Source organism: Venturia canescens, chromosome 4, assembly GCF_019457755.1.
Source record: "Venturia canescens isolate UGA chromosome 4, ASM1945775v1, whole genome shotgun sequence".
Lineage (NCBI taxonomy): Eukaryota > Metazoa > Arthropoda > Insecta > Hymenoptera > Ichneumonidae > Venturia > Venturia canescens.
In genome coordinates this window covers 1,868,222-2,012,400 of record NC_057424.1, presented here as the reverse complement: position 1 = coordinate 2,012,400, position 144,179 = coordinate 1,868,222, and the positions used below count along the sequence as shown (strand labels likewise).

Here is a 144,179-nt window from a genome sequence, read left to right as displayed (position 1 = left end):
AAAATTGGCTGTGTCGATTGCTTTTGGCACATAGAGAAAAGCACTCAACTTGAAACAAATCGTTTTAAAAATTTTCGTCGAAGACGATGAATGTATTTTTTTTCTTAAGTAAATATTGTCACGCCTCTAAAAAATAAGCTAAATTAGAAAAAAAAATAATTGACAAAGTAAAAAAAGAACGCCAATTATTAAAAGTTCGCGACCGTAGTTTCCAATAATTTTCTATATTTGCATTATCAATAAAAAACTTCAAAATATAAAAAAAAAATGAAATTGTTTTCTGAAGTTGACAAATACAGTGAATGAAATACGATTCCTATATAGTTGTCACGCCTCGCAAAAAGAAGTGAAATCAGTAAATTCTAAAACTTCAAAAAGTAAAAAAGGCACGCCAAGTATTAAAAGGTCGTGACCGTCGTTTTAAGTGATTTTCTATATTCGCATTGTCAATAAATAAATTTTAAAAAATGTTTAACTGTGAAAAAATATGAGATCTATTGTAACATATACAGTGAATGAATTACGTTTCCTGTAGGAATTCTGAATTTTGGAAATAAAAAAAAATGAGATCATTTTCTAACGTAGCCAAGTACAGTGAATGAATTAAGGTTCTTGTGGAATTCATTCGTGTACACTTTTAGCCCTAATCCCTCACTTATTCATAAAAATTGTCCAGCAAACGTCACAGAGCAACAAAGGTTTCTCGAATGATTCTGCAATTATTAAGAGATTATCATCTGTTTTTATGCTAGCACGGGTTATAAACTTAAAACAGTTTACGCGTACAAGTGCATGCATTGTATCTATACGATGAACTGCACAAATTCATTTTCAACATTACACACAAGCTTGGCGTGCATGGTTTTCAATCGGAAGCTCGGCGAAGAAATGCCTCATCCGTCCATATATTTGAAGAAAACTTGATGATCCTCTCATGTAATTGTTTTTTAATTTGCCATCCCTTTTCCATCCAACTATTTTATTGAGTAGTTCGACGTAAGATCCCGCGCTGTGTACACAAAGAAAAATATCTATTCTTGACCAGTTTGACTGATAAATTCATTACTCCAAAAGTTTCGTATTCAACGCGTTTTCTTTTCTCAAATCAATGTTTACACAGCTTACTTCTTTGTTCATCCATTTCAATACTTGTGTAATTCATCCAATCATCTGCCCATTTGGTAAAAAAAAGAGTGTACGGACAAACGAGTGAAAGTGACGCGTGGATAAATTAAAATGCGTATGGGCATGAAAGAATGGCCGTATCTATCCGTACAAGATAAAGGCATATAAAGGGATTGATTGATTTCATTTCTTTATCCGTTCGTTTAATTGTTCAATTTTATCCACAAATTTCACCCATCTGTATTGTTTACCAAATCATTATATAACAGGGCCCCTCTTATTTTATTGGGGGATCGGTTTTTTTCACACTCGTTCATACAATTCTAATTAATTATTGTTTTCATAGTAAATTTAAACAATTGTCTCTTCCCGAGCTTCCGATTGAAAACCATGCACGCCAAGCTTGTGTGTAATGTTGAAAATGAATCATTATATACATCATCACATTCAATGTGATATATTAAACTATCGGTGTCAGTGTACAATATTTTACATTTATTCTGATATATCGGAGACATGAATTCGTGATGAAACTCATACAAACATGTTTTCGATATATCTAGAATTGACATTCCAACGTATATCGGTTTATTAAACTTGACCTGCAAGTTCCGTAGCTCTACAGCAATTAAATTTTCAGCGAAAATGCTACGGCTATGAAAGTTGGGTTTCGCAATCATGGCTTCGGCACCAAATCTTCCTGCCCATTCCGTCAAAAGTTTCACTTGAACATGACTTCGAACATCTTCCATCGTTTTCCCAAAAACCGCATTGTTCATTAGTTTAAACAGATTTTTTTCAAACTCATTCTTGGCATTTGTTCGAAACTGGGTATTCAGGTCGATATATTTCTGAAGCCATGATGATTGCCTAAATTTCAAAATCCGATGTATTTTCATGAGTTTTACACCGTGTTTTAAGCATTGCTGTAATGCGCGATAGTGAATGATGTACCGCTTTTTCGCCTGCAGTGAAGCAATGAGCTTCTCGTGCTGTTTACCCGGAGGTTTTTCGTGGCTCGGACAGAATGGTAAATCACTATGGATATCATGTAGGTCTTCTGGATATTCTAAATCGACCTCAAGCAGATAACCATGTGTACCATTCAATGGAATCGATTCTACATCGAAATTCTCAACATTTTCAATAAACTCAAACTGATCGTAGGGCAATGCTTGGCTCATTGCCCATCCATATAAATTATTAACATCATAGTACATTAAAAACGTGGACGGTTCTGATGGGTCATACGATGGCATGTATTTATTATTGGCGCGGGCATATCTACCACTGCATTGGCTTAGACCCCCCCGAATGCCCCTTTCTACAAATAAGACCATGTCAATATCTGTGAGCAATTCGAATCTGATCTTTGTGTATCGCATCATTGCATCCCAGGTGTATCCAGGAAGTGTATAATAATATGCGGGATCAAGACCGTAACTTTTCAAACAGGTGTTACGAAAGTTTTCAAAAATGTCAGCTAGTAATAAAACATCGGTTTTCAAATACAAATCACTGTATTCGCCAAGCGTTTGAGTGGAAAACCGCTCCCAAACGGTTAAAGCATGAGCATACTCACTTTCCGATACCGTTGAATCGGTTAAAGAACTATAGAATGATTCTCGCGGTGGAAGTGCCGTTTCCTCCAGTCTGTCAAAACTATCGATGTACTCGTATGGGAATACACCTTTTCGCGTTAGCAGATTGAAGTTATCGGTATCTCGGAATTCAGATTTTAAAACCGTGAGTTGATCATGAGTCAAGAAAGATGCCAATTTATCAAGACTTGTGTTCAGAAATCTATATGAATCAATGAAGCGCAACTTAATATTTTTCCTATAATCCTTCGAAGTTATAACGGTTTTCGAAAAAGAAATATACTTTTCTTTCGTTATGGGTAGTAAATCGGTTTTTCCCTCAAACGCTGTAGCTACTTCTTTTATAATAAAATGAGCATCATAGCCCGACAAATTATGGAAAACTATGGGGATGAAGAATGATTCTTGATATTTTAAATTACAGTCCTGGTGCGCTGGACCTCTGAATTTGCCTGTTAAATGGCAATGATCGCGTACTCGAACATCATACTCTACGAATGATTTCTCACAGATATGACATTCCTTATTTTCTCGGAATTTTCGCCATTCTTGAGGAGTCAATTCATTCATCGGAATAATGGTATATAAAATGGTTGCTACTTGTTTCGCCAATTGTTCTAATCTACGTACGAACCATTGAACGCAGTCCTCGCCCCGATGTGTGTGATACCCTGACAATGATTCGTCATACGAGCAGTTGACGTAGTATCCCACGCTGAAGACTTGGTGATGTTGATATTTATTGCGGTCCATATCTTCAGCCGTGGTTTTTTTCAAAATGCACTCGAGGTTGGCATACACGATAAACGGTAGAAGCTCCTTTCGATTCACGTTCTTGAATTCCAACCATTTGTCATGTGCGTTCGGCAGCAGAATCGCGCAATTATTCATCTCGCCACAATCCACCTCATGTGATTGGAGCTTCTCATGAGATGAAAAATAATGCAGGCATCTATGAATGAGCAGAAAAAAGAAACATTTTTTTTGATTACCCACAAATCTTTATTATATTTTTAAAATCTTTATATATAGTAGTATACTGATATCACTTACCGATCACAGATGTATTTTCGACCATTGTGAGTATTCAGTTGCTTGCTCACTAAATGGGAAAGATTTTTAATCCATGTGAAGTGTCCCACATTTGTACCCATCACATCTTCTATGTACAGCAAATTGATGTGTCGCTCCCTTTTTTGTTTACTCAATCGAATAGGTTGAACAACATCATTCGGTGCACTATATATATTTATCGAGAGATTGTTGAGGCTCTCAAATTTATTTATTTGATTTAAAGTCATGGGGAAGTTGATACCCGCAAGATTTAAGATCGTTGAGTAGTGTGGATATGATGATGAGCGATCACTATGATTGGCGGCGGGGTGGAGGGCCGCAACGATCGCCCAGCCGAAACACGCGTTATCATTAGATTTCACATTGATCACTGCTTTTTTCAATCTAATGTGTTTTGATAATGTTATATGACAACCCGCACGCATAGAATTATATTTATTAATGTTCACAGTTAAATTCAAAATTGAACTTAATGTCCAACCACTATCACTTTCTTGAAATTCATCGAGGGATTTTAGCGTTGGCTCAACAACATGATTTCGATACCATTCGCTTATATCACATGTTTCGAGCAGTGCAACTGTCTTTGTAATTATACTTTTATTTGCATACCTGCCATTCACCGTGAACTCGCCATTAAATTCGGTATTAACTTTTATGCTGCTATGTTTGGAAATATTGTCCACCACTTGCAATGCCACCAAGTCGTATGAGTCTTGAAGGAATTTTCGTGGATCGATGTAATTTTTAGTAATTACAGCACCGGTTAGCACACGATTTCCAAACGCTGTGTCGACTTCACACCACACCAAGTTTCGATCATTTAGCCCATCACCCGTGTGAATGAATTGGGAACGGGTTGTTGTTTTCAAAGTTTCTAAACGTATAATTCGCGCAATTAATGACCGTTGTGATGCTATATTCAATCGAGCACGTTTGGAAGAATAACGTTTCGTTACACCCCCACGGATCGACATCTTTCTTTTAAACTATCCTTTTACCAAGTATGATGTAAGAATCGAATATACGAAGATGACAATCTATTAGTAGGTATTTCTTCGAAATGATAATATCAGTAACCAAGCTCGGGAAAAATTGTGGGTGGGCGGCTATTCGGAGAAAAAACCTAGGAGACATCTTTTTCGGAAACAATGTCGTGTAAATGCAGGTGCTCCTGACTTTACCATACCGTGAAAAAGCCTTTTTGCCGAAAGACTTAATTAAAGACGTCATGGATGACGATCGAATTTCTTTCCAGAGTTTCACGAAAAACCCAGAGGACATATTTTTCGGGAACAATGGACCAGTCGTGGGAATGCAGGTGCTAGTAATTCTGAATCTTGGAAACGTACAAGTCGGTTCCCCCTTTTTTTCATGACTTAAATTTAATTAGGAAACGTCATGGTCATCTTGCAATGCTCGAGACAAATCTCTCGTTTCGGAGGTCATAAATCCTATACTTTATTACTACCGCACAGGTTGCTGCTGTTTCTTAGGGATGAAGCCATGATTGACTTCTCCTTTGAAAAAAAAACCCTGTGTGAAAGTTCATGTGAAAAAAAAAAAACCATTGTTCAAAAACTCTTGCTAAAAGTTATAAATTTTATTGTCTCACTCCCTCTCTCGCACCCTCCACTTGACCATTACCCATCCTCTCACTCCGCGTCGCCACTACCCTCATCCTCTCTCTGACCATTCCCTCCACATACCTCCGAGTTCCCCCTCCATACCCTGCAACAGACCCCGCGCTCCTCCGCCCCCCCCCCCTGAGATTCCCATCTCCTTCACGCACCTCCGAATTCCCCCTCCACACAGCTCACCCTGCCCCGCAACAGACCCCGCGCTCCCCCGTCCCCGCACCCCCCTGAGATCCCTGGTCCAGCTCTCTCCTAGCTTCTCTACTCGCGTACCATGTTTGTTTATTGGAATATCAACGATCAACTAACCTTGGTTAATTGGTCGTTGATTTGACAGCTGATTATTGCGAGATGATGACCTTCCGAGTTCTAAAGAGATGAAGCGAGTGAAAATGTTTGACGATCGAGTGTAGGTCTAGCTGGTTACAATTTTCTATGTACGGATCTCGAGGTTACAGGTTTGCGGGGCGTGGCCCTCGACGGTATCCACGACCGCGGTACGGAGGACCGAATATTGCAGGTAGGAATTCGTGGAGCGGATATTTCGTAAATGGGCTATTACCGAAACTGATTATCGTAAGTATACGAGAGTTAATTTTTTCAGGGGGACGTACCGCGCTCGTGAGATCGCGCCAGCACCGGATGAAGCTATCGGATATCGTCTGGAGACTTTTGCTGATAAGGGTGATCAGCAAAACACTTCTCCGCTCGCGTGAGAAAGAAATTGTGATGACTTCATCTCGCGAGCCGTTGTGTATCGGATATTCTCAACGGATGCGAGCGCGGCGGTGAGCCACGTGGTGCTCCTGTTACCACGGGGCTAAATAGCGAGTAGGCATATCTCTTTCCTTCTCTCTCGTTTACGAATTCAATAGCGGCCGCTCTCAAGTGTCTTCGCTGGTTCGAACTCGAAGAGCGTGCACATCTCTGTGCGTACAAGTATATGTATGTATGTATATGTATGTATGTGTATGTATATGTATATGTATGTGTGCACAATAAAATTTATATATCTATAGTATGGGTTTCGGGGTTGATTTCGAAAGTCGTAGTTAGTCGTCGACGAGGGGGTAGACCCTAGGACGTAACACATATAACCTATTTACAAATGATATAAATGATAAACTTATTTTCAGTCAAACGAATTAATGAAATCTTAAAAAGTTTCGTCGACATGCACCGCGTATTTTTTTATTTTATTCTTTTTTACACACGTCGGATCACAGACTACATTTACGCGACTGCTTTTATACCGGTTTAGTTTAGCATTCCACAGGTTTTAGTACTATGCACTTCGTTAGATGACGAAAGTTTTTTTTATTTATCCCACACGCATTCCATAATGTCAAAACTCCGTTTGTTTATACGATGATCGAAAACTGACACATGGTTTATATATATATATATATAATATAATATTCACGGAGTCTGAGCGCGGTCGGGGTAAGACTCAAAAGTTAGAAGGCCTAAAATGGCGAACAGGCATTCTGTATAACGCATATATAGATATACAGAATGCCTGTTCGCTATTTTAGGCCTTCTAACACTTGAGCCTCACCCGCGGTCGGCCTAGCAGCTGGAGGAGCCGACATCGTTGAGCCAATCAGAGTGCGTAGAGGCAACAACTCTACTACCACTAACTACGTCAAAACGCGTATACGTATACGTCGAACTCGTGATGTGTCAGTAACTTTTGCATAATCTTGAGCCCGTGCAAAGTTTTTTCTCAGCAATTACGCTACCGATCGTGTTGATTTTGGGCGCAATCTAAAGAGAATTTCTTAATTAGCTGAAAGTGCAATTTTCAAAGCCTCAGATGACTCATAACTTCGGTAATTCAAAAAAATCACTTGCCAATTTTACCCCCACCACGGCGAATCGTTTTATTCAGAGAAAGTATACTCGGCGAGAGCCTCGGGCCAGCAGACGACAGGGCTGTCAATGTACTTGTCCCGAGACTCTACCGAGTCTCTTGATACTGTTACCGGAAAATAAAAGCTCTATACATGTTTCAACTGCTCGAATTCTTTATATTATACCGCCCCGCAGGAAACGTGGTCATTCGCGCAGATGGATGTACGGTGGAAGCATCCCTGGACCTCAATGATCTGTGGTCCCACAGGCTGCGGTAAAACGTACTTTGTAAAAAAGTTTTTAAAGTTTATTTCACGGATGAACAGTGAGCCGTTTGAGAGAGTCATTTTCTATTACTCCGAGTGGCAGTCAGCGTACACGGAGTATGGTGAATCAATAGAGTTCCATGAGGGTCTACCTCAGAGTGCTGATTATGCTAACGACCCTCGCGCAAAACTTCTCATAATCGATGATTTGATGCGCGAGGCGTCTAACAACAATGTTGTGGACCTTTTCACCAAAGGCAGTCATCATAAAAATCTGAGCGTTATTTTTATTACCCAGAACTTATTCCATCAAGGACACGGCCAGCGAGATATCTCGCTGAATGCCAACTATATAGTGATTTTCAAAAATCCCCGTGATCGTGCTCAAATTCAGCATCTCGCGCGACAGGTGTATCCTGAAAACCCGCGTTTCCTACAGGAGGCGTACCACGACGCAACATCCAAGCCGCACGGTTATTTGCTACTCGACCTGAAACAATCGACGCCTGACAACTGTAGATTCCGTACCTGTATTTTTCCCGACGACCCCCATCATTTTGTCTACGTACCGCGGAAAAAGTTTAAAAGCGGATGCAATGCTGGTGAATTACCAGTTCAGCGCATGTAATGGCGCCCAAAGGGTTATCGTACTGTGATAAATGCATGATCGTTTTGAGCGCACTTCAGCGAGCTAACAAAATAACGCAAGGACCCAACACCTGTGGAAACACCTCCCACCCTTATTATTGTATTGGTCTATGCGTGTGGTATATTCTTAAAGGCACCGCTACCCCCCATCCCTATAGGTCGAAAAAATCGGCTAAAAGGGGCGATACGTCGAGAGGTTAGACAGTTTGACACGCGTAATGGAGCGAAACGGTGCACCGCTCTGTAAAAAGCACGTGACGATACTACGGGCTCTTCAGTATCTCAATAAAGAGCAGCGCGAGGCTGTCCTGCGTAAAGCGGATCCAAGCATCGTCCGCTGTATCTGCGAGTGTGCCTTGAACGTTCTTTGTGGTAACGTTCCTTTGAAGGCTGATCAGCGAAAAAAGCTACGACGACACGCTCCCGCTCTCCGTCGTTTAGCCGCGAAAAAAGGCTGCTGGAAAAGTAAAAAACGTTTTGTTATCCAGAGCGGCGGGTTTCTACCGCTCCTACTAGCACCGATACTAGGCACTGTTCTATCGAGCCTGATTGGCGGACGGGGATGATGGAGCACGCGAGAAAAATGGTTCTTATCCCTGAGGAGCATGTGGCACAGCTGGGCATGCAAAACCAGAGACAGCCAACGGCCGGCTGGAACGCCTCGGCACAACCGCCACAATCTACTGATACCGTATTATCCAGACTGGACGCGGAGATGAATGAAATTTTGAACTCTAATACCTACAAGAATGAGAGGGAAAAATGGACAGCGTACCTGGTTGTGCTACAGCGTTATCTCCATTTTTCTGATGACGAGAGAGCTCGACAACACAGCGATCTTATGAAGAACGACCATGCAACGACGCCTAATTATGATAAAAGTGAAAAAGGAGAAACTCGTAACGGCATGAACGATTCCGTCATAATTGAAAGCATACCAGCCAAATATCGCACTAAAGCGAAGTTGCTGCTCCGCCGTTTACATGACGCACCACGCAGCAATTTTTCTTGGGATTCCGGAGGAGTCGTATCGATTGAGGGTAGCCCGATTCAGGGCTCGAATATTGTTGATCTTGTGAACGACGCCATGAGAGCTAGAAAAATATCTAAACCGGCGGGGCGTGGTGCTTTCGCTAAATTTCTGAGAGCAATACAGACACCGCGGGAGTTCATCGGCAATGACGCGTTGTGGCAGGAGACAAGGGCCAATTCAACGCTACGACCGTCGCAGCTCGAGGAGAGCAGCAACAGCAGTACAAACAGCGACAGTACAGGTGCGACGAGTCAGTCGCCGTTCTTCAGCGGCCGCGATAGCAAATCAGATAACGCAGGGCAGAGCGGCAACGGTTATCCTAATAAATATCATAAGAAAAGACATGTAACCTGGGTTAACCTCAAATTATAAATATGAAAACGTTGGAAAAAGTGTATTTTAATCCATCCCATGAAGCATCGTTTTCAGGTGCTACTAAACTGCTACGTCTGGCACGTCAGAAAAAAGTATCCAGAACGAAGACTCTGCAGTGGCTTGAGGGACAGAATGCTTACACGAAACACAAACCCGTGCGACAGCACTTTCCGCGACGTTTTTATAACGTACGGAACATTGATGATTTTTGGGAAGCTGATCTGGTAGATCTTCGCTCAATTAAAGATTATAACGACGGCTATGTTTATCTACTCGTTGTGATAGACACTCTCAGTAAATTCGCATGGGTTCAACCTCTACGCGACAAATCTGCCGCCTCTGTGGCTAAAGCGTTTAATCTCATCTTGTCTAAGAAAAATAGCAACGGTCGATCACCCGTTTATCTGCAGACGGATAGAGGTAAAGAATTCGTAGGTGCTGCGTTTCAGGATTTCCTAAAGAAAAAAGACATACAGTTTCGCATTGCGAGAAACCCCGATATCAAAGCGGCTATTGTCGAGAGATTCAATAGAACGCTGAAGGAGAGAATGTGGCGCTATTTCACGTATTCCCGGCAAAAACGCTACCTCGACGTTCTACAGAGCATTGTTTCAGCATACAACAACTCTACGCATAGCGCTATAAAAATGAAGCCCGTCTCAGTGACGTTTGCTACAGCCGCTAAGGCTCGGAATAACCTGATACAGCGATACAAAAGACCAGAGCATTGTCTCCCTAAATATAAGGTGGGTGACATTGTGCGTATCAGTAGCGCGAAGGCGGCCTTTGCAAAAGGTTACAAAGGTGGCTGGAGTAGCGAGCTATTCAAGATTCACCGTGTGTCGTTCGGCATTTGCCCTGCGGTATACTTCCTGCGCGATCTCCACGACGAGGATATTGATGGTATATTTTATGAGCCCGAGCTATCGAGAGTGCAAACAAAGCAGGTTAAACAGCGGGCGTTAAAATGAAAGACGAGTTTTACATGGTTTTGCCTAGTAATAGTAGTATGGATTATTATCCCGATAATGTAACAACACGGTATACCACACATCTACCGCAGCGTATGTCTCTTCACGGTAGTTGGGCTGTTTCATTAGCTGAGATCCATATACCCGCAACCATTTTACACGTGCCTACCGATGGCAAGCGAAACTTTCTGAATATGACAACGGAGCAGGCGGTTGGTATCTCAACGAAGTACGTACCTGTCGAGGGCGCGCGAAACCTCCTGAGTGTGACAACGAGGCAGCCGGCTGGTACCCCGGTGAAGCACGTGCCTATCGAGCGCGAGTTGGCGACCGGTGGTTCAACGGCTTTTGTTTTTAAGGAAGATAACGCCTGTGTGCCACCCGGTGTATACCACAGCATAGGGACATTGCTCGAGGCTATTAACGAAATACCTTATGTCACGGGCCATTTGAAATTCAAGTACGCCCGCAACGGGTATGTGACGGTGAAGCGCGTCTGCGAATCCTGTAAGAACCTGGAGCATACCTTTTTTTTCTCCGACGTACTGAGCAAGGTTTTAGGGTTCACCGAAACAGGATGCGTAGTAGTACCCCGTGGAGGATACACTGCTCAGAGGCCTGCCAATTTAGCCAACGGGACCCCCAACATGATGTACGTTTATACCGATATCTGCGAGCCCTATATTACCGGTGATGTTCGCACACCATTGCTACGTGTTGTGCCTGTTGCTATCGCCGATGCCCATAATTACGGATCTGTGAGGATAAAAAGCTTCTCGCCACCGCGTTATATTCCCTTACTACATACTAGTTTTCAAACAATAACCATTGATATAAGGGATGAGTTTGGCGAGCCAATACCATTCGAGCACGGGACGCTGACGGTGACGCTACAGTTCAAACGTATAGACTGACCTGGGTGTATCTACAATGGATTACTATGACGAGTACTTCGAGATGCAAACGGGGAGTGGGGCTCAAACAGGCTATGGCGGTATCAGCCATGTGTATATCGGCTCACCAAACCAGCGAGGTCATGGTATTGGAAGTTTTTTAGGGGGTCTCTTTCGACGTATCATACCTCTCTTGAAACAGGGGGCTCGGACTGTTGGTAGAGAGGCGCTTCGCTCGGGGATTAACATGGCCTCTGATGTCGTTAACTCCGGTGTACAACCGAGAGAAGCGTTTCAAACACGCCTGCGCGAATCAGGGCAAAACCTGAGGCGTAAAGCTGAGGAAAAAATTACATCGCTCATGAAGGGCTCCGGCTATAAAGGCAGCAAAATTAATAAACTGATGCATTCTGCTGCGGGGAGCGTATCACGGCGCAACTCTGTGAAAAGAAAGGCAGTGAAATCGCGAAAACGTTCAAGCGGCGGTGGCGCGAGAACGAAGTGTGTTAAGAAGAGGAAGAAGGGTGTGAGAGGTAGAAGATCATCGGCTAAACCACGCGTCACGAGACGTAACAAGAAACCAAGAACAGTGACGGATATTTTTGCTTAAACTGCGCTCTGAAAAATGGCGTTCCTACACGCGCAATCGTGCGAGTGTCTTAAGTCGGAGCTTGAATTATTTTCATTACCGCCAACCCAGACAACGATCGAGGGGACACACTCTGTATACTACAAACCAATCTCATCGCTGACGGATGATTCACCGATAGAATTTGTCGTCCCAGGCCAGGGGGATGAGTACATTGATCTCGCGCATACAATGCTAAGTATACGCGTTAAGATAGATGCTCCAGATTATAAAAAGACAGGGGGGTTAGAGGGCGTATCACCCGATGTAGGACCTGTCAATAATCTCCTACACTCAATGTTCAGCCAGATCGATGTATTTTTGAATCAAAAACTTGTGTCTCCTCCTAACAATGCTTATGCTTATAGAGCTTATATTGAAACTCTGTTGAACTACGCGTACGCCGCGAAGACCTCGCATCTTACGAGCGCTTTATGGTATAGCGATACAGAGGGAGCAATGGATGATAAGGGCGATGGTAACAAAGGACTTGTAGAGAGACGGGATGCATTAGGCAAGGATAGAACGATCGATCTTCTTGGACATCTGCATTGCGATATCTTCAATCAGGAAAGGTTTTTGCTGAACGGTGTTGAGATGCGTTTGCGACTCGTGCAGAACAATAGCGCTTTCTGTCTCATGACTGATTTGAAAAACTGTAAAATCCGCATTACAGAAGCCTCGCTAATCGTGCGACGCGTTAAGATAGCGCCCGGTATACTCCTGTCTCATGCGAGAGCTCTGTCCAAATCTACAGCAGAATATCCGCTGACGCGTGTCGAGGTTAAAGCTATATCCATGCACGCCGGAATACACGGCGATACTCTTGATAACGTCATACTGGGCCAACTACCAAAACGTATAATAATTGGTTTTGTCGATAATAAGGCTTTCAACGGTGATTATGGCAAAAATCCGTTCAATTTTCACCACTACTCGATCAATTATCTTTCTTTATATGTAGACGGCCAACAGATACCGTCAAAACCTCTGCAGACAGACTTCACAGATAGTAATATGTATGTGGATGCATATCACACGTTATTTTCTGGCTCGGGTATTCACTTTCTCAACGACGGTAATTGTATCTCGTGTTTGAACTACCCATACGGCCATTGCCTTTTCGCGTTTGATCTGACACCCGATCTCTCTGCTAATAGTAGCACCCACTGGAATCTGGTGAGGCATGGCAGCGTGAGGATAGAAGTACGCTTCGCGGGGTCTTTACCTACAACGATTAACTGTATTGTGTACGCTGAATATGATAATGTGCTTGAGATTGACTCATCCAGACAGGTCATCGTAGATTTCAGCGGTTGATGAGCGAGAGAGAGAAGCACCCTCAGTTTTCACTGAGCATTCAAAGAGTGACGGTCAAATAAAAAAGACGGCATCATGTATATTGTTATTGATGTGCAGGGCATGAGAGGTAGAGATAACCAGTTTATACCTAAAGAAGTAGCCGTCGTATCGGTAAAAACTGAAGACTATGGTCACTGGATTGTAAAGCCGCCCTATACGGACGATAACTTGCCAGTCTTTGTAAAGCGTCAAAATATGTGGCTACGCGATAATGTCCATGGTATAGAATGGTTTAAAGGCGATACATCGCTACAAGCGTTGGAGACAAATCTGAAAAGGATTGCGGGTCAGGCGACACGGATTTTCACGCGCGGCTCTGACAAATCATCGTATCTGGCGCAACTCACGGGCTATTTTGTTATAAATTTAGAAGATGATGAAGAGGCTCCTTCATTACGTCAGCTACCTCGAAGCGACGCATGCTGTATGCACCACCGCGTCGCAAATCACAGACAGGCCTACAGATGCGCCCTGAACAACGCTATGAGAATCAAAGCCTGGCTCTGTCAAAGCGAACGGATTACCTCCTTATCGGAGTATAGGACTACCACGTCGTGGAGCATTGGTATGTCTGAGGCCAGGACCGAGGAGGAAAAAGAACCCCCGAATCATGAACAGTCTTCAGATCTTACAATCTCTCAAAAACATAAAGGAGCATGCTATAGGCGTCTACCCGGCCGATCGTATCCCGAAGGTGTGGACGAAACCGACGGCATTCGTGGTTAACACCGATGGATACAAACGCCCAGGGGCCCACTGGGTCGCCATGTACGTCGATCGAAATGGACACGGATGGTTCTTCGACAGTTACGGCCTACCTCCAATCATCCCACAGCATCTCGCGCGTCTCCGAAGAAACTGTCGACTCTTCCGTTGCAACACGGTTCAACTCCAAAGCCCTAATTCGCAGTATTGTGGACAGTATTGTGTTATGTTTCTTCATTATATGGCTACTGGTCTCGGTATTCAACGATTTAGAGATGTTTTTTCGCATGATTTGCAGCGAAACGATAAAATAGTTCATGAGTATTATAATGCGTATAGCAGCAAGGGTGGTAAATCTAAGGGTGTGGTTTCCGATACAGATGACTGTATCGGCAGGGGTTATAGGATTAAGCATTTACATTGTATACAGCACTGTTGCTCTCGTTCTCGGTAATCACATGCTAATAAAATTTTAAATGCTACTTCTAACGACTGTCTCGTTGCTTTCAACAAGAATCACACGTGCCGTTTTAAAATCCTGTGTCTGTCTCCTATCCCGTTTCTTTCGGCGAAAATTGTACGAGTGGTGACGGGGGCCGGATATCAGATTTCGCTGACGATCAGCGCTGTTGTCTCTATGCAGCTGCAGAGCGTTCAACGCTCATCGTCAGTCGGCGCTCAAGGCTTGAGACTTTACGTCGGTCGGGAGGCATCATGAACATCGTCGTTGATATACAAGGCCTGAAAGATAAATATAATAACTTCGTGCCTAAAGAAATTGCCGTGGTCTCTGTGAAAACATCTTACTTAGCACACTGGGTCATATCACCGCCTCACGCTTATAGCGTACTGCCTCCTAGTGTGAAACGACAAAACACGTGGCTAAAGTGCAATCATCACGGTATAGACTGGTCCGAGGGTGAAACACCTTTACGTGCGGTCGAAGCTGCTTTAAAGCAAATCGCGGTACAATCCGATCGCCTGTTTACAAGAGGGTCTGATGCAGCCGCATATTTGACACAGCTAACAGACTGCTTCGTTATAAATCTAGAGGAGGACAAAGAACCACCGTCTCGTAACCTCCCCGAGAGCAGTACTTTTTGCATATTTCACGGCTTACTACACAAAAATACCTCGTTCAAGTGTGCTCTCAACGGCGCTGTGAGGTTAAAAAAATGGCTTTCTCATAACGATCGCTCCATCGCCTTGTGGGAGTACAGAACCACCACGTCCTGGACTGCTGGCTTATTAACGGTGGCACAGCGGGAGGAGGGAAAAGCAACCGGTATCAAAAAATCATCCTCGTAAAGACGCGCATTGCCGCTGATCTCATCCTCACATTTCATTATCTTATAAATGCTGACTTATGCTAGCGACGGTCGGGACCATGGTAAACCAATACCTCTGCCAAGGTATTGTCGGAATTCTCCCACCACTGCCACCCTGTGGCGAGAGATGCTGCATCAAAAGATTGTTGTCAGCTCTTTTCTGCATTCGAGGTAGGGATATGAATCTATCAAACAGGAGGTTTAAATCATTTGAGCTCTCTGATGGTCAGACAGTGCTCCCAAGTCGCCGCATGAGTAAACGACGTGAATTGAAAGTACGCTTAGATCTCTTTTTGCACGATATTGCAACGTTTAAAGCCAGAATACGCGAGATATCAGAACTCCGCGCTTTAACAGTGGCCATAAAAAAACTCGATCTGAACAATGGATTTCACGCTCGTCAATCAAACAGGCCTTTTGGAGTCCTTCCTCCCCGTCAAAAAACTGACCGAGCTTGAACTCGCCAAAGAATACCGCATCACCTGTATCCGTGTCGTCGAATCGAAATGGGGCAAGCGAATTGCCATGGACGTGGACAGCACATTTACATGCTTCCTACCGACAAGATTCGTCAGAGTTTTCGAAGATAAGAGCAGTTTATTCCAGCACATGTGCGAAGCGGCCTCAAACAAAAACTTAATCATGCTGTACCACGGCACGAAACTCAACAGACTGGAGTTCAAACCTGCTGAAGAATGATCATAAACAGGTATGGGGCAAAAACTTATTTATCAACCATCTGAACACTCCCAAACGTACACGAACCTCTCTCACATTATGGTGTCTCTAACGGCCCTGTTACAGCATCGTCTGACCATCTAAGCAGCACACCCCTGTAAACCACCGCTCCATGGTCATCGACGCCGTCGTGAAAACGAACGAAAATCCAAAAATATCCACAAAAAATACCCCCCTACTACTATATGTATTGTGAATTATATGCCATATTATAACCAAATTTGTAAAATTAATAAGAGCTGAAATATATATATACGGAGAAAAATAAAAAAAAAAAAAGTGGTGCGCTATGGTGACACGCTCATCCCCCTCCGCACACCCGCAAACCTCTCGCCGACAACGCCGGCCGCTCGGCCTAGTGGGGAAAAGGAGTGGGGATAGGAGTGGGGGTCGCCATAGTGCACCACCTACTACTTGTATTATATAAAAAATTACAGTATATATAGTATATTTCTTAGTTTTTAAGAGTGAAACAGAAACAATGCTTCACAAGGTTCTGAAAAGAAAAAATTTTCCTTCGGTGTCCCGTTTGGTCCCAGACTTACCTACTGGTCTCAGATATTCATTAACCGAAAAGGGTTTTGTAACGAAATTTGGTAATTTCACAACTTTCACATTTATTATTTGTCTGCTGTTGTTTTTTTTTTTCAAATAAATCAGCGCGATTCGTATAAATTAAAACCCTCTTCATAAATTAAATGAATGTCTTCACTTTTCGACGGGATCTTTAATGGTTCACGAAGCATGTCATTCTGCATGTAGCTTTTTACGGTTTTTAGCTTTAAAAAGTGGGTCGTCCGAGCTGGGAGGAATGAGTGGTTGGAGATCGAGCCTCGAAAGTTGGAAAATCAGCGTATCTGTTCGGCGCATTTTGAAATAACAGATTTCGTTGAGAACAAAGCCATCAAGGGTAAGCGAAGATTAAAAAATAACGCACTACCAGCTGTGAATATTTTCGCTGGTAATCTGGTTCAATCGAATGTTTCCATTGAATCAACGAATCCGATCGAATCGAAACCGAGCGTTTCGGGATCCGCGGATGTTGCTCGATCGCGTGATGTGGCTGCGCAGCCGCGTAATGATCCTCCTTTATTCCGACGAGAGATTCTTTTAATGAAGAAGAACGAAACTTTAGCAATGAAATTAAAAAAAGCTCGTCAAGAAATCCGCAATCTCAAAAGAAAAACAGTGAAACGTTTGTCAATTCCTGAAATAATCGATGCTGCTTCTCATTTTCTTGATGGAAACCGTTTGTTGCTTTTGAAAATGCAATTAAATCATCTTAAAGTCTCGCCGTGGTTAGATGAAGAAAGACAATTTGCTTTGAGTTTATTTTATACTTCAGCGAAAGCTTACAATTACTTGAGGGAAAAGAAAAAGCCTTGTGTAACTTTAATTAGACAGAGGGTTAATGATTTGAATTTAACGACCGGAATTAGCACTGAAGTTTTTGAGTTGCTAAAGATAAAAGCTTCGACATTAGACGAATATCAACGTCAATGCGTTTTGATGTGGGACGAAATGGCAATCAAACAGGTGCTGGAATATAATCCGAAAGAAGATCTTGTGGAAGGGTACGAAGATCTAGGTCATCTTGGTCGTATCGATAAAGTCGCAAAATATGCGCTTGTTTTCATGCTCCGTGGTTTGACATCATCTTGGAAACAGCCGATTGCCTTTTACGTGTCACATGGAAACGTGAATGGTGTGCAATTACAGGACATTATCACTACGGTTGTGAGTGCTGTATTTGCTGCTGGATTTGTTGTGAGATCCATGGTGTGCGACCAAGAAGCTCCTAACAGGAAAGCCATCAACGCCATGGGAATAAATGAGGATACACCTTTTGTGATATTATCAGGCCATAAAATTTATCACAATTTCGATGTCCCTCATTTGTTTAAAAGTATCCGGAACAATTTGTACTCCAAAGATTTCATAATAGGGAATTCGCGGTTATCATGGAGCGCAATTAGAGAACTTCACAATGCGCAACGCAATAAAGCGTGTAAAGCTGCGCCTAAACTCACCGATCGCCACATCGATCCAAATGCCTTTCAGCGTATGACCGTACGGTATGCTACCCAAGTTTTTAGCGCTTCCGTCTCCACCGCAATGACTAAGGGAAGAATGACGGGAGATTTAAAAAGTCCAAGTAATATCGCGACAGCTAATTTCATCAAAAAATTAAATGATATTTTCGATTTTCTCAATAGTCGATCCGCGAACGATCCCAACCCTTTGAAAAAATCATTATCAGAAAAATCCCCTCAAGTTCAGCAGTGTTTAGAAAGTGCGCTTCCGTGGATAGATCAATAGACCGTGGAGGGGAGTCCAAAACCACCTTGTTTTGCAGGTTTGAAAATGGCTATAAAATCAATCTTAATGTGATGGAATGATCTACGCACGGAGGGAATTCTTTATCTTTTAACAACTCGTTTGAATCAAGATCCATTAGAAAATTAATTTTCAGTTTTGCGAAGTCGTTCTGGCCATAACGATAATCCATCCGCTAAACAATTTAAACATAATTTGCAATATGTAATAAACATCGATTTAGAAAAAGCTCCGAGAGGTACGAATTGTGAGGAAGACGGAACCGTGATGTTGCTTGCAAAAAAAACCAAATCAAAAGATAATGGCGAAAAATCGGGTTCGTTGGTTCCTGAAAACAGCGCGATGGAAGAAATTGCTTCCACTAATGAAGATGTGGTCGCAAATGATTCAGCCGGAAACATTGACGAGACAATAGACGATGAAGTTGATCAATCAGTACCGACATCGATTAAAACCGAACAAGACAGTGATAAAGTAACTCTCGAAAAATGTACTATGAATTATGTTTCTGGTTACTTGCTCCACGGATGTTTGGAAAAGTTCGAGTGTGCGAAATGCAAAGAACTTTTTGTTAAAAGTAACCAGAACTTTGAAAGTAACGTTCAACTTTTAGTTTTTTTCAAAGCCTATAAAACCACTGACGGACAAGAACTTGGACATTTAACAGCTCCTGTCGACAAGTTTCACACTTTAATAGTTGCTGCTTACAGACGATTTCAAAACGAATTTTCTTCACATAAACACGAAGTCGGTATCGGTCAGTATCTCAGACGATGTTTGCATGAGACGTTGACAGCGACCGACCGTGACTTCTGGCTGAAAAACGCTGACTGCCAAGATCATCGCGATTTTATCGTGGACTTGTTCGTTCGAACACATCTTTACAATTATTTAAAGTGGATATCCCGCGATATGAGGGATGCGGCAAATAAAAAACGGCAAAACAGCAGCGTCCTCGCGAAACCGAACCGCAAAATTTTGAAAGTTTCTCACAGCTGAAGTAGTTTTTTTCGAAAAATTTTCCACTTATTATTTGATTAAAGCTTGGTCATGAAGGTCTACGTTCTCAACTCTTTCATTAGAATGTTTTTGATTTTTCGATAAAAAATTTTAATTTCAATTTCAATCAGAATTCAATTTCACTGTAAACATCATGCTTTATTATTTTTTCAAGTTAACTTCATTATTTCCTTTTTTCCCACCCTACCTTATTCCTTATGGTCGATTTTTGAAACAAACTCGTTTTCGAGTTGTAAAAAAACTAGCCCATTATTCCTTCCCATCCTGACGAAAAACACTCGCCACCTTCACGTGGTTTTCGTCGAGTAATATCAATCACCATTATCACCTGCTTGCTTTTCTCATTTTATGGGTTTGTTAATTTTTATTGACAATTTTAACCATTGTAATCGTTTTCATTAACAATAATTTTGTTAATAATAATGCACTACAAATGCTTTACATGTATGCATGCTGATTGATATTAGCTGAGAGCGAGTCTAATTGAAAAACTAAAGGTAAAATTTTTTATTTGTTCCTGTTTTTAAAAAACATTTGCAAGGAAAAAAAATCCACAGAATGTAATGCCATTTCTTTTTATTATAAAAGATTGTCATATCGGCAAAATTGGACTATGGTGCAGTATGCTAATGGAAAAATAAAAGGTAGATCAATTGATTCGGTCAGAATATTTTTTTCTCTTTCGATAGGAATAAATAATCATTTATTTCGATCGTCCAAAAGTTCAACAGTTTAAAAAGTCATTAAACTTGCACGAAAAAAATAATTAGCGAATAAAAAAATCTCCATGACTAGGATTCGATCCATGCACCGCTAGCATGTCAACTCCCCTCGGCATGAGAGTGAGGGTCAGCCGATGCGTCAAGTGTGTGAGGCACACCGATACATCACTGCGCGCCCTACAGCTCATAAGTGGAACTACATTTTCCGTGCCAAAAGCTAACACAGGCCCTGTTGTTCCATGTAAATCTATGTTCTCTGCTAGTATATCTACTTCTAACGAAGTGCATATTACTATTTATTTTGTTAAAATTTGTGATATACTACACCGGTATCAAAACGGCCGCGTAAATGTAGTCTGTGATGTGTGTGAAAAAGAATATTAAAAAATGTGCGATGCATATGTCAACGAAACTTTTCAAGATTTCATTATTTCGTTCGATTGGAAATAAGTGCTAACTGAAATAATTCTTCAATTAAACCAGAGTGCGCGAAATATTGTCCAGTGTAAATATATCGTCAGTTGCGTGGCTATATATCATGTGTAAATAGGTCATATATACGAATGAATAAAAGAAAAACACACGGAACTGTTAGAATGATGTTAGAAACTTTAATTGAATAAATGTTTTCTAATTTATTTCTTGCATCATCATTATTTTTAAACAATCCTATATTTTGCTTGATATTAAGTTTGGCTCTACCCTCTCCGATCCTTGTTTTCACCCCATCGGTTTGCAGCGGATCGATACATATTATTAATTCGTTGCCTAATATGTGTCCTATGATTTTCTACTATTTCTTCATGCTGATTAAGGTAACACGATTCGAGAGATTTCTAGCCATGATATTTAATTGCACATTTTGTAAATTATATGTTTTAAAAAATTTCTGGTCTTGGTATAAGTATGGTTATTCTTTTTCTACTTGGTCTGTCGAGTGATAAATTTGGAAACTTGTTCCAGAAAGCCTTTGCATGCTTTTTTTCTGATGATATGAAAAGTCGTATCTTCGGAATGCAGTGGGTAAGCACAAATTTTGACAGTAGAACTTATGAAATGACATGTGTGTTGAGTATTCCCACTTTGCAAACTGCAAATGTGGAATTATTAGTGAAAAGATTCATTATGATAAGTCTACTTTTGCTCAGTTTTGGATACGATCAAATTTAATGCCTGCCAATATCCATGGAAATATACAGAATTTCTGAATGCAATGTGCGCTATGTCATTTTAATGTGACATCATGAATTTTGACAACTTTTCATTAAAACGCTGTAGATTCGGATCATTGAAATACAACAAAGATCTACAAACTATACAATTTATATACAGGGTGTCCCATTTTAATCTTACACCTGACTTTTCTCGGAAAATATTGCTCGGATCAAATATTGTGTGGAACAAAATTTTTAGAGGTTGAAGGGGGACGTTTGATAAAAATTGGTTTGTGGATCCAAAATTCAAAATGGCGGCGTTAGAATGGCCGACATGTTTTTTTCGAATGGAAACATAACTTTTTTTCATCACCAAAAAATTTTTCAGCGCAAAACCAACAACTTTTGTTGGAAAAACTTTTTGATTAAGTTGATATTTTTTAAGTGAGAACATCATTTTTAACTATTTTAGAGGTATCCAGGATGCACCGCGAAGAGATCTTTAACGTACCAAGTGCAAGTGCGTTTGCGTGTGCGTCTGCATATGCGTGCATACGTGGAGGTGCATGTATGTGTGTTTTTTATTTTCATTTTATTTTTCAACTTTTTTTAAAAAGAGAGGCATGCAATGCCTTTATGCCCATAGGTACGAGCTCACAAGGATTAGGTCTCTGCGGTTCGTCACTACCGCAGTATTTTCGGACTCCAAACCCTCCTTGTGAGTGTACTCTGATCCCTCCCTAGAGATGTTCAAAGATCCCTCCATTCATGTTTAAACATGCCTGAACTCTTCTCTCAAAACCATCAACTGTGCGTAGGAGAACATCTCTCGGGATCGCACGGCAGGCAGCTCTTATCCGCTCCTTCATGTTCTCTCGTGTTGTTGGAGCTTGGCGGTAGACAGCGTCTTTTAAGTACCCCCACAAAAAGAAATCAGGAGACGTAAGGGTAGCACGTCTAAATATCACAGTCAAAATATCATACGAAAAAATATCACGGACAATATATCACCACAACAAAATAACACGTCAAAAGATCACGCACACAAAATATCACACGTCAAAAGATCACGCATACAAAATCTCACAAGGCCACAAATAATTGTGACAAAATATCGCATCGATATAGTATATGGAGGCAAATCACGAATATATCACGGATTAATCGAAGCTTAATATTTGCTTGTGTGGTGATGTATGTAATTGTCTGTTTAAGTTTGTTTTTGTATAGGTATGTATGTGTTTCTCTGTTTGGGATTGTTTGTGTAGGGATGTATGTATTTGTCTGTTTGGGATTATTTGTGCGGGGATGTATGTCAAAAGATCACGCACACAAAATCTCATAAGACCAAAAATAACTGACAAAATATCCCATCAACATAGTATATAGAGGCAAATGACGAATATATCACGAATTAATCGAAGATTAATGTTTGTTTGTGTGGTGATGTATGTGATTGTCTGTTTAGATTTGTTTGTGTATAGAGATGTATGTGTTTGTCTGTTTGGGTTTATTTGGAAAGGGGTGTATGTGTTTGTCTGCTTTGGTTTGTTTGTGTAGGGATGTATGCGTTTGTCTGTTTGGGTTTGTTTGTGTAGGATGTATGTGTTTATTTGTTTCTATTAGTTTATGTAGGGATATATGTGTTTGTTTGTTTGGGATTGTTTGTGTAGGGATGTATGTGTTTGTTTGCGCAGGGTTGTATGTGTTTGTCCGGTAGGGTTTGTTTGAAACCCAAAATAATTTAATTGAAACCTTTAATAATTTAGTGGTGATATACTGTCCGTGTGATAATTTGTCGGTGTGATATTTTGTAGTGTGATTTCTTGTCGGTGTGATATTTTGTCGTGTGATTTTTCGTCGGTGATATTTTGTCGGTGTTTTTTTGTCGTGTGATTTACAGTCATGGAACCGACGTAAGATCTGGTGACCTTGGAGGCCAATTTACAGGACCGTCTCGACCAATCCACCGTTGACCAAATGTTGTATCCAGATGATTTCGAACATGAGCCCAGTGAGCGGGTGCACCGTCTTGCTGAAACCACATCTGTTGACGTGTTTCCAAATCCAGATTTTCTAGCAAGAGGCAGTTCATTTTGTAGAAAATCAAGGTAACGGACAGAGTTCACATTTCCCTCGAAAAAATGGGGACCTATTAATTGCCCGTTCACAATACCACACCATACGTTCAAACTCCATCGATACTGGTGATCGATCTGTCTCAACCAATGTGGATTCTGATCAGACCAATACCGAAAGTTCCATCGGTTCACTTGACCACGGTTGTTGAAAGTGGATTCATCACTGAACATAACGTATCAAAAAAAGTCCCTGGATCGCTCGATTTGTCTCAACACCCACCGACAAAACGCCACCCTTCGCAACGGATCTGGATTAGGAGTGTCTTGGTGGAATTGTAGTCGGTACGGGTGAAGTTTCGCACCTCTCAATACACGGTGCACTGTCGATTTGGGAAACCCCAGTTGTTCCGAGATCACTTTGGCATTCAAATGAGGATCAATTGCTATCATGGCTAAAATAACCATGTTTCGGGCTTCATGCAATCCACCAAAATTATTGACGTTTGGGAAATGTCGACGGTGGCGGATCATCCGACCTGCCCTCGCTCGCTGCTCAAGGGTTCGGATTGTCTGCCGTGATGGGTGACGACGATCGGGATATTCACGTCGATACAAATTTTCAGCTCGGAAGTAATTGCCCCGACACCTCCCTAAAATAAGGAGCATATCAACGATTTCGTTGGGACTGAAATCAGCCATTGTTGCTAATTTTCAGAATTTTCCTCTAATTTAAGAACTGTTAAAAATTTCGAGAATCAAGAATTTTTCTCTGATTTCAGAACCTTTACAAATTTTCGATTTCGTCTCTTGCTAATGGCTATGCGGAGTCAGAAGATAAACGTTTCAATTAATTTTTCATCCGTGGACGATCACAATGACTTCTAAAATAAAAAATTCTTCTCTGATTTACAACTCAAAAGTAGGCGTAAGTCTCGCTTGCGTGTACTTATCTTTAAGCGTAAGCCTCGCGTACGATTAAAGGTAAGTTCACTTTGTAAGAGATTAAAGAAAACATCATTGGTAGTACTGACGTAGTCTGACTTTGCGTAGTTCTCTTACTTTAGAGTTTTAAATCAGAGAAGAATTTTTTATTTTAGAAGTCATTGTGATCGCCCACGGATGAAAAATTGATTGAAACGTTTATCTTCTGACTCCGCAGCCATTAGCAAGAGACGAAATCGAAAATTTGTAAACGTTCTGAAATCAGAGAAAAATTCTTGATTCTCGAAATTTTTAAAAGTTCTTAAATTAGAGGAAAATTCTGAAAATTAGCAACAATGGCTGATTTCAGTCCCAACGAAATCGTTGATATGCTCCTTACACGCAAACGCACTTGCACTTGGTACGTTAAAGATCTCTTCGCGGTACATTCTGGATACCTCTAAAATAGTTGAAAATGATGTTCTTACTTGAAAAATATGAACTTAACCAAAAAAATTTTTCAACAAAAGTTTTTGGTTTTGCGCTGAAAAATTTTTTGGTGATGAAAAAAAGTTATGTTTCCATTCGAAAAAAACATGTCGGCCATTCTAACGCCGCCATTTTGAATTTTGGATCCACAAACCAGTTTTTATCATACGTCCCCCTTCAACCCCTAAAAGTTTTGTTCCACACAATATTTGATCCGAGCAATATTTTCCGAGAAAAGTCAGGTATAAGATTAAAATGGGACACCCTGTATATTGTGCTTTTAATGATAAAAGTGATCCAATACTCACAATCAAAAATTGTTTTTAAATGGAAAAAATGATATTTTATCAAAATAGAACGTTTTCTTAGCGATAGATGGTTCTAGAAGTTTCTACAAAACTATGTATCGATAAGAATATTCAATAAATAATCATTTCAAATTCAGATGCTTTTCTAAAGATTTTTTTTTTTAATATTATTTCTATTTACAAATTATAATTGCAAAACATTTTTTATAAAAGATATTTCACATAAAACATTATTTTAAACCATTAGTATACTAATAATTGCGTAATGCATATTTCGTGAGTCTCGTGTCACTGGACCACGCAAAAGAAGATCGGGTTACAGGAGATAAGACGCTCCACTGCGGAAAAACATGTGTTATAAACGTATTTGAATAAGCTGTTAATAATTCGAAACTTTTTCTTGAATCATAGAGGAAACTTGATTATACATACTTGCGTCACTCGGTGACCCCCAGAAAAATATAAATAATTATTTTTTCTCCACGTGGTAGGGGCATCCGCAGGGCATCATGTTACATGCATGCTCGAACTATCGCGGATACATTCTATAGTGCAGCTCATGACTGAACTATGTCATGTTTGAAAGATGAGTTATTTTCTTTCTTAACTCATTAACGCTCAAGCGTCTTGATTTTTTACCAAACTTTCAACGCGATTGTTTTTTATGTTATCGGCGTTGAAAAAATTTTGTTTTCAAATAAATCGACGTATAATTGTATGCTCTTCCAGAATATTGGCTCAAAATTCTGATGTGATAGAAAGAAAAAAATATGACCGATTTAAACGTGAAAAACGTGAACATTAAAAAAAAAAACTTTTTTGTATTTTTTTTTTTTGCAAAGTTACCGCAAAGAATTCATACTGTAGTCATGATCAGGGGTGATCACGATAGTTGAAGTTTAACAGGGAATTTTCATGTAATTTTACAATATGGTGGTAGGAACGTAAATATTCTACAAAAACATAAGCTTTTTTTTCGGAAACTATTCAGCTTAGCTCAAATTATGTAGGTACAAAAATATCTTAGAATTGGTCAAAGAATATCCTAAAAAATTTTAAAATATTTTTGAAATGATTTTTGGTTTTCTAAAATATCAAAAAAAATTAACATTGCCTATTTTGTTTTTTTCTTAAAAAATTTGTGGGTATTCTTTGACCAATTCTAAGATATTCTTATTCCTAGATAATTTGTGCTCAACTCAATAGTTTCCGAGAAAAAAATTAGCTTTTTTTTTGCAGGAAAGAGAACAGGGCTCACAGAATATTTCGAGATCATGTCATCAATCAGATTTAAAAATTCTTGGAATGTATTATTATCAGGACCAGCTCCCTGTCCATTGCGAAATCTACGGTTTAAGCCTCCATGTAAATGGGCATTCCAAACTCCTCATAAGCTTCCGCACTAGGATAAATTTTAATGGCAGCCAGCTCTTTCAATACGAACTTATTGATAGGCATCTTGAAACCTTGCAAATCCAAAATGGCTGCCATTGCTCAGCTTGGTTTTCACGGTATCGTGATGCTCAAGTATTCAGCGTAAAGTGATGATGAGGGAAAAAATCTCCTTTTATAGGATACATCCCCACTATGACACACATTTTTCCAGAATTTTTTCAAATCGAGGTGACGTCATCAATCAGATTTGAAAATTCTTGGAATGTATTATTATCAGGAGCAGCTCCCTATTAATTGTGACATCTACGGTTCCAATATTTTTCCGAAATTTTCAGTCGGTAAAACAGGAAAGAGCGTCTCATAGAACATTTTGAAATGACGTTCTAGAACATTCGAGATGACGTCATCTGATTGATTATTTCCGTTGGATCCAGAGTATCCAGAACCGGAACATTCGAAATGACGTCATCGAAGGTTCCAGAAGGTTCGAGATGACGTCATCATTCTGGAACATCCGGAATAACGTCATCGTTCTTCGAAATGATGACGTTGTTGAAAACACCGATGAGCATAGGTTTGGGAGGCGAATTCAACAATGCGGAGCAACGCGGTGAGAGCGGCTGAACCACGCGGATGTGAGAATTCGGCCCAGCGATGTCCACGTGAGATTTCCAGCGAAGTCGTCGGCAGGAAGGGTAAGTAGGTAAAGTGGGTATAGGTAAGTAACCCTTTGATTGATTGATTTTTTTTTTATTTTTTTTTTTGCTTTTTAGGATTTTGTACCGTACCTTTTTGTGGTTTTTTTTTGTGTGTTTTTTTTTATTTATTTATTTATTTTTTTTTTTTTTAGTTCGGGCATGTCCGGGAGGAGGTGCACGACTTCACGTTCCGTGGGCGTCAGCAGTTCCAGCCCTGCATTCAGATCGACGGCGGGAATCGAATCGGCACGAGTACCCGCGATGTTGGTGCGGGCTTCGGTTCTTCCGCTTTTCGCCGACGGATGAGAACTTCCGGAAGTTGCGCCCCTTTCGCGAGCGTAATATCGCTGACGATCTTTGCCTTTTTCGCCGGAGGTGCTTCACGTTTTTGAGACGTGTTTGAGGGCGTTGTCGTGGTTGTTGGGGGAGCCCCGACGGGACCGAGAAGCGGGGACCCGAGCACGCGATCGAACAGAGAATCGAATTCCTTTTTTGATTGCACGTCCGCTATGAAGGTGGGTGCGAGAGGTTTACGTGGAGTATGGAGGAGTGGGGAAGGAGTTTGAAACTCTGACACGCGTTTGTTCTGTTCATTATTTTCTTTATTATTTGAGCCATCGATTCTATAAGTGGTCGGAGTTTTCTTAAACCGCGCGAAAAAAGCCTCGCATATTTGGGCGCTACGGGGGTCGCACGCGGTCCGAGTGACCGTTACGTCCGGGAGCGTGAGTTTGCGCTGTCGTCGAAGTGCCCGCATACGGCTACTACGGTTATGTTTTTTCGGCATTGATTAAGAAAATTAGTACGGAAGAACTGAAAGATAAGACGGGAAACACACCAGACTGAGGAGAAAAAGGAATAAACTCGAATGGTTAAGCCTGAAAGAAGAATTCGCAACTGATTACCCCGGAGTGGTATTTTTGAAGGCACGTATGCGGGGACGAAAAACTCGGGGCAAAGCGTAAAAACAAAGATAAACGTTTGTCTAAGCCGAGCAGCCCTGGGCCAGGGTCCTCCTCTTCGGAAGAGTGGTTATCCCCTGCTCGGGAATATGCTTGTCCCCTAGTCGGGAACGTGCTTCTCTCCTCGTCGGAAAGGTGGTGGTCCCTTATTCGGGAACGCGAGAATTAGGTCGAATACGGTTTCGCTCGCGACCGTCTAGACTTCGCGCGTACCGTGGAGAGAGGCGTTACAGTGGCGTCGCACTAACTCGGGGCGGGCGCGCACCTTAGAGACAGGTTGCTGTTTTTTTCTTCGTCTAGGGAATTTTCGAGTTTCGCGCGCTTTTGACGGCACGCGTTGTTACCGTCCGCGAATTTTGACAATGGAGTCTCTATTTACCGACTACGCGGTGTTAGCGGACGTGAAAAAGAGACAGAGTGACCGACGGTAAGTATATCCAGTATTTATGAATAAAGTGAGTACTAGAATTAAATTAAATAAATGTGCAGCAATTAAATAACGAAATGTATGTGAACTGAGTAAATGTTGCGAGTTTATTAATTGTAGTGCGTTGAATGTATTTACTTTTGTTACAGGTCCAGCGGAGCACCAGCGGAGTCATCGGAGACAGCACAGTCCACCAGCCACAGTGCAGGTAAGTGTGTCTAAGTTAAGTTTAGTTACTTTAGCTTGTGGGACTAATAATAATTAAAGGTTAAGAATAGATTTACTAATATTAAAGGATTTTTAGTTTTATTTGAAGGTCAGCGCAGCCAGCGGAGAGGGAATTTCAGCCATGGGGACTGCGAAGGAGGTTTTTTCCCACCAGTGGGGTCTGCGGAGGATACCTTTCCAGCCTGCGGAGGCTTTCAGCGGTAAGTGCTTTATATTCTAGTCCCTATCACTAATTGTTATTTATTCGTTTAGTTTATTTACACTTACAATTAAGCCTTATTTTAACTAATAAATGTTATTAATAATAAAACTGTTTATGTTTCAGATGAAAAAAAATGATCGACGAAAAGAAAAGTTGTAGTCACAGAGTGACGTACAACAACGTCATCTGATTGGTCATTTCCGTTGGATCCAAATTGCGCTATCTACGGTTCCAACATTTTTCCGAAATTTTCAGTCGGTAAAACAGGAAATCGTTCTGGAACATTCGAAATGATGACGTCATCGTGACAATGACTCCATCTATGTTTCCAACATTTTTCCGAAATTTTCAGTTGGTAAAACAGGAAAGGGTGTCTCAGAACATTTTGAAATGACGTTCTAGAACTTTCGAAATGATGTCATCGTTATTCGAAATGATGACGTCATCATTCCAGAACTTTCGAAAGTCATCGTTCTAGAACATTCGAAATGATGACGTCATCGTTCCAGAACTTTCGAAATGATGACGTCATCGTTCCAGAGCGTTCGAAATGATGACGTCATCGTTCCAGAACTTTCGAAATGATGACGTCATCGTTTTAGAACGTTCGAAATGATGACGTCATCGTGACAATGACTCAGCAGAATATCCAGAACCGGCCTTGTATATCTAATGTCCAAAAATTGTCATTTAGTTAGCCGATTCTGGCTGTGGCTCGTTTTCGGATCAAGAGACTCGGTAGAGTCTCGGGACAAGTACATTGACAGCTCTGTCGTCTGCTGGCCTGAGGCTCTCGCTGAGACTATATTTTCTCTGAATAAAACGATTCGCCGTGGTGGGGGTAAAATTGGCATGCGATTTTCTTTAATTACGAAACTCATGAGTTCTGTACGGCTTTGAAAATTGAACTTTCAGCTAATTAAGAAGTTCTCTGTCGAATGAGCCCAAAATCAGCATGATCGGTGTCGTAATTGCTGAGAAAAAACTTTGCACGGGCTTAAGATTATGCAAAAGTTACTAACACATTCGGGATTCGACGTATCTGTATACGCGTACTCTGACCGCTACAAGCATAGGCTCCTTGGCCCCCATGATCACCAATTCCCGGTGAGAATATTCTTGTTCCAACCAATGAGCAATGAAAAAAATCCTGGGCCAATTACATCAAAGTTTGAAATGGCATGCGCAAGCATATAGCATGTGCATTTCAGTTCTGACTATGAATGTACAATATATATGACATCAACTTCAGAACGTAGCACACGGCGCAGCACAACTGGTAACAGCAGTCATAAATCAATCAATATACATATATATATGGGTACAAACCATGTGTCAGTTTTTGATGGTAAGAATAGAGTTTCGACATTACGAAGTGCGTGCGGGATAAATAAAAAAATAATTTTCATCATCTAAAGAAGTGCAGATTACTATTTATGTTGTTATTTGTGATATATTAAACCGGTATCAAAGCGGCCGCGTAAATGTAGTCTGTGATGTGTGTGTGAAAAAGAATATAAAAAATGCGCGATGCATATGTCAACGAAACTTTTCAAGATTTCATTATTTCGTTCGATTGGAAATAATTGTTAACTGATATAATCCTTCAATTAAACCAGAGTACGAAAAATATTGTCCAGTGCGAATATATCGTCAGTGGCGTGGTTATATGTCAAGGTTATATATACGAATAAATAGAACTAAAATACACGCAACTGTTAGAATGATATTAGTAACTTTAATTGAATAAATGTTTTCTAATTTATATCTTGTGTTGTCATTATTTTTAAACATCCCCATATTTTGCTTGATATTCAGTTTGGCTCTGCCCTCTCCGATCCTTGTTTTCACCCCATCAGATTGCAGCGGATCGATTCATATTATTAATTCGTTGCCTAATATGTGTCTTATGAATTTCTACTCCTTCATGATGATTGTGGTAACATGATTCGAGAGGTTTCTAACCACGATCTTGAATTGCACATTTTATAAATCAGATTTTCAAAAAAAAATCTGGTCTTGGTATAGTGTGTAGTTATTCTAATTAAAAAATTGATTATAAAAGTCTTCAGTTGCTCATTTATGGATAGATTTGAAATTGCTGTCTTCGAAGCTCATTGCGCAGATACATTGAACCGCAGCAGATACCTGCGAACTCTGAAATTTTTGTGGATAAATATATATGCGACGGATCACCCCTTATCTTTGATTATGGTAATATATAATGGAATGTGGTTCGGAAAGCTTTTAAGTGTTGCTTTTCAAATAGTATTGAAGTTTATATGACTGATATACAGCGAATACTTCCAAACTTTGATATTCCTGTGTTGCAGCATGTGTGCCAATCATTCAAATCATTTACTCCAACCGTATCATGTAATCTAGAAAATTCATCACAAAAGTCTGCTGCTTTCCTAAATACTTCAATTTTCCTTTTTCTACTCTATTCTGAGTTTTTGAATTTCTAAATTCATTTCTGAATTGTCCTGAAATGGTTTTCCTCCAAAACCAATGCAGGTACCTTAAACGTCTTTGAATTCTGTTGCTCCGTTGAATTAAGTTCGCTTAGTTTTTTTGCTGCTTTGAGTTCTGGCATAATAAATGTTAGAAGTTTTCGGGTACTTTTTTTCAGGAACTATCAAACTGTGGATAATTGGACTTCAGCGGCCACTTACAAACTTTGGAAATATATTTCACTGGGGGCACATTTTGGATGAGATGAAAGCTCTAGATTCAGAATGCAAAAGCGACATTTAAAGTGGGCAAATCTGTTGGATTTTTCGTGTTCTTTCATTTGAATTTTGAAGAAAAGGGATATATAAAATCTGTTCTATTAAGGAAATCTTTACGTCAGTTCTTTCTTCGTTCAAAGACTTGGAAAAAATTGCCAAAGGCCAAGGACAGACCGGTGACAAAATATTTCCAGTACAATTTTGACGAAAAATAGATCTTTTATCGCGGAAACCAACGTTATGAGCCGAAAATCATATTACAGCCCACGAGACGCATTTCGTCACTCTTTTGGGTTCCTATTACACAAAACATATGAGAAGATAAGGGGGAAAATCACCAACGTGGAAGAAAAAACCAGTGCCGAAATATTTCCAGTACAATTTTGACGAAAAATAGGTCCTTTTTTGTGGAAACCAACGTTATAAGCCGAAAATCATATCTCGGCCCCCAACCCGCTTTCTACCATTCTCTTGGGTTCCCAATAAGCATAGCATATTAGAGTAGAAGAAAAAAAATAGCCCAAGTCCATGGACAGACCTGTGACGGAATATTTTCTGTACAATGTTGACGAGAAATTTGTCTTTTACGTGGAAACCAACATTATAAACCGAAATTAATTTCTCGGGCCTCATCCCGGATTCCTCCATGCCGTTGAGTTCCTAATAGGCATAACATATTAGAGTATAAGAGAAAAAATCGCCAAAGTTCAAGGGCAGACTTGTAACGAAATATTTTCACTACAATTTTTACGAAAAATTGGTTTTCTATGGTGGAAACCAACTTTATAAGCCGAACATCATACCTAGGGAAAATAAGGTTGTGAAAAGTACATTGATGGTCCCTTATTTGCTGATAATTTCATGAAAAAGATTGTCCCATAAAAAAATGTTCGTATGAGAATGTAATCTATAAAAATGTACTAAGCAAATAATTCATAGAAATTTAAACTAAAATCCTATAACTGTCATAACATAAATGAGGAACTTTTGAGAAAAAAGCGTGATATCAAACCATAAACTTCCCCTTGGGAAAAAAAGGTTGGGACAAGTACATTGATGGTTCCTTGTTTCTGGATGACATAGAAAAAAGATTCAGAACCAGGAAAATTTCTATAGAAATAATAAACGAAAAATTGAAAAGTTCAAAAAAATTCAACAATAAAAAACAATCGAAAAAAATTCTGTAAAGAAAAATATAAATTTTCAAAAAAATTCATAAATATTGAACAAATTGAAAAATGTACTATCCAAGTTACATGCAGTATAAAGATGTATGATATCAATTAGAGGCCAAGTTTTTATTGATAATTTGAAATATTTATTGAACAAATCGGAAACTTTAATTGAAACTCATGATAATTATTTTCAAGAAAAAATTTAATGAAAAAAAAGTCATAATGGAAGTTACGTGCAGTACTAAAATGTATAATATCAATTCGAGGTCAAGTAATTATCAGTTATTCGAAATATAATCTCCGGCGACAAATGAGCGTTGAGAATCCTTGTCGGGCTCACAACGTTTTATCAAAATTACTAAAAAATTAATGGAAATGAAATCATTAAAAATTCACATGAAAGTCATTCGTTACTTCAACAAGGTACACACTTTAAAGAATCGATTCCCCTCCGATTTTCAGGATCCCCCTGGTATTATTCACAACATTCAACTTCGATTGGATCGGTACAAATTATGTTCAAATACGTCTTAAACGTACTTGTCCGGCCCATCACTTTTTATTCAAATTGCTCATTCGAAAACAAATCAAAAACAAAGTTAATGCATGTGTTAATATTAAGGAACAGTAATTCCCGAGAAAATAATTTTCCTTCGAATCGCTCTTGTCAAAATGAAACGAAAATGAAAGATAAAGTTGATTAATCTATTTATATCATATGAAGTCAGAATTCACAACAAAATAATTTTTCTCCAAATTCCAGGAATCCACGTGTCGTACTCGACTAGTGGTATTTATCAAAATGTATACATGACTATAGAAAAATAAAACATTGCATGGCTGAGTAGGTTCGAAAATTTCTTGTAATGTGCCTGATTATTTCTCATTTTCATTGGTTTTTACCGAATGGTATGTGTTCACTGAAGAAAATGAGAAGTGGATATTGCTATACGAACTTGCGAACAATCAAGTTCAAATTACTTGGAGATATTATTTTTATTTCTATCGATTTTATTATATTTGTCATTTTAGAGCAGCCCTGACTTTTTTTCGAATGAGCAATTTGAATAAAAAGTGATGGGCCGGACAAGTACGTTTAAGACGTATTTGAATATAATTTGTACCGATCCAATCGAAGTTGAATGTTGTGAATAATACCAGGGGATCCTGAAAATCGGAGGGGAATCGATTCTTTAAAGTGTGTACCTTGTTGAAGTAACGAATGACTTTCATGTGAATTTTTAATGATTTCATTTCCATTAATTTTTTAGTAATTTTGATAAAACGTTGTGAGCCCGACAAGGATTCTCAACGCTCCTTTGTCGCCGGAGATTATATTTCGAATAACTGATAAATACTTGACCTCGAATTGATATTATACATTTTAGTACTGCACGTAACTTCCATTATGACTTTTTTTTCATTAAATTTTTTCTTGAAAATAATTATCATGAGTTTCAATTAAAGTTTCCGATTTGTTCAATAAATATTTCAAATTATCAATAAAAACTTGGCCTCTAATTGATATCATACATCTTTATACTGCATGTAACTTGGATAGTACATTTTTCAATTTGTTCAATATTTATGAATTTTTTTGAAAATTTATATTTTTCTTTACAGAATTTTTTTCGATTGTTTTTTATTGTTGAATTTTTTTGAACTTTTCAATTTTTCGTTTATTATTTCTATAGAAATTTTCCTGGTTCTGAATCTTTTTTCTATGTCATCCAGAAACAAGGAACCATCAATGTACTTGTCCCAACCTTTTTTTCCCAAGGGGAAGTTTATGGTTTACTAGATTTTTCTCATCAACGCAATGAATAAATAGTTTAGTATAGTTTAAAAAATAGCTTAATATTTTCGGGCAATCTGAAAATGTTCGTGCACTTATTAGCTGCCTATAATGCTTGAAGAATTTCCCGAGATTACAGAATATTATCGCGGATAATTGTAAATGTACCCTCGTTTTATTTTTTAGTGTGCTACAAATAACTTCCATTATTCCGATAATTTAACGTTATACGGCGGACGAAGTTGCTTCGTGCTGCTTCCTGTGTCTCAATATCTCGATCGGCGTCAAGCACAAAGCTTTCTTACAGATGGGGCACTGGTATGATTTGCTATTTGGTTTTGCTGCACCAGAACCAACATTTTTAATCAATTTTCCAGTGTTCGAAGAAGTGCAAGAATCGGAGTGGTGCTGCAGTCGTTTGATGCTCGACAAAATCATTTCTTTCTCACATTTCGAACATTCCCAAGGCGTCTCTAACATGTCAAGAGATAATTTCTCACTCCATTCGGTTTCGAACAAGCTGAAATTTGATATGTATCATGCAATTTCTATTTTTAGATTTTCAAGAGACCCTTTTGTTATATTATTTCCGTATCAAGTGAGCTTCAATTTTACGCTTGCTGAATATTTTCTTGGTGCTGGTGAAAAAATGACATACCAATTATATGTGATATGTTGTGTTAACCAAACTCCGCCTTTCGTTGTATTAGGAAAACTCTTAAAATCATGTTGAAATGGATTCGGTTTTATTTCCATTCCATTTTCTCCTCTCCCAACATATATTGTCTTTAAATCTGCTGGTAAAAGTCTTTTCACTGTGTACGGGATTGTGGTACGCATAAATTGAATCAAATCTACACTGAGTTCTTCTTCCATTTGGTTGGCAATTTCCGCTTCTTCATCCGTGGGTGTAACGTCTGTGAACAATAGAGAACTCACAAAAAAATACTGGCGGAAATGGAAAACTTCGAGTCAGATTTAACTTTCTTTACCTTGAAGCTGTTTCGTCAAGAGCAAATCCCATTTTTGACGCAATTTCGTCACTTCCATCAATAATGTTAGTCCAGTATCGGGTATCGGAAATTCCAGTGAAAGCCACGAATCGCATACCATACTAAAACAATTTTTACATTCTTGATATATATATATTTTTTTTTAACAGACAAACATAGTAAAGCGTGTATCGTTGGATACAACCCCTAACTACATAATTCCGATTCAGCACACTAACCCTCAACATCACAACTATTTGATTATAGTTCACATTTGGAACGACAAAAAAATGTATAGCTTAAAGTTCTGGTGCTCAATTGAAAAAACTGTGACGTGACATTTTGCCCCGCCACTCGTACGAATTGTGTCGACCAGTGGACCGGGTTTACGGCCCATTTTCCACGACTTTTCGACTCGTCGGGTGTTGGTCGGAGCCGGACTCATTATTGCGTAATTATTGTATTAAGTTCGAAAAACCGCCTACATTACCGATTTGAGAGATTCTAGTTAATTTTAGCTACCTGTTACCTACGTGGCAAGAAGAGAGAGAATTTCTTTGTCTATTTTTGAGTTTAATCTGACGTTTATTTACAGAGAATTTCGTTGTCTATTTTTGGATTTAATCTGACGTTTATTTAAAGTAAAATTTCATTGTCGTTTTGGGATATTTGGTGTCGCCTCCGCGACTGGGTTTGCGAACCGTCTTTTATTGTGGCGATGCTTTACTGTTGTTCGACCCGACCTCGTTCGCGAGAAACACCCTCCCACACCGTCTTCGAGTTACGAGCATCATTCTCGACCAGTGGACGGCTGAGAGGACACGCTGGCATAGGCCATTCGTTGAACGCCGCCCGTGCCTCTCCCGCTGCAGTAACCGAGAGTTACACCGTCCGCTACACCGTAAATTCGGGTGCCACGGTCCGTGCGATACGGCGCCTCGTCGGGTGGGATCCGGGGGAGTTTTCTGGAGCCAAGGTGCTGTTTTGCCTGGTGGTTTTTGTCGTGGGCCCACCATGACTTCTAGACGTCCGAAGTCATGAGGGAGGCCTCCCCTCGGTCCTTCGGAGCTGCCCGCCGGATCCCCAAGAGGAAAGGCACTCGAATCACGGCAATTAAGTCAGGAGGAATGTTTCAAACGGACGGGAGAGGTGAGAGCAACAGGGAGGCAAATGACCGACGTGGCGCTTCTTAATTTGAATTCCCGCGAAAGCGTGAACTACGAGCCTATGCTCTGGCTCACGCCTAGCGTGTGAGCGCTGCGGTTCGTGGGCCTAGTGGTGGGGATGGCGCCGAATATTGAGGACCACTCGTTCGCACAATGAGTCTTGTTCCGATCACCTCACCGGCGAGTCAAAAATCCGAGTCTGCATTCATCTAGGTCTCTTTTCCTCGGGTGCGACGAGTGATCTCCTCGGTAAGCCCACTACTCTTTCTCCCCGAGTTCTTTGATAGAATTGAGCGTACTGTTTCGGAATTTAGTTCCGGTTTTCTTTGAGTTGTTGCCTGGTGGCCTTTTCTTTGAGGGAGATCTGTGTGGCGAAGTAGCGAGCGAGATTGCGGCCGCTACTTCCCAATCTCCATTATTTTTCGTGTAGTTTATTGAGACGCTCAACTCTATCAGAGGATTCACTCTTAATCTGGTTCAATGCATTATTATCTGATTTCGAAGATGGTGTGAACGATTATTCGTTCGAGTTTTGATAAAGCGCTGAATATTACGCTCAGTAAAGTTTGAGTTCTCTTTTGTCTCTCTCTCCCTGCACATGTCGAGAGCCCTAGCGAGCGCGCTAGCCGCGCGATGTTTTCGTTGTGTCTCTCCCTTTCTCATTGTCGCGTTCGGGATGTACGGCGGTTATTCAAGGCAGTATTTTTCCGTATTTTTCTTTCGTTTCTTTTATATTGCGTATTCTTTCGTACCTGCTATTGCGTTATTTCTTGTCTCACGATCGACGTATTTTCTGTTACCTCTTTTGAAGTACTCTATTGTAAAATTGCGTTATTCTCCGTCGTCGATCATAATTTCGCCTATCTTTTGTCTTTCGCGTTGCGTCCGTGCATTGTCCCAAAATCGCGGACATCTATCTTTTGTGATTTCTGTCGCCGTATGGTAGGTTAGCTCGCGGATGAGTTATTGGGTAGTAAATTACCAGGTGTCGATTACCTTTTGCCTTTGCGCTGCCTACGACACCTGCGTAATCTACCTGGAATTGTCTCACCGTGGTCACTTTGTTGCCTACCCTGCCTTAGTGACCAATGCGTTACAATTTCCGCCATAGCAGTTACCTATTACCTATTGCCTATTGCCTGTAGTTACCTTGCGAACTCGGGTAGGTCGTTGGCGACGTTTAGTTACCTACTTGTAAACAGGGCCAACGCGATGGCGAATTAAACTTACCATTTTTCCGAATTATTATCTTGTTCCGTCTAACTGGCGAATCTAAACTATCGTTTCCTAAAATATTATTTTGTTGAACATTAATTGGCGATCTCGTATTTCTCTCCTGTATAATTTGTTTTCCGCTAAAAATTGTGAATAAATGACGCATACTGTTTCGAATTTTATATTTTGTTGTGGGCTATTTCTTTCGTGTTTCGTGACCGCTACTTTGCCCCAAGGATCCCCCCCTCTACCTTTTGTATCTCAGATGAGCTGAATAGTCGGACCGTCCTCGGTCACTCGCTCCCCTCGTGCACTCTGGACTTTAATTTTGCGTTGCATTACCATCACGAGAATTGACGAAAATCAAGTCGATTAATTCGACGGTACTTGGTACCTGGCGCCCAGTTCATCCTCGTAGCCGGAGAGTAGCGCGAGGCGAGGTGAGTGAGCCGAGAAGGGACAGATCGTACCTTCCCGGGAAAATCTTGTTACAAAACATAATGTTCAGTTGGATTATTTAAATAAATTACAAACTCTGGAATGAAATTTTAATACCAATTCCAAGACCATAATCCATAAGTGCGTTTACACGGCACTCTTATTCCAGTTTACTTATATCAATATAAGATATCAAGAGACGCGGTAGCGGCTCGACGCCAAGTATTAAAAGGAAAAACTGCAGCGCAAAAGAAAAGCCAGCGCGAGCCCTGCCGCTACTCTTATATACGCGAATATGCCAGTTTTATGACGTCACAGAATTTTCAAACGGCTCTCATAAACAAACCATTTTATGAAAGAACATGAAAATTGGTGTTGATTTTTTTTCGATTTTTCCCTTTCCATTGGTCTTTGTTGCAAGTAAATCCGTCCAGTCGATCCTGAGATATGTAACGTTAGTGATTTAAAATCCATCATTTCGGGGACTTTGAATTCTTAGAGACAGACGGGCGTAGGTTAAGCATGTTTACGTTTGGACTTACGTCCTTTGCACGATTTCTTGCGTTTTGTCACACTCTACGTCACGCACTACGCTGAACGCGGCTACCCCCTCTCACTCTGCGTCGCCGAGCGAGAGAGACAGAGAATGGGCGCACAGCGGGGGCAATACCAGCTCCTGGTTTGCGCATAAAATATGTATATAATTATATAATATATATTTTATTTATTAATATTAATTAATCATAAAATATTATTATAATAAATATTTTATTATAATTAATAAATAATATAATATATATATATTATATTATCAAGAGACTCGGTAGAGTCTCGGGACAAGTACATTGACAGCCCTGTCGTCTGCTGGCCCGAGGCTCTCGCCGAGACTATACTTTCTCTGAATAAAACGATTCGCGGTGGTGGGGGTAAAATTGGCATGTGATTTTCTTTAATTGCGAAGCCTATGAGTTATGTACGACTTTGAAAACTGAACTTTCAGCTAATTGAGAAATTCTCTATCGAATGAGCCCAAAAACAGCATTATTGGTGGCGTAATTGCTGAGAAAAAACTTTGCACGGGCTCAAGATTATGCAAAAGTTACCAACACATTCAAAAATTTATGTGTCTGTATATTATAGTATAACACCATCAAAGGCACTTTGATGCTATCGAGTTTCTGATTGGTTGGATCTGACGACATCCATTTTTAGACGTTGTGATTGGTTGTTGAAATTAGTTGTTGATGATTGGAAATCTGACGTCAACTTCATAACGTAGCACACGGCGCAGCACAGCTGGTAACAGCAGTCATAAATTCGATCGATATACATATATAAATGTACAAACCATGTGTCAGTTTTTGATCGCATGAACAGAGTTTCGACATTACGAATTGCGTGCGGGATAAATAGAAAAATAATTTTCGTCATCTAAAGAAGTCCATATTACTATTTATTTTGTTAAAATTTGTGATATATTAAACCGGTATCAAAGCGGCCGCGTAAATGTAGTCTGTGATGTGTGTGTGAAAAAGAATATAAAAAATGCGCGATGCATATGTCAACGAAACTTTTCAAGATTTCATTATTTCGTTCGATTGGAAATAAGTGTTGACTGAAATAATCCTTCAATTAAACCAAATTACAAAATATTGCCCAGTGCGAATATATCGTCACTGGCGTGGTTATATATCATGTGTAAATAGGTTATACATACGAATAAATAGAACAAAAACACACGGAACTGTTAGAATGATATTAGAAACTTTACTTGAATAAATGTTTTCTAATTTATTTCCTGTGTCAACATTATATATAAACATTCCCATATTTTGCTTGATATTCAGTTTGGCTCTGCCCTCTCCGATCCTTGTTTTCACCCCATCAGTTTGCAGAGGATCGATACATATTATTAATTCGTTCCCTAATATGTGTCCTATGATTTTCTACTCCTTCTTCATGATGATTGTGGTAACATAATTCGAGAGGTTTCTAACCATAATCTTGAATTGCACATTTTGTAAATCAGATTTTCAAAAAAATTTCTGGTCTTGGTATAAGTATAATTATTCTTTTTCTACTTGGTCTGTCGAGTGATAAATTTGGAAACTTGTTCCAGAAAGCCTTTGGAGACTTTTTTTCTGATGATATGAAAAGTCGTATCTTCGGAATGTAGTGGGTAAACACAAATTTTGACAATAGAACTTATGAAATGACATGTGTGTTGAGTATTCCCACTTTGCAAACTGCAAATGTGGAATTAATAGTGAAAAGATTCATTATGATAAGTCTGCAGTTGCTCAGTTTTGGATACGATCAAATATCATGCCTGCCAACATCTATGGAAATATACAGAATTTCTGAATGCAATGTGCGCTATGTCATTTTAATGCAACATCATGACTTTTGACAACTTTTCATTATAATGCTGTAGATTCGGATCATTGAAATACAGCGAAAATCTGCAAACTATACAATTTATATACTGTGCCATTCATTTTACATTTTGACTCTAACCGTAACATATATATGAAGTAAAAAATTGATTATAAAAGTCTTCAGTTGCTCATTTATCGATAGATTTGAAATTGCTGTCTTCGAAGCTCATTGCGCAGATACATTGAACCGCAGCAGATATCTGCGAACTCTGAAATTTCTGTGGATAAATATATATGCTACGGATCAGCCCTTATCTTTGATTATGGTAATATGTAATGGAACTTGGTTCAGCAAGTTTTAAGGTGTTTCTTTTCAAATAGTATTGAAAATGTATTACTGTGGTATGGAGCGAAAACCTTCAAACTTTCATATTTTTGTGGCGCAGCATGTGTGCCAATACTGCGGTATGGAGCGAATACCTGCAAACTTTCATATGTTTGTGTCGCAGCATGTGTGCCCATCATTTAAATTTTTTACTCCAACCGTAACATATAATCTCAAAAATTCATCCCAAAAGTCTTCAGCTTTACTAATTAACTTAATTTTCCTTTTTCTAAATTCTATGCTGAATTTCTGAATTTCTAAATTTATTTCTAAATTATCCTGAAATTAAATTGTTTACCTCCACAACCAATGCAGGTACCTTAAACGTCTTTGAATTCCGTTGCTCTGTTGAATTAAGTACGCTCAGTTTTTTTTGCTTCTTTGAGTTCTAACATAATAAATGTTTTCAGGTGCCTTTTTTCTGCAACTATCAAACTGTAGATAATTGGATCTCCGCGGCCACTTGCAAACTTTGGAAATATATTTCATCGGGGGCATGTTTTGGATGACACGAAAATGTCTAGATTCAGAATGCAAAAACGACATTTAAAAATGGCCAATTCTGTTGGATTTGTTGAGTCTTGAATTTGATCTATCTTTCCTCTTTTCCTTTCTTTTTTCTAACGTTATAAGCTGAAAATCACATCTCGGGCCGCAACACGCATTGCTCCATGCTCTTGAGTTCCCAATGGACGAAACATATTAAAAGACAAGGAGAAAAATCACCAAAGTCCAAGAACAAACCTCTATCGAAATAGTTCCAATACAATTTTTACGAAAAATCGGTCTATTTTCGTGGAAACCAAAGTTACAAGCCGAAAAACATATCTCGACCTCCAACCTGCTTTCCACCGTGCTCTTGGGTTCCTAATTGACAAAACATATTAGAGTTAAAGGAAAAAAATTGCCAAAGTCCAAGAACAGACCTGTGACGAAATATTTGCAGTACATTTTTGACGAAAAATAGGTCTTTTTTCGTGAAAACCAACGTTATAAGCCGAAAATCATAAATAATTCGTAGAAATTTAAACTAAAATCCTATAGTCAACTGAACATAAATAAGGAACTTTAGAGAAAAAATACGTGATATCAAACCATAAACTTCCCCTAGGAAAAAAAAGGTTGGGACAAGTACATTGATGGTCCCTCGTTTGCTAATAAATCCATCCATAAAAAAACTTTAAAAAAAATTTTCTTTAAAAATTGTCAAAAAAATTATTTTATAAAAAAAAAATACAGTACAATTCGAAAAAAATTTCACAAATCTAGAAAAAACAGTATGTTTAAAAAAAAAATATTCTGTATCTATTTTTTAAAGTTCAAAAAAATCAAATAACAAGTAAAAAATAAAAAACCGAAAAATCGCGTTTGAAATCATTATGCAAACCGATGCCTCATCCTTCTTATTTGATTCGAACAGCTAAATCAATTGAAAAAAATTCCATCTAATTTACGTGCAGCATTAAAATTTATTATATCAATTCGAGGCCAAGTATTTTCTAATGAATTGAAAAAAGTTACCACTTGAATTACGTGCAGCATTAAAATTTATGATATCAATCGGTGGACAAGTATTTTATTAGTAATTCCAAATTTTGACATTATTAAATTCTTCTAAGAAGCTTTTAAATCCAAAAAACTCACATGAAAGCTAGTCATATGTTACTCTATGGTGGCAGAGACTTATAAGAAAATCAATTCTTCTCAGACTTTCAGGATCCTCTGGTATTATTCACAAAATTTGACGTCGATTGGATCGATACAAATTATGTTTACATATGTGTTAAAAGTACTTGTCCGGCCCATCACTATTCATTTAAATAAAAATCATTCATGAAAAAATGGAATTGTATGGCAGAATCCGGTTAAACATTTATTGAAATGCGATTCATTATTAGTTTAATGTTCGTAATAATAGTATAGGTTAGTTCTTATTCCGAATAGAATTCGTTCGCTGGATGAATAAGTGAGAAGCAAAAATTGCCGTCATTGAATACAAACTGGAGAGTTATTTTTTAAACTTGTACATATATATTATGTACAATTATTTTCATTTATCAATGCACAATAATATCCCTTGTATATTTCGGAACAATTTCTTTGCTTTTTTTATTAAATTAGTGCAATTACGTAAAAATTACTTGAAGATAATTCTCTCAATTCCCTCTGCATGGATACTTGCGATCCATCAGTTCTAGAGAAGCACTGATTATTATTGGGATGAACAATTTAAACGGAAAGTGATGGGCCGGACAAGTACTTTTAACACATATGTAAACATAATTTGTATCGATCCAATCGACGTCAAATTTTGTGAATAATACCAGAGGATCCTGAAAGTCTGAGAAGAATTGATTTTCTTATAAGTCTCTGCCACCATAGAGTAACATATGACTAGCTTTCATGTGAGTTTTTTGGATTTAAAAGCTTCTTAGAAGAATTTAATAATGTCAAAATTTGGAGTTACTAATAAAATACTTGTCCACCGATTGATATCATAAATTTTAATGCTGCACGTAATTCAAGTGGTAACTTTTTTCAATTCATTAGAAAATACTTGGCCTCGAATTGATATAATAAATTTTAATGCTGCACGTAAATTAGATGGAATTTTTTTCAATTGATTTAGCTGTTCGAATCAAATAAGAAGGATGAGGCATCGGTTTGCATAATGATTTCAAACGCGATTTTTCGGTTTTTTATTTTTTACTTGTTATTTGATTTTTTTGAACTTTAAAAAATAGATACAGAATATTTTTTTTTTAAACATACTGTTTTTTCTAGATTTGTGAAATTTTTTTCGAATTGTACTGTATTTTTTTTTTATAAAATAATTTTTTTGACAATTTTTAAAGAAAATTTTTTTTAAAGTTTTTTTATGGATGGTACAATATATAATATAAAATGATAATAATATAATAAAATAAAAAAATTAAATAATACGAATAACATTGAATAATAAATAACTAAATAAAAAAATATAAAATTCTAGTCGACGCCGCTGGATTTTTCGAGGATGTCTAGGGCGATAGCTCATGGGTTTTGGAGGACTAGGTTTAGGTACATTCTATCGCGAATTTCAATTTCTAGGTGGACGACCCCATAGTTTTTTATATCCAGATATATTCCTCCATGGCTTTCGTCGTCTAGGTATGTTTTTTTATGGTTTTCGAGGTCTGGGTCGACGGCTCCTTAATTTTCGATCACCAGGTATGTTTCTCCATGGTTTTCATGGTTTCGGATAATTCCTCCATGGATTTCGATGTCTAGGTATATTCCTCCATGGTTTCTGATGTGCGAGTGTATTTCTCCATAGTTTTTAATGTCCACGTATATTTCTCTATAGTTCTTGATGTCTAGGTATATTCCTCCATGGTTTTCGCGATCGAGGTTGACGGCTCCAAAGGATTCGACGTCCAGGTATGTTTCTCCATGGTTTTCGTGGGGTCGGATAATTCCTCTATGGGTTTCGATGTCTAGGTATATTCCTCTATGGGTTTCGATGTCTAGGTATATTCCTCTATGGTTTCTGATGTGCAGGTGTATTTCTCCATAGTTTTTAATGTCCAGGTGTATTTCTCCATAGTTCTTGATGTCTAAGGTATATTTCTCCATGGTTTTCGTGGTCTAAGTATGTCTCTTCATGGTTTTCGCGGTCGAGGTCGACGGTTCCAGAGTTTTCGATGTCTAGGTATGTTTCTCCATGATTTTCGTGGTCTAGGATAATTTCTCCATGGGTTTTGATGTCTAGGTACGTTTCTTCATGGTTTTCAATGTCTAGGCATGTTCCTTCATCGTTTTCGTCATCCAGGTATATTCCTCCATGGTTTTCGTGGTCTGGGTATGTTTCTTCATGGTTTTCGCAGTCGAGGTCGACGGCTCCACAGTTTTCATTGACCAAGTATGAAGGACCACGAAAACCATGTTCCTTCATGGTTTTCGTGGTTAAGGTATATTCCTCCATGGTATCCAATGTCTAGGCATGTTTCATCATGGTTTTCGTGGTTCAGGTATATTCCTCCATGGTTTTCGATGGCTGGATATGTTTCTCCATGGTTTTCGCAGTCGAGGTCGACGGCTCCACAGTTTTCGATGTCCAGGTATGTTTCTCTCGGGTTTTCGTGGTCGAGGATAATTCCTCCGTGGGGTTCGATGTCTAGGTATATTCCTCCATGGTTTTCAATGTCTAGGCATGTTTTATCATGGTTTTCGCGGTCGAGGTCGACGGCTCCACAGTTTTCGATGTCCAAGTATGCTTCTCCATGGTTTTCGTGGTCTAGGATAATTCCTCCATGGGTTTTGATGTCTAGGTATATTCCTTTATGGTTTTCAATGTCTGGACATGTTCCTTCATGGTTTTCGTGGTCCAGGTATATTCCTCCATGGTTTTCGATGTCTGGATATGTTTCTCCATGGTTTTCGTGGTCTAGGTACATTCCTCCATGGTTTCCGTGGTCTAGGTAGAATTCCCCCATGGGTTTCGTGGTTCAGGTATATTCCTCCAGGGTTTTCGATGTCTGGATATGTGTCTCCATGGTTTTCGTGGACTAGGTAGATTCCTCCATGGTTTTCGTGGTCTAGGTATGTTTCTTCATGGCTTTCGCAGTCGAGGTCGACGGCTCCACAGTTTTCGATGTCCAGGTATGTTTCTCTCGGGTTTTCGTGGTCTAGGATAATTCCTCCATGGATTTCGATGTCTAGGTATATTCCTCCATGTTTTTCAATGTCTAGGCATGTTTCTTCATGGTTTTCGTGGTCTAGGATAATTCCTCCATGGGTTTTGATGTCTAGGTATATTCCTTCATGGTTTTCGATGTCTGGATATGTTCCTACATGGTTATCGTGGTCCAGGTATATTCCTCCATGGTTTTCGATGTATGGATATGTTTCTCCATGGTTTTCGTGGTCTAGGTATGTTTCTTCATGGTTTTCGCAGTCGAGGTCGACGGCTCCACAGTTTTCAATGACCAAGTATGAAGGACCACGAAGACCATGTTCCTTCATGATTTTCGCGGTCCAGGTATATTCCTCCATGTTTTTCGTCGTCCAGGTATATTCCTCCATGGTTTTCAATGTCTAGGCATGTTTCATCATGGTTTTCGTAGTTCAGGTATATTTTTTTTTTCGATGGCTGGATATGTTTCTCCATGGTTTTCGTGGACTAGGTAGATTCCTCCATGGTTTTCGATGTCTACGTGGACAGCTCCATACTTTTCATTTGCTGGGTATACTTCTCTTTGGCTTTCGTCGTCTAAGTATCTTCTACATAGTTTTCTATGTCCAGGTGTATTATTCCATGATTTTCAATGTCTAGATGTGTCCCTCCATGGTTTTCGTGGGCGAGGTCGACGGCTCCATAGTTATCGATGTCTGGGTATGTTTCTCCATGGTTTTCGTGGTCTAAGTTGATGTTTCCACAGTTTTCGATGGCTAAGTCTGAGTTTACATAGTTTTTGTTCTCTAGGTATATTTCTTCATCATTTCCGTGATCTAGGTCGATGACTCCATACTTTTCGATGGTTAGGTATGTGTCTACATATTTTTCAATGTCTAGGTATATTCCTCCATGGTTTCGGATGTCCAGGTATATTTCTTCATAGTTTTTTTCTAGGTATGTTCCTTCATGGTTTTCGTGATCCAGGTATATTTCGTCATGGCTTTTGATGCTAGGTCAACAATTCCATAGTTTTCGATGTTTGGTTATGGTTCTCCATGGTTTTCATGGTCTAGGTCGACGGCTCCATTGTTTTCGATGTCTACGTCGACAGCTTCATGGTTTTCAATGGCTAGGTATATTTCTCTATGGCTTTCATCGTCCTGGTATGTTTTTTTCATGCTTTTCGAGGTCTAGATCAACGGCTCCGTAGTTTTCAATGTCCAGGTATGTTTTCCCATTGTTTTCGTGGACTAGGTTGACGACTTCATAGTTTTCACTATCCCGGTCGATAGCTCCATAGTTTCCGATGTTGAGGTGAATTTGTCCATGGTTCCCGATATGAAAGTCAACGGCTCCATAGTTTCCGATAGTGTGGTGAGTTTTTCTAAGGTTTTCGATATCTAGGTCGTCGGCTCTATAGTTTTCGATGTCTAGTTTAGCGACTATAGGGTTTTCGATGTCTAGGTGGAGGCCTTCGTATTTTTCAATATATATTCGACAATTTTATATTTCCCGATATTTAGATAAACGGTGCAATGGTTTACGATATATTTCCTCATAGTTATCGATATCTAGATCTGCGATTTAATAGTTTACATTGACGAGGCAGGTTCAGACGTTACAAAAGACCATGAAAAAATATCACTGGACACCAGTAACCATAAAGCTGTGGTCTTAGACATTAAATACCATAGAAACATCTCCTTGGACATTGCAAACCATTGACAGTATCCATGTCAACATGGAATCCATGAATGAGAAGAAGATAGTTTCGAAAATCATTATTCCAAGTAAACAAGTGGAGCTTTTCAAAAAAAGGAATAGAAAATGAAAATATCATCCCATTGCATAGGAATTTCCCAATCTTTCAATGGAAAATTCGATTTGCTGAATGGATAATCAAAATCGTCACCATTATATCTTGTAAAAGGTTTCAACTCACATGAACATAACCGCACAGTTTTCGTCCGTCTACATAGAAAAATTGGCTGTGTCGATTGCTTTTGGCACATAGAGAAAAGCACTCAACTTGAAACAAATCGTTTTAAAAATTTTCGTCGAAGACGAGGAATGTATTTTTTTTCTTAAGTAAATATTGTCACGCCTCTAAAAAATAAGCTAAATCAGAAAAAAAAATAATTGACAAAGTAAAAAAAGAACGCCAATTATTAAAAGTTCGCGACCGTAGTTTCCAATAATTTTCTATATTTGCATTATCAATAAAAAACTTCAAAATATAAAAAAAAAATGAAATTGTTTTCTGAAGTTGACAAATACAGTGAATGAAATACGATTCCTATATAGTTGTCACGCCTCGCAAAAAGAAGTGAAATCAGTAAATTCTAAAACTTCAAAAAGTAAAAAAGGCACGCCAAGTATTAAAAGGTCGTGACCGTCGTTTTAAATGATTTTCTATATTCGCATTGTCAATAAATAAATTTTAAAAAATGTTTAACTGTGAAAAAATATGAGATCTATTGTAACATATACAGTGAATGGATTACGTTTCCTGTAGGAATTCTGAATTTTGGAAATAAAAAAAATGAGATCATTTTCTAACGTACCCAAGTACAGTGAATGAATTAAGGTTCTTGTGGAATTCATTCGTGTACACTTTTAGCCCTAATCCCTCACTTATTCAGAAAAATTTTCCAGCAAACGTCCCAGAGCAACAAAGGTTTCTCGAATGATTCAGCAATTATTAAGATATTATCATCTGTTTTAATGCTAGCTCGGGTTATAAACTTAAAACAGTTTACGCGTACAAGTGCATGCATTGTATCTATACGATGTACTGCACAAATTCATTTTCAACATTATACACAAGCTTGGCGTGCATGGTTTTCAATCGGAAGCTCGGGAAGAGACAATTGTTCAAATTTACTATGAAAACAATAATTAAAAACGAAAAATTGAAAAGTTCAAAAAAATTCATAAATATTGAAGAAACTGAAAAATGTACTATCCAAGTTACATGCAGTATAAAAATGTATGATATCAATTAGAGGCCAAGTTTTTATTGATAATTTGGAATATTTATTGAACAAATCGGAAACTTTAATTGAAACTACTCATGATAATTATTTTCAAGAAAAAAGTTAATGAAAAAAAAGTTATAACGGAAGTTACGTGCAGTACTAAAATGTATTATATCAATTCGAGGTCAAGTATTTATCAGTTATTCGAAATATAATCTCCGGCGACAAAGGAGCGTTGAGAATCCTTGTCGGGCTCACAACGTTTTATCAAAATTACTAAAAAATTAATGGAAATGAAATCATTAAAAATTCACATGAAAGTCATTCGTTACTTCAACAAGGTACACACTTTAAAGAATCGATTCCCCTCCGATTTTCAGGATCCCCTGGTATTATTCACAATATTCAACTTCGTTTGGATCGGTACAAATTATGTTCAAATACGTCTTAAACGTACTTGTCCGGCCCATCACTTTTTATTCAAATTGCTCATTCGAAAATAAATCAGGGCTGCTCTAAAATGACAAATATAATAAAATCGATTGAAATAAAAATAATATCTCGAAGTAATTTGAATTTGATTGTTCGCAAGTTCGTATAGCAATATCCACTTCTCATTTTCTTCAGTGAACACATACCATTCGGTAAGAACCAATGAAAATAAGAAATAATCAGGCACATTACAAGAAATTTTCGAACCTACTCAGCCATGCAATGTTTCTATAGTCACGTACACATTTTTATAAATACCACTAGTCGAGTACGACACGTGGATTCCTGGAATTTGGAGAAAAATTATTTTGTTGTGAATTCTGACTTTATATGATATAAATAGATTAATCAACTTTATCTTTCATTTTCGTTTCATTTTGACAAGAGCGATTCGAAGGAAAATTATTTTCTCGGGAATTACTGTTCCTTAATATTAACACATGCATTAACTTTGTTTTTGATTTGTTTTCGAATGAGCAATTTGAATAAAAAGTGATGGGCCGGACAAGTACGTTTAAGACGTATTTGAACATAATTTGTACCGATCCAAACGAAGTTGAATGTTGTGAATAATACCAGGGGATCCTGAAAATCGGAGGGGAATCGATTCTTTAAAGTGTGTACCTTGTTGAAGTAACGAATGACTTTCATGTGAATTTTTAATGATTTCATTTCTATTAATTTTTTAGTAATTTTGATAATACGTTGTGAGCCCGACAAGGATTCTCAACGCTCCTTTGTCGCCGGAGATTATATTTCGAATAACTGATAAATACTTGACCTCGAATTGATATAATACATTTTAGTACTGCACGTAACTTCCGTTATAACTTTTTTTTCATTAACTTTTTTCTTGAAAATAATTATCATGAGTAGTTTCAATTAAAGTTTCCGATTTGTTCAATAAATATTCCAAATTATCAATAAAAACTTGGCCTCTAATTGATATCATACATTTTTATACTGCATGTAACTTGGATAGTACATTTTTCAGTTTCTTCAATATTTATGAATTTTTTTGAACTTTTCAATTTTTCGTTTATTATTTCTATAGAATTTTTTTCCTGGTTCTGAATCTTTTTTCTATGTCATCCAGAAACAGGGGACCATCAATGTACTTGTCCCAACCTTTTTTTCCCAAGGGGAAGTTTATGGTTTGATATCACGCCTTTTTTCTCAAAAGTTCCTCATTAATGTTATGACGGTTATAGGATTTTAGTTTAAATTTCTATGAATTATTTGCTTAGTACATTTTTATAGATTCCATTCTCATACGAACATTTTTTTATGGGATAATCTTTTTCATGAAATTGTCAGCAAATAAGGGACCATCAATGTACTTTTCACAACCTTATTTTCCCTGGGTATGATGGTCGGCTTATAAAGTTGGTTTCCACCATAGAAAACCAATTTTTCGTAAAAATTGTAGTGAAAATATTTCGTCACAAGTCTGCTCTTGAACTTTGGCGATTTTTTCTCTTATACTCTAATATGTTATGCCTATTAGGAACTCAACAGCATGGAGGAATCCGGGATGAGGCCCGAGAAATAAATTTCGGTTTATAATGTTGGTTTCCACGTAAAAGACCAATTTTTCTTCAAAATTGTACTGAAAATATAGGCAGTGGTTTGGTCTTGGACTTTGGTGATTTTTCTCCTTGTCTTCTAATATGTTTTGTCTATTGGGAACCCAAGAGCATGAAGAAATGCGTGTTGTGGGCCGTAATATGATTTTCGGCCTATAACGTTGGTTTCCACGAAAAACAACAAATTTCTCGTCAACATTGTATAGAAAATATTCCGTCACAGGTCTGTCCATGGACTTGGGCTATTTTTTTTCTTCTACTCTAATATGCTATACTTATTGGAAACCCAAGAGAATGGTAGAAAGCGGGTTGGGGGCCGAGATATGATTTTCGGCTTATAACGTTTGTTTCCACAAAAAAGGACCTATTTTTCGTCAAAATTGTACTAGAAATATTTCGGCACTGGTTTCTTCTTCCACGTTGGTGATTTTCCCCCTTATCTTCTCATATGTTTTGTGTAATAGGAACCCAAAAGAGTGAAGAAATGCGTCTCGTGGGCTGTAGTATGATTTTCGGCTCATAACGTTGGTTTCCGCGACAAGAGATCTATTTTTCGTCAAAATTGTACTGGAAATATTTCGTCACCGGTCTGTCCTTGGCCTTTAGCAATTTTTTCCAAGTCTTTGAACGAAGAAAAAACTGAGGTAAAGATTTCCTTAATAGAACACATTTTATTTATCCCTTTTCTTCAAAATTCAAATGAAAGAACACGAAAAATCCAACAGATTTGCCCACTTTAAGGATATATTACACAGGCGATACAATGTTGCCATGCTAAACCATGCTAAAAACATAAAAAAATTCAAAATGATCAGAATTTTATAAAATTTGGTGAACATATTCTTTAGTGCCAAATTTGACAATACAAATTTTTTAAGATTTTTCTTCTGTACAGTTATCGAGTAATTGATCACTAAAGTTCACGTGTATAAGCATAGCGTTTCCATATATATAGGTATACATTCCGGGCATAAGAAATCTGCTTTAATGCGTAATTACTTGATAACTAAACAGAAGAAAATTTTGAAAAAATTTGTGTTTTCGCACTTGATGTTGAAGAACATTATCACCAAATTTGATCAATTTCTAATTATTTCGACTTTTGTATCATTCACCCTTAAATGTCGCTTTTGCATTCTGAATCTAGAGATTTCATCTCATCCAAAATGTGCCCCCAATGAAATATATTTCCAAAGTTTGCAAGTGGCCGCTGAAGTCCAATTATCCACAGTTTGATAGTTGCTGAAAAAAAGTACCCGAAAACTTCTAACATTTATTATGCCAGAACTCAAAGCAGCAAAAAAACTAAGCGAACTTAATTCAACGGAGCAACAGAATTCAAAGACGTTTAAGGTACCTGCATTGGTTTTGGAGGAAAACCATTTCAGGACAATTCAGAAATGAATTTAGAAATTCAAAAACTCAGAATAGAGTAGAAAAAGGAAAATTGAAGTATTTAGGAAAGCGGCAGACTTTTGTGATGAATTTTCTAGATTACATGATACGGTTGGAGTAAATGATTTGAATGATTGGCACACATGCTGCAACACAGAAATATCAAAGTTTGGAAGTATTCGCTGCATATCAGTCATATAAACTTCAATAGTATTTGAAAAGGAACACTTAAAAGCTTGCCGAACCAAGTTCCATTATATATTACCATAATCAAAGATAAGGGGTGATCCGTCCCATATATATTTATCCACAAAAATTTCAGAGTTCGCAGGTATCTGCTGCGGTTCAATGTATCTGCGCAATGAGCTTCGAAGACAGCAATTTCAAATCTATCCATAAATGAGCAACTGAAGACTTTTATAATCAATTTTTTAATTAGAATAACTACACACTTTTCATATCATCAGCAAAAAAAGCATACAAAGGCTTTCTGGAAAAGTTTTCAAATTTATCACTCGACAGACCTAATAGGAAAAGAATAACTACACACTATACCAAGACCAGATTTTTTTTTGAAAATCTGATTTACAAAATGTGCAATTCAAGATCATGGTTAGAAACCTCTCGAATCATGTTACCACAATCATCATGAAGGAGTAGAAAGTCATAGGACGCATATTAGGGAACGAATTAATAATATGAATCGATCCGCTGCAAACTGAGCGGGTGAAAACAAGGATCGGAGAAGGCAGAGCCAAACTGAATATCAAGCAAAATATGGGGATGTTTAAAAATAATGACGACACAAGAAATAAATTAGAAAACATTTATTCAATTAAAGTTTCTAATATCATTCTAACAGTTGCGTGTATTTTTGTTCTATTTATTCGTATATATAACCTATGTACACATGATATATAACCACGCCACTGACAATATATTCGCACTGGTCAATATTTCTCGTACTCTGGTTTAATTGAAGCATTATTTCAGTTAACACTTATTTCCAATCGAACGAAATAATGAAATCTTGAAAAGTTTCGTTGACATACATGCATCGCGCATTTTTTATATTCTTTTTCACACACACATCACCGACTACATTTACGCGGCCGCTTAGATACCGGTTTAATATATCACAAATAACAAAATAAATAGTAATATGCACTTCTTTAGATGATGAAAATTATTTTTTTATTGATCCCGCACGCACTTCGTAATGTCGAAACTCTGTTCATACGATCAAAAACTGACACATGGTTTGTACATATATATATGTATATCGGTCGAATTTATGACTGCTGTTACCAGCTGTGCTGCGCCGTGTGCTACGTTCTGAAGTTGACGTCAGATTTCCAATCATCAACAACTAATTTCAACAACCAATCACAACGTCTAAAAATGGATGTCGTCAGATCCAACGAATCAGAAACTCGAGAGCATCAAAGTGCCTTTGATGGTGTTTATAAATACAGACGCATAAATTCTTGAATGTGTTGGTAACTTTTGCATAATCTTGAGCCCGTGCAAAGTTTTTTCTCAGCAATTACAACACCGATCATGCTGATTTAGGGCGGAATCGAAAGAGAATTACTCAATTGGCTTAAACTTCAATTTTCAAGTTGCTAAATGGCTCCTGAGCTTCGTAATTCAATAAAATCACATGCCAATTTTACCCCCACCACCGCGAATCGTTTTATTCAGAGAAAGTATAGACTCGGCGAGAGCCTCGGGCCAGCAGACGACAGGGCTGTCAATGTACTTGTCCCGAGACTCTACCGAGTCTCTTGATTAGAATTGTATGAACGAGTGTGAAAAAAACCGATCCCCCAATAAAATAAGAGGGGCCCTGTTATATAATGATTTGGTAAACAATACAGATGGGTGAAATTTGTGGATAAAATTGAACAATTAAACGAACGGATAAAGAAATGAAATCAATCAATCCCTTTATATGCCTTTATCTTGTACGGATAGATACGGCCATTCTTTCATGCCCATACGCATTTTAATTTATCCACGCGTCACTTTCACTCGTTTGTCCGTACACTCTTTTTTTTACCAAATGGGCAGATGATTGGATGAATTACACAAGTATTGAAATGGATGAACAAAGAAGTAAGCTGTGTAAACATTGATTTGAGAAAAGAAAACGCGTTGAATACGAAACATTTGGAGTAATGAATTTATCAGTCAAACTAGTCAAGAATAGATATTTTTCTTTGTGTACGCAGCGCGGGATCTCACGTCGAACTACTCAATAAAATAGTTGGATGGAAAAGGGATGGCAAATTAAAAAACAATTACATGAGAGGATCATCAAGTTTTCTTCAAATATATGGACGGATGAGGCATTCCTTCGCCGAGTTTCCGATTGAAAACCATGCACGCCAAGCTTGTGTATAATGTTGAAAATGAATTTGTGCAGTTCATCGTATAGATACAATGCATGCACTTGTACGCGTTAACTGTTTTAAGTTTATAACCCGAGCTAGCATAAAAACAGATGATAATCTCTTAATAATTGCAGAATCATTCGAGAAACCTTTGTTGCTCTGTGACGTTTGCTGGAAAATTTTTCTGAATAAGTGAGGGATTAGGGCTAAAAGTGTACACAAATGAATTCCACAAGAACCTTAATTCATTCACTGTACTTGGGTACGTTGGAAAATGATCTCATTTTTTTTTTATTTCCAAAATTCAGAATTCCTACAGGAAACGTAATTCATTCACTGTATATGTTACAATAGATCTCATATTTTTTCACAGTTAAACATTTTTTAAAATTTATTTATTGACAATGCGAATATAGAAAATCATTTAAAACGACGGTCACGCCCTTTTAATACTTGGCGTGCCTTTTTTACTTTTTGAAGTTTTATCATATACCGAACCGCGTCAGAGGCTGGCGCCCAGAATAAATAAATCGGTGGAGAAAGAGAGAGCAAAATTTTGCAACCTTCATAATATAACAAAAATTGATCACAACACTAACGATTTCCGTTGGAGCTCCCAGAAAAAAATATCGATTTTTTTTGCATCACCCTAGTTTACATATATTTGAAAAAAAATGCGACCAATATCATGCATACTTTTTTTAGACTCACATCGAAAATATTGCGTTTGTGTCGATTTGTCGAGCAAATAAGAGAAGTGTTTGCGCAGCGGGCATTCGAAGTGTATTCATTAAATACGGTTTCGTCGTCTCGAGGAGTGATCTGTAAATGAAGAAGATTGTACACGTTGTATTAGAAATTAATAATCATTGAAATGAAACTAGAATTGAAGAAATAGATTTTTTATTGTTCTAGTTCATACTGTTTACATTTACATTCTACGACTATTTCCTCAGAGGTTTCTATACTTTTATGGGATAGAGAGTTGTTGTTATGACTTAAAGTTGTGCTGCTTTGTTTTTGCCTTTGGGCTAAATTTTTTGTTTGTTTTTTTTACATACTTTTCTTAAAATTAATGAAGGGAGTAGGTGATTTAGGAGGGGGGTTACAGGAGGGGGGTGAAGAAATAGAAAGAACAAAAAATTTCATTTCTGGAAAAATGAAATTAAAGCCCTCTCAGTGTCCTGTGATGTTAAGTTTATAGTTTTGGGCACGAGATTTTTGGTACCTTGTTTATTATTAACAAATTAGTGAAAAAACGCACTTTTTTTATTTTTTGCTTATAAAACGAAAATTCATGGAGTTAGGGGAAAGCAACCAATAGACAAAATGTAGGAAATAAAACAACATTGTAGAAGAACGTTTTAAAAAACCTTAAAAACTCCCGATTGGAAATATCTTATAGCGCATTGAAAATACAATGAAAACGAGAAAAAATGAATTTTAGAAAAAACAACATTGTGGAAAAAATATATGTTTCCAAAAAGTTATTTATCGTTGATTCCTTTACTTAAGAAAATAGCAGTAACCTTTAGAAAGTCTAAAAAAAAATGATAAATTTGAGATACCTAAGGAACTGTTTAATTGTTAAGTACAACTTCCTCGGGATTTGCTTCCTGTTGTTGATATTGATTGATGGTAGGTAAGTCATTTATATACAAAAATGAAAATTTAAATATAACTGTTAAAGTTGAATGATTGTATAAAGAATGAAGATAAAAAATTAACAAAATGTAATCCCACATAACATCAAAAAATATGGGTAATTCCATACCAAACCGACCAATCCGTAATCCCGACCATTTTTGATTTAGCTGAAAATTTTTTATTATTTTGTAACTACTGCAAGAAGTCGTTTCTAATTTTTTTAGATTTTTTCCCCAACTCATCTGATCACAATATCTTTTTCAAAATTTCGTACAATTTTTTTATGAACGCCCATAACTTCTTCAATAACAGAGATATCGAAATAGAATAGTAGGTCATTTTTTTCGTCTTGAGTTGTAGTTTTATGAAAAAAAAAACAAAAAAAAATAACAAAATGAATTTTTATACTTTTTTTTTAGTTTTTAACTAAAAATATATTTTTTTTTTAAACTTGAAACGTTTTGATTTTTTTCAAAAAATTCACCACGTTTTAATAGACCTTTTTACACATGCAAAAAAATTTTTAGCTTGTGATATTCATAACTTGTTACTTTTTTTTCTATTTTTACCGCGTGTCCAGCAAAAAAGCGTTTTTCCTCCTTGAATGGACAACGCAAGTAATAGAGAAGAGATATTTCGCTTCATTTTTGTTTTTTTTTTAATGTCTCTACGTTTTACGACCTTTTTTGTGGTTATTACGTCATTTAAAAAACGTTCTTTTTTTACCCTTTTTATCAAGAGACTCGGTAGAGTCTCGGGATAAGTACATTGACAGCCCTGTCGTCTGCTGGCCCGAGGCTCTCGCCGAAACAGCCCTGTCGTCTGTTGGCCCAAGGCTCCCGCCGAGTATACTTTCTCTGAATAAAACGATTCGCCGTGGTGGGGGTAAAATTGGCAAGTGATTTTTTTGAATTACCGAAGTTATGAGTCATCTGAGGCTTTGAAAATTGAACTGAAGATTAATTAATAAATTCTCTTTCGATTCCACCCAAAATTAGCATGATCGGTGGCGTAATTGCTCAGAAAAAACTTTGTACGGGCTTAAGATTATGCAAAAGTTACCAACACATTCAAGAATTCATGCGTCTGGATTTATAAACACCATCAAAGGCACTTTGATGCTCTCGAGTTTCTGATTGGTTGGATCTGACGACATCCATTTTTAGACGTTGTGATTGGTTGTTGAAATTACTTGTTGATGTTTGGAAATCTGACGTCAACTTCAGAACGTAGCACACGGCGCAGCACAGCTGGTACCAGCAGTCATAAATTCGATCGATATACATATAGTATGTACAAACCATGTGTCGGTGTTTGATCGTATGAACAGAGTTTCGATATTACGATGTGCGTGCGGGATCAATAAAAAAATAATTTTCGTCATCTAAAGAAGTGCATATTACTATTTATTTTGTTATTTGTGATATATTAAACCGGTATCAAAGCGACCGCGTAAATGTAGCTTATGATGTGTGTGTGAAAAAGAATATAAAAAATGCGCGATGCATATGTCAACGAAACTTTTCAAGATTTCATTATTTCGTTCGATTGGAAATAAGTGTTAAGGATATATTACACAGGCGATACAATGTTGCCATGCTAAACCATGCTAAAAACATAAAAAAATTCAAAATGATCAGAATTTTATAAAATTTGGTGAACATATTCTTTAGCGCCAAATTTGACAATACAAATTTTTTAAGATTTTTCTTCTGTACAGTTATCGAGTAATTGATCACTAAAGTTCACGTGTATAAGCATAGTGTTTCCATATATATAGGTATACATTCCGGGCATAAGAAATCTGCTTTAATGCGTAATTACTCGATAACTAAACAGAAGAAAATTTTGAAAAAATTTGTGTTTTCGCACTTGATGTTAAAGAACATTATCACCAAATTTGATCAATTTCTAATTATTTCGACTTTTGTATCATTCACCCTTAACTGAAATAATCCTTCAATTAAACCAGAGTACGAGAAATATTGTCCAGTGCGAATATAGCGTCAGTGGCGTGGTTATATATCATGTGTACATCAAGAGACTCGGTAGAGTCTCGGGACAAGTATACATTGACAGCCCTGTCGTCTGCTGGCCCGAGGCTCTCGCCGAGTTATACTTTCTCTGAATAAAACGATTCGCCGTGGTGGGGGTAAAATTGGCAAGTGATTTTTTTGAATTACCGAAGTTATGAGTCATCTGAGACTTTGAAAATTGAACTTTCAGCTAATTAAGAAATTCTTTTTAGATTGCGCCCAAAATCAACACGATCGGTGGCGTAATTGCTGAGAAAAAACTTTGCACGGGCTCAAGATTATGCAAAAGTTACTGACACATCACGAGTTCGACGTATATACGTATACGCGTTTTGACGTAGTTAGTGGTAGTAGAGTTGTTGCCTCTACGCATTCTGATTGGCTCAACGATGTCGGCTCCTCCAGCTACTAGGCCGACCGCGGGTGAGGCTCAAGTGTTAGAAGGCCTAAAATAGCGAACAAGCATTCTGTATATCTATATATGCGTTATACAGAATGCCTGTTCGCCATTTTAGGCCTTCTAACTTTTGAGTCTTACCCCGACCGCGCTCAGACTCCGTGAATATTATATTATATATATATATATATATATATATATATATAAACCATGTGTCAGTTTTCGATCATCGTATAAACAAACGGAGTTTTGACATTATGGAATGCGTGTGGGATAAATAAAAAAAACTTTCGTCATCTAACGAAGTGCATAGTACTAAAACCTGTGGAATGCTAAACTAAACCGGTATAAAAGCAGTCGCGTAAATGTAGTCTGTGATCCGACGTGTGTAAAAAAGAATAAAATAAAAAAATACGCGGTGCATGTCGACAAAACTTTTTAAGATTTCATTAATTCGTTTGACTGAAAATAAGTTTATCATTTATATCATTTGTAAATAGGTTATATGATATCAATACATCGATACGCACATCCGAAACCACCTGAAACTTGTTTTCATACTGAACGTCATTTTGACAGGTGAGGTTATGATTCCCAAAGTGCTGTTGTGTGCGGACTCTAATTAATAAATGAAAATGGTTAGTGAAAAGTGGTCAATATATATTTTGTTAAAACTTGTGGTATACTAAACCGGTATAAAAGTGGCCGCGTAAATGTAGACTGTGATCTGTGTGTGCAAATAAAAAATATTAAAAATGCGCGATGCATATGTCAACGAAACTTTTTAAGATTTCATTATTTCATTCGATTGGAAATAAGTGTCAACTGAGATAATCTTTCAATTAAACCAGAGTGCGCGGAATATTGTTCAGTGTAAATATATCGTCAGTTGCGTGATTATATATCATGTGTAATTATGTAGGTTATATATACGAGTTCCCTTTGATAGCTGTGTGGTAACGAACCGACCGGGGTTTGACGTTACAAAGTGCGGGACATATGTAACAAACGTTCGCATAGTTAGTGAATAAAAATTTTCGAAAACAATTGGAAACGCTATCGCTCCGGTAAAGAGTCTCTGGCAGCAACTCGTCATATCTTATAAATGTACTTGTCTCAGAGTCGCTGCCGCGACTCTAGATATAAATAAGGCCAATCAGTTTATCAAAAATAGGTCTGGAAGTTGTAAGAAAAAATGTTCGTCAACTTATAACGTCAAATTTTCTTTTTGCGATCTGTAATATTATGGTTTAATAAAACAAGAACATACAGAACTGTTAGTATATATAATGTGAGAAACTCCAATCGAATAAATGTTTTCTAATTTATTTCTTGTGTCATCATTATTTTTGAATATTCCCATATTTTGCTTCCTATTGAGTTTGGCTCTGCTCTATTCGATCCTTGTTTTGACTCCATCGGTTTGCAGCGGATGGATACATATTATTAATTGGTTTCCTAATATGTGTCGTATGATTTTCTAATATTTCTTCATGATGATTGTGGTAACGTAATTCAAGTGGTTTCCGACTATGATCATCAATCGCACATTTTGTATATCAGATTCTCAAAACAGTTTCTGGTGTTGATATAAGTGTAGTTATACTTTTTCCACCTGGTCTGTCGAGTAATAAATTTTGAAACTTGTTCCAAAAAGTCTTTGGATGTTTTTTTTGCTGATACTATGAAAAGTTGAATCTTCGGAATGCGGTAGGCAAACACAAATTTTGACATCAATACTTATGAAATAACGTGTATGTTGAGTATTCCTATTCCGCAAACTGCAAATGTGGAATTATTGGTGAAAACATTCATTACGATATGTCTACAGTTGCTCAGTTTTGGATGCGATTGAGTATAATGCCTGCCAACATCATGGAAACCTACAGAATTTCTGAATGTTATGTGCGCTATGTCATTTTAATGTAACATCATGACTTTGAACAACTTTTCACTATAATACTATATAGATTTGGATCATTGAAATACAGCAAAAATCTGCAAACTATAAAACTTATATACTTTGCCATTCATTTTATTTTTTGACTCTCACTGCAACATAAATATGAAGTGAAAAATTACTTAGAAAAGTCTTCAGTTGCTCATTTATGCTTTGAAATTTGATTTGAAATTGAATGAAAATGATTTGAAATTGCTGTTTTCCAAACTCATTGCACAGATACATTGAATTGCAGCAGATAGCTGCGAACTTTAAAATTTCTGTGGATAAATATATGTGCGAAGTATCACCTCCTATCTTTAATTATGGTAATATGTAATGGAACTTGATTCAGCAAGTTTTAAAGTGTTTCTTTTCAAATAGTATTGAAGTTTGTATTACTGCGGTATGGAGCGAATACCTTCAAATTTTGATATTTTTGTGTCGCAGCATGTGTGCCAATCATTTTAATTTTTTACTCCAACCATAACATGTAATTTCAAAAATTCATCACAAAAGTTTTCATCTTTACTATTTAACTTAATTTTCCTTTTTCTAAATTCCATGCCAAATTTCTGAATTTCTAAATTTATTTCTAAATTATCCTGAAATGAAATTGTTTTCCTCCACAACCAATGCAGGTACCTTAAACGTCTTTGATTTCCGTTGCTCTGTTGAATTAAGTACGCTCAGTTTTTTTTGCTTCTTTGAGTTCTGACATAATAAATGTTTCCGGGTGCCTTTTATCTGCAACTATCAAACTGTAGATAATTGGATCTCAGCGGCCACTTGCAAACTTTGGAAATATATTTCATCAGAGGCATGTTTTGGATGACACGAAAACGTCTAGATTCAGAATGCAAAAGCGACATTTAAAAAGGGCCAATTCTGTTGGATTTGTTGTGTCTTGAACTTGATCTGTCTTTCCTCTTTTCCTTTCTTTTTTCTAACGTTATAAGCCGGAAATCATATCTCAGCCGGCAACACGCATTGCTACATGCTCTTGAGTTCCCAATGGACAAAACATATTAGAAGACAAGGGGAAAAATCGCCAAAGTCCAAGGACAGACCTGTGACGAAATATTTTCAGTACAATTTGGACGAAAATTAGGTCTTTTTTCGTGGAAACCAACGTTATAAGCCGAAAATCATATCTCTGTCTCTAACCCGCTTATCGCCGTGCTCTTTCGTTCCTAATTGACAAAACATATTAGGGTACAAGGAAAAAAAGCGCCAAAGTCCAAGAACAGACCTGTGACGAAATATTTCCAGTAAAATTTTGACGCAAAATAGGTCCTTTTTCATGGAAACCAGCGTTATGAGCCGAAAATCATAAATAATCCATAGAAATTCAAACTAGGGAGAGCGGGTGGTCCGATGGACAAAGATCCGGGCCCGCAATCCGCGGGTCCTGGGTTCGAATCCCGGCCAAGACACCAATGAAAAATTGAAAATGTTTTTCAAGTGTTTTCTGCTGTTACCGCGGGTGGTTCGGACTCCACCATGGCCTAACACCTCTATGTGATACGTGTGCGGTCGCGGTGTACGGCTTTGGGGGCCTCCGTGGACGGTTCTCATCGTGCGGATGGCCCTCTAGCCGTGTACTGGCTGGCGCAACGTATCACAGTAGAGGGGTGCATGATTGAGCACCTCTGATGAAGGCGCTTGAGCGTGCTCGCACTGCCACCAGAGGGGATCCACCAAGTACCGGCTGTATCGGCAAGGTTTACTGCAGTTTCCCTTCGCCCTCGGCAAATGCGATACAGTGGGGAGTAAGTCGGCTGAAGCCGCAATAGGAGGGGAAAAAATGGAATAAGGGAATAGGGAGGGATTGTAAAAAGGCAGAATGCCGTACACTGGTAACAAAATAAAAAAAAATAAATAAATAAATAAATAGAAATTCAAACTAAAATCCTATAGTCAACTGAACATAAATAAGGAACTTTTGAGAAAAAAGACGTGATATCAAACCATAAACTTCCCCTAGGAAAAAAAGGTTGGGACAAGTACATTGATGGTCCCTCGTTTACTGATAATTGAATCCATAAAAAAACTTAAACAAAATTCAGAACAATCCGAAAAAAATTTCACAAATCTTGAAAAAACATTATGGTTAAAAAAAACTATTCTGTATCTATTTTTTTAAGTATCAAAAGTATCAAATAACAAGTAAAAAATAAAAAACCGAAAAATCGCGCTTGAAATCATTTTGGAAACCGATGCCTCATTCTTCTTATTTGATTCGAACAGCTAAATCAATTTAAAAACATTCAATCAAGAGATGCGGTAGCGGCTCGACGCCAAGTATTAAAAGGAAAAACTGCAGCGCAAAAGAAAAGCCAGCGCGAGCCCTGCCGCTATTCTTATATACGCGAATATGCCGGTTTTATGACGTCACAGAATTTTCAAATGGCTCTCACAAATAAAGCATTTCATAAAAGAACTTGAAAATTTGTGACGATTTTTTGTCGATTTTTCTCTTTCCATTGGTCTTTGTTGCAAGTAAATCCGTCCAGTAGATCCTGAGATATGTAACGTTAGTGATTTAAAATCCATCTTTTCGGGATTTTCATTTTCTTAGAGAAAGAGGGGCGTAAGTTACGCTTGTTTACATTTGGACTTACGTCCTTTGCACGATTTCTTACTTTTGTCACACTCTACGTCACGCACTACGCTGAACGCGGCTACCCCCTCTCCTTCTGCGTCGTCGAGCGAGAGAGACAGAGAATGGGCGCACAGCGGGGGCAATACCAGCTCCTGGTTTGCGCATAAAATATGTATATAATTATATAATATATATTTTATTTATTAATATTAATTAATAATAAAATATTATTATAATAAATATTTTATTATAATTAATACATAATATAATATATATATTATATTATACAATATATAATATAAAATGATAATAATATAATAAAATAAAAAAATTGAATAATACGAATAACATTAAATAATAAATAATAAAAATAAAAAAAATATAAAATTCTGGTCGACGCCACTGGATTTTTCGAGGATGTCTAGGGCGATAGCTCATGGGTTTTGGAGGACTAGGTTTAAGTACATTCTATCGCGATTTTCGATTTCTAGGTGGACGACCCCATAGTTTTTTATGTCCAGATATATTCCTCCATGGCTTTCGTCGTCTAGGTATGTTTTTTCATGGTTTTCGAGGATTGGGTCGACGGCTCCTTAGTTTTCGATGTCCAGGTATGTTTCTCCATGGTTTTCATGGTTTCGGATAATTTCTCCATGGATTTCGATGTCTAGGTATATTCCTCCATGGTTTCTGATGTGCGAGTGTATTTCTCCATAGTATTTCTCTATAGTTCTTGATGTCTAGGTATATTCCTCCATGGTTTTCGCGATCGAGGTTGACGGCTCCACAGGTTTCGATGTCCAGGTATGTTTCTCCATGGTTTTCGTGGTCTCGAATAATTCCTCTATGGGTTTCGATGTCTAGGTATATTCCTCTGTGGTTTCTGATGTGCAGGTGTATTTCTCCATAGTTTTTAATGTCCAGGTGTATTTCTCCATAGTTCTTGATGTCTAAGGTATATTTCTCCATGGTTTTCGTGGTCTAAGTATGTCTCTTCATGGTTTTCGCGGTCGAGGTCGACGGTTCCACAGTTTTCGATGTCTAGGTATGTTTCTCCACGATTTTCGTGGTCTAGGATAATTTCTCCATGGGTTTTGATGTCTAGGTATATTCCTTCATGGTTTTCAATGTCTAGACGTGTTCCTTCATGGTTTTCGTGGTCCAGATATATTCCTCCATGGTTTTCGATGTATGGATATGTTTCTGCATGGTTTTCGTGGTCTAGGTACATTCCTCCATAGTTTTCATGGTCTAGGTATATTCCTCCATGTTTTTCATCGTCCAGGTATATTCCTCCATGGTTTTCAATGTCTAGGCATGTTTCATCATGATTTTCGTGGTTCAGGTATATTCCTCCATGGTTTTCGATGGCTGGATATGTTTCTCCATGGTTTTCGTGGTCTGGGTATGTTTCTTCATGGTTTTCGCAGTCGAGGTCGACGGCTCCACAGTTTTCGATTTCCAGGTATGTTTCTCTCGGGTTTTCGTGGTCGAGGATAATTCCTCCATGGGTTTCGATGTCTAGGTATATTCCTCCATAGTTTTCAATGTCTAGGCATGTTTTTTCATGGTTTTCGCGGTCGAGGTCGACGGCTCCACAGTTTTCGATGTCCAAGTATGCTTCTCCATGGTTTTCGTGGTTTAGGATAATTCCTCCATGGGTTTTGATGTCTAGGTATATTCTTTCATGGTTTTGAATGTCTGGACATGTTCCTTCATGGTTTTCGTGGTCCAGGTATATTCCTCCATGGTTTTCGATGTATGGATATGTTCCTCCATGGTTTTCGTGGTCTAGGTACATTGCTCCATGGTTTTCGTGGTCTAGGTACATTGCTCCATGGTTTTCGTGGTCTAGGTAGATTCCTCCATGGTTTTCGTGGTTCAGGTATATTCCTCCAAAGTTTTCGATGTCTGGATATGTTTCTCCATGGTTTTCGTGGACTAGGTAGATTACTCCATGGTTTTCGTGGTCTAGGTAGATTCCTCCATGGTTTTCGTGGGCTAGGTATGTTTCTTCATGGCTTTCGCAGTCGAGGTCGACGGCTCCACAGTTTTCGATGTCCAGGTATGTTTCTCTCGAGTTTTCGTGGTCTAGGATAATTCCTCCATGGGTTTCGATGTCTAGGTATATTCCTCCATGGTTTTCAATGTCTAGGCATGTTTCTTCATGGTTTTCGTGGTCTAGGATAATTCCTCCATGGTTTTCAATGTCTAGGCATGTTTCTTCATGGTTTTCGTGGTCTAGGATAATTCCTCCATGGTTTTCAATGTCTAGGCATGTTTCTTCATGGTTTTCGTGGTCTAGGATAATTCCTCCATGGGATTTGATGTCTAGGTATATTCCTTCATAGTTTTCGATGTCTGGATATGTTCCTACATGGTTTTCGTGGTCCAGGTATATTCCTCCATGGTTTTCGATGTATAGATATGTTTCTCTATGGTTTTCGTGGTCTACGTAGATTCTTCCATGGTTTTCGTGGTCTAGGTATGTTTTTTCATGGTTTTCGCAGTCGAGGTCGACGCCTCCACAGTTTTCATTGACCAAGTATGAAGGACCACGAAAACCATGCTCCTTCATGGTTTTCGTGGTCCAGGTATATTCCTCCATGTTTTTCGTCGTCCAGGTATATTCCTCCATGGTTTTCAATGTCTAGGCATGTTTCATCATGGTTTTCGTGGTTCAGGTATATTCCTCCATGGTTTTCGATGTCTGGGTATGTTTCTCCATGGTTTTCGTGGTCTAAATTGATGGTTCCACAGTTTTCGATTGCTAGGTCTGAGTTTCCATAGTTTTTGTTCTCTAGGTATATTTCTTCATCATTTCCGTGATCTAGGTCGATGACTCCATACTTTTCGATGTCTAGGTATGTGTCTACATATTTTTCAATGTCTAGGTATATTCCTCCATGGTTTTGGATGTCCAGGTATATTTCTTCATAGTTTTAAATGTCTACGTATGTTCCTTCATGGTTTTCGTGGTCCAGGTATATTCCGTCATGGCTTTTGATGCTAGGTCAACAATTCCATAGTTTTCGATGTTTGGTTATGGTTCTCCATTTTTTTCGATGTCTACGTCGACAGCTCCATGGTTTTCGATGGCTAGGTATATTTCTCCATGGCTTTCGTCGTCCTGGTATGCTTTTTCATGCTTTTCGAGGTCTAGATCAACGGCTCCGTAGTTTTTAATGTCCAGGTATGTTTTCCCATGGTTTTCGTGGACTAGGTTGACGACTTCATAGTTTTCACTATCCCGGTCGATAGCTCCATAGTTTCCGACATTAAGGTGAATTTGTCTATGGTTCCCGATATGAAAGTCAACGGCTCCATAGTTTCCGATAGTGTGGTGAGTTTTTCTAAGGTTTTCGATATCTAGGTCGTTGGCTCTATAGTTTTCGATGTCTAGTTTGGCGACTATAGGGTTTTCGATGTCTAGGTGGATGCCTTCGTATTGTTCAATATATATTCGACAATTTTATATTTCCCGATATTTAGGTAAACGGTGCAATGGTTTACGATATATTTCGTCATAGTTATCGATAACTAGATCTGCGATTTAATAGTTTACATTGACGAGGCAGGTTCAGACGTTACAGAAGACCATGAAAAAATGTCACTGGACACCAATAACCATAAAGCTGTGGTCTTAGACATTGAATACCATGGAAACATCTCCTTGGACATTGCAAACCATTGACAGTATCCATGTCAACATGGAATCCATGAATGAGAAGAAGATAGTTTCAAAAATCATTTTTCCAAGTAAACAAGTGGAGGTTTCAAAATAAGGAATAGAAAATGAAAATATCATCCCATTGCATAGGTATTTCCCAATCTTTCATTGGAAAATTCGAGTTGCTGAATGGATAATCAAAATCGTCACCATTATTGCTTGTAAAAGGTTTCAACTCACATGAACATAACCGCACAGTTTTCGTCCGTCTACATAGAAAAATTGGCTGTGTCGATTGCTTTTGGCACATAGAGAAAAGCACTCAACTTGAAACAAATCGTTTTAAAAATTTTCGTCCAAGACGAGGAATGTATTTTTTTTCTTAAGTAAATATTGTCACGCCTCTAAAAAATAAGCTAAATCAGAAAAAAAAATAATTGAAAAAGTAAGAAAAGAATGCCAGTTATTAAAAGGTCGCGACCGTAGTTTCCAATAATTTACTATATTTGCATTTTCAATAAAAAACTTCAAAATATAAAAAAAAAAATGAGATCGTTTTCTGAAGTTGACAAATATATTGAATGAAATACGATTCCTATATAGTTGTCACGTCTCGCAAAAAGAAGTGAAATCAGTAAATATTAAAACTTCAAAAAGTAAAAAAGGCACGCCAAGTATTAAAAGGTCGTGACCGTCGTTTTAAATGATTTTCTATATTCGCATTGTCAATAAATAAATTTAAAAAAATGTTTAACTGTGAAAAAATATGAGATCTATTGTAACATATACGGTGAATGAATTACGTTTCCTGTAGGAATTCTGAATTTTGGAAATAAAAAAAAATGAGATCATTTTCCAACGTAGCCAAGTACAGTGAATGAATTAAGGTTCTTGTGGAATTCATTCGTGTACACTTTTAGCCCTAATCCCTCACTTATTCAGAAAAATTTTCCAGCAAACCTCACAGAGCAACAAAGGTTTCTCGAATAATTCTGCAATTATTAAGAGATTATCATCTGTTTTTATGCTAGCTCGGGTTATAAACTTAAAACAGTTTACGCGTACAAGTGCATGCATTGTATCTATACGATGAACTGCACAAATTCATTTTCAACATTACACACAAGCTTGGCGTGCATGGTTTTCAATCGGAAGCTCGGCGAAGGAATGCCTCATCCGTCCATATATTTGAAGAAAACTTGATGATCCTCTCATGTAATTGTTTTTTAATTTGCCATCCCTTTTCCATCCAACTATTTTATTGAGTAGTTCGACGTGAGATCCCGCGCTGTGTACACAAAGAAAAATATCTATTCTTGACTAGTTTGACTGATAAATTCATTACTCCAAATGTTTCGTATTCAACGCGTTTTCTTTTCTCAAATCAATGTTTACACAGCTTACTTCTTTGTTCATCCATTTCAATACTTGTGTAATTCATCCAATCATCTGCCCATTTGGTAAAAAAAAGAGTGTACGGACAAACGAGTGAAAGTGACGCGTGGATAAATTAAAATGCGTATGGGCATGAAAGAATGGCCGTATCTATCCGTACAAGATAAAGGCATATAAAGGGATTGATTGATTTCATTTCTTTATCCGTTCGTTTAATTATTCAATTTTATCCACAAATTTCACCCATCTGTATTGTTTACCAAATCATTATATAACAGGGCCCCTCTTATTTTATTGGGGGATCGTTTTTTTTCACACTCGTTCATACAATTCTAATTAATTATTGTTTGTATAGTAAATTTGAACAATTGTCTCTTCCTGAGCTTCCGATTGAAAACCATGCACGCCAAGCTTGTGTGTAATGTTGAAAATGAATTTGTGCAGTTCATCGTATAGATACAATGCATGCACTTGTACGCGTAAACTGTTTTAAGTTTATAACCCGAGCTAGCATAAAAACAGATGATAATCTCTTAATAATTGCAGAATTATTCGAGAAACCTTTGTTGCTCTGTGAGGTTTGCTGGAAAATTTTTCTGAATAAGTGAGGGATTAGGGCTAAAAGTGTACACGAATGAATTCCACAAGAACCTTAATTCATTCACTGTACTTGGCTACGTTGGAAAATGATCTCATTTTTTTTTATTTCCAAAATTCAGAATTCCTACAGGAAACGTAATTCATTCACCGTATATGTTACAATAGATCTCATATTTTTTCACAGTTAAACATTTTTTTAAATTTATTTATTGACAATGCGAATATAGAAAATCATTTAAAACGACGGTCACGACCTTTTAATACTTTCTAATTTACGTGCAGCATTTAAATTTATTATATCAATTCGATGCCAAGTATTTTCTAATAAATTGAAAAAAGTAACTATTTGAGTAACTCGAGGGAAAAAAAGGTTCAAAATTTTTGACTTTCCAATTCAAAACGCAAAAATAATGAAGATTTTGATTCAATTTTAAAAAATACTAAAAAAAAATACTAAAACATTGTACTGCTTTTATTTATTTTCTACAGAACCGGAAAAAATTGGAACAGTTTCGGTGAATTGTAACATTCGCGATCTTTATAACCTCATCATCTATCAGCATAAACAACACACCATACGTCATACGACACGAAAATATATAGGTATATATTGGTATTATGGAACCAGGAAAAAAATATATCGGTATATAAAATGTATTCTGGCACCAGATTTGTCACTAGATATAAAAAAAATAAACATCAAAAATGTGTGCGAAAATCCAACCCATTTTTTGATGCAATTAAAAAATAAATAATTAATATCTCTTCAACGCGTCAAGCTACAGAGTTCGATGAGGTCCCAATCGAAAGAAAAAAAATAATAATAAATATGTCAACGTATAATATTCTCCGAAATGATATAGTTAATTAATTATTGAAGAAACAAATTTTGAAAATGATCGAAAACAATTCCAAACGCTATCGCTCCGGTAAAGAGTCTCTGGCAGTAACTCGTCATATCTTATAAATGTACTTGTCTCAGAGTCGCTGCCGCGACTCTAGATATCATCTCCAAGTAATTTGAACTTGATTGTTCAAATCAAGTTCAAATTGCATGAATATTTGTGCTCCATCAGCTCTAGAAAAGCCCTGATTTTTATTTGAATAAACAATTTTAATGGAAAGTGATGGGCCGGACAAGTACTTTTAACTCATATTTAAACATAATTTGTATCGATCCAATCGACGTCGAATTTTGTAAATAATACCAGAGGATCCTGAAAGTCTGAGAAGAATCGATTTTCTTATAAGTCTCTGCCACCATAGAGTAAGAAATGACTAGCTTGCATGTGATTCTTTTGGATTTGAAAGCTTCTTGGAACAATTCAATAATGTCAAAATTTGGAGTTACTAATAAAATACTTGTCCACCGATTGATATCATAAATTTTAGTGCTGCACGTAATCCAAGTGGTAACTTTTTTCAATTCATTAGAAAATACTTGGCCTCGAATTGATATAATAAATTTTAATGCTGCACGTAAAATAGATGGAATTTTTTTCAATTGATTTAGCTGTTCGAATCAAATAAGAAGAATGAGGCATCGGTTTCCAAAATGATTTCAAGCGCGATTTTTCGGTTTTTTATTTTTTACTTGTTATTTGATTCTTTTGACACTTTAAAAAATAGATACAGATTAGTTTTTTTTACAGATAATGTTTTTTCAAGATTTGTGCAAATTTTTTCGAATTGTTCTGTATTTTTTTTTATAAAATCATTTTTTTGACAATTTAAAAAGAAAATATTTTTAAAGTTTTTTTTATGGATGGAATTATCAGCAAACGAGGGACCATCAATGTACTTGTCCCAACCTTTTTTTTCCTAGGGGAAGTTTATGGTTTGATATCACGTCTTTTTTCTCAAAAGTTCCTTATTTATGTTCAGTTGACTATAGGATTTTAGTTTAAATTTCTTCGAATTATTTATGATTTTCGTCTTATAACGTTGGTTTCTACGAAAAAAGACCTAATTTTCGTCCAAATTGTACTGAAAATATTTCGTCACAGGTCTGTCCTTGGACTTTGGCAATTTTTTTCTTCGTACTCTAATATGTTTTGACAATTAGGAACCAAAGAGCACGGTCGAAAGCGGGTTGGAGGCCGGGATATGATTTTCGGCTTATAACGTTGGTTTCCACGAAAAAAGACCTAAATTTCGTCGAAATTGTACTGGAAATATTTCGTCACAGATCTATTCTTGGACTTTGGCGATTTTTCCCCTTGTCTTCTAATATGTTTTGTCCATTGGGAACTCAAGAGCATGTAGCAATGCGTGTTGCGGGCTGAGATATGATTTCCGGCTTATAACGTTAGAAAAAAGAAAGGAAAAGAGGAAAACAGATCAAATTCAAGACACAACAAATCCAACAGAATTAGCCATTTTTAAATGTCGCTTTTGCATTCGGAATCTAGACGTTTTCGTGTCATCCAAAACATGCCCCTGATGAAATATATTTCCAAAGTTTGCAAGTGGCCGCTGAGATCCAATTATCTACAGTTTGATAGTTGCAGATAAAAGGCACTCGGAAACATTTATTATGTCAGAACTTAAAGAAGCAAAAAAAACTGAGCGTACTTAATTCAACAGAGCAACGGAAATCAAAGACGTTTAAGGTACCTGCATTGGTTGTGGAGGAAAACAATTTCATTTCAGGATAATTTAGAAATAAATTTAGAAAATCAGAAATTTAGCATGGAATTTAGAAAAAGGAAAATTAAGTTAAATAATAAAGATGAAAACTTTTGTGATGAATTTTTGAAATTACATGTTACGTTGGAGTAAAAAATTAAAATGATTGGCATACATGCTGCGACACAAAAATATCAAAATTTGAAGGTATTCGCTCCATACCGCAGTAATACAAACTTCAATACTATTTGAAAAAAAACACTTTAAAACTTGCTGAATCAAGTTCCATTACATATTACCATAATTAAAGATAGGAAGTGATAATTAGCACATATATTTATCCACAGAAATTTTAAAGTTCGCAGCTATCTGCTGCAATTCAATGTATCTGCGCAATGAGTTTCGAAAACAGCAATTTCAAATCATTTTCATTCAATTTCAAATCAAATTTCTGTGCAACTGAAGACTTTTCTAATGAATTTTTCAATTCATATTTATGTTGCAGTGAGAGTCAAAAAGTAAAATGAATGGCAAAGTATATAAATTTTATAGTTTGCAGATTTTTGCTGTATTTCAATGGTCTAAATCTATATAGTATTATAGTGAAAAGTTGTTCAAAGTCATGATGTTACATTAAAATGACATAGCGCACATAACATTCAGAAATTCTGTAGGTTTCCATGATGTTGGCAGGCATTATACTCAATCGCATCCAAAACTGAGCAACTGTAGACATATCGTAATGAATGTTTTCACCAATAATTCCACATTTGCAGTTTGCGGAATAGGAATACTCAACATACACGTTATTTCATAAGTATTGATGTCAAAATTTGTGTTTGCCTACCGCATTCCGAAGATTCAACTTTTCATACTATCAGCAAAAAAAACATCCAAAGACTTTTTGGAACAAGTTTCAAAATTTATTACTCGACAGACCAGGTGGAAAAAGTATAACTATACTTATATCAACACCAGAAACTGTTTTGAGAATCTGATGTAAAAAATGTGCGATTGATAATCATAGTTGGAAACCTCGTGAATCACGTCACCACAATCAGCATGAAGAAATATTAGAAAATCATAGGACACATATTAGGAAACCAATTAATAATATGTATCCATCCGCTGCAAACCGATAGAGTCAAAACAAGGATCGGATAGAGCAGAGCCAAACTCAATAGAAAGCAAAATATGGGAATATTCAAAAATAATGATGACACAAGAAATAAATTAGAAAACATTTATTCGATTGGAGTTTCTCACATTATATATACTAACAGTTCTGTGTGTTCTTGTTTTATTAAATATCAACCATAATATTTCAGATCGCAAATAGAATATTTGACGTTATAGGTTGACGAACATTTTTTCTTACAACTTCCAGACCTATTTTTGATAAACTGATTTGCCTTATTTATATTATTCTCTAACTATGCGAACGTTTGTTACATTTGTCCCGCACTTCGTAACGTCAAACCCCGGCCGGTTCGTTACCACACAGCTATCAATACAAAGGGAACTCGTATATATGACCTACATTATTACATATGATATGTTATCACGCAACTGATGATATATTTACACTGGACAATATTCCGCGAACTCTGGTTTAATTGAAAGATTATCTCAGTTGACACTTATTTCCAATCGAACGAAATAATGAAATCTTGAAAAGTTTCGTTGACATATGCATCGCGCATTTTTTTATATTTTTTAGCACACACAGATCATAGTCTACATTTACGCGGCCACTTTTATACCGGTTTAGTATACCACAAGTTTTAACAAAATATATATTGACCACTTTTCACTAACCATTTTCATTTATTAATTAGAGTCCGCACACAACAGCACTTTGGGAATCATAACCTCACCTGTCAAAATGACGTTCAGTATGAAAACAAGTTTCAGGTGGTTTCGGATGTGCGTATCGATGTATTGATATCATATAACCTATTTACAAATGATATAAATGATAAACTTATTTTCAGTCAAACGAATTAATGAAATCTTAAAAAGTTTCGTCGACATGCATTTCATTTTTATTTTATTCTTTTTTACACACGACAGATCACAGACTACATTTACGCGACTGCTTTTATACCGGTTTAGTTTAGCATTCCACAGGTTTTAGTACTATGCACTTCGTTAGATGACGAAAGTTTTTTTTATTTATCCCACACATTCCATAATGTCAAAACTCCGTTTGTTTATACGATGATCGAAAACTGGCACATGGTTTATATATATATTGTGACGTGACATTTCTGCCCCGCCACTCGTACGATCTGTGTCGACCAGTGGACCGGATTTACGGTCCATGATTGGACGCCCCTCGACTCACTGGGAGATGTTCGGAACGAGACTCAGCGTCACGTATCTTTAAGTATTAGTTTATTAACCCGTGTATTACCTGGCTAGCGAAATTTACCTGTTTTACCTTCTGTTACCTCCGCGTGCAAAGAAGAGAGAGAGAGAATTTTAGTTTGCCTGTTTTGAGTCTTAATGACGTTTGTTTTGACAGCTTCCGTTGATAGTGGAGTGATTTGGGGTTGCCACCCGCCCCCCCCCCCCTCACCAGTATTATTTTGCTTGAGGCTCGCCGATTGACTGAGCCGATCTCGCTCATAAGGATCACCCCTCTCACACCGTCACCGAGCATCGAATAACACTCTCGACTTGCGGGCGGCTGAAAGAGCATGCTGGCATAGGCCATATTTTGAACGCCGCCCGTGTCTTTCCCGCTGTAGCAACCCAGAGTTGCACCGCCCGCACTACCGTGGATTAGGGTGTCACAGTCCGTGTGAACCGGCGCCTCGTCAGGTGGGATCTGGGGGAGTTTTTCTGGAGGCGAGGTGCTGTTGTACCTGGTGGTTTATTTTGTGGGTCCACGACGTCTCCGAGACGTCCGGAGTCGTGAGGGAGGCCTCCCCTCGTCCTTCCGGAGCTGCCCGCCGGATCCCCAAGAGGAAAGACACCCGGATCACGGCTATCAAGTCGAGAGGAGTGTTCCGAGTGAGCGAGGGAGGTGAGGACAAGAGGTGAGTTGTTATTAATCCGTTCGGGCAAGAGGCGTAACCACAATTACGTTCATTGCGCGCTCCTCATTTGAAAACCCCGCGCGAAAGCGCGAGCCAAGAGTCCGCGCTCGGGCTCGCGCCCAGCATGAGAGCGCTGCCGTACCGGGGCCCGGTGGTGGGGACAACGCCGAATCGCGAGGACCACTCGCACGCACAATTAGTCTAGTTTCGAACATCATACCGTCGAGTCAGCGCCCAGCCGAGTCCAACGACCATTCCTTTGTGCAGCGAGCGTGTTCCTCGGTAAGTCCAACTCGTTATCTCCACCGAATTCACTGGTCCAGTCGAGCCCTTTTCTTTTCTAGTATCGTTTTCGGAATATAGTTTCGGTTTTCTTATCGATTATTTGGCGTTTAGTGGGACACGTGGGCGAAGTATCGAGCGAGATTGCGGCCGATACTCCCCCTGTTCCCAGTCTTTTGATAATGTCGTTTTGTGGGGCTCAGCTTGATCAGTGTTTCGTTATTAATTTGGTCTCAGTCCATTATTTAAAGTTTCGCGTTAACGTAGAGTGAATTATAGCATTCGAGTCTTTGTGAAATTGCGTAGTGAGAGCTGGAATGTTCCACGCGACGACGCCTCTCTCTCTCTCTCCCTGTACGCGCCGAGGCTCTAGCGTGCGCGTTACCTCGCGTTTGTTTGCGCTCTGTCTCTCTCGCTCGCGCTGGCGAGAATCGTTTATACGGCGTTATATTTTGTCTTTCGTATCGAATCTTTTTCAACCGTTATTTTTACATTCGTCTATATTGCTCTTTCTTTATTTCGTGTGGCGCTTACCTTCTTTTCTGTTACCTTATTGCGGGCATTATTATATCGTATTGTTGCATTACCTTTGTTATCTTCGCAAATGTTCACTCGACGCTCATTTTCCCTATTTTACCGCATTCTCTAATCGCGTCAGCTCGCATTACCTCTGTTAAACGCGCCGGGACTTCGGCGTTACCTCGCGCTTGGCCGAAGTTTGTCCGCTGTTATCTTCGGTTACCTTTCGTCGCGTATTGCCGGACTTCTCGCGGTCGAACGGGTGCCCTTTACCTTTTACCTTGAGTTACCTAAGGCACCGACTGCCCTGGCGTTGCTTACCTTTTACCTTTTACCTAAAGCATCCGCCTGGCGGACGGCGGATTACCTTTTACCTGCACGCCAGAGCATCGGTTGTCGATTACCTACGGCCCCCGGGAGACCACGAGGCGAATCGTCATCCGCGCTATTACTCGACGAATGCGGACGCGCTCCGCGCGAATTCCCTCATTACTGCGCGAGGGGTAAAAGTTATGCGACCTGGTGTATTACCGAATTAACTTCGTTCGAATTTTATTTTGTATCGAATCGGCCTCCGTCACAAGTTATCTTTTTCCCTATACTCTAGCGTCTCCGACAATGTCGAATAAAGTCTGAACTGTTCCCTGACTTTTGCTTTGTCTTGGCTTAATTTGTCTGCGTTGCGAATTGCTACCTTTCCCCAAGGATCCCCCCCTCTACCCTTCAGTATCTCAGATGAGCTGAGTAGCCGGACCGTCCTCAGTCACGCGTGTCTCTCGTTCCCTCTGTGTCGCACATTACATTATTTGACGTTACCATCGTTGAGAGTGGATGAATCAAAAGTCGAGTAATCGGCGGTACTTCGTACCTGGCGCCCAATTCACTCTCATGGCCGGAGAGTGGTGCGAGAGGACGAGACGGGTGAGCTGAGAAGGGACGTGATCGTACCCCCCGGGGAAAATCATTGTTACAAATGGCGCCCAACGTGGGGCCCGAAAAGTAGCAATTTATTAGAGTCTAGAATGTTGTAATGTCAAATTTTGATTTCGTATTTCGTGTTTCGCGTTATTCGTTACCATATAATTTTCGGTAACCATTGCGCTGTAGATCCGTATAGCCCGCGTCGAGAAAGTTCGACCTATCTTGGCGTTGCGTTTGTAAACACTTTTTTTGCGATAGCGAGACCTCGATGTGCTGGGAGATCTTGAGAGAGTTTAATCTTTTGTTTCTTTTTCTGACTTCTCCGAATATTTCGTATTATTGTGTTTGGCGGACGCTCCCGAGATCAGAGGCGTAGCTATTGTGGTGTGACCAAATAAAAGTTGTTTTTCCCTTTTACCTCTCGTATTACTACGAGATATTTTTCTGATGAAATATTATTTCGATTTCTTTTATACGCACTTGGTGGTGGCCTGGTACGCTACCAGCCATATTAACTTCTTGCCTTATTTACATTTTTTTTCTCTCTCACCGCTTCGGCCTCAGTACCTCTATTGTGCCGCTTAACCTGTGCTATGTTTGAATATCGTGTTCCCTAGTTGTAAGAAATTCTGCGTATTTCTTGTGCTTGCGTACTATATAATTTACCCCTCTAATCCTGTGTGTCAACGTTGCGCAAATTCGTCGAACGAGATCGTCAAAGTATTTTGATTTCAACTTGATCGTACCCGGTAAAAACACCTCACGCCAGAGGACATAAGCCCAACGCGTTGAACTCGTATGATCTAAATCATACGAGGTTGGCAGTTAGTCCCAAGGTGTAAACATTGCCTCGCGCTAGAGGGCAATGAGCGAGCCCAAGGTGTTGAGCTCGCTCAGTGTCCAAGCTCACGAGATTGGCAGTCAGCCCCGAAAACGTAAACAAATCTTCTATTGTTCGAATTCCGAGGAGTTGAAAAACCACCCGTGCGTGAGCGTTACAATACCCGTAGCGATTATCTCAAGACTCGTTCACAACACACAAAAACGATAATCCAGCGCTCGTGTCGAGGACGGGGCATTTCGAAAACCAATTTTTTTGTTTTGACCATCGGTGGTCCGTCGTGTTGCCCCTACCCACCGCCGTGCCAGTCGAAGGACGGGAGAGTCAACGGTCCGACTCGAGGATAACAGCCATTCTTCGAGTACTCGCATAAGCAATCGGTACGCTTAGCAGCCGCGCGCTCTTGATACCTCGCTTACTCAATTACCGGGACCACTGTGATTAGTGTTCATAGCTATTCGTTACCTTTCTATTAATTTTGAACTGCATTACTTGAGTTTGCCTCCTCCGCGATTTCCCTTTACGGCCGAAGTCAGTCCGATCACGGAAATCGAACTCCCCGTGCCCAAATTTGAAGAAGTACTACCGCCCCGTTTAAATCCATTCGTTGGTTTCTTTTTTTGTTATCCTTCGGTTTTCCGACGGGTTCGATTTTTTACCTTTTACCTAGCGGAGTTGAATTGTACCTATTACCTATCGAATTGGAATTCGTTCAAATTCGAGTTACCTTTGAATTCAAACTCTCGCTTTTAATTTCGGAATCGGATCTCGACCCATCACCTATTGAAGAGTTCGGTGGTCTGCCGATTACCTACGGATTCGAGTCGTACCTACTATTACCTATTGGGCTCGAATTCTCACTTTGCGGGATCGAACTCTTCATCCGTTCGTTTCCTACCTTCTTTTGAGTGCTATCGCGTACTTCCGACGAATTCGGTTCCTTACCTTTTACCTGGCGGAGTTGAATTCTTACCTATTACCTTTCGGATTTGGACTCGTTCAAATTTGAATTACCTTCGGATTCAAACTCCCGCCTATTACCTTCGGAATCGAATTCTTACCTTACCCGTTGACGATTCCTCTATCGGCCCACGTAAAATAAACAGTTTTGGTCACTTCATTTCGCGAGCCTGCCGGGAAATCTTTTTTTTTTGGAGCTTCTTCTCCGGGCCCCGAAAGTGCTATTCGGGATCGTCAAGTCACACCGCGCGTTCAGCGTCGCTCTTTCCGCGTATAACGCTAAGTGCGCGTACCCACGGTGTCTCCGTCGCCGCGCTCCCGTCTCTTCACCCGCGTCGCGTACTCGGCAGCTCGCCGCCATGCCGGAAGGAAACCGTGACGGCTCCCCTGGCTTCGGCGTGGGCCCGCAGCGGGCCTCCGCTCCGCCGCCGGCAGGTGCCGTAGGTGGAGAGAATGAGACGTTCGGGTCCGAGCCACGTACGACGAACGCTCAGCCATTCCGCGGTGCCGTAGGAACGGATTCAGGCCTGGGTCATACTATGCCACCGGAGGACGATTCGAACGCGTCGTATCTGTGGCCCGGGGACACCACGAGAACCACAGGTAGCCTAAAGGGCCCCATCATGGCAGCTACCGGAGCGAGTGTCGGTCCGTTCGAATCTCAAGGGCCGGAGCGATCCAGCCATCAGGAGATTTGGACCCGGCTGTTACATCAAGGCGACCATCTTGGTCTCGGCCCTCTAAGTCACCAACCGTGGTCGGGACTCCCCTTGAACACTCCTCCGATGCATGCGGGGGCACGTCCGAGAACGAGTACCTCCGCACCTGCGGCTCATCGCCCGGAAACCCACCCCGCCGACGAATCGCCCCATCGACCACGCGAGCAATTCCTTGGGGGACGAGCACCACCCCATTACGCCGCTCCGATCAGCGAGCCAAGGTCAGTACAAAACCCTCCCCCGCGCCAATACCCGGAGTACCTGCACGCCCGCGCACCGGTCTCCGCCGCCTCCGTGTTACACCTCATGAAAAAGTGGAATATTTCGTTCGCCGGACGCCGGAGCGAAGACGTCGACACCTTTCTGACTCGTATCTCAGAAGGTCGCGCTCTCGTACCCGTGTCCGATACCGACCTAATTCGTTGCATTCCCTTCTTTCTAACCGGGGTCGCGCTGCAATGGTTTCGCAATGACAGTGATCGTTGGAGCACGTGGGCGGAATTCGCGTCCGCGTGTCGGTTGCGTTTCGGGGACCCCGATTATCAGTATGCGCTGCGTGAAGAGATCATGCGCCGAACGCAGGGACTGGACGAGCCCGTCGCCGACTATCTCACCTGCCTACGGGGGTTATTCAATCGTCTCCAGCCTCCCTGGAGCGAAGCGGAACAAATTCAGTACGCGCATCGGAACTTAATTCCCCGTTTGCATATTGCTATTCACCGTGACGACGTGTTCGATTTCGACTCGTTCGAGCACATCGCGGTGAGAATCGAGAAGAGCTTCGCCGTTTCCCGTAACTATCGCGCGCCACCGGCTCCCAGTCAATCGCTCTGTCCCGAGCTACCTTACCGGGGTCCGAAAAGCTCGAATAACACTTCCTCGCGGGAAATATTCGCGGCCGTCGAGACCTGGCCGGAAGTAGATGGAGAGAACCTAGTTTCCCCCGCGGGAGAGTACCAACCGGAGGACCCGGTCCCCGCCACAGCTTCCGAAAGCATTAACGCTCTCCAAAAGGCCTCGGGTAAACCCCAAAAGCGACGTCAACTACCCCCGAAAACGTCCGGGGCACCGGCCCTGAAACCCAGCCCGTCCGCAGGGCCGTTCCACCCCTTGAACCCGTTTCTCGAAGATAATCTTCCCACCGGAGAAAACGCCCCCGCGGAAACCAAGCCGAATCAGAGACCAGCCAACTGTTGGAACTGTGGGAAACCAGGACACCGCTTTAACTCGTGCGGGGAACCGCGAGTCGTATTCTGTTATCGCTGTGGGCGCCGAGGCCAAAAGTCGAATGAATGCTCGTGTTCGGGAAACCGCTGAGGGCGGGTCCAGGGAAAATGCGGAAGGCACCCGCCAAGGCCGCCGAAATACCTCGCGAATTACCTTTTACCTCGTCAGATTCACCTGACGGAATACCTCGCGAATTACCTTTTACCTCGTCAGATTCACCGGACGGAATACCTCGCGAATTACCTTTTACCTCGTCAGATTCACCTGACGGAATACCTCGCGAATTACCTTTTACCTCGTCAGATTCACCTGGCGGAATACCTCGCGAGTTACCTTTTACCTCGTCAGATTCACCTGACGGATTACCTCGCGAAATACCTCTTACCCCATCGCGCTCGAACATCGGACCACCCCCCGTATTCCCCAAAACGAGGCCCCGCGACTCCGAGGCAATCTGGTGTGGCACCGTGCAAACGGAAGAAAGCCCTACCGCGCTATTCGTGACTTTCACCAACCAGGGTCACCCGGTGCGAGCTCTATTCGATTCCGGTTCGAGTCGTACCTTTTTCGGCCCCGTCGCGACTCAGTGGGTGGACGACCTAGGAATCCCGCGAGAGCGTTGTCGACCGCGCGGTGTCGAAATGGCGGGCGGTCAGAGGGCCATTGCGAGAGAAGTCGTGAACCCGATCGTTTACCTGAATGGCAGTCCCTTCCGTCTGACTGCGTACCTTTTACCTGTGCTAGTGTTACCTTGCATCTTGGGACTCGATTTCATGCGCGCCGCTCATTGGGTCGTTGATTTCGCGAGCGGAAAATGGTTCAGCTGGTTCGAACCACGGCGCGTGCACTCGTTCGAAGTTCAGATGAGCAAACCGTCGGTTAATTACCTTTGCTGCGGGCTGCGCAGCTTAACACCCGATCAAGATGATACCTTAAAAGCCTTAGTTAGCCGTGAAATACCTAAGCCCCCGGAGAAACCGGGTTGCACTACTTTGACCGAGCATCACATCGACGTAGGCGGACACCCCGCGATTAAACAACGCTACTACGCCGTCTCACCGGCGATCGAGAAGGCGATTCACGAAGCGGTTAGAGAAATGCTCGCAGACGAAATCATAGAGCCCTCCGCGAGCGACTGGTCCAGCCCTATCGTTATGGTTAAGAAGCCCAACGGCAAACTACGGTTTTGTCTCGATTTCCGTAAAGTCAACGAGGTAACTAAAAAAGACGCGTACCCGATCCCGTTAATGAATAGCATCCTAGATCGATTACGGCGGGCGAATTACCTTACCACCCTCGACCTCAGCCAAGCGTACTTCCAAATTCCCTTGGCGGAGAAAAGTCGCGAGATAACCGCTTTTACGGTCCCCGGCATGGGTTTATTCCAGTTCCGGCGCATGCCGTTCGGTCTCACTAACGCACCGGCTACCTTCCAGCGGCTGCTCGATCGGCTCATCAGCCCCGAGATGCAGCCGCACGTGTACGTCTACCTGGACGATATAATAATCGTAACCGCGACTTTTGACGAGCACCTCGAATGGTTACGACGGGTATTGACCAAGATCAGGTACGCGGGCTTAACCATTAATCCCGATAAGAGCGAATTTTGCCGTTCGGAAGTGCGATACCTGGGATTTCTTGTGAACCGCGATGGATTACAAATAGACCCCGAAAAAGCCGCGCCGGTAGTCACGTACCCCGCGCCGCGGAATATCAAGGAACTACGCCGCTTTCTCGGTATGGCGTCTTGGTACCGTCGTTTCATCCCGGCTTTCGCGACAGTAGCCAGTCCGCTTACCTCTCTGTTGAAGAAAACTTCGGTCTGGTCGTGGGAGTCGTCTCAACAAGAAGCTTTCAGGGAAATTCGCGAACGATTATCTACCTCCCCGACTTTGAGTTGCCCCGATTTCGAACTACCGTTTGTTCTACAAACTGACGCAAGTAGCGTGGGTGTAGGAGCCGTTCTGACTCAGACCGTCGATGGCATAGACCACGTAATCGCGTACGCGAGTCGCGCCCTAATCGCCGCCGAGAGAAATTACACTACCACCGAGCAGGAGTGTCTCGCCGTTATTTGAGCGATACGGAAGTTCCGTTGTTACCTAGAAGGATATCACTTCACTGTGATAACCGACCACTCCAGCTTACGGTGGCTGCATAATTTGAAAAATCCCTCCGGTCGTTTAGGACGCTGGGCCCTGGAACTCCAGGAGTATAACTATGAAATCCTCCATCGGAACGGCGCCCTACACCATGTACCTGACGCCCTTTCGCGTATCCCGGAAGATACCTGTGCCTTGCTCGTACCCCCTCTCGAAAGCAAAGATCGGTGGTATAATCGGAAGTTCCGCACCGTTCGCCGAACCCCGGACCGATATTCTGACTGGCGTTGCCAGGACGACAATCTTTACCACCATCGTCCTCCCAGGTTCCCCGCTCTCGAAGTCGGAGACTTAGACTCCTGGAAGCTCGTATTACCTTTTGAACGTCGGCAACAAGCACTTTTCAATTCACACGACGTTCCTCAAGCCGGCCATTTAGGCGTTGAAAAGACATTCCATCGTATCAGCGTCCGCTATTATTGGCCAAATATGTTTCGCGATGTAGTCAAGTACGTTCGGAGATGCGCGACGTGTCAGCGTTATAAAGTGGAGCAGGCCACCCCGGTCGGCCTCATGGGTAAACGAATCCTTGACCACCCGTGGGATATAGTTGCGGGAGACATCATGGGACCCTTACCTACCAGTAAAAACGGTTTTACCTACGTGCTCGTCCTCCAGGACTTGTTTACAAAGTGGATCGAAGTTGCTCCACTCCGCAAAGCCACGGGCAAGAAAATCGCCGAGGCTTTCGAGAACGAAATTGCGTGTCGCTGGGGACACCCCCGAGTCCTGCTCACGGATAACGGAACCGAGTTCGTTAACCGTGACCTCCGCGCGGTAGTCGATCGTTTGGGCGTAAAACACCGAACCATCGCCCCGTACCATCCTCAGTCGAACCCCGTGGAACGAGTCAACCGAGTCCTAAAAACGATGATCGTCTCATACCTCGGCCCCGACCACCGCGAGTGGGATACCCATCTACCCGCTCTTCGTTTCGCCTATAACACGGCCTATCACACGTCCATCCAGGCGAGTCCGGCTTACCTTAATTACGGGCGCGAACCAAAACCCCCGCGATACCTATTACCTCCGGAGGGGCCGGTGAACGAACCTCCCACACCCCAGGACTGGGCCGAACGCATGAAACGCCTCGAGACTTTACGCAGACTCGCTCGAATCGCATTCGACGAGGCCCAAGAGCGCCAAGCACTCTACTACAACCGTAAGCACCGCGATCGCGATTATCGAGTAGGCGATCTAGTCTTAAAAAGACAACATGTGTTATCCTCGGCAGCTCAACACGTGGCAGCCAAGCTGGCGACCAAATTCCACGGTCCCTTTATTGTCCGAAGGAAAATATCTCTCGTGGTTATGGAATTGACGAATCCCGACGAGACCTGGGTTGGGAAAGTTCATGTACAAGACCTTAAACCCTACGTCAATTGACTCGATCAAACTAAAACCCGGCCAACGTTGACACATCACTCTCACGTGTTTAACATTCGTTTCCCTCCTTTTCCCGGTGACATTCTCACGAACCTAGGGTGATTGCATGGCTTTTAATTGTCGATTTTGGTGTGCTTTATACCCCACAGCCACGTGTACCACCTGCATTTCCTTATGGCTTGACCGTCCCTGCGTTACCTGTTACCTCGTCACTCCGTACCTCGTTACCTATTACCTCGTCACTTCTTACCTCATTACCTGCTACTTGGTCCCTCATTACCTTTCGACAGATTACCTCGTGACCCCTTTACCTTGTCCCCATCTCCGACCTACCGCACTTCGCTACTCCGCCCCGACGACCGAGACGGCAGGAGAACGCGCCAACCATCCCCGAGGGGTCCAATGGACTACGCCTCCTCTGCGGGAAAAGACGCCGAGCCACCTACGGAAACTAACGCTGCCGGAAGGCGCTCCTACCAACGAACACCGGAGGACGATTTGAGCGAGGCTAGCAGCCACCCCGAATTGATAGACCTGGGCAGCGAAACTGAAAACGAGTTACTGCGTGACTCCGAAGAGGAACCAGTTCGACCTCCGTCGCCCCGTAGGAAACGTCCACGGGCTCCGCGTAAACGTCGAGCGGACTCACCATCGTCTCCACCCCGCGACCATCCGCCGCGTCGTAGGCCTACTCCCCGTCGACGATCCACACCACGACGCCGGAAAATGCCAGCTCCGCGGCCGAGGGACCCCACGCCGCCCCCGCGCGCGTACCGGGCCGCCATCCAACTGATGGAGGAACTGATGGAGACACTCGAGAGTCAACCCCTATCCGACATCGACGGCAACCCCCTTTTCGACACGATCAGGCCCTACGCCGACCTCCTTGCGGCTGGGGAGTTCTTAAGACCGGGGTTTCTGTCGGCCTTAACGGAACTAACTCGCGCCCTAACCCATCGCGCCTCGGGCTTTTGCCCCATCTCCGAGGGTCTACGATACCCCCGCTCGATGGGTTCTGCGGCAACCATCCGGGATTGGCCGTCAACGCGAGAAGCGTCGTCTCAAACGGACCAGAGAGCTACTCGGGACGCGCCTTCTCAGATGGAATCGGAAGTGGTCCGAGCCGCCGGCCAACGGACGCCTCCGCGGCTGGAGCCGCAGTCGTCATCGGCGTCGGCCGCTGCCCTAGAAAGGATGGAGACCCAAGGGGACCAAGCTACTCCAAACCAAGCGAAGGAGGACACTCGCTCGACTGACTCGGACGAAGGTCCCCGCCGCGGCCGATGTTTTAACTGCGGCAGCACTGCCCATCGCCGTCAGACTTGCCGCGAGCCGCCGCGCCAGTTCTGCTTCCGCTGCGGGATACTAGATGTTACCGTGCGGACTTGTCCGAAACACGGCGGGGCATACCAAAAGGAGGAGCCGTGGAAGTAGCATCGCCGATGAGTGGACCCACCGGATCTACCCCGTCCCGAATCTCTCACCCCGACCCAACGGCATAACCAGTCCCCGTTCCCGTCAGGACTGTTCACGGACTGCGTCCAAGGGCCGGTTGGCCGTTCCCACCCCTCAGTGGCTTTTTCTTTTCTTTTTCTGACGCTTTGTAACCTCCCGAAGACTTAATTTTGGCTAATGGGACCCCAACCTGAGCTATCACCAGCCCCGCAGACCATTACCGCATCTGTACCTTCCGTTGCCTGGGGGTTACGTACACGTATCGCAGCAACCTTCTGTCCCAACTTTTTTGTTTTTTTTTCTTTCTTTTTGCTTTGCGGTAATTTTGTTTTGTTTTATTTTTTTTTCGTTCCGTTTCTCGCAAAAAGATTACATGCGAGGAAAAGTGGTCGACAGACCAAACTTTGTATTTGTTTTGATAGTGCAAGGCACCTTTATTAAAGCCCGTTTCGTTCTTCTCATCAACCTGAGTGTTATTGCTTGTTTACACCCTATTTCACATGGTCTCCGTCCTCGCGGAGTGGTTCCGCCGCCTTTCGAGTTAGAGTCAGTCAGAGCCTTCGTTGGCTCAAACATTTCGTGTCTTTTGATTGAGAGCTTAGCTTTGGCTAGAGTCTCAAGGATATATTGAGTTTTCTTATTCGTTTTGGGACCAAATTGAGATGGGGATATGAAGCACGCGCTTGCGTGGTGGACTGGGAAAATCTGGGCTCCGAGAATGGCGAGCCGAGGAACCAGCTCTGTTTCAGGTTAACTGCCCTGGCCTATTCGGGAAGCCGGAAGACGCAGTCGTGCGAGTGGGCGGCGAGACGAGTCACCCGAAGGATGTACACCACCGCCAGCCACCCGCAGCCGACATCGTCGAGCGTCGTCATCACCAAGCCAAACAAATTCTGGGGTGGGGGTTTGTGACGTGACATTTCTGCCCCGCCACTCGTACGATCTGTGTCGACCAGTGGACCGGATTTACGGTCCATGATTGGACGCCCCTCGACTCACTGGGAGATGTTCGGAACGAGACTCAGCGTCACGTATCTTTAAGTATTAGTTTATTAACCCGTGTATTACCTGGCTAGCGAAATTTACCTGTTTTACCTTCTGTTACCTCCGCGTGCAAAGAAGAGAGAGAGAGAATTTTAGTTTGCCTGTTTTGAGTCTTAATGACGTTTGTTTTGACAGCTTCCGTTGATAGTGGAGTGATTTGGGGTTGCCACCCGCCGCCCCCCCCCCCCCCCTCACCAGTATTATTTTGCTTGAGGCTCGCCGATTGACTGAGCCGATCTCGCTCATAAGGATCACCCCTCTCACACCGTCACCGAGCATCGAATAACACTCTCGACTTGCGGGCGGCTGAAAGAGCATGCTGGCATAGGCCATATTTTGAACGCCGCCCGTGTCTTTCCCGCTGTAGCAACCCAGAGTTGCACCGCCCGCACTACCGTGGATTAGGGTGTCACAGTCCGTGTGAACCGGCGCCTCGTCAGGTGGGATCTGGGGGAGTTTTTCTGGAGGCGAGGTGCTGTTGTACCTGGTGGTTTATTTTGTGGGCACACGACGTCTCCGAGACGTCCGGAGTCGTGAGGGAGGCCTCCCCTCGTCCTTCCGGAGCTGCCCGCCGGATCCCCAAGAGGAAAGACACCCGGATCACGGCTATCAAGTCGAGAGGAGTGTTCCGAGTGAGCGAGGGAGGTGAGGACAAGAGGTGAGTTGTTATTAATCCGTTCGGGCAAGAGGCGTAACCACAATTACGTTCATTGCGCGCTCCTCATTTGAAAACCCCGCGCGAAAGCGCGAGCCAAGAGTCCGCGCTCGGGCTCGCGCCCAGCGTGAGAGCGCTGCCGTACCGGGGCCCGGTGGTGGGGACAACGCCGAATCGCGAGGACCACTCGCACGCACAATTAGTCTAGTTTCGAACATCATACCGTCGAGTCAGCGCCCAGCCGAGTCCAACGACCATTCCTTTGTGCAGCGAGCGTGTTCCTCGGTAAGTCCAACTCGTTATCTCCACCGAATTCACTGGTCCAGTCGAGCCCTTTTCTTTTCTAGTATCGTTTTTGGAATATAGTTCCGGTTTTCTTATCGATTATTTGGCGTTTAGTGGGACACGTGGGCGAAGTATCGAGCGAGATTGCGGCCGATACTCCCCCTGTTCCCAGTCTTTTGATAATGTCGTTTTGTGGGGCTCAGCTTGATCAGTGTTTCGTTATTAATTTGGTCTCAGTCCATTATTTAAAGTTTCGCGTTAACGTAGAGTGAATTATAGCATTCGAGTCTTTGTGAAATTGCGTAGTGAGAGCTGGAATGTTCCACGCGACGACGCCTCTCTCTCTCTCTCCCTGTACGCGCCGAGGCTCTAGCGAGCGCGTTACCTCGCGTTTGTTTGCGCTCTGTCTCTCTCGCTCGCGCTGGCGAGAATCGTTTATACGGCGTTATATTTTGTCTTTCGTATCGAATCTTTTTCAACCGTTATTTTTACATTCGTCTATATTGCTCTTTCTTTATTTCGTGTGGCGCTTACCTTCTTTTCTGTTACCTTATTGCGGGCATTATTATATCGTATTGTTGCATTACCTTTGTTATCTTCGCAAATGTTCACTCGACGCTCATTTTCCCTATTTTACCGCATTCTCTAATCGCGTCAGCTCGCATTACCTCTGTTAAACGCGCCGGGACTTCGGCGTTACCTCGCGCTTGGCCGAAGTTTGTCCGCTGTTATCTTCGGTTACCTTTCGTCGCGTATTGCCGGACTTCTCGCGGTCGAACGGGTGCCCTTTACCTTTTACCTTGAGTTACCTAAGGCACCGACTGCCCTGGCATTGCTTACCTTTTACCTTTTACCTAAAGCATCCGCCTGGCGGACGGCGGATTACCTTTTACCTGCACGCCAGAGCATCGGTTGTCGATTACCTACGGCCCCCGGGAGACCACGAGGCGAATCGTCATCCGCGCTATTACTCGACGAATGCGGACGCGCTCCGCGCGAATTCCCTCATTACTGCGCGAGGGGTAAAAGTTATGCGACCTGGTGTATTACCGAATTAACTTCGTTCGAATTTTATTTTGTATCGAATCGGCCTCCGTCACAAGTTATCTTTTTCCCTGTACTCTAGCGTCTCCGACAATGTCGAATAAAGTCTGAACTGTTCCCTGACTTTTGCTTTGTCTTGGCTTAATTTTTCTGCGCTGCGAATTGCTACCTTTCCCCAAGGATCCCCCCCTCTACTCTTCAGTATCTCAGATGAGCTGAGTAGCCGGACCGTCCTCAGTCACGCGTGTCTCTCGTTCCCTCTGTGTCGCACATTACATTATTTGACGTTACCATCGTTGAGAGTGGATGAATCAAAAGTCGAGTAATCGGCGGTACTTCGTACCTGGTGCCCAATTCACTCTCATGGCCGGAGAGTGGTACGAGAGGATGGGACGGGTGAGCTGAGAAGGGACGTGATCGTACCCCCCGGGGAAAATCATTGTTACAATATATATATAATATAATATTCACGGAGTCTGAGCGCGGTCGGGGTAAGACTCAAAAGTTAGAAGGCCTAAAATGGCGAACAGGCATTCTGTATAACGCATATATAGATATACAGAATGCCTGTTCGCTATTTTAGGCCTTCTAACACTTGAGCCTCACCCGCGGTCGGCCTAGCAGCTGGAGGAGCCAACATCGTTGAGCCAATCAGAATGCGTAGAGGCAACAACTCTACTACCATTAACTACGTCAAAACGCGTATACGTATACGTCGAACTCGTGATGTGTCAGTAACTTTTGCATAATCTTGAGCCCGTGCAAAGTTTTTTCTCAGCAATTACGCCACCGATCGTGTTGATTTTGGGCGCAATCTAAAGAGAATTTCTTAATTAGCTGAAAGTTCGATTTTCAAAGCCTCAGATGACTCATAACTTCGGTAATTCAAAAAAATCACTTGCCAATTTTACCCCCACCACGGCGAATCGTTTTATTCAGAGAAAGTATACTCGGCGAGAGCCTCGGGCCAGCAGACACAGGGCTGTCAACCCAGTATCAAAGCGGCCGCGTAAATGTAGTCTGTGATATGTGTGCGAAAAAGGATATAAAAACTGCGCGATGCATATGTCAACGAAAACTTTTCAAGATTTCATTATTTTGTTCGACTGGAAATAAGCGTTAACTAAAATAATCTTTCAATTAAATCAGAGTGCGAGAAATATTGTCCAGTGTAAATATATTGTCAGTAGGCTAGGTTATATATATGAAGGCGTCAGATTATAACAACAAAAACAAACAGAACTGTTAGAATGATGTTGTAAACTTTAATTGAATAAATGTTTTCTAATTTATTTCTCATGTTTCCCATATTTTGCTTCATATTCAGTTTGGCTCTGCCCTCTCCGATCCTTGTTTTCACTCCATCGGTTTGCAGCGGATCGATACATATCATTAATTAATTGCCTAATATGTGTCCTATGATTTTCTACTATTTCTTCATGCTGATTGTGGTAACGTGATTCAAGAGGTTTCCAGCTATGATCATCAATCTCACATTTTGTACATCAGATTCTCAAAACAGTTTCTAGTCTTGATATAAGTGTAGTTATTCTTTTTCCACCTGGTCTGTCGAGTAACAAATTTTGAAACTTATTCCAAAAAGTCTTTGGATGCTTTGTTTGCTGAATATATGAAAAGTCGATTCTTTGGAATGCAGTAGGCAAACACAAATTTTGACAACAATACTTATGAAATGACATGTATGTTGAGTATTCCCACTTTGCAAACTACAAATGTGGAATTATTAGTGAAAAGATTCATTACGCTAAGTCTACAGTTGCTCAGTTTTGGATGAGATCAAATATAATGCCTGCTAACATCCATGGGAACATACAGAACTTCTGAATACAATGTTCGCTATGTCATTTCAACATAACATCATGACTTTTGCCAACTTTTCTCTATAATACTATAGATTTGGATTATTGAAATACAGCAAAAATCTGAGAATTATAAAATTGATATACTGTGCCACTCATTTTACTTTTTAAAACTAACTGTAACATATATATGAAGTAAACACTCGTCACAGAAGTCTTCAGTTGCTCATTTATGGATAGATTTTAAATTGCTGTCTTCAAAATTTATTGCGCAGATACATTGAATTGCAGCAGATACCTGCGAACTCTGAAATTTCTGTGCATAAATATGTGTGTTAAGTATCACCCCCTATCTTTGATTATGAGAATGAGTAATAGAACTTGGTTTAGTAAGTTTTAAAGTATTTCTTTTTAAATACTATTGAAGTTTGTATTACTGCGGTATGAAGCGAATACCTCCAAACTTTCATATTTTTGTGTCGCAGCATGTGTGCCAATCATTTAAATTTTTTACTCCAACCGTAACATGTAATCTCAAAAATTCATCACAAACGTCTTCAGCTTTTCTAAATATCTAAATTTTCCGTTTTCTATTTTATTCTGAGTTTTTAAACTTTTAAATTCATTCCTGAATTCTCCTGAAATTGTTTTTCTCCAAAACCAATGCAGATAACTTAAACGTCTTTGAATTCCGTTGCTCTGTTGAATTAAGTACGCTCAGTTTTTTTTGCTTCTTTCAGTTCTGACATAATAAATGTTTCCGGGTGCCTTTTTGCAGCAACTATCAAACTGTAGATAATTGGATCTCAGCGGCCACTTGCAAACTTTGGAAATATATTTCATCGGGGACACGTTTTGAATGACACGAAAATGTCTAGATTCAGAATGCAAAAGCAACATTTAAAAAGGGCCAATTCTGTTGGATTTGTTGTGTCTTGAATTTGATCTATCTTTCCTCTTTTCCTTTCTTTTTCCTAACGTTATCAGCCGAAAATCATAAATTGTAAAAAAAAATTATTTCATAAAAAAAAATACAGAACAATTCGAAAAAAATTTTACAAATCTTGAAAAAACGTTATGTTAAAAAAAAACTAATCTGCATCTATTTTTTAAAGTGTCAAAAGAATCAAATAACAAGTAAAAAATAATAAACCGAAAAATCGCGCGTGAAATCATTTTGAAAAGCGATGCCTCATTCTTCTTATGAGATTCGAACAGCTAAATCAACTGAAAAAAATTCCATCTAATTTACGTGCGGCATTAAAATTTATTATATTAATTCGAGGCCAAGTATTTTCTAATGAATTTAAAAAAAGTTACCATTTGAATTACGTGCAGCACTAAAATTTATGATATCAATCGGTGGACAAGTATTTTATTAGTAACTCCAAATTTTCACATTATTGAATTGTTCTAAGAAGCTTTCAAATCCAAAAGAATCACATGCAAGCTAGTCATTTCTTACTCTATGGTGGCAGAGACTTATAAGAAAATCGATTCTTCTCAGACTTTCAGGATCCTCTGGTATTATTCACAAAATTCGACGTCGATTGGATCGATACAAATTATGTTTAAATATGTGTTAAAAGTACTTGTCCGGCCCATCACTTTCCGTTTAAATTGTTTATCCAAATAAAAGTCAGAGCTTGTCTAGAACTGATGGATCACAAGCATTCATGCAGAGGGAATTGAGAGAATTATCTTCAAGTAATTTTTACTTAATTGCACTAATTTAATAAAAAACGGAAACAAATTATTCCGCAATATAGAAGGGATATTATTGTGCATCGATAAATGAAAAAAATTGTACATAATGTATATGTTCAAGCTTCCAAAATAACTCTGCAGTTTACATTCGATGCGGGCAATTTTTACTTCCCACTTATTCTTCCAGCGAACGAGTTCCATTCGGAATAAGAACTAACCTATACTATTATTAAAAACATAAAATTAATAATGAATCGCATTTCAACAAACTTTTAACGAGATTCTGCCGTGCCATTTCGTTTTTTTATGATTGATTCTTTATTGAATGAATAGTGATGGGCCGGACAAGTACTTTTAACACATATTTAAACATAATTTGTATCGATCCAATCGACGTCGAATTTTGTGAATAATACCAGAGGATCCTGAAAGTCTGAGAAGAATCGATTTTCTTATAAGTCTCTGCCACCATAGAGTAAGAAATGACTAGCTTGCATGTGATTCTTTTGGATTTGAAAGCTTCTTAGAACAATTCAATAATGTGAAAATTTGGAGTTACTAATAAAATACTTGTCCACCGATTGATATCATAAATTTTAGTGCTGCACGTAATTCAAATGGTAACTTTTTTTAAATTCATTAGAAAATACTTGGCCTCGAATTAATATAATAAATTTTAATGCCGCACGTAAATTAGATGGAATTTTTTTCAGTTGATTTAGCTGTTCGAATCTCATAAGAAGAATGAGGCATCGCTTTTCAAAATGATTTCACGCGCGATTTTTCGGTTTATTATTTTTTACTTGTTATTTGATTCTTTTGACACTTTAAAAAATAGATGCAGATTAGTTTTTTTTTAACATAACGTTTTTTCAAGATTTGTAAAATTTTTTTCGAATTGTTCTGTATTTTTTTTTATGAAATAATTTTTTTTTACAATTAAAAAAAAAATTTGTTTAAAGTTTTTTTTATGGGTGGAATTATCAGCAAACGAGGGACCATCAATGTACTTGTCCCAACCTTTTTTTTCCCTAGGGGAAGTTTATGGTTTGATATCACGTCTTTTTTCTCAAAAGATCCTTATTTATGTTCAGATGACTATAAGATTTTAGTTTAAATATCTATGAATTGTTTATAATTTTCGGCGTATAACATTGGTTTTCACGAAAAAAGACCTATTTTTCGTCGACATTATACTGAAAATATTTCGATAGAGGTTTATTCTTGGACTTTGGTGATTTTTCTCTTTGTCTTCTAATATGTTTCGTCCATTGGGAACTCAAGAGCATGGAGCAATGCGTGTTGCGGGCCGAGATATGATTTTCGGCTGATAACGTTAGGAAAAATAAAGGAAAAGAGGAAAGATAGATCAAATTCAGGACACAACAAATCCAACGGAATTGGCCCTTTTTAAATGTTGCTTTTGCATTCTGAATCATGCCCCCAATGAAATATATTTCCAAAGTTTGCAAGTGGCCGCGAAGATCCAATTATCTACAGTTTGATAGTTGCTGAAAAAAGGCACCCGGAAACATTTATTATGTCAGAACTCAAAGAAGCAAAAAAAACTGAGCGTACTTAATTCAACAGGAGCAACGGAATTCAAAGACGTTTAAGGTATCTGCATTGGTTTTGGAGAAAAACAATTTCAGGAGAATTCAGGAATGAATTTAAAAGTTTAAAAACTCAGAATAAAATAGAAAACGGAAAATTTAGGAATTTAGAAAAGCTGAAGACGTTTGTGATGAATTTTTGAGATTACATGTTACGGTTGGAGTAAAAAATTTAAATGATTGGCACACATGCTGCGACACAAAAATATGAAAGTTTGGAGGTATTCGCTTCATACCGCAGTAATACAAACTTCAATAGTATTTAAAAAGAAATACTTTAAAACTTGCTAAACCAAGTTCTATTACTCATTCTCATAATCAAAGATAGGGGGTGATACTTAACACACATATTTATGCACAGAAATTTCAGAGTTCGCAGGTATCTGCTGCAATTCAATGTATCTGCGCAATAAATTTTGAAGACAGCAATTTAAAATCTATCCATAAATGAGCAACTGAAGACTTCTGTGACGAGTGTTTACTTCATATATATGTTACAGTTAGTTTTAAAAAGTAAAATGAGTGGCACAGTATATCAATTTTATAATTCGCAGATTTTTGCTGTATTTCAATAATCCAAATCTATAGTATTATAGAGAAAAGTTGGCAAAAGTCATGATGTTACGTTGAAATGACATAGCGAACATTGTATTCAGAAATTCTGTATGTTCCCATGGATGTTAGCAGGCATTATATTTGATCGCATCCAAAACGAAGCAACTGTAGACTTAGTGTAATGAATCTTTTCACTAATAATTCCACATTTGTAGTTTGCAAAGTGGGAATACTCAACATACATGTCATTTCATAAGTATTGTTGTCAAAATTTGTGTTTGCCTACTGTATTCCAAAGATTCGACTTTTCATATGATCAGCAACCAAAGCATCCAAAGACTTTTTGGAATAAGTTTCAAAATTTGTTACTCGACAGACCAGGTGGAAAAAGAATAACTACACTTATATCAAGACCAGAAACTGTTTTGAGAATCTGATGTACAAAATGTGAGATTGATGATCATAGCTGGAAACCTCTTGAATCACGTTACTATATACAATCAGCATGAAGAAATAGTAGAAAATCATAGGACACATATTAAGCAATTAATTAATGATATGTATCGATCCGCTGCAAACCGATGGAGTGAAAACAAGGATCGGAGAGGGCAGAGCCAAACTGAATATGAAGCAAAATATGGGAAACATGAGAAATAAATTAGAAAATATTTATTCAATCAAAGTTTACAACATCATTCTAACGGTTCTGTGTGTTTTTGTTGTATTTATTCATATATATAATCTGACGCCTTCATATATATAACCTAGCCTACTGACGATATATTTACACTGGACAATATTTCTCGCACTCTGTTTTAATTGAAAGATTATTTTAGTTAACACTTATTTCCAGTCGAACAAAATCATGAAATCTTGAAGTTTTCGTTGACATATGCATCGCGCTTTTTTTATATCCTTTTTCGCACACATATCACAGACTACATTTACGCGGCCGCTTTGATACTGGTTTAGTATATCACAAAATTTAACGAAATAAATAGTAATATGCACTTCGTTAGATGACGAAAATTATTTTTAGTTATCCCGCACGCACTTCGTAACATCATAACCCCAAACGTCAACATGACGTGAAACTTCGGCTGGTGACTTTCGAGCTCTCGGCATGTGACGTCAGTCCGCGACACCGCCGCGAAGTTAGACCGAGGGACATGAGGCCTTTGATGGTGTTATATACAGACATGTCAAATTTCTGAATGTGTTAGTAACTTTTGCATAATCTTGAGCCTGTGCAAAGTTTTTTCTCAGCAATTACGCTACTGATCGTGTTGGTTTCGGGCTCATTCGAAAGAGATTTTGAAATTTAGTCTCCAAACTAATTTTCGCTTAACAAAACATCTCTTGAGCTCCGCAATGCCAGAAAATGACATGCCAGTTTTACCCCCACCACCGCGAATCGTTTTATTCAGAGAAAAGATAGTCTCGGCGAGAGCCTCAGGCCAGCAGACGACAGGGCTGTCAATGTACTTGTCCCGAGACTCTACCGAGTCTCTTGATCTCGGCCTGCAACACGCATTGCTCCATGCTCTTGAGTTCCCAATGGACGAAACATATTAGAAGACAAGGAGAAAAATCACCAAAGTCCAAGAATAAACCTCTATCGAAATATTTTCAGTACAATTTCGACGAGAAATAGGTCTTTTTTCGTGAAAACCAACGTTATATTTTCAAGAAAAAAGTTAATGAAAAAAAAGTCATAACGGAAGTTACGTGCAGTACTAAAATATATTATATCAATTCGAGGTCAAGTATTTATCGGTTATTCGAAATATAATCTCCGGCGACAAATGAGCGTTGAGAATCCTTGTCGGGCTCACAACGTTTTATCAAAATTACTAAAAAATTAATGGAAATGAAATCATTAAAAATTCACATGAAAGTCATTCGTTACTTCCACAAGGTACACGATTTAAAGAATCGATTGCCCTCCGATTTTCAGGATCCCCTGGTATTATTCACAACATTCAACTTCGATTGTATCGGTACAAATTATGTTCAAATACGTCTTAAACGTACTTGTCCGGCCCATCACTTTTTATTGAAATTGCTCATTCGAAAACAAATCAAAAACAAAGTTAATGCATGTGTTAATATTAAGGAACAGTAATTCCCGAGAAAATAATTTTCCTTCGAATCGCTCTTGTCAAAATGAAACGAAAATGAAAGATAAAGTTGATTAATCTATTTATATCATATGAAGTCAGAATTCACAACAAAATAATTTTTCTCCAAATTCCAGGAATCCACGTGTCAAACTCGACTAGTGGTATTTATCAAAATGTGTACGTGACTATAGAAAAAAAAACATTGCATGGCTGAGTAGGTTCGAAAATTTCTTGTAATGTGCCTGATTATTTCTCATTTTCATTGTACACTCAAGTTTGAAAGAAATCTTTGGGCCAAGTAAATGCATAGATATTGACTTGTGTTGTTACATGATGAATTTGAAAATTCATTGCAATAAGTCATTGGGGGCTTAATTTTCGTGATATTGAAATTTGTATCTTCGAAATGCAATGAAGATCTCTAAAGTTTGACAACGTGATGAAGCGACATGTATATTGAGTATTTCCACGCCATGTTGGTGATTGGCATTATGAGTTGAAAAATACATGTTTGCAAGCCTACACTTGATCATTTTTGCATGCGATCAAATATTTTATCTGCGTATAATCATGGAGACATCGAAAATTAATCCATTTTGCTTGCTTTAACATGTACCATATGACTTTTACTTTTTTTCTTGAATGTGGCATAATAACTTTTCAAAATGTAGTTCAAGAAATTCTGAAATGTTTTTCCCTATAGAACCAAAGTTTGTATTACTGGTATGCAGCGAGTACCTGTAACCTGTGATATTTCTTTAAAGCGGCAGGTATGCCGATCATTTCACTTTTTGGTTTGGACTGTAGTGTATGAACAGAAAAATTCATTACTAAAGTCTGCAGCTGCTTACTTCTGGATAGGTCTGAAATTGCTGTCTTCAAAAGCCAATGCACCTATACATCAAACAATTTGGAGTTCTGTTTGCTTTTAAGTATGCTGTCTTTTTTACTTTTAGTTGTGGCATAGTTAATTTAATGAATCTGTGGTAGGAAAATAAAGATGAATAAATCACAGTGGATACTTTCAAACTTTGGAAATCCTGCGTATTGACATGTGCGTCAAGTATAATCATTTACTATTTCTGATCATGGAATATGGATATATATTAAAATAAATAATCAAAATAATTCAAAATACTACAAAATGTCATCGATGGCTCATTTATGAATGGTATAAGAATTTATGATTACAGAATGCAATGCATTGTGACGTGACATTTTGCCCCGCCACTCGTACGAATTGTGTCGACCAGTGGACCGGGTTTACGGCCCATTTTCCACGACTTTTCGACTCGTCGGGTGTTGGTCGGAGCCGGACTCATTATTGCGTAATTATTGTATTAAGTTCGAAAAACCGCCTACATTACCGATTTGAGAGATTTTAGTTAGTTTTAGCTACCTGTTACCTACATGGCAGGACGAGAGAGAATTTCGTTGTCTATTTTTGAGTTTAATCTGACGTTTATTTACAGAGAATTTCGTTGTCTATTTTTGGATTTAATCTGACGTTTATTTAAAGTAAAATTTCATTGTCGTTTTGGGATATTTGGTGTCGCCTCCGCGACTGGGTTTGCGAACCGTCTTTTATTGTGACGATGCTTTGCTGTTGTTCGACCCGATCTCGTTCGCGAGAAACACCCTCCCACACCGTCTTCGAGTTACGAGCACCATTCTCGACCAGTGGACGGCTGAAAGGACACGCTGGCATAGGCCATTCGTTGAACGCCGCCCGTGCCTCTCCCGCTGCAGTAACCGAGAGTTACACCGTCCGCTACACCGTAAATTCGGGTGCCACGGTCCGTGCGATACGGCGCCTCGTCAGGTGGGATTCGGGGGAGTTTTCTGGAGCCAAGGTGCTGTTTTGCCTGGTGGTTTTTGTCGTGGGCCCACCATGACTTCTAGACGTCGGAAGTCATGAGGGAGGCCTCCCCTCGGTCCTTCAGAGCTGCCCGCCGGATCCCCAAGAGGAAAGGCACTCGAATCACGGCAATTAAGTCGGGAGGAATATTTCAAACGGACGGGAGAGGTAAGAGCAACAGGGAGGCAAATTACCGACGTGGCGCTTCTAAATTTGAAGTCCCGCGAAAGCGTGAACTACGAGCCTATGCTCTGGCTCGCGCCTAGCGTGTGAGCGCTGCGGTTCGCGGGCCTAGTGGTGGGGATGGCGCCGAATATTGAGGACCACTCGTTCGCACAATTAGTCTTGTTCCGATCACCTCACCGGCGAGTCAGAAGTCCGAGTCTGCAGTCATCTAGGCCTCTTTTGTCTTTTCTTCGGGTGCGACGAGTGATCTCCTCGGTAAGCCCACTACTCTTTCTCCCCGGGTTCTTTGGTAGAATTGAGCGTATTGTTTCGGAATTTAGTTCCGGTTTTCTTTGAGTTTTGTTGCCTGGTGGCCTTTTCCTTGAGGGAGATCTGTGTGGCGAAGTGGCGAGCGAGATTGCGGCCGCTACTTCCCAATCTCCATTATTTTTCGTGTAGTTTATTGAGACGCTCAACTCTATCAGGGGATTCACTCTTAATCTGGTTCAATGCATTATTATCTGATTTCGAAGATAGTCTGGACGATTATTCGTTCGAGTTTTGATAAAGCGCTGAATATTACGCGCAGTACAGTTTGAGTTCTCTTTCGTCTCTCTCTCCCTGCACATGTCGAGAGCCCTAGCGAGCGCGCTAGCCGCGCGATGTTTTCGTTGTGTCTCTCTCTTTCTCATTGTCGCGTTCGGGATGTACGGCGGTTATTCAAGGCATTATTTTTCAGTATTTTTCTCCCGTTTCTTTTATATTGCGCATTCTTTCGTACCTGCTATTGCGTTATTGCTTGTCTCACGATCGACGTATTTTCTGTTACCTCTTTTGAAGTACTCTATTGTAAAATTGCGTCATTCTCCGTCGTCGATCATAATTTCGCCTATCTTTTGTCTTTCGCGTTGCGTCCGTGCATTGTCCCAAAATCGCGGACTTCTATCTTTTGTGATTCCTGTCGCCGTGTGGTAGGTTAGCTCGCGGATGAACTATTGGGTAGTAAATTACCAGGTGTCGATTACCTTTTGCCTTTGCGCTACTTACGACACCCGCGTAATCTACCTGGAATTGTCTCGCCGTGGTCACTTTGTTGCCTACCCTGCCTTAGTGACCAATGCGTTACAATTTCCGCCATAGCAGTTACCTATTACCTATTACCTATTGCCTGTAGTTACCTTGCGAACTCGGGTAGGTCGTTGGCGACGTTTAGTTACCTACTTGTGAACAGGGCCAACGCGACGGCGAATTAAAATTACTATTTCTCCAAATTATTATCTTGTTCCGTTTAACTGGCGAACCTAAACTATCGTTTCCTAAAATATTATTTTGTTGAACATTAATTGGCGATCTCGTATTTCTCTCCTGTATAATTTGTTTTCCGCTAAAAATTGTGAATAAATGACGCATACTGTTTCGAATGTTATATTTTGTTGTGGGCTATTTCTTTTGTGTTTCGTGACCGCTACTTTGGCCCCAAGGATCCCCCCCTCTACCTTTTGTATCTCAGATGAGCTGAGTAGTCGGACCGTCCTCGGTCACTCGCTCCCCTCGTGCACTCTAGACTTTAATTTTGCGTTGCGTTACCATCACGAGAATTGACGAAAATCAAGTCGATTAATTCGACGGTACTTGGTACCTGGCGCCCAGTTCATTCTCGTAGCCGGAGAGCAGCGCGAGGCGAGGTGAGTGAGCCGAGAAGGGACAGATCGTACCTTCCCGGGAAAATCTTGTTACAGCATATATTGAAAAATATGCAATTATGTTGGTCTTGACTCATTTTATACTCTTTCTTTCTCCGGTTGAACCTTGGTGGTTACAGGCAGACTTTGAAAATTTTGTCCATCGACATATGTGCATCCACTTTGCATCGCTGAGTATGGTAATATGAATATAAAAAATTGCTTTGAAAAGATATTGGAAGCACATTTTTGAATGAAATAAAAGTATCTAGATTCAGAATGCAATATATATATCTAAAAACTGTCAATTTTGTTGGATTTGGTGAGCATTATATGTGTTTTTTCTCTCTCTCCCTCTCTCTCTCTTTCTATCAAATTTTGGAAAAAAACAATCAAAAAAACTTGTTTTACTGAAAATTTTCATGTTTTTTCTGTTAACAATTATTTCAACAAAAAAATTAAAAACAAAATTTATCAATAAGAAAAACAAATTCAACGATGATGGACAAAAATTATAAATCTTATGGAGAATAATTTTAATTCCACAAAACGGTGAAAACATTCGAAATTGTTGAAAAATTCAGGGGTTCACTTTAAATATATAGAAAATATCAAACTCGTTATAAAATGCACAAAACTTGACGAAAATCATTGGAGGAATTAATTTTGAACATCACATCAAAACTTTCAGACTTCAAGAAACCTTATCGAAAAACATTCCATATCAATTGAAAATACCGCAAAAAAAAATTTGATATAAAACTATAAGAATCCCTTCTCGATGAAAAAAAATTTGGACGAATACATTGATGATCGCCCGTTTTCGCATTAAATCTCAAAAAATGTAAATCAAAGTTCTCAAACTTCGCAATGAAAATGATTTAAAACGGCGAAAAAATATCAAATATATTACCATTCTATAGCACCCGAAAACCTTACTTGTAAACATTTTAAAAACTGATGCCCCATGCTCCTAATTTTATTCTGACAGAGAAATAATAACTAAAAAATGAATTGGAACAGTTTCCATCTACGTTACATGGAGCACTAAAATTTATGATATCGATTTGAGGCCAAGTATTTATTGGTAATGGCAAATTTGAAATCAACATCCTATAGCCAACGAAAAAGATAGAGGAACTTTAGAGAAAAAAGTCGTAATATAAAACCGCCAAAATTCCCTTAGGGAAAAAAAGGTTTGGACAAGTACATTGATGTTTCCGTGTTTGCTGATCATATCAATCAATCTGTAATTATTTGGTAAAGTGAAAAAAAATCCAAATAAAACATGAGAAATAAAAAACCGAAATATCACGCTTGAAAACATTTTGAGAAACGGTGCCCCATTTTTCTTATCTTATTCTAATAATAAAATCAATTAAAAAAAAATCCATCCAAGTTACTTACAGCAATAAAATTAATTATATCAATTTGAGGCCAAGTATTTTTTAATAAATTGAAAAAAGTTACCACTTGAGTTACGTGCGGCACTAAAATTTATGATATCAATCGAAGGACAAGTGATTTTTATGAGTAACTCCAAATTTCAAGAAACCATAAACTTCCCCTAGGAAAAAAAAGGTTGGGACAAGTACATTGATGGTCCCTCGTTTGCTGATAATTCCATGCATAAAAAAAACTTTGAAAAAAATTAAGAAAAATTGTAAAAAAATTATTTTATAAAAACAAATACAGAACAATTCGAAAAAAATTTCACAAATCTTGAAAAAACATTATATTTAAAAAAAAACTAATCTGTATGTATTTTTTAAAGTGTCAAAAGAATCAAATAACAAGTAAAAAATAAAAAACCGAAAAATCGCGCTCAAGCGCGATTTCTTTTAACACATATTTAAACATAATTTGTATCGATCCAATCGACGTTGAATTTTTTGAATAATACCAGAGGGTCCTGAAAGTCTGGGAAGAATTGATTTTCTTATAAGTCTCTGCCACCATAGAGTAAGAAATGACTAGCTTGCATGTGATTTTTTTGGATTTAAAAGCTCCTTAGAACAATTCCATAATGTTGAAATTTGGAGTTACTCATAAAATACTTGTCCACCGATTGATATCATAAATTTTAGTGCTGCACGTAATTCAAGTGGTAACTTTTTTCAATTGATTAGAAAATATTTGGCCTCGAAATGATATAATAAATTTTAATGCTGCACGTAAATTAGATGGAAGTTTTTTTAATTGATTTAGCTGTTCGAATAAAATAAGAAGAATGAGGCATCGGTTTCCAAAATTATTTCAAGCGTGATGTTTCGGTTTTTTATGTTTTACTTGTTATTTAATGTTTTTGACACTTTAAAAAATAGATACAGATTAGTTTTTTTTTAATATAATGTTTTTTCAAGATTTGTGAAATTTTTTTCGAATTGTTCTGTATTTTTTTTTATAAAATAATTTTTTTACAATTTTTCTTAATTTTTTTCAAAGTTTTTTTTATGGATGGAATTATCAGCAAACAAGGGATCATCAATGTACTTGTCCCAATCTTTTTTTTTTTAGGGGAAGTTTATGATTTGATATCAAGTCTTTTTTCTTAAAAGTTCCTTATTTATGTTCAGATGACTATATCATTTTAGTTTAAATTTCTATGAATTATTCATGATTTTCGGCTTACAAGGTTGGTTTTCACGAAAAAAGACCTATTTTTCGTCAAAATTGTTCTGGAAATGTTTCGTCACACTTCCGTTCTTGGACTTTGGGGATTTTTTTCTTAGTACTCTAATACGTTATGCTTATTAAGAACGCAAGACCACAGTGGAAAGCGGGTTGTAGGCCGTGATATGCTTTTCGGCTTGTAACTTTGGTTTGCACGAAAAAAAACTTATTTTTCGTCAAAATTGTACCAAAAATATTTCGTCACAGGTTTGTTCTTGGACTTTGGTGATTTTTCCCCTTGTCTTCTAATATGTTTTGTCCATTGGGAACTCAAGAGCATGGAGCAATGCGTGTTGCGGGCCGAGATATGATTTTCGGCTTATAACGTTAGAAAACAGAAAGGAAAAGAGGAAAGATCGATCAAATTCAAGACACAACAAATCCAACAGAATTGGCCATTTTTGAATGTCGTTTTTGCATTCTGAATTGCATTTTCGTGTCATCCAAAACGTGCCCCGATGAAATATATTTCCAAAGTTTGCAAGTGGCCGCTGAGATTCAATTATTTTCAGTTTGATAGTTGCAGAAAAAAGGCACCCTGAAACATTTATCATGTGAGAACCCAATGAAGCAAAAAAAACTGAGCATACTTAATTTAACAGACCAAGGGAATTCAAAGACGTTTAAGGTACCTGCGCATTGGTTTTGGAGAAAAACAATTTCAGGAGAATTTAAAAATGAATTTAGAAATTTAAAAACTCAGAATAGAATAGAAAAAGGAAAATTTAGATATTTAGAAAAGCTGAAGACGTTTGTGGTGAATTTTTGACATTACATGTTACAGTTGGAGTAAATATTTGAATGATTGGCACACAGGCTGCGACAAAAATATAAAAGTTTGAAGGTATTTGTTCCATACCGCAGTAATACAAACTTCAACACTATTTGAAAAGAAACACTTTAAAACTTGGTGACAAAGTTCCATTACATATTACTATTATCAAAGATAGGGGGTGATACTAGCATATCAAGAGACTCGGTAGAGTCTCGGGACAAGTACATTGACAGCCCTGTCGTCTGCTGGCCCGAGGCTCTCGCCGAGACTATATTATCTCTGAATAAAGTAAATTTCGGTGGTGGGGGTAAAATTGACATGTCATTTTCTTGAATTCCGAAGCTCAGGAGTTATGTCGCAATTTGAAAATTGAACTTTCAGCTAATTAAGAAATTCTCTTTCGATTGCGCCCAAAATCAATACGATCGATGGTGTAATTGCTGAGAAAAAACTTTGCACGGGCTCAAGATTATGCAAAAGTTACTAACACATCTATGGATTTACTGTGTCTGTACAGAACACCATCAAAGGCCTCTTGATGCCAGCTATAACCCATTTCTATGGAAGCTCGGGTCCCGGGATCCCGGGTACAGAAATAATGAGTTGTGATTGGTCAGGACACTTGCTGTACCGTTCCAGCGGAATACAGTTTATGAATATATATACAAGGCCATCAGTCAGCCGTCAGTTATTGATGTTATAACAAACGGATTTTCGACATTACGAAATGCGGGGTGACAAAAAAATATTTTTCATCTAATAAAGTGTTAAATATGTATTTATTTTATTAAAAATAGTGGTATGTGGTGTCATACAGTATTACGAAAACCAGACATATAGTGACTTTGACGTGATATATAATACATCCATCTGTCATTTTTTGATGGCATGAGCAAATTAATAGCAACAGCGATCTGAATGATAAAATTTCGGAGAAATAGTGCGAGCTGTATGAATTCGATTCAAAATTCTTATATGACTATAAAAAAAAAAATGTTATGTAAGTTTTGTGAAAACCATGTGGGTTAGTTTACGCTCATCGCAATCGGTTCGCGAGTGTTTGTTATATAGAACATATATTAGTATTGGGAAATTTCTCCTTGTACAAATTCTTTGATTTTACGTTTATTTATGACATAATTTTGTTGCAATCCTGGTTCTGGGTTCTTCAAAAATTTTCAACGGGAGTTATGTGAGAAAAAAAAACTTTCGCTCATTATAACCTCTCAAACGTTCTTTCCAAACAGAAATTTTATGTTGTGTAATTACATTATAGAAAAAATATGCGTGATTGTGTTACGTCCCAGGTGGGAGGATTAGTTGGGGGCGCACAGTCGCCGATTTAGAGAAGCAGAGTGTACGTTGAGTACCTCTGCCAGTGAGTCTTCTTTGGGACTTGTGCGAGGCCCGAGAACATATACTATATTTTCAGGTATACGTGACCTTTTATTGTGGTTGTGCCCGCGAATTGGAAGGATTTTCCAATTGTTGAGCGGTGTCGAAGGCTTGATGAAATAAGTACACTCGATGATATTTTGTTTATTACAAAATATTCTGATGTGTTTATTGAGACACTTATGCACTTATTTACTTTACAAATTAAGAAATTAAACTGTTAAATAAAGAGTTAGCTATTATTCGGAGCTCTCTAAGATGAATTAGGATTTAGAGAAAGGAGAGTTCTCCGATGTTAATGTCTTTGATGTTCGATGCTAACTGACTAACAACTAAGATTCTTAGCCTAGTTAGAGTTCGAGAGGAGGATGTGTTTTTTGGGGGTAGGATGCTGTAGAGGGGGTTTGTTCTCTGTGGTTTTTTAGTTTGGATTGGGTAAAAAGTATCGTCTGATTTGATGATTGGATTTGAATATGGGGGAGACTTTTCCGGAGATATGATTGGAGGAAAAGTCGCTCGAAATTTCTTAGAATTAGGGAAAGTGTGTTGAGCGGAGTTCTGAAATGTGCACGTGTTGCACTTGAGATAAGAGCATCTGTTTTCGGGACTCGTGGGAAACGCGAGTTTCGGAACGCGTCTCTGGAATTTTGTGTGGATTTAGGAAATGCTGCATTGATAATAAATTCAAGGATAGGAAATCGGTCTTGGACTGTTTATTTCTGGTTTTCCGTGCTCGTCTTGTAGGATTATTTATGGCGCCGGAACGTCGGGGAGAGTCTAGGGCACGCGTTGTGAGTGTTTAAAGAATGGACAGTTGAGGAAAAAAATATGTGCGAGCGCCGAGTGTCTCGCAGGATGTATTTGTTATGGATGGTCTGGATACGCTCTGTGTTTATATATATTCTTAGATAAGAACTATGTATCGACAAATGATGATAAAGGTTAGAAATATACTCGTGATAGCGTTTGAGTTGAAGAGAAAAAGTGAGGGGCGTCTAGCGTAATGCTAGGACGTAACAATTGTATGTAAATGAATGCAAATAAATGTTGAAAAACTTCGGTCAAGTAAAAGTGTCTAATTCAATGTATTGTTGTCATATTTTCTTTCATTACATTTGGCTGTGTTCACCGGGCCCTTTTTCCCACCTCCTTAGCTCACAGTGTATCCATACCAATTTCTATTCATTCTCTAGACAATTCGAGTGACATTCGTATTTCTATTTCCTCATATTGATGTCAATAAATTGGATAATTCATATCAAAAAGTTTTCATGATTGCTTGTTTACAAACACGAGTTCTAAAAAATCTTTGGGCCATGTAAATACATAGATATTCACTTGAATTGTTGCATGATGAATTTGGAAATTCATTTCAATAAGTCATTGGTTGCTTATTTTTCGTGATATCAAAATTTGTATCTTCCAAATGCAATGAACACATCTTAAGTTTGACAACATGATGAAGCGACACGTATATTGAGTATTTCCAGACCAAGTTTACGATTGGCATTATGGATTAAAAAATTCATGTGTGTGAGTCTACGCCTGATCATTTCTGGATGTGATCAAATATTTTGTCTGTATATAACCATGGAGACATTCTAAATTACACTATTTGATTTACTTCAACATGCAGCGTATCTGTCACTTTATTTATTGAATATGCCATAATGAGTTTCAAAAATGTGGTTCGGGTAATTTTAAAGTTTTTTGCCCCATAGCACCAAAGTCTGTATTACTGGTACGCAGCGAGTACCTATGAACTATATTCCTGCGAAGCGGTAGGTGTGCCAATCTTTTCACTTTTTGGTTCCAACTGTAATATATGAATGAGATACATGAAACAATTATGCGTTCTGTTCACTTTCAAGTGCGCTGTCTTTTTTCCTTTTAGTTTTGGCATAATAAATTTTATGAATCGGTGGTAATTTTTTCTGTCTGTACCAAAATTTAGATGAATAAATCGCAGCGAATACTTGCAAATTTGGAAAATTCTGTGTATTGACATGCATGCCAGGTATTAGTACTTCCTTTTTTTGATTATGGAATATGGATATCTACAAATAATAAAAATTATACATGAATTATAGGATTTGGAAATGGATTATAAATAATAATCAATAATAAAAAATAATGATGAATGATACAAAAAGTCAGCGATGGCTTGTTTATGAATGGCATAAGAAGTTATGTTTTCAAAATGCATTGCTCATATTAAAAAGTAAGCAATTCTGTTGGTCTTGACGCACTTCATATTTTTTCTTTTGTCCGGTTGAACCTTGGTGGCTACATGCAGAGTTTGAAAATTTTATGCATCGACGTGGGTGCGTCAACTTTCTATCTCTGGGAATGATAATACGAATGGAAAAGATTGCTTCAAAAAGTCCTTGGAAGCACGTTTTTTAATGAAATAAAAATAACTAGCATTAGAATTCAATAAACATATGTGAAAATTGCGAATTCTGGTGGATTTGGTGAACATTATATATATATTTTTCTTTCTCCTTCTGTCAAATTTTAAGGAAAATCAATCCAAAAATTCGTTTCATTGAAAAATCTTCATGTTTTCTTTATTCACAATGATTTCATCAAAACAGATGAAAACAAAATTTATAAATGAAGAGGCAAAATTCCACAATGATACAAAATATTGAAAAACCTTACGGAATATGATTTTAATCCCACAAAATTATAGACATGTTCGAAATGGTTGAAAAATTGAGGATATCACTTCAAACATTCGAAGAATATCAAACTGTTATAAATTGTACAAAACTTAAAGAAAATCATTGGAGAAAGGAGAATTATTTTTAAATATCACATTAGAAACATTGGAGAACTTGAGAAAATCTTATTTAAGAATATTTTTTGTGGTTTAGAACTACCACAGAAAAAAGATTTGATATCAAGCCGTAAAAATCCTCTCTCGGAGAAAAAAAATTTGGACAATTACATTGATGATCGCCCGTTTTCGCATTATACCACAAAAAATGTAAACAAAACTTCTTAAATCACACAACAAAAATGATTTCGAACCGTAAGAAAATATCAAATATATTACAATCCTACAGCACTAGTGTATAATGTTCTTCACTAGTATACTGATTGTGCGGTATCAGTCTTTTTTCGACGAATCAGATGTTACAAGGCAAAATCATATCTCGGCCTCCAACCCGCTTTCCACCGTGCTCTTGGGTTCCTAATTTCCAAAACATATTAGAGTACAAGGAAAAAAATCGCTGAAGTCCAACAACAGACCTGTGACGAAATATTTCCAGTACAATTTGACGAAAAATAGGTCTTTTTTCGTGAAAACCAACGTTATAAGCCGAAAATTATATCTCGGCCTCCAACCCGCTTTCCACCATACTCTTTGGTTCTTAATTGACAAAACATATTAGAATACAAGGAAAAAAATCGCCAAAGTCCAAGGACAGACTTGTGACGAAACATTTCTAGCACAATTTTGACGAAAAATAGGTCGTTTTTCGTGGAAACCAACGTTATAAGCAGTAAATCGTAAATAATTCATAGCAATTTAAATTAAAATTATATATTCATCAAAACATAAATAAGGAATTTTCGAGAAAAAAGACGTGATATCAAACCATAAACTTCCCCTAGGGAAAAAAAGGTTGGGACAAGTACATTGATGGTATCGTGTTTGCTGATAATTCCATCCATAAAAAAAAAAACTTGGAAATCGATGCCTCATTCTTCTTATTTGATTCGAACAGCTAAATCAATTGAAAAAAATTCCATCTAATTTATGTGCAGCATTAAAATTTATTATATCAATTCGAGGCCAAGTATTTTCTAATGAATTGAAAAAGTTACCACTTGAGTTACGTGCAGCACTAAAATTTATGATATCAATCAGTGGACAAGTATTTTATTAGTAACTCCAAATTTTGACGTTATTAAATTGTTCTAAAAAGCTTTTAAATCCAAAAAAAATCACATGAAAGCTAGTCATTCGTTACTCTATGGTGGCAAAGACTTATAAGAAAATCGATTTTTCTCAGACTTTCAGGATCCTTTGGTATTATTCACACAATTCAACGTCGATTGGATCGATACAAATTATGTTTAAATAAGTGTTAAAAGTACTTGTCCGGCCCATCACTTTCCGTTTAAATTGTTTATCCAAATAAAAATCAGGGCTTGTCTAGAACTGATGGTTCACAAGTCACAAGTATTCATGCAGAGGGAATTGAGACAATTATCTTCAAGTAATTTTTACTTAGTTGCACTAATTTAATAAAAAACGGAAACAAATTATTCCGCAATATACAAGGGATTTTATTCTGCATCGATAAATGAAACAAATTGTACATAATATATTTGTTCAAACTTCCAAAATAACTGTCCAGTTTATATTTAATGATGTCAATTTTTACTTCCTACTTATTCTTCCAGCGAACGAATTCCATACGGAATAAGAACTAACCTATACTATTATTAAAAGCATTAAACTAATAATGAATCGCATTTCAACAAATTTTTAACCAGATTCTGCCGTACAATTTCGTTTTTTTATGATTGATAAAACCTCCAAAATTGCCTTAGGGAAGAAAAGGTTGGGACAAGTACATTGATGGTCCCTTGATTCCTGATCATGTCACGAAAAATGTAAAAAAAAATTCCATACAAAAAATTATTAAACGAACTGTAAATAATTTCAACAAAACAGTTCGAACAAAAATTTCACAAATTTTGAAAAAATATTACATTAAAAATAATACAAATCTGTGATTATTTTGTAAAGTGAAAAAAATTCAAATAAAACATGAGAAATAAAAAACCGAAATATCGCTCTTGAAAACATTTTGAAAAACGATGCCCCATTCTTCTTATCTTATTCTACAACTATATCAATTGAATAAAAAATTCCATCTAAGTTACTTGCAGCATTAAAATTTATGATATCGATTCGAGGCCAAGTATTTTCAAATGTATTGAAAAAAGTTACCACTCGAATTACGTGCAGCACTAAAATTTATAATATCAATCGGAGGACAAGTATTTTATTAGTAACTCTAAATTTTAACATTGTAAAATTATTCTAAAAAGTTTTAAAATCGAAAAAAATCGCATGAAATCTAGTCATTTGTTATTCTATGGTGGCAGAGACTTATAAGAAAATCGATTCTTCTCAGACTTTCAGGATCTTCTGGTAATATTCACAAAATTCGACGTCGATTCGATCGATACAAATTATGTTTAAATATGTGTTAAAAGTACCTGTCCAGCCCATCACTATTCATTCGAATAAAAATCAATCATAAAAAAACGAAATTAGACGGCAGAATCCGGTTCAAAATTTATTGAAATGCGTTTTATTATTAGTTGAATGTTCTTAATAATAGAATAGGTTAGTTTTTATACTGATTGGAATTCGTTCGCTGGAAGAAACGAGAAGTAAAAATTGCCGTCATTGCAATATAAACTGAGGAGTTATTTGGGAAGTTTAGACATGTGCAAAATGTTTTTCATTTATCGATGCACAATAATATCCCTTGTATATTACAGGACAATTCGTTTTCATTTTTTGTTAAATTAGTGCAATTAAGTAAAAATTACTTGAAGATAATTCTCTCAATTCCCTCTGTATGGATACTTGTAATCCGTCAGTTCTAGCAAAGCCGTGATTTTTATCTGAATAAAAAACATAGATGGAAAGTGATGGGCCGGGGTAGTACTTTTAACACATATTTAAACATAATTTGTATCGATCGAATCGACGTCGAATTTTGTGAACATTACCAGAAGATCCTGAAAGTCTGAGAAGAATCGATTTTCTTATAAGTCTCTGCCACCATAGAATAACAAATGACTAGCTTTCATGTGATTTTTTTCGATTTTAAAGCTTCTTAGAACAATTTTACAATGTTAAAATTTAGAGTTACTAATAAAATACTTGTCCTCCGATTGATATCATAAATTTTAGTGCTGCACGTAATTCGAGTGGTAACTTTTTTCAATACATTTGAAAATACTTGGCCTCGAATCGATATCATAAATTTTAATGCTGCAAGTAACTTAGATGGAATTTTTTATTCAATTGATATAGTTGTAGAATAAGATAAGAAGAATGGGGCATCGTTTTTCAAAATGTTTTCAAGAGCGATATTTCGGTTTTTTATTTCTCATGTTTTATTTGAATTTTTTTCACTTTACAAAATAATCACAGATTTGTATTATTTTTTAATGTAATATTTTTTCAAAATTTGTGAAATTTTTGTTCGAACTGTTTTGTTGAAATTATTTACAGTTCGTTTAATAATTTTTTGTATGGAATTTTTTTTTACATTTTTCGTGACATACACTTATCCACAGAAATTTCAAAGTTCGCAGGTATCTGCTGCGATTCAATGTATCTGCGCAATTATTTTGGAAGACAGCAATTTCAAACCCATCCATAAATGATCAACTGCACACTTTTGTAATGAATTTTTCACTTCATATTTATGTTACGGTGAGAGTCAAAAAGTAAAATGAATGGCACAGTATATAAATTTTATAGTTTGTAGATTGTTGCTGTATTTCAATGATCCAAATTTTTGCTATTATAGTGAGAAGTTGTCAGAAGTCATGATGTTACATTAAAATGACATAGCGCACAAAACATTCAGAAATTCTGTAGGTTTCCATGATGTTGGCAGGCGTTATACTTAAACGCATCCCAAATTGAGCAACTGTCGACTTATCGTAATGAATGTTTTCACCAATAATTCCACATTTGCAGTTTGCAGAATAGGAATACTCATCATATACATCATTTCATAAGTATTGTTGTCAAAATTTGTGTTTGCCTACCGCATTCCAAAGATTCAACTTATCAGCAAAATTCATATTATCAGCAAATAAAGCATCCAAAGACTTTTTGGAACAAGTTTCAAACTTTATTACTCGACAGACCAGATGGAAAAAGAATAACTACACTTATATCAAGATCAGAAACTGTTTTGAGAATCTGATGTAAAAAATGTGCGATTGATAATCATAGTTGGAAACCTCGTGAATCACGTTACCACAATCAGCATGAAGAAGTACTAGAAAATCAGAGGATCATCTCAGGCAACGAATTAATAATATGTATCGATCTGCTGCAAACCAATGGAGTCAAAACAAGGATCGGAAAGAGCAGAGTCAAACTCAATAGGAAGCATGATATGGGAATATTCAAAAATAATGATGACACAAGAAATCAATTAGAAAACATTTATTCGATTGGAGTTTCTCACATTATATACTAACAGTTCCGTCTGTTCTTGTTTTATTAATTATCAACCATAATATTTCAGATCGCAAAAAGAAATCTTGACACATTATAGATCTTACAACTTCCAGACCTATTTTTGATAAACTCATTTGCCTTATTTATATTTTTATTCACTAACTGTGCGAACGTTTGTTACATTTGTCCCGCACTTCGTAACGTCAAACCCCGGCCGGTTCGTTACGACACAGCTATCAAAGGGAACTCGCATATATAACCTACATTATTACACATGATATATAATCACGCATCCGACGATATATTTACACTTGACAATATTCCGCGCACTCTGGTTTAATTGAAAGATTATCTCAGTTGACACTTATTTCCAATGGAACGAAATAATGAAATATTGAAAAGTTTCATTGACATAAGCATCGCGCATTTTTTTATATTTTTCATTTTCACACACAGTCACAGTCTACATTTACGCGGCCCCTTTTATACCGGTTTAGTATACCATAAGTTTAACAAAATAAATATTCGTATACACTTTGTTAGATGACGCGAAAATTATTTTTATTTTCCCGCACGCACTTCCTAACATCATAACCCCAAACGTCAACACGACGTGAAACTTCGGCTGGTAACTTTCGAGTGATTAGTGATTTCGAGCTCTCGAGCTCCTCAGCTGTCCGCCAAACTTCCTTGCTCTTTTTATTGAATGTCATTGGCCCAAAAATTCTCTCACCTTTCATTGGTTGCAGCAAAATTTCTCTCACCAGGGATTTGGTGATCATGGGGGCCAAGGGGCCTATGTTTGTAGCGGGTGGAGTACGCGTATACAGATGCGTCAAATCCTGAATGTGTTAGTAACTTTTTCATAATCCCGTGCAAAGTTTTTTCTCAGGAATTACGACACTGATCATGCTGATTTTGGGTTCATTCGACAGAGAACTTCTTAATTAGCTAAAAGTTCAATTTTCAAAGCCGTACATAACTCATGAGTTTCGTAATTTAAGAAAATCACAAGCGAATCCACCACCGCGAATCGTTTTATTCAGAGAAAGTATAGTCTCGGCGAGAGCCTCAGGCCAGCAGACGACAGGGCTATCAATGTACTTGTCTCGAGACTCTACCGAGTCTCTTGATTATGGAATTGTTCTAAGAAGCTTTTAAATCCAAAAAAATCACGTGAATGCTAATCATTTCTTACTCCATGGTGGCAGAGACTTATAAGGAAATCGATTCTTTTCAGACTTTCAGGATCCTCTGATATTATTCACAAAATTCGACTTCGATTGGATCGATACAAATTATGTTTGTATATGTGTTAAAAGTACTTGTCCGGCCCACCACTATTCATTCAATAAAAAATCAATTATAAAAAAAACGAAATTGTACGGCAGAATCTGGATAAAACGTTTTTGAAATGCGATTCATTATTAATTTAATGTTCTTAATAATAGTATAGGTTAGATCTTATTCCGAATGGAATTGGTTCGCTGGAAGAATAAGTGGGAAGTAAAATTGTCTAAATTCCCTCTGTATGAATATTTGTGCTCCATCAGTTCTAGAAAAGCCCTGATTTTATTTGAATGATCAATATTAATGGAAAGTGATGGGCCGGACAAGTACTTTAACTCATATTTAAACATAATTTGTATCGATCCAATCGACGTCGAATATTGTGAATAATATCAGAAGCTCCTAAAAGTCTGAAAAGAATCGATTTTCTTATAAGTCTCTGCCACCATAGAATAAGAAATGACTAGCTTGCATGTGATTTTTTTGGATTTAAAAGCTTCTTAGAACAATTCCATAATGTTGAAATTTGGAGTTACTCATAAATTACTTATCCCTCGATTGATATCATAAATTTTAGTGCTGCACGTAAATTAGATGTAATTTTTTTTAATTGATTTAGCCCTCCGAATCAACTAAGAAGAATGAGGCATCGGTTTCCAAAATGATTTCAAGCGCGATTTTTCGGTTTTTATTTTTACTTGTCATTTGATTCTTTTGACACTTTAAAAAATAGATACAGATTATTTTTTTTTAAACATAATGTTTTTTCAAGATTTGTGAAATTTTTTTCGAATTGTTCAGTATTTTTTTTATAAAATAATTTTTTTACAATTTTTAAAAATAATTTTTTTCAAAGTTTGTTTTATGGATGGAATTATCAGCAACCGAGGGACCACCAATGTACTTGTCCCATCCTTCTTTTTCCTAGGGGAAGTTTATGGTTTTAGAAAATTATTTGAAACTAAGGTAGCGACCTTTTAATACTGGGCGTTCCTTTTGTACTTTTTGAAGTTTTTATATTTTTACTATATATATTCTGTAGTTGTTATTTGGGGTCAAAATTTATTTTACCCTTTCCGACCCCTAAATCGGTTCGAAGTACATAAAAAATCTTTTCAGATTTTTACAACAATGCTTAAACTTCGACCACGGAAGTTGAAGTTTTCCGTTTAAAATACATAGAGTTTTTCTGCGTTTGTAGTCATGATTTTACTATGGGCCCCAATATATCTGGAGAATCTCGAAATTTTCAGAAATTTCTTTACAAGCATGTTGCTACATTGGAAAAATTTCCAAAACTCTCACCCTCAAAATGTTGCATAGCATCGCTATACTAATCCATTAAGAGGATGGATCAGTCGGTATATCGCAACCATTAGTGCGAGAGAAATAGTTGCAAATTTCGAAATCGAAATTCTTTGACAAAGTTTGACCGATTAAAAAAAGGCTCTGTCAGTCGATTTTTGCCATCGTTCTGCGTAGGCTGACAGAGCCTTTTTTTAATCGATCAAACTGTGTCAAAGAATTTCGATTTCAAAAATTGCAAGTGAGGTTAGTCGACTAATCCATACTCTTAAGGCGCAAAATGACAATTTGGACACGCAATTTCAAGTACGCAGTTTTAACTGAGGAACAAAAGAAAAATTCTTCCAAATCTGATATAGGGAGTTTTTGAGGGTGCTCTTTAAGAATTTGGCATTTATTTTGTAAAATTAACTTCAAATTTTTATTATCTTTGCGTTTTTAATTAAAAAATCAACAATTTTTGACGGTTTTTTTCCTTCAAATCGATTTTCGTTATCGCTGCTGCGCTCGAATAACCATATTATCACCAGCAAAGGTGCTCTTGATGTCTGACCTTTCCAGAACACTGGGTATAAACACTTTTTTCTCACTTAGATTTTGCAAAATGGCGGTTTTTGCAAAACAGCATGATGTAAATTTGCATGATATTTTTCTCTCAAAAGTCTCGATTTAACAAAGAAAATTTACAGAACAAAAAATGTTGAGAATCATCTAAAGAATACGTGTGATTTTTTTCAAAAATTTTCTAGCTGTTTTTGTATTTTCTTTTTTTTAATAACGAAAAGCAACAAAACTTAACAATGAAGATTTTGAGTTAATTTTACAAAATAAATCCCAGATTCTAAAAGAGCAGCCTCAAATATCCCCTATATCAGATTTGGAACAATTTTTCTTTTGTTCCTCAGTTAAAACTGAGTACTTGAAATTGCGTGTCCAAAATTGTTGTTTTGCGCATTAATAGGTTAGTATGGTGATGCTATACAACATTTTGAGGGTAGGAGTTTTGGAAATTTTTTCCGTGTAGCAACATGCTTGTAAAGTAATATCTGAAAATTTCAAGATTTTCCAATCGTATTGAGGCCCACAGTAAAATTGTGACTACAAACGCAGAATAAGTCCATGTATTTTAAATGGAAAACTTCAACCTCCGTGGTCGAAGGTTAAGCATTGTTTTAAAAATCTGAAAAAATTACAACATTACTTTTTATATATTTTGAACCGATTTACGGGGCTGAAAGGGTAAAATAAATTTTGACCCCAAATAACGACCACTCCAATAGTTATATTTTACTATGGGAGGCACCACCATCGATTTTGAGCTGGTCACGTGAGCTCGATGACTTTTGAGAGAGAAGAAAGTCTTCTTTCTTTCAAGTTTTCGATCCATAAGAAATTTTTCAGAATTTTTTGAAATTAAAAAAAAATTCAACCTTGAACAATCCCTCAAAGAATAGGAGGAAAAAGTTGTATTTACTTTCAAAACACTGGAATTATTTTCCATTTCATTTATAACCTTTTTTTTTTTATTTTTCATTGAGTTTTTCATTGAAAAAAAACCGTGCCTCATTTTGACAAAATAATCAACTGAATGACAGGACTTGTCACTCCAGTGCTGAAAACTAAAAGCAGTTTTTTCGTTGAGAAACTCATTTTAACCCATTAACGTCCAAGCGTCCCAATTTTTTACCAAACTTTCAACGTGATTATTTTTTATGTTATCAGCGTTGAAAAATAGTACATTGTGTATCAAGGAGGCAAAGTGGATCTTTTACGCCGAGCGCGCGCAGTAGCGCGCGAGGCGAAGACGAGTATTTTAACTCCTAGGAGTTAAAAGTGGTGTTTTAGTGGTGAGGAAAAGCGAGGAAAACATGGTTGCGTTACATAAAATTTATTTTCACATATATCGACGTAGAATTTTATGCTTTTTCAGAATATTGGCACAAAATTCCGATTAGACATAACAGAAAAAAAATATTGCCGATTTAAACGTGAAAAACCTCAACATTTTTAAAAAAAAACTTTTTTTGTATTTTTTTTGCAATGTTACCGCAAAGAATTCATACTGTAATCATGATCAGGGGTGTTCGCAATAGTTGAAATTCAACAGGGAATTTTCATGTAATCATTGAACCACTTCTTTTCACAATACTAGGGTCACCGTGCGCGCAAGCGCGCGCTTGTCTTTAATTATTTTAACACTTTTTAAATAAAAATATTACTCAGGACTATTGTTTCGAATAGTTCATTGCAAAAATCACGGTACCTACGGTCGAATAGTAATTGCGTAAGATCACTCTTACTAAATTACTCCATCACTTCACTCTTATGTCGATTAATAAATTTATCTGATACGATCGCGATCGAATGTGTTGCAATTGTTTCCTCGTTTTTTCTACGATCTGAAATACGCACGTGAACGAACTCCGAGCACAACAACGACAGCCAATCGAAGTACATCTATAGCAGCTTCAAAAATAACTCGCACTTCGAGATTTCGTGACAACTCTTCTTTTATGAAAGCATGGCGGCGAAAACGTAAATATTCTACAAAAACATAAGGTAATTTTTTTCTCGGAAACTATTAGCTTAGCACAAATTATGTAAGTACAAAAATATCTTAGAATTGATCTAACAAGGAAAGGTACTTTAGTGTCCGCCTCTGATTTTGATAATTTTTTTCTATGTTATAGTCCATCCAAAAATAAGAGACACGTATTTTTTTTTATCGGCCGAAAGTTATTTTTAAGGGGTGAAATCAACCCTCAAAGTTCGGCATGTTTTGCGTCTGGTAGAGTGTTTCATATAGAAGCACTCAACCGATCGAAACGAAACCAATTGCAAAATGTTTGGCATGTCAAATAACCCATATGACATGTCCATCTTCTTATGCACCCTTACGGCAAAGGGGTGAACCACCCCCGAATGTTCAGAATTTTTTCGTATAACAAAAACTTACAATCCGATTTTAATAAAACAAACGCCATTTTGCAGAGCAAAAAAAAATAAAATCGACGTGTTTTCGGGTTTTCCTCAGATCAAAAAAATTGAGGGGGTAAAACACCCTTAAAATATCAAATTTTGTTTTGAGAACTGGCCCCTTCCAGTTTTAGTATTCTTTTCATAGAATGTAGCTTATCAAAAAATAAGAAACACGTATTCTTTTTTATCGGCCGAAAGTTATTTTTAAGGGGTGAAATCAACCCCCAAAGTTGGGCATGTTTGGCATCTGGTAGAGCGTTTCATATGGAAGCACTCAACCGATCGAAACAAAACCCATTGCAAAATGTTCTGCATGTCAAATAACCTATATGACATGTCCAACTTCTTATGCACCCTTACTGCAAATGGGTGAACCACCCCCGAATATTCAGAATTTTTTCGTATAATAAAAACTTACAATCCGATTTTAATAAAAGAAATGCCATTTTGCAGAGCAAAAAAAAATGGACGTGTTTTTTGGTTTTCCTCGGATCAAAAAAATTAGGGGGGTAAACCAGTCCTAAAATCTTGAATTTCACTTTGCGCATCGAAATGTTGACATTCAATTCATATGGTTCCTTTATCATTGCGTATCGACTTATATGTTGAATAATATTTATTTCACATATTCATTGGCTGACATCATAATCGTATAGAGAATCGAATACTTTGACATGCTTTACGTGAGAAGTGTTAGTTTTCGTTCTACAGGTTCTACTATGACATCTTTAAACGGTTCTTGAAAATCTAATGTCGTATCTTCCACGATTTCTAACCGATTGAACTCTGCCATAGAAGCCTTCAGAATTCTCTCGAAACTTTCTTTCAATTCCACTTCATTATTGTTAACAGGACTGTCAGGAATGTTCATTACTTCAAATGTAAGAAGCAACAGTCTTATTACGTTCATTGGGTTGATAGACATGTTCATGACAATACGTTATTCACAATAGCGGACACGATAGTGACAGATAAACAATCAAACAGCAACTAAACTTCTGGAGTAATATAAGTAATATACGTCAGTTTTAGCTTCTTCATCTTGAGTGGGTGGCTTAATCGGACATCATCACAAAAACAGATTTTTTTATTTTTTCGGTTATCTCTCAAGCATTAGGCTGAGCGAGCTGGCTTTTTTAAGAATACATGGCTACGAGAAAGAAAGTTTCGAGAGAATTCTGAATGCTTCTATGGCAGAGTTCAATTGGTTAGAAATCGTGGAAGATACGACATTAGATTTTCAAGAACCGTTTAAAGATGTCATAGTAGAACCTGTAGAACGAAAACTAACACTTCTCACGTAAAGCATGTCAAAGTATTCGATTCTCTATACGATTATGATGTCAGCCAATGAATATGTGAAATAAATATTATTCAACATATAAGTCGATACGCAATGATAAAGGAACCATATGAATTGAATGTCAACATTTCGATGCGCAAAGTGAAATTCAAGATTTTAGGACTGGTTTACCCCCTTAATTTTTTTGATCCGAGGAAAACCAAAAAACACGTCCATTTTATTTTTTTTGCTCTGCAAAATGGCATTTCTTTTATTAAAATTGGATTGTAAGTTTTTATTATACCAAAAAATTCTGAATATTCGGGGGTGGTTCACCCCTTTGCAGTAAGGGTGCATAAGAAGTTGGACATGTCATATAGGTTATTTGACATGCAGAACATTTTGCAATGGGTTTTGTTTCGATCGGTTGAGTGCTTCCATATGAAACACTCTACCAGATGCAAAACATGCCCAACTTTGGGGGTTGATTTCACCCCTTAAAAATAACTTTCGGCCGATAAAAAAAAATACGTGTTTCTTATTTTTTGATAAGCTACATTCTATGAAAAGAATACTAAAACTGGAAGGGGCCAGTGCTCAAAACAAAATTTGATATTTTAAGGGTGTTTTACCCCCTTAATTTTTTTGATCTGAGGAAAACCCGAAAACACGTCGATTTTATTTTTTTTTGCTCTGCAAAATGGCGTTTGTTTTATTAAAATCGGATTGTAAGTTTTTGTTATACGAAAAAATTCTGAACATTCGGGGGTGGTTCATCCCTTTGCCGTAAGGGTGCATAAGAAGATGGACATGTCATATGGGTTATTTGACATGCCAAACATTTTGCAATTGGTTTCGTTTCGACCGGTTGAGTGCTTCTATATGAAACACTCTACCAGACGCAAAACATGCCGAACTTTGAGGGTTGATTTCACCCCTTAAAAATAACTTTCGGCCGATAAAAAAAAATACGTGTCTCTTATTTTTGGATGGACTATAACATAGAAAAAAATTATCAAAATCGGAGGCGGACACTAAAGTACCTTTCCTTGTAAGAATATACTCAATTTTTTTAAAAATTTTTGAGATGATTTTTGGTTTTCCAAAATATCAAAAATATTAAAATTGCCAATTTTTTTTTCTTCAAAAATTTGAGGGTATTCTTTGACCAATTCTAAGATATTCTTGTTCCCAGATAATTTATGCTATACTCAATAGTTTCCGAGAAAAAAATTAGCTTATTTTTGTAGCATATTTACGTTCTTGCCGTCATATTGTAAAAAGGAGTGGTTCAATGATTACATGAAAATTTCCTATTGAACTTCAACTATTGCGAACACCCCTGATCATGATTACAGTATGAATTCTTTGCGGTAACATTGCAAAAGAAAAAACAAAAAAGTTTTTTTTTTAAATGTTCACGTTTTTCACGTTTAAATCGGCCATATTTTTTTTTCCTTTATGTCGAATCGGAATTTTGTGCCAATATTCTGAAAGAGCATAAAATTCTACGTCGATATATGTGAAAATAAATTTTTTTTCAGCATTAATAGTTTGAAATCGTTGTGACATAAAACCGGTATATTCGCTTATAGTAGAGTGCGGCAGGCCTCTCGTTGCCTGTCTCTTTTCTTTCAATACTTGGCCTTGAAATGCTACCGCATCTCTTGGAAAATTAAACATTTTTTCTTAGTAAATGCACCGTTATCTTGCAATTACATGCTTACGGAGCTAAAAATCGAATCCACACTTCAGTAGTACGAACATCGAAGTCACAATTCATCCACTTGTATGATGAAAGACTGCATGATAAGACTCCTGTGCCATGGAATAAAAAAATGGACTTGAAAAATTGCTACTTTGTTATAGAAAAATGTGTTATGTCAGAATTTATTCCATTATATTATGAGTTTAATTTTTCGCCGATCAAACCATTTCTCGATAAATGGCAACTATGTCAGATGCCTCGTGTCCAAAATTTTATATTCCTCGACTAGTTTGATTCAAATCGTGCGAAAAAATTTGAAAAGTAGCGTCAAGTAGCACAAATCCGGGTCTAGTTTTTCCAGTAGTGTAGGGGTTGAATTAAACCAATCCCCATAAATGTTGTTATAACCGTTATGGGGGCGAATAAACCGTCTCGTAATTTTCATTATTTTTATGCAAATGTAAAAATTCTCAAAATGAAAAAAGACTACACCCAGCATCTTGTAATTAAAACGAACTTTTCGATTTTTTTTATATTCAAATAATAATTCCAATATTCACGATGAATTTTACAATATTCAATTCGTTCATTTAGAACCGGGCACTGCGTTTAAATTTAGAACCCGGCCTATTCTTCTTAAAATTCTTCTTATAATTCTTCTTAAAATTCTTAAGATTCTTAAAATGATATATGATTATTCTCAAACTCTAGGAAAACTTACAAGTACGCAAGTAGTTGATGCTTCGAGCTGATTGGAGTTTTGCATTTATATCCAGGAATAATTGCAATTTCACGTTCCTCCAATTGTAAAACTTGAGAATCATTGCCGAAAATGCCCATCGGATGTAGAGAGACGTAAGGCTTGCCTTTTGTGTGATATAATTGTTCGTTCATCGACTGCAAATAAAATAAGAATATTTTCTTGTTCATTCTGTTTCCCATAAATACTATCGATAACATTTTTTTTATCGAACCACAACTTCAGGAGTTTGATCGAGATTAATTAGAAAAGTTTCTAACTCTCGACTGCCCGTAGGGCCAAAAAAACGGGAGTTATGCGTTTCACGACGATCAGTGGGTGGGGAGATATTCCTTTGTCGCCAGTTTTCTGGAAAACGGTGATAGTAGTTCCGACCACTTTTTGACGTAACTTTCTATATACGCCGGATAGTGTTCTTATTTGTAGTATATGTCAAGATTCATCGCGAACTTTTTTTTTATTTAACTTTAAAAACTTTAACGTCACACATCGTTTGAACATATCCCAATATAAAAGCAATACTCCATGCTATCTCGTAAGGCGAGAAGTTTGGTGACGTCGTCACCAGCACTTGAGATGCCTGAGGACACTTCGCCTCGCTTAGGGAGTACAATGGGGCCGTATGCCCAAGGGCTAACGGATTTGGGTCTTGACGAGAAGGGCTGAGGTAGATTTGAACGAGACGCGGAGTGGAACACACCACTCCACTAGAACCTGCTAATATCATTGTGCAATACTTCTGTTGTTAAATAAAGTCGGAAGCTTAATCAGTTAGCTTGTCCAAGGTTTCTTACAAATATGACCATATTTCGATCATCGACTATTTCACACCATTGTATGTCGCTAGTTTTTTTTTTGTATTGTCCCCCTGCGTCGAGGCTATTTGCCTATTACAGGGTCGGTCCGGGTCAGTAGCCTGTCCCCCCTGGGGGTCTGGTCCGGATCAGTAACCAGGCCCCCATGCGGCCGCACCCGACTTTCCCCCTCTGTAGCGCATTTGCCATGGCACTCGATTCCATGGGCACAGGGAAATTGCGGAAAACCTGTGCCACTACAGCTCGGCCCTGGGCTCGCTTCACGGTATCGGAGCTACGTCGCGCCTTGTCGCGGGAATGTAAATATGAACTACAGTCATATACATGTGTCACACAGGTACAGGTACCTGTGTGTAACCCATACATACGTCTGGAGCTACGCCACGTTCATATTTAATTCTCGCTCCTGATGCTCTGGTTAGGAGGCAAGCACGCTAACCACTAGACCAGAGCGCCCGGTGTATGTCGCTAGTTTCACTCCGAGCTTTTTCAAGATAGGGTTGTCCCAAATCGACAGTGGCGGCCAAGTGGCCAAGTGTGTAAACTCTACCCTATATACAAATATATCCATAGATATATCATTCGCGATCGTACAACGGTGGGGAATATATATATATAATATAAAGTTTACACACTTGGACACTTGGCCACTGTTGAGTTGAGACGTGTTTGAGACTTTATGGTTTTCCAATATAAAAAAAACGTTAAACAACCAGGAGAGGGATTTTATGAAATAAAAAAAAATTGAGCTACATCGGAAATAAAAAAAAAATACTAGAAACAAAATGAATACATTTCTTACTTCATTTTTCATTTTATCATTTTTTATCAGTAAAAAAAAATAAATCTTAGAAAAAAACAACAATGCAAAAAAGATATGTGTTTCCAGAAAATACTTTATCTTCAAATTCCTTTGCTTAAGAAAATAGAAGTAAACTTTGAACAAAATGTTTTAAAAAAACATTTAAAAAAATTCCTGAATTGAAAAACCGTACAGCGTATTGAAAATAAAATGAAGTCGAGAAAAAAATGAATGTCAGAAAAAAACAACATTGTAAAAAATTCGTTTCCAGAAAATGATTTATCTTCAAACTCCTTTTCTTAAGAAAATAGCAGTAAACTTTAAAAAGACTGAAATAAAATAGATGAAATATAATTAAGATAGATAAGAAACTATTTAATTGTCAAGTACTACTCCCTCGAGATTCGATTCCTATGGTTAATATTGATTGATGGTAGGTAAGTCATTTATATACAAAAATAAAAATGTTATTATAATTGTCGAAGTTGAATGACACTACAAAGAATGAAGGTGATAATAAAAAAAATGTGATCTCACAAAAAACTAAAATATATTATGAACTCAATGGAATTTAATTTTCGTCGGGAGATGTCTCTAATCAAATCATTAAGTAAGAACTAGAGACATCTCCCGACAAATATTAAATTTCATTATGTTTTTTAAACATTTTGTTCAAAGTTTTTTTTGTTATGGAAGTGTAAAAGACCCGGAATATATTTCGAGAAATTAAGATAATTGAAGTGTTTAATTTCTATTCCTGCCTGACTTCGCCCATCCCGCTAATATAGCTAAGCGTCTCAACTTGTCGAATTCTTTCCCTTCCATTGTATCGCTTTGGCGACTGGCGCCCACAGAAATAATAGCTTTTCCGGAATCTTAAAACAATTCGAGGGAATGAATTTGACTTTTGTGGCTTTCAATAAAATAACGGCAACAAATTTGAAATGGAAACAAATTGAGAATATGTGCCCAAAAAGCTTGCATACACGATGTGACGTGAATTAAAAAATTCTTTATTACCTTGCAGTAATTGAATTCGTCCGCCACTGCAAATTGTGGATATAATCCGCTGCACAAAATCAATTTGAGTATCGTTAAATCCTTATATGAACAGGCAGTTGCTGCGGCTAATAACTGTTGAACTTGTGACGAATCGTTTTTCATACGAAATTCAACATCTTTAATATCAATTTCATTGTCGTTTTTCTCGTCATCCTCGATTTCAATGTCATGTATCTCGAGTTTCAATTGTTTTCGTTTTCGTTCAGCCGATTGGCTATAATTCCTTTTGAGAGACTTTAACAATTTCAATTCTCCGTGCCTCATCGAACGTTCTGCACTCGATACCGCAACTTTCGATTCTGATAAGTTTTTCAGTAAATTACAGTCCTGAAAATATGAAAATGAATGTTTGAGCTATAAAGTCCAATATTTGCCTTTTTTTAATATCCAAATTGACTGACGTGGAGTAATTCTTTGAATTGGGCTCGCAGCTTTGTCATTTCATAGAATCTTTGCTCTTCTATGCCTCGTCGTTTACACCATTTTCGACTGGAGCTCCAACCAGATCTGGATTCATCACTATTTTCTTGCTTGATTTTCAGCCACTCCTTGTATGCGTTCAATAAAGTTATAGGATCCCCATGATCGGACTCTAATTTTTTTCTTAAAGTCTGCAATACGAGAACAATTAATACCTTAATTTTTGGGTAAATAATTGAAATCATCGAGGGTTTATACAATTCGTTCTTCATTGCAATTTCTTTATTTTGATATTTTTTTATAAATTATACCAAATATGATTTAAATGAACGCAAATAATGAAATAATTTGATCTTTCACACTTTTGTTTTATTGTTTTTTTTCTTCAAATATACGTAGAATTTAAATTATTCAAATAGCTGAACGATATTTCTTTCACACATTTTACACTGAATATGAAATGATTAGCAAAGGGACGTATCAGTGAGACATTGCCAAATTCATAAAACTTGCTTTCTTTCTCAACTTTCACATTAAAAAAAAATTAAATATTGCTTCGTAAATTTTCTTAACGGGGAGTTTTTCAAATACCTCAGATTCTTTATCCTTGAAAGCGTTGCTCACAAATGGATTTTGAACACTAAGTGCAGCTGCTACTGAAAGTACTGGTTCGACTTGATGGAATATCGAACCCATTATTAACATTTTGCCTATACTAATATCAACTGGTAGCCTCGAAAGTGTTTTTCCTATGCATGTTAACTTTTCATCCTCGGTCAAAGCACCCTAGAAAAGTTGAGTGAAATTTGAAAAGTTATCGATTAATTACAAATAGCCGAAATGCAGAAATTAGTATATTACGATACGTGTGACTTAAGCTGCTTATTATTGCACGGCGTGAAGTTAGCGCCCGAGCGTATAGCGAGGGTGCTAAACGCCGTGCTATACAGGGTGTCCCATTTTAATCTTACACCTGACTTTTCTCGGAAAATATTGCTCGGATCAAATATTGTGTGGAACAAAACTTTTAGGGGTTGAAGGGGGACGTTTGATAAAAATTGGTTTGTGGATCCAAAATTCAAAATGGCGGCGTTAGAATGGCTGACATGTTTTTTTCTAATGGAAACATAACTTTCTTTCATCACCAAAAAATTTTTCAGCGCAAAACCAACAACTTTTGTTGGAAAAATTTTTTGATTAAGTTCATATTTTTTAAGTGAGAACATCATTTTCAACTATTTCAGAGGTATCCAGGATGCACCGCGAAGAGATCTTTAACGTACCAAGTGCAAGTGCGTTTGCGTGTGCGTCTGCATATGCGTGCATACGTGGAGGTGCATGTGTGTGTGTTTTTTATTTTCATTTTATTTTTCAACTTTTTTTAAAAAGAGGGGCATGCAATGCCTTTATGCCCATAGGTACGAGCTCACAAGGATTAGGTCTCTGCGGTTCGTCACTACCGCAGTATTTTCGGACTCCAAACCCTCCTTGTGAGTGTACTCTGATCCCTCCCTAGAGATGTTCAAAGATCCCTCCATTCATGTTTAAACATGCCTGAACTCTTCTCTCAAAACCATCAACCGTGCGTAGGAGAACATCTCTCGGGATCGCACGGCAGGCAGCTCTTATCCGCTCCTTCATGTTCTCTCGTGTTGTTGGAGCTTGACGGTAGACAGCGTCTTTTAAGTACCCCCACAAAAAGAAATCAGGAGACGTAAGATCTGGTGACCTTGGAGGCCAATTTACAGGACCGTCTCGACCAAATGTTGTATCCAGATGATTTCGAACAACATGAGCCCAGTGAGCGGGTGCATCGTCTTGCTGAAACCACATCTGTTGACGTGTTTCCAAATCCAGATCTTCTAGCAAAAGAGGCAGTTCATTTTGTAGAAAATGAAGGTAACGGACAGAGTTCACATTCCCCTCGAAAAAATGGGGACCTATTAATTGCCCGTTCATAATACCACACCATACGTTCAAACTCCATCGATGCTGGTGATCGATCTGTCTCAACCAATGTGGATTCTGATCAGACCAATACCGAAAGTTCCATCGGTTCACTTGACCACGGTTGTTGAAAGTGGATTCATCACTGAACATAACGTATCGAAAAAAGTCCCTGGATCGCTCGATTTGTCTCAACGCCCACCGACAAAACGCCACCCTTCGCAACGGATCTGGATTAGGAGTGTCTTGGTGGAATTGTAGTCGGTACGGGTGAAGTTTCGCACCTCTCAATACACGGTGCACTGTCGATTTGGGAAACCCCAGTCGTTCCGAGATCACTTTGGCACTCAAATGAGGATCAATTGCTATCATGGCTAAAATAGCCATGTTTCGGGCTTCATGCAATCCACCAAAATTATTGACGTTTGGGAAATGTCGACGGTGGCGGATCATCCGACCTGCCCTCGCTCGCTGCTCAAGGGTTTGGATTGTCAGCCGTGATGGGTGACGACGATCAGGATATTCACGTCGATACAAATTTTCAGCTCGGAAGTAATTGCCCCGACACCTCCCTAAAATAAGGAGCATATCAACGATTTCGTTGGGACTAAAATCAGCCATTGTTGCTAATTTTCAGAATTTTCCTCTAATTTAAGAACTATTAAAAATTTCGAGAATCAAGAATTTTTCTCTGATTTCAGAACCTTTACAAATTTTCGATTTCGTCTCTTGCTAATGGCTGCGGAGTCAGAAGATAAACGTTTCAATTAATTTTTCATCCGTGGACGATCACAATGACTTCTAAAATAAAAAATTCTTCTCTGATTTACAACTCAAAAGTAGGCGTAAGTCTCGCTTACGTGAACTTATCTTTAAGCGTAAGCCTCGCTTGCGTGTACTTATCTTTAAGCGTAAGCCTTGCGTACGATTAAAGGTAAGTTCACTTTGTATAAGATTACAGAAAACATCATTGGTAGTACTGACGTAGTCTGACTTTGCGTAGTTCTCTTACTTTAGAGTTTTAAATCAGAGAAGAATTTTTTATTTTAGAAGTCATTGTGAACGCCCACGGATGAAAAATTGATTGAAACAACAAGAGACGAAATCGAAAATTTGTAAAGGTTCTCAAATCAGAGAAAAATTCTTGATTCTCGAAATTTTTAAAAGTTCTTAAATTAGAGGAAAATTCTGAAAATTAGCAATAATGGCTGATTTCAGTCCCAACGAAATCGTTGATATGCTCCTTACACGCAAACGCACTTGCACTTGGTACGTTAAAGATCTCTTCGCGGTACATCCTGGATACCTCTAAAATAGTTGAAAATGATGTTCTCACTTAAAAAATATGAACTTAATCAAAAAATTTTTCCAACTAAAGTTGTTGGTTTTGCGCTGAAAAATTTTTTGGTGATGAAAAAAATTTATGTTTCCATTCGAAAAACACATGTCAGCCATTCCAATGCCGCCATTTTGAATTTTGGATCCACAAACCAATTTTTATCAAACGTCCCCCTTCAACCCCTAAAAGTTTTGTTCCACACAATATTTGATCCGAGCAATATTTTCCGAAAAAAGTCAGGTGTAAGATTAAAATGGGACACCCTGTATAATAGAGGGTTTAGGTCATGCGGTGCTATAAAAGATTTTGACCACATATGAATAGAAACGTTAAGAAATTTATGATATTGATAATCTTTGTACCCTCCACTAAATTATTTAGTGAAACTGAAAAACTAATTGGTGAAAAAAAACTAATTGACGTGTTTACGTGTTCTTTCAATGACGATATTGAAATTTCCAAACTTTCGGAAGGTGGTGCTTCTATGAAAGGAAATTTACGAGCGTCCGGAAGACCCATCGCCATCATTTGTAAAAGCAGAGAATCGAGTGGAATTCGTTGTATTTCGGGAGCTGAATAGTTTTCTAGTTGTGAATATTCTTCTTTTGAGTAGATTCTGCAATTTTTCATCATAAAAATTTTTTATTATAAAATTTCATGTTCCTAAGTTTCAATTACGGTTTTTATATTTATCTGAAACGATCGAGACAAGTTTTTTTTTTTAACGCGTAAATTTGACAATTGTGTTAAAGCAAAAGGTTAGTTGCAATCGGGGCATATACTTTAACCACCTATTATTATCGGACCATCCGCAAAAATGAAGTATATATTATAATAAGTTGGCTTATAGAATTATTGAAAAATTTGGCTTTTAAAAATGTGAGAATTCCACATATGAAACATTTCATAACAATGTGCCATTTCTGTAAACACAATTTTAGCAATAAAATAATCAATATTCTAGGAATTATGATTTTGATTTGAATCGTTACTAAAAATATTCGTTAGAAGATACGATGAAAATACCTGTAACACACTCCGGGTCCTGTTCTGCCAGCTCGGCCTTTTCTCTGCTCGGCACTGGCTTTGCTTATCCAGAATTCTTTGAGCCTTTGCATTTTGCAAGTTGAATCGTAGCTCATTTCTTTAACTTTACCACTGTCAGCTACGAATCTAATTCCATCAATAGTTATCGAAGTTTCTGCTATATTTGTTGAAATTATACATTTCCTTACGCCATCTGGGGGATAGTCAAAAACCTAACAGAATATGCATTACACGAATAGTTGATAAAATTCATAAAATCAAAAAAGACGTGTTTTTTCCAATTTTTCAAACGATTCCAATGTCAGCATTGTTAGAACACAACTAAATAGTATATTACACCACAAGGGCAGAAAGTTTGATATTCCTGCACTGCGCGTCACAATGCCCGAGGCGAAGCCGAGGGCATTTGACGCGCAGTTCAGGGCTATCAAACTTCTGCCCGTGTGGTGTATACTATTTTTCTTCATAGCCGGTCGAAAGTACGTTTCTTCCGAAATACGCAACTATCGATAGAAGATGTTTTGATGCCTGCCCCCGACATTTGCTGCACGAGCGAAGCGAGTGCTGCTGGTCGGGGGGGCAGGCATCAAAAAAACAAGATATTAGCAAAGATAATTAATAATATTTGCATTCCTATATGAACCTAAAAATAGATCATTATTCCGAACGACTATATTCATTTTATCAGCCTGGTCACTTTATTTTTGGCTTTCACATTGATTTTATCTGGAAGGATAAATGTATGTTATTCGTTCGGATTTGTACTATTTTGATAATAGTGCTTGGAAATAATATGGCATTTCCATAACATATTTCCGAATGAATAACATAACCTTATTCGTACGGTTTGCAGATGACTAGACACAACCTTTCAAAAAACACGTAAGCAATATCGGTTCAAACGTCAAACGTCAAAAGTAAAAAAAATAATTACGTCAAACCTTTCGGAATGCAGAAAAAAGTTTTTGCTCCCGCCGAGACAAATGAAGCGCGTGCAGTTTTGACAGCGCAGAAATGTTATCTTTCGACTGAGGTGTGCAGAGAAAAATTTTTGCGCCCGCTGTCACAGCGAGCGTGTTTTTTTTTACCAATGCAGGAATGTTGAACTTTCGGCCCTGAAATCGGGGCCGAAAGTGCGTACTTTCGACCGAGGTATGAAGAAAAATTACCCTTGTGGTGTAATATACTATTTCGCTTGTACAAATTTTTCATCTTGTCATTTATCAAAAATTTTTCACCAAATTTTTTGGTCTCAAAAAAATTCTGTATCATCTTGATAGCCTTGAATTTTAAATGAATCCAAAGGTCGATGGGAAATAGTATATTACACCACAAGGGCAGAAAGTTTGATATTCCTGCACTGCGCGTCACAATGCCCGAGGCGAAGCCGAGGGCATTTGACGCGCAGTTCAGGGCTATCAAACTTCTGCCCGTATGGTGTATACTATTTTTCTTCATAGCCGGTCGAAAGTACGTTTCTTCCGAAATACGCAACTATCGATAGAAGATGTTTTGATGCCTGCCCCCGACATTTGCTGCACGAGCGAAGCGAGTGCTGCTGGTCGGGGGGGCAGGCATCAAAAAAACAAGATATTAGCAAAGATAATTAATATGAATATTTGCATTCCTATGAAGCTGAAAATAAATCATTATTCCGAACGACTATATTCATTTTATCAGCCTGGTCACTTTATTTTTGGCTTTCACATTGATTTTATCTGGAAGGATAAATGTATATTATTCGTTCGGATTTGTACTGTTTTGATAATAGTGCTTGGAAATAATATGGCATTTCCATAACATATTTCCGAATGAATAACATAATCTTATTCGTACGGTTTGCAGATGACTAGACACAACCTTTCAAAAAACACGTAAGCAATATCTGTTCAAACGTCAAACGTCAAAAGTAAAAAAAATAATTACGTCAAACCTTTCGGAATGCAGAAAAAAGTTTTTGCTCCCGCCGAGACAAATGAAGCGCATGCAGTTTTGACAGCGCAGAAATGTTATCTTTCGACTAAGGTGTGCAGAGAAAAATTTTTGCTCCCGCTGTCACAGCGAGCGTGTTTTTTTTTTTACCAATGCAGGAATGTTGAACTTTCGGCCCTGAAATCGGGGCCGAAAGTGCGTACTTTCGACCGAGGTATGAAGAAAACATAATTTTCTGACGTTGGAACGTCGTAAAACTTTTATAACGATTTTGGTACGAACTTCGTCTTGTTCTGCTATGGGTAATGTACTATGCAATGGCAGAACAATCCAATTATTTTTCTTCTGTGCGTAATCTTTAGCAGCATTTGCGACCGCCGTTATTTCGTTCATACCACTCAGAAAGATAAGCAAGTCACCTTTGTCATCAGCTGGAAATAATGAGAAATATATAATTTTTCACCACACCTGCGCCGAAAGTTCAATTTTCCGAAATCGGAGGGTTGAATTTTCGATGCATGTGTGGTGAAAAATAGTATACACTCCACTATTTATATTCATGAAACATTAAAAAAAGAATAGTATATTATGCACCTAGGGAGGGAAAGTAGACTTCTTCAAACCGCGGGCAGAATTATTACCCGAGCGTATAGCGAGGGTGCTAAACGCCGTACTATAATAGAGCAACTTAATTCACGAGTATCGTAAACTTCAAAAAGTAAAAAAGGCACGCCAAGTATTAAAAGGTCGTGACCGTCGTTTTAAATGATTTTCTATATTCGCATTGGCAATAAATAAATTTAAAAAAATGTTTAACTGTGAAAAAATATGAGATCTATTGTAACATATACAGTGAATGAATTACGTTTCCTGTAGGAATTCTGAATTTTGGAAATAAAAAAAAACGAGATCATTTTCTAACGTAGCCAAGTACAGTGAATGAATTAAGGTTCTTGTGGAATTCATTCGTGTACACTTTTAGCCCTAATCCCTCACTTATTCAGAAAAATTGTCCAGCAAACGTCACAGAGCAACAAAGGTTTCTCGAATGATTCTGCAATTATTAAGAGATTATCATCTGTTTTTATGCTAGCTCGGGTTATAAACTTAAAACAGTTTACGCGTACAAGTGCATGAATTGTATCTATACGATGAACTGCACAAATTCATTTTCAACATTACACACAAGCTTGGCGTGCATGGTTTTCAATCGGAAGCTCGGGAAGAGACAATTGTTCAAATTTACTATGAAAACAATAATTAATTAGAATTGTATGAACGAGTGTGAAAAAAACCGATCCCCCAATAAAATAAGAGGGGCCCTGTTATATAATGATTTGGTAAACAATACAGATGGGTGAAATTTGTGGATAAAATTGAACAATTAAACGAACGGATAAAGAAATGAAATCAATCAATCCCTTTATATGCCTTTATCTTGTACGGATAGATACGGCCATTCTTTCATGCCCATACGCATTTTAATTTATCCACGCGTCACTTTCACTCGTTTGTCCGTACACTCTTTTTTTTACCAAATGGGCAGATGATTGGATGAATTACACAAGTATTGAAATGGATGAACAAAGAAGTAAGCTGTGTAAACATTGATTTGAGAAAAGAAAACGCGTTGAATACGAAACATTTGGAGTAATGAATTTATCAGTCAAACTAGTCAAGAATAGATATTTTTCTTTGTGTACACAGCGCGGGATCTCACGTCGAACTACTCAATAAAATAGTTGGATGGAAAAGGGATGGCAAATTAAAAAACAATTACATGAGAGGATCATCAAGTTTTCTTCAAATATATGGACGGATGAGGCATTCCTTCGCCGAGCTTCCGATTGAAAACCATGCACGCCAAGCTTGTGTGTAATGTTGAAAATGAATTTGTGCAGTTCATCGTATAGATACAATGCATGCACTTGTACGCGTAAACTGTTTTAAGTTTATAACCCGAGCTAGCATAAAAACAGATGATAATCTCTTAATAATTGCAGAATCATTCGAGAAACCTTTGTTGCTCTGTGACGTTTGCTGAAAAATTTTTCTGAATAAGTGAGGGATTAGGGCTAAAAGTGTACACGAATGAATTCCACAAGAACCTTAATTCATTCACTGTACTTGGCTACGTTAGAAAATGATCTCATTTTTTTTTATTTCCAAAATTTTAATTAATCTCCAGTTCAATTTTCGAAGCCTCAGATGACTTATGAGTTTCGTATTTGAACAATATGACATGCCAATTTTACCCCCACCACGGCGAATCGTTTTATTCAGAGAAAGTATACTCGGCGAGAGCCTCAGGCCAGCAGACGACAGAGCTGTCAATGTACTTGTCCCGAGACTCTACCGAGTCTCTTGATAATATAATATATATATATTATATTATTTATTAATTATAATAAAATATTTATTATAATAATATTTTATTATTAATTAATATTAATAAATAAAATATATATTATATAATTATATACATATTTTATGCGCAAACCAGGAGCTGGTATTGCCCCCGCTGTGCGCCCATTCTCTGTCTCTCTCGCTCGGCGACGCAGAGTGAGAGGGGGTAGCCGCGTTCAGCGTAGTGCGTGACGTAGAGTGTGACAAAACGTAAGAAATCGTGCAAAGGACGTAAGTCCAAACGTAAACATGCTTAACTTACGCCCGTCTGTCTCTAAGAATTCAAAGTTCCCGAAATGATGGATTTTAAATCACTAACGTTACATATCTCAGGATCTACTGGACGGATTTACTTGCAACAAAGACCAATGGAAAGAGAAAAATCGAAAAAAAATCGTCACAAATTTTCAAGTTCTTTTATGAAATGGTTTATTTGTGAGAGCCATTTGAAAATTCTGTGACGTCATAAAACCGGCATATTCGTGTTATATAAGAGTAGCGGCAGGGCTCGCGCTGGCCTTTCTTTTGCGCTGCAGTTTTTCCTTTTAATACTTGGCGTCGAGCCGCTACCGCGTCTCTTGATACTATTTTTTCACCACACATTCCGAAATCGTTCAACTTTCCGAAATCGGAAGGTTGAATTTTCAGTGCATGTGTGGTGAAAAAATAGTGTACGATACTCGTGAATTAAGCTGCTCTATTATAGTACGGCATTTAGCACCCTCGCTATACGCTCTGGTGTGCTAACTTCACGTCGTGCAATAATAGACCACACGTATCATAATGTATCAATTTGAATATACTTCAAATTTTTTATTTTTGTAATTTCTTCAGTTTTTTATTCATGTTCCACTTTTCCATGTAATTTTCTCTAAACATTTTTTATAGAATACCTGTATATTTGTGATCGATAACTTGCATTATTCCGACATACGGACCGGGATTAAAACGACTAGACTTGATGCCAGCATCGACAATAGCAATGGGTTTATAAATCAGCTCGATGGGATACAATCGTCCAGGAACCTGAAAAGAAAAATGGAATCATATTCATGCTTCACGAATTCAGGGCAGTGGTCTGGCTCGAAGGGTCAAAAAATGATTTTTTTCGTATTAATCGATAATGGAAGTATGAAACAATACCTCGTTTTCTCGGAAGTGTTTTTTTGATTCGTTTAATCCGTTGTAACACATGACAAAAAATTGTAAGGTCTACCAACTAAAATTAAATTATTTTTTTATAGTAGTCTACCAACTATCATAAATCAATTGAAAATTTTTCAAGTGTTTATAGCGGGCATTATTTATTGCAAAAAGTGTGATGAATGCCTCTTTTATCTCACTTTAATCAAAGTTTGAACTTAGTACATCCTATCAAGATCAAAACTATATTTTAAAAAATTAACTAAATTTGGAAGTCTTCAAAAATAACGTCCATAAGTTTAGACTCAAAAATTGATAACTTTTACATAAATATTCTATTCGTAAATTTTGATTCTTTTTACGTTGGCTAAAAAATTGATAGTTCCGATAGATTTATTGTGTGTTGTTGAAACACGGAATGAAGAATGCGTCGAAATTACAAGCCAGTGAATTTTTTTCACTTGAAAATAAATCTTCAAAAAATCGATGTCTTCAACCCCTGATTCAGAACACTGCTTTGAATGATGATTTTTATTCGAGTGTTAAACTAACTTGGATCACCCGAACATCTTCACTCACGAAGTAATTACTAAACAATTGTAAATTAATGGTAGCAGACATGAGGATCAATTTGAGATCTGGGCGTTGATGAATTATGCACTTCATGACGCCCAATAAAAAGTCTCCGTACAAATGACGCTCGTGTATTTCATCCAATACTATAACGTTGTATTGCGCCAAATCTGCATCCCCTGAAACCTTATAATGATGGAAACTTAATTTGATATAACAAATTTTCAATTCATATAAAATGTTTTTGCTTCATGGTAAAGTATACAGCAGGGAATTGAATTGCCCTGCAGATTTTCAAAAAAAAATTATAAATTGAGAACAGTATTTTCAAAATTACTTTCAATCCCATATTTTAATTTTTGTTCGTCATTAAGTTCTATTATAGACTATTACTGTTTTCTATTAAAAGCCATGTACAAATCATATATTGAGTAAATTTTTGACGCTTTTAAACACCAAGTCTAAATTACAGAGTATTATTATGTATACTATATGGGTCATTCCATATCAATTCAACGACGTTACGACGGTGACCCTTTTCGATTTTTTTGATTTTTTAATATGATTTTATACATGTAAAAAGAAGTCTTCGGCTAAATTTTTAGCTCGTTATCTCCACCCGTTCCGGAGTTATCGATTTTTGGTTAAAAAATGTATATCTCTGACTACAATTATCATAATGTCACTTAATACGGGTTATTTTTTAAAATTTTTAACACTCCTTCTAAATAAAAATTAAAAAACGGAAAAATGTTTTCAAATGCTTTTTCGGCTATTTTTAGTTAAAAAATTGTTTTTTAGTTCAATGAGACACTTTCGATTTTTTTTTTAATTCACAAAATTCTGTGTTAAAAAACAAAATTTTTGAGCCTTATTGCAAGATGGGCTTCAAATAACTTCTAGTAAAAAAAATTAAAAAACTTATTTTTTTTCCATCATTTCGATTTGTTTTTCTTTTGAGATCACGTAATTCCTTCAATGAGTCTCAAAATACATAACTTCTCTCTTACATTCTACATCTTACTTGATTCACTATCATTAGAGACTTTTTCTTATTATTTTGAATACTGTGCGTTTTTATTTCCGTTGATCTAGGAAGTCTTTTGAGACCAATTGTGTTATCATTATTTTGATCAGTGATGTACCGATCAAAAGGTAACTGAAGCCTTTCTCCAGCAGCCATCTTTTTCACAATCCCACCTACACCATCTCAAGGCCCTTTACCGCATATTAACCCCTTCACTGTGAGTGACACACATAGGGGCAAAAAAAGTCGTGCCATTTTTGTGTCATTACACATAGAGGCATTTGAAAAAAAAAAAATGGCGGATCCAATATGACGGACGCAAATGCGAAAAATGGTTTGATTTCGACAAAAGTGAGTACTTCATGGTTTTTGGGGTCGCTGAATTCGAATTCGACATCAGATTTTCAAAATTCAAAATGGTGGACGCAAATTCGGAAAATGCTTTGATTTTGACGAAAATGAGTACCTCATGGTTTTTGGGGTCGCTGAATTTGAATTCGACATCAGATTTTCAAAATTCAAAATAGCGGAACCAATATGGCAACCGCAAATTCGAAAAATGGATTGATTTAGACGAAAGTGGAATCGGTTTTTCAAAATTCAATATGGCGCACCGTGCATCTTGACCATCTTTTGGATGCAAGGAATTAATGTATTTTCTATACCTTCTTTTACGAACCTTAATTTATCTCTTTCTTCAAATCCATTTAAAAAAACTGGATGACGAGCCATCAGAAAAACAGTTTGCAACTTTCAATTTTCATCGTTTTTCTATTTACACTGAAATTAAATAATTCCGACAACTTTGCTGGAAAGTATAGAGGAAGTACAGACTTATACCCAATATCTTACAAAATTTCCAAAAATTAAGACAGTTAGACGATTTAAAAAAAAACTCATATTTTCGTAAAATTCAAAATGTTATAAAATTTAAACCGCTCAACCAATATTCCCCAAATTCAATACCAACCTTTCTATCATGATAGTCTATTAATAAAAAAAAAAAAATGATTAATAAATCTCTAAATTTTCGAAAGTTAGAGCGTCGACACCATTTTTATGAAAATTTCAAAACGTCGTCAGATTCGTATTTTTTTTTCAAATTCTGATAAAATCATCAGAGAATGAAAAGCTTGTATAGATTAACATCTGTGCAAAACGGTAGCCCTGGATCTCAAACTGTTTCCGAGTTATAAGCGTTTAAATTTTGCAGTGCCATAACACACACACGCACGCACGCACGCACGCACACACACACACGCGCGCGCGCGCACATCCACACATTTTTTCTAGATATGATTTTTCGATTTTTTGGAATATTTTGAGCAAATTGACATTGAAAACTGGAAAAAAAAATTTTTTCATCGTCACAAAGCTTTCTCTATGAGGAAGCAAAAATTTTAAAAATCGAAGAGGGTCACCATCGCAACGTCGTTTAATTGACTAGGAACGACACATATATATTATTCTTAACCTTTAGAGGACGGGACTGGTCCCTTTAGGGACTCCCTGCTTGGTCGAAGACTTGTCCCGAGGTGTACATTCGATTTATATATGAATTACATGATTTGAAAGATGTCGATTTGAACTGCAAATTTTTCGTCCTCTAAAGGTTAATATGCTGAAGTTTTTTTTTCAATTTTAGCAATCCAATTACATACTTGTCGTAAAAGTAATCCCTCTGTAATAAAGGTGATCTGGGTGTATTGAGTTGTCTGTTTTTCAAAACGTATCCGATATCCAACTTCGTTACAATTTTCAGTTAATGTTTCAAAAGCCACTCTCTTGGCTAGGGAAAGGCAGGCTAACCGTCTTGGTTGAGTACAGCCTGAGGAAATGATCAATGTTCACACATTTCATTATTATTCAATTGAAATTATAAGAAAACATTAAAATGAGACAAAAGTTTCATAGCCATTTTTATAGTGCTCAAGAAGTTTGAATGAAGTAATGTGAACTGTCATCATCCTCAAACAATTTTTTTGCATTGTCTAATATTTTTAAGAGCCTAAATTTGCTTGGTTCATTGGCTTCCTTGCTTCACCTGTTTAATGAATGAATGACAGTGTCTGAAATATCTACTGTACGTTTTGAACAATTCCTTAGAAATTTACCTAATCATGGATAATTTCTCGGGTCAAAATCGCTTGCAGTACTATGTTTGAAAATTGAACTTTGCTAATGAGTTATAATTTAAAAAATAATGTAACTTTTAAAACAATATGAAAAAATACATTGTTGAGCTTCATAATTACCGATTCTTCCAAACCCAGATGAATACAAATACTGTGGTACTTGAGTAGATTTTCCACAGCCGGTATCTCCAGCGATGATGATGACACTTTTTTCTTTAACTGCTTGGATTATTTCATTTTTGTATTGAGCAACTGGTAAATTGGCTTGATCCGCTCGTAATTTTTTCAATCTATTGAACTTTTCTTTTTGCTTGAAATCAAGATAAAGAAGAATGGCATCTTTGAACTTATTTAGTTTTATGTTGCCGAGTTCTACAATTTTGAGTACCCAAGCAATTGTTTCATCGAAACTGGAACTCAGATTAATATTAATACTTTTAGATTTGTCATAGATGTTGGATATTTCAGATGAGTTTGACTGTTTATTTGCTGAACACTGTGTCATTTGTTTCGATTTTTTTTGTATGCTTTCATACTTTCGTACAAATTGCCAAAAGTCTTGGGTGTCTTGCACAAGATTAGGGTTTGCATGAAACATTTTATTGAACTCATAGTCATTTTTGGTTATTGAATAATCCTTTTCCATGTTTTCGTTATGACAACTAACAGCCTCATCTTCCTTTTCTCTGCACCTGTTTCTTTGCTCAACATCATACCCAAGAAGAATCTTAGAGCTTTTGTAACTTCGCTTTGATTCTTGGTCGCAATATTTAATCCTTTTCGACAAAGAACGAGAATTACTGTCGTATTGATTGTCACAGTGTTTTTTCTGGAATTTGTGTCTGCGATTCATTATTCCGTCACAAGAATGCTTCGAGGTTAAGCGATTTAGTTCAAGCCAGGGGGGTGACACTCAATGCGTAAGGTATATGGCTTATTTGGCACTGACACCTCCCGAAACGATTGTGATTGGTCGAAAGTTTCGGGAACTCGGTTTCCATTACCAACTACATAAAACATCTGTAAGTGTGCTGTTTTGTTGGCCGCACTGAGCGCCTCGAGCGCTTGGCGATCTACCTCCGTGAACTTGGCCGACCAAGTCTGGATTCTTGACTTTTTTAAAATGCATATCGTTAGTCGGACGTCTGTCGGTGTTTTTCGGATCGAAATTAACGTCTGTCGGAAATTAGTTAATTAGAAAAGTTAAAAACAAAAATCTGTGTGAAGTTGGCCGAATTTTTTTCAATTTTGAGGTATCATGATTTCTCAAAAGCCTAATCGAATCGTAATCGTTTGTCGGTCAGAAATTTCATAAATAAAATGTTTGTCGGATGGCCGTTCATTAAAAAAATATGAAAAAATCATTTTTTGCTGTATTAGCAGATTGACTTGCTGCTTCAGATTGGATCAATCGCAAGCAGCTGTTGACGTTTCCCCCGATTCCGAGCAAGATGGACGCGAGCAACGAACCCGTACCTGTACTCCAAAATGAGGGTTACAGCTCGTTTGGGCCAAAACCATTTGGGCCAAAATCATTTGAGCCAAAAAACAAGCAAGGATCGTGTAACTCTTGAAAGTGATGTAAGATGGCGCCACTGCTATTTTGTCGATAATCTGACAATAGTAGATTCGACGGAGATACCCGAAGGTGTACTTGATTTGACTAGTTCGGTTGGCGGATTCCGGGCATCCGGAATACGAGGCCACAGCTGTGCATTCGAATCGGAATAGAATTTCAAGCAATATATATAGTAATACTGATAATATTAGCGACATGGGAATGGCAGTAATAACAAAAATGCTCGTCAAAAGTTTAATTGGGAAGCGGTGATGTTTGTTGCGCATTGTATAAATTATTTATCAATAAAGTGGAAACACAACGATGAAAACACAATGGGATCCATTTTTCTTATTGTGTTATATAATTGCTAATTGACCAAGTAATTTCCAATTGATGGTAGACAGCGCCAAGGTTTTTGATATTTACGTATATTTCTCCACGGTTTTCGATGTCTACGTATATTCCTTAATAGTTTTCGCTATCCAGGTCGACGGGTCCATGATTTTCGATGTCTAGGTATATTTCTCCAGGGTTTTCGATGTCTAGGTATACTTTTTCATAGTTTTTGCTACCTAGGTCAACGGCTCCATAGTTTTCGATGTCTACGTACGGTTTTTGATGTCTAGGTCGACGGCTCCATAGTTTTCGAGATCTAGGTATATTTTTTCATAGTTTTTGCTACTTAGGTCAACGGCTCCATAGTTTTCGATGTCTAGGTATATTCCTTAATAGTTTTCGCTATCCAGGTCGACGGGTCCATGATTTTCGATGTCTAGGTATATTTTTTCATAGTTTTCGATGTCTACGTATATTTCTCTGCGGTTTTCGATCTCTGGGTCGACGTTTTCATGGTTTTCGATGTCTAGGTATATTTCTCCACGGTTTTCGATGTCTAGATATATTTTTTCATAGTTTTCGCTATCTAGGTCGACGGCTCCATAGTTTTCGATGTCTAGGTATATTTCTCCATATTTTCCGATGTCTTGGTATATTTCTCCATGGTTTTTGGTGTCTAGGTCGACGGCTTCATAGTTTTCGAGGTCTAGGTATATTTTTTCATAGTTTTTTCTCCCTAGGTCAACGGCTCCATAGTTTTTGATGTCTACGTATATTTCTCTACGGTTTTCGATGTCTAGGTCGACGGCTCCATAGTTTGCGATGCCTAGGTACATTCCTTAATAGTTTTTGCTACCCACATGGACGGCTCCATAGTTTCCGATGTCTAGGTATATTATTCCATATTTTCCCATGTTTTGGTATATTGCTCTACGGTTTTCGATGTCTTGGTCGACGCTTCTATAGTTTTCGATGTTTAGGTATGTTTCTCCATAGTTTCTGATGTCTAGATATATGTTTTCATAGTTTTTGCTATCTACGTCTTCGGCTCCATAGTTTTTGATGTCGAGGTATCCCTAGATATCGAAAACTATGGAGCCGTTGACCAAAACGTAGAAAAATATGGAGCCGTCGACCTAGACATCGAAAACCGTGCAAAAGATATATCTAGACATCGGAAACCATGGAGCCGTCGACCTAGATAGCGAAAGCTATGAAGATATATACCTAGACATAAAAAAATATAGAATTTTTATGGTCAATTGGCAGAACATTTTGGATTCAATGGAAAATCATCGTCAATTGGTAATATCTCCTCCACCAATTGAAAATTTAAAGATCATTTGGAATGAAGTTTCCATCAATTACCAATTATTCAGGCAATTGATGATGTCATTTGAAATATTTACTGAGTTTCTGTCAATTGTTAATAACAATTCTCCGAGTGTGCATTTTCGATCAATGCAAAAATTACAAATTGAACATTTTTTTTCTCCTGTCTCTGGTTGTATGGCTCGGTGTATTATTCATTCCCGCTGATGGCTCGTGAAAAGTGTAATTGAGAAGCGTTGATTGTTGTTGCGCAGCATTGTATAAATTATTTATCAATAAAGCGGTTGAACCCAACAAAACACAACGATGAAAATACAATATGATAATTGTTTTTTTATTATGTTAAATAATAAATCAAGAATAGTAATTATTTAAATTCGATTATGCGTAAATCTCGTTTGTCGTAACTATCAATCCTGTATTCGTTTACGAGAATGCTTGACAATGGATATACAATGAACGATCATTGTCGTATCGCTCGGTGTATTATTCATTCCCGTTGATGAATTTTATCATGAGCCATGTTTGGTAAGTCTTCGGTAAACACTGAGACTGAAATCAATGGAGTGAGGAAAACGATCTTATGTTCTAGTTATTTCGTAAGTTTCGATTTTTAAAAGAAATCCCCAGAAAAGGCTCAGGCTCTTGCCATAAATATCACTTGAAGGATTGTTTAAAACTCTGATGCGAAACTTGGACGATTTTTTCGAAGGCGTTCTGAAAAGTATACGATTTGAAATGTTTACTCAACTTACTGCTGTATTAAATGCAAATATCGCTCTCAAGGACTAAAAAAGTACTTTGGCAAGCTCGGGTATAGATTATTCGATCGAAAGTCAAAAAGTTATCAAAACATTCAGTCGTTAATTGAGTGATCCAATTCCAACCTTTTTGTCATGATAAATTTGTACAATGACTTAGCATCGATCGATTCCCCCTAAAATCTTAATCCAACGATCGAATTATCGTATCAAATTAATCGTAACAGAACATTGCTATTCAACGAATGGACACAAACTAGATGAAGAAAGAACGCTTAATTTTTTCCATTCCATACGACCCGATGGATCCGTTTCATCTGACCCAACATTACATCGACCGTAAAGATTTTCTGTGCGTTATTTCATGTTTTCAATTGTCAAACCGTTTGAATCCAATTCGCTTTGTACGAAAATCAATAAATGCGGATTTGATGAAAGCTTCATCAAATTACACCGGCATACAAAAAAAAAGTTGTCTGCGGATAGAACCGGACTCAACAGTCTCTACGTATTTTGGCCCGCTGAATCCGCATCCGGTGTTAGATTGGCCAATACACCTCCAAAATTTTGAGTTAATTTCAAAAAACCGCAAAAATGGCGAAAAAGCATGATAAAAGTGTCTTTGATAAAAGTTGTCTTTGACCTTACTCGGGGGTTGTTTTTTATGAAATTTGATGCGCTGAATCTAAATCCAAGGTTAAATGCGCCGATACATCCCCAAAATTTTGAGTAAATTTCAAAAAACCGCAAACATTGCGGAAAATCACTGTTAAAAGCATAATAAAAGTTGTCTTCGACCTTACTCGGGGGTGTTTTTTATGTAATTTGACGTGCCGAGTCTGAATCTAGAGTCAGATTGGCATACCCGCAAAATTTTCAATAAACTGTAAAAATCGCTAAAACTGGGTCAAAATCGCTACCATGGGTATGGGAGAGTTTTATTAATCTAAATCGAGTACGCTGTTTTTGTATTTTGATGCGCTGAAACCGAAACCGGGCGTCTATTTTAACTCGTACGTCTATAAAATATTGCTTCCCTAGAAAAAACCGGCTAAATTTGTTCTTTACGAATTTCGAGCAGCTCAGTCCGAATCTGGTAGCTAGTAGTCCCGAGCATGCATACTTCCATCGAAGATCGTGAAAAATAACAAAAAATAGAAAAAAAACGCCAAAAAATATCGAAAAATAATATAGAGACAAATAATATAAGAGATAGTCATGGATGTTGACGAGATCTATCAAGCGTAAAGTTCCGAGGATGACGATTACCTCCCTGAGTATGAAAGCAAAGCTCCCCAACCTTCAACCAAGAAGAATTTAATGACTCTATACGAGATGTAGGACTGCCGAAAAATGGAGCTGAATACTTGGCGGCAACATTGAAAAAGAAAAACTAGCTATCAAAAGCAACATCAACTTACTTTTATCGTGACAGGAAGAATGCATAAAATACATAAAAATTACATAAAAAACACCCCCAAATAAGGTCGAAGACAACTTTTATTATGCTTTTAACAGTGATTTTCCGCAATGTTTGCGGTTTTTTGAAATTTACTCAAAATTTTGGGGATGTATCGGCGCATTTAACCTTGGATTTAGATTCAGCGCATCAAATTTCATAAAAAACACCCCCCGAGTAAGGTCAAAGACAACTTTTATCAAAGACACTTTTATCATGCTTTTTCGCCATTTTTGCGGTTTTTTGAAATTAACTCAAAATTTTGGAGGTGTATTGGCCAATCTAACACCGGATGCGGATTCAGCGGGCCAAAATACGTAGAGACTGTTGAGTCCGGTTCTATCCGCAGACAACTTTTTTTTTGTATGCCGGTGTAATTTGATGAAGCTTTCATCAAATCCGCATTTATTGATTTTCGTACAAAGCGAATTGGATTCAAACGGTTTGACAATTGAAAACATGAAATAACGCACAGAAAATCTTTACGGTCGATGTAATGTTGGGTCAGATGAAACGGATCCATCGGGTCGTATGGAATGGAAAAAATTAAGCGTTCTTTCTTCATCTAGTTTGTGTCCATTCGTTGAATAGCAATGTTCTGTTACGATTAATTTGATACGATAATTCGATCGTTGGATTAAGATTTTAGGGGGAATCGATCGATGCTAAGTCATTGTACAAATTTATCATGACAAAAAGGTTGGAATTGGATCACTCAATTAACGACTG

The 144,179-nt window shown here is 38.2% G+C and overlaps 2 protein-coding genes across 4 annotated transcripts; one reads left to right on the top strand and one right to left on the bottom strand.

Moving 5' to 3' along the window:
- The first annotated feature begins 12,102 nt into the window (after positions 1 to 12,102).
- LOC122408936 (uncharacterized protein F54H12.2-like) lies at positions 12,103 to 13,425 on the top strand. The gene has a single exon (XM_043416067.1). The coding sequence runs from the start codon at positions 12,103 to 12,105 to the stop codon at positions 13,423 to 13,425; it is 1,323 nt and encodes a 440-aa protein (XP_043272002.1).
- Positions 13,426 to 35,040: 21,615 nt separating this feature from the next.
- LOC122409317 (probable ATP-dependent RNA helicase DHX34) lies at positions 35,041 to 138,916 on the bottom strand. 3 transcript variants are annotated; one of them, XM_043416784.1, is made up of 15 exons: positions 138,122 to 138,916; positions 137,528 to 137,694; positions 134,819 to 135,025; positions 134,017 to 134,149; positions 131,000 to 131,148; positions 128,765 to 128,997; positions 128,168 to 128,354; positions 125,044 to 125,238; positions 124,434 to 124,643; positions 123,991 to 124,359; positions 121,315 to 121,490; positions 55,674 to 55,784; positions 35,877 to 35,998; positions 35,543 to 35,801; positions 35,041 to 35,404 (listed from the first exon to the last, which is right to left on the bottom strand). In XM_043416784.1, exons 1-15 carry the CDS (start codon positions 138,852 to 138,854, stop codon positions 35,110 to 35,112), a joined length of 3,546 nt encoding a protein of 1,181 aa, XP_043272719.1. In that variant the 5' UTR covers positions 138,855 to 138,916; the 3' UTR covers positions 35,041 to 35,109. The 3 variants fall into 3 exon arrangements, with proteins under 3 accessions (XP_043272719.1, XP_043272720.1, XP_043272721.1); XM_043416785.1 differs by lacking the exon at positions 55,674 to 55,784; XM_043416786.1 differs by lacking the exon at positions 131,000 to 131,148 and having other exon boundaries at positions 128,765 to 128,978.
- Between the last annotated feature and the right edge of the window lie 5,263 nt (positions 138,917 to 144,179).

What these genes read in the sequence shown, in the direction of transcription:
- LOC122408936 (XM_043416067.1), top strand. Translation starts at nt 12,103, where the DNA reads ATGGCGTTCCTACACGCGCAATCGTGCGAGTGTCTTAAGTCGGAGCTT.
- LOC122409317 (XM_043416784.1), bottom strand. Translation starts at nt 138,854, where the DNA reads ATGAATCGCAGACACAAATTCCAGAAAAAACACTGTGACAATCAATAC. An exon ending in TATCGATCACAAATATACAG is followed by an intron (nt 131,149 to 134,016) that starts GTATTCTATAAA and finishes CATTATTTCCAG; the next exon opens with CTGATGACAAAGGTGACTTG. An exon ending in TCAAGGATAAAGAATCTGAG is followed by an intron (nt 124,644 to 125,043) that starts GTATTTGAAAAA and finishes CTCGTATTGCAG; the next exon opens with ACTTTAAGAAAAAAATTAGA.